The 123,167-nt window shown below is 48.6% G+C and overlaps 3 protein-coding genes and 1 long non-coding RNA gene across 4 annotated transcripts; 3 read left to right on the top strand and 1 right to left on the bottom strand.

The window, feature by feature from the left end:
- Positions 1–15,025: 15,025 nt before the first annotated feature.
- On the bottom strand, positions 15,026–59,865 carry LOC112207886 (ATP-binding cassette sub-family C member 6-like). The gene is made up of 19 exons (XM_054669339.1): positions 59,646–59,865; positions 58,702–58,763; positions 55,230–55,361; positions 49,853–50,056; positions 48,449–48,626; position 48,000; positions 44,470–44,630; positions 39,209–39,301; positions 36,526–36,729; positions 35,200–35,343; positions 33,507–33,594; positions 31,354–31,429; positions 29,209–29,335; positions 28,817–28,993; positions 25,206–25,373; positions 23,870–24,044; positions 22,333–22,408; positions 19,708–19,828; positions 15,026–15,981 (listed from the first exon to the last, which is right to left on the bottom strand). The coding sequence occupies exons 1-19, from the start codon at positions 59,862–59,864 to the stop codon at positions 15,910–15,912; spliced, it is 2,478 nt and encodes an 825-aa protein (XP_054525314.1). The 5' UTR covers position 59,865; the 3' UTR covers positions 15,026–15,909.
- Positions 31,423–49,596, top strand: LOC129137461 (uncharacterized). Its single transcript, XR_008540031.2, has 5 exons — positions 31,423–32,823; positions 33,038–33,081; positions 41,721–43,718; positions 44,477–48,649; positions 49,384–49,596. It is a non-coding gene; the product is annotated as an uncharacterized LOC129137461 (long non-coding RNA).
- A 437-nt stretch (positions 59,866–60,302) lies between the features above and the next one.
- On the top strand, positions 60,303–82,857 carry LOC129137457 (BOS complex subunit NOMO3-like). Its single transcript, XM_054669336.2, has 10 exons — positions 60,303–60,605; positions 64,707–64,796; positions 67,661–67,706; positions 70,968–71,068; positions 72,865–72,971; positions 75,188–75,260; positions 78,717–78,869; positions 79,756–79,893; positions 80,226–80,315; positions 82,739–82,857. The coding sequence occupies exons 1-10, from the start codon at positions 60,441–60,443 to the stop codon at positions 82,832–82,834; spliced, it is 1,059 nt and encodes a 352-aa protein (XP_054525311.1). The 5' UTR covers positions 60,303–60,440; the 3' UTR covers positions 82,835–82,857.
- An 8,465-nt stretch (positions 82,858–91,322) lies between these two features.
- LOC112207901 (polycystin-1) lies at positions 91,323–118,694 on the top strand. Its single transcript, XM_054669333.2, is given in 20 exon segments — positions 91,323–91,454; positions 92,855–92,991; positions 95,021–95,165; positions 96,209–96,471; positions 96,767–96,923; positions 97,100–97,352; positions 97,477–97,672; positions 99,172–99,285; positions 99,288–99,341; positions 99,428–99,571; positions 99,666–99,876; positions 99,967–100,093; positions 101,749–101,865; positions 108,462–108,590; positions 112,223–112,322; positions 112,486–112,630; positions 115,572–115,679; positions 116,693–116,753; positions 116,863–116,898; positions 118,258–118,694. Coding segments are annotated over 19 exon segments (2,769 nt in total). The 5' UTR covers positions 91,323–91,454; positions 92,855–92,963; the 3' UTR covers positions 118,639–118,694.
- Positions 118,695–123,167: the final 4,473 nt, after the last annotated feature.

Here is a 123,167-nt window from a genome sequence, read left to right as displayed (position 1 = left end):
TATTTAGAAACCCAAGGCGGGAGTGTTTAGTTGCAGTATGAAGAACTGAGAGATTAAATGGTGAACTGTCCGGGGTTTGGCAAAAAGAAGGCAGGCTATTAATAAACTGCTTTGCATAGTTTTTTGTTTCTTTGATTTACTTAACGATACTATTTTAGAATTGTTCAGAGAGGGAACTTGACGCTGAACTGAAAGTCATTAGGTGGCAGGGTGTGAAATAAGATAGGGAATTTTGTTTGAAGGAAATTGATGTTTTCCCTTTGAGATAGCTACCTTTGGTGGAACACTTCAGTGCCACATGCTGTTGCAACATTTAACTTAATTTATCTCATTTAATCTTTGCAACAACTTCATAAGAAAGGCGTTATGATGCCTGTTTAGTATACAAGGCAGCTGAGGCTCAGAGAGGTAAAGTGTCACACAGCCAGCAAGTGGTAGAACCCATTCCCGGGTCAGTTTGAGTCCAAGTTCATACCCTTGACCCCACTATCTTTCTTCTTTACCGTGGACACAAACTTGCTGGGGTCAGGTTTCTGGTGGGACTAAATGCTTCCAACAAAGTAAATGTTTATCACCGTGTCCTTTGAAGAAAACATAAACTGACTTTTTGCACATTTAAAATAAAAGGCACTGTTTGTCCCCTGATTGAGGGGGTGACCTAGCTGAAACCAGTGACCCTAGGTGGGCTGCCATGCCGAGAGTCCAGAACGTGAACTAGCTGGGTCTTTTCCGAGAAGCCGCCAGGCTTGCCTTGTAAACACCATGTTTTTTAATGATCATGTCCGAAATAGATGTGTTATTCCGTACAAGGTATCTGTTATGGATTTGTTATCATTACTTTTCCGTGGGAGGGCAGAGATTGAGGCAAACATGCCCATTTATGGAAGCATTTTCCATGAGGCCATCCCCGGCCCCCTCGTCAGTTACCCAGCCTTGCACTGCAGCCCGGTTGGTCCTGGCCCTGGGGATTTGTCTACCATGTCCCTCACCCATTGAAGAACTAGTGGAGAAACCCTAAGGAGAAGAGATTTGGGAGGAAAGTGGGATTCTTTTTTCCTACCCCCTCTTACTCAGAGGTTTGATTTTTTTGGGTAGGGGGTGGGAGGGAATTGTCTCCTTTCCACAGGGCTTGAATCCAAACAGGTGGGTCTTCCACGTTAGGCACAAGCGTGTAATTCCAAGAGCAGATATATAGTAGATTTTTCTTGAAAACCAAGTTCAATTTTCAATCCAGTAGAATCATAGAAGGTCATAAGCAAATTTAAAAATCATCTCCAGCACCTCCCCAAACCTCACTTTCTCATCCGGGAAATGGGGCTAATGAGAATAACTCATGTTTTTTGGGCACTTTTGCCTGGCGAGATGCTAAACCCTTTGTGGACATTATCTTAAGTCTTCATAACAACCCTTTAGAGTAGATACTGTTATTATAACTGGCTTTATTTTACACATATGGAGTCTGAATAACTTGCTTAAGATAGCTCAGCTAACCAGTAAGGAAAACAAGATTCTACAAATCTAGGTCTTTCTAACTCCAGAGTTTCACAGATTACCCTCATGGGAGGATTTGATGAGCTAATGTGTATGAAGGGTTTCACACAGTGCCTGGCCCCTGGTAAGCTTTAGTGATGGTTATTTATAGCAAACACAACCAGAGAGTTCAAGATGTTTGCTCAGTATGGCATGGCTCATCTTTGGCAGAACCGGGAAGCCTAAACTATGTGGCCGTTAAAGGAGAAGCTTCTCTTAATTTTCTTCCCTTTGATCTCATAAACCTCGTTTCTATTTGGGCTGAAAGTGGTGATTAGAATCTTTAATATATGAAGCTACCATTCCTTACCTGGATTGGGAATGTTACAAATTCCAATTGCATTTGTTTAGGGTTTTGTTTGTTTGTTTTTGAGACAGAGTCTTGCTCTGTCGCCCAGGCTGGAGTGCAGTGGTGCGATCTTGGCTCACTGCAACTTCCGCCTCCTAGGTTCAAGCACTTCTCCAGCCTCAGCCTCCTGAGTAGAGAGTAGCTGGGTTTATAGGCGCCCACCACCATGCCTGGCTAATTTTTTGTATTTTTAGTAGAGATGGGGTTTCACCATATTGGCCAGGCTGGTCTCGAACTGCTGACCTCAAGTGATTCGCCTGGCTTGGTCTCCCAAAGTGCTCAGATTACAGGCGTGAGCCACCGCGCCTGGCTTATTTAGGGTCTTGATGGCATACTTTAAGGGATGGTCTTTTTGCTCTCTAGGTCTTCTCCTTCCACCCCTGACCTTTCAACTTTTAACCCTGGCCACACAATGGAGGAAAGACTGAGTTTAGAGAAAGGCAGGCAAGAATTTGAAAGAAACCTTGTATGTGATCCAAGGACAGAGGAAGAAGCTGCTCACAGTGTCACAGTGGCTGAAAGGGGAGGTCGGACATCTGTGACTTGTATCAGGGTTTCAGGGGCTAAGGAGGAACAACCTCATCAAAGTTGCTAGGAAAGGGCCATAGAGGCCAGGTATGGCAGGTCATACCTGTAATCCCAGCAATTTGGGAGGCTGAGGTTGGGGGATGGCTTGAAGTCAGGAGTTGGAGACCAGAGTGGGCAACATAGCGAGGCACCATCTCTACAAAAAAATTTTTAAAATGAGCTGGGCATGGTGGCATGCATCTGTAGTCCTAGTTATTCAGGAGGCTGAGTGAGGCAGGAGGATTGCTTGAGCCCAGGAGTTCAAGGCTGCCGTGGGCCCTGATTGCATCACTGTTCTCTAGCCTGGGCAACAGAGTGAGACTCTGTCTCAAAAAAAAGGTGAGGGGCATAGAACTTTATTGTACCAGGCTGAAAAATACAAGGCCCAGAGAGGGCAAGTGACTTGCCTAGCATCACCCAGGGAGTTTTGGGCAGAGCTGAGACTTGTAACTCGAAGACCTAAGGATCTTCCACAGGCTAATGAATAGCTTGTTTGTGCTCAAGGGGTGAAGCAGTGAGTTGTTAGGACAGGACTGTGAATAGGGCTGACATATTCAGATGTGTCAAACATCGCTAATGCCATCTCTGAGTAAATTAGGCTTCAAACAGATAGGGATACTAATCCTGGCTCCCCAACTTTTGCAAGGGAGGGCCTTGCATTTACCTTTCAAGACCCCAATAGGCTTAGCAGGAAAATGGGAATAATAGATAATGCCACTCTTTCATCCTTGGACTTTTTGTCTAATTATATGAATTTATCTGTAGGATAAATTCCCAGAAATGCGCTTGCTGAGTTAAAGGGCATGCGTGTCTAAAATTAATAGATATTGCAAATGACCGGCTAAAGACATTGCAGACCAGGCGCAGTGGCTCACGCCTGTAATCCCAGCACTTTGGGAGGCCGCAGCAGGTGGGTCACCTGAGGTCAGGAGTTCAGGACCAGCCTGGCCAACATGGTCTCTGCTAAACCCTATCTCTACTAAAAATACAAAAATTATCTGGGCATGGTGGTGGGCACCTGTAATCCCAGCTACTCGGGAGGCTGAGGCACGAGAATCGCTTGAGCCTCAGAGGCAGAGGTTGCAGTGAGCCGAGATCACACCACTGCACTCCAGCCTGGGCAACAGAGTGAGACTCGGTCTCAAAAAAAAAAAAAAAAAAAAGGCATTGCAAATTGCAACTTGTTGCAGTCACATATGACAGTAGTCCCCATCCTCTTGGCACCAGAGACTGGTTTCGTGGAAGACAATTTTTTCCAGGGTGGAGTGGGGAGGATGGTTTTGGGATGAAACTGTCCCACCTCAGATCATCAGGCATTGGTTAGATTCTCATAAGGAACGTACAACCTAGATCCCTTGCAGGTGGAGTTGACAATAGGGTTTGTGCTTCTGTGAAAATCTAATGCTGCTTATCTGACAGGAGGCGGAGCTTAGGCAGTGATGGTCACTCACCCACCGTCCCCTCCTGCTATGTGGCCTGGTTCCTAACAGGCCATTGACTGATACTGCAGCACAAGGGTTGGGGACCCCTGACATAGGAGACTATACATGTATTTTAAGCTGTGGTATGCCAGAATTGTAAAATATAAAACACAGTGGGGCTTTTAGGGCCAGAAATAATCAGTTCTTGCTCGCTTCCAGAAGCATCCTTCACAGGGGCTACCGTAACTCTTACCAACCAAGTTCTCTTGGTTGGGAGGAAAAAATAGTGTTATGCATTCAGAGAACTTCTTTCTGGAGTTACTTGAAACCATTGGTATTCAGATGATTAGGCAGATGTCACAAGGCAATAAGAATGTGACAGGTTCACCATTCACTTTTTTTCCTGTGAAAGTGAAGTAGGGCTTTCTTGGGAACAAGCCCTTGGGAGGTGGGGGGATGTGAATGGTGAGGGGAGGGTAGAAGTGGTGGAGTAGGGTCAGGGGCAAGAAAGGGACTTTCTGCTAAGGATTAATCGGGTGTCCATTTACTCTTAGCAGAAAACTAGGATTAGATTCTGGATTGTACTCCTGACTCCAAATTTTACAAGTGGGAGTCTTGCATTTACCTTCCAGGACCTCGGTCATCTTAGCAGGAAAATAGCAATAGCAGGTGATGCCACCTTACAGAGCGCTTAGGAGACAGTGAGATGGTCTATATAGGAAGCTGTCTGGCCTGATACCTGATGAATACAAGGGGCCCAATAAATACAGTGGCTGTTATGAATAATAGATCTAAACTGCCTTTTTGGTACTACTGGGGACCTGCCAAGCAGGTGCATTTAGAGTACACAGTCCCTCTCCCTGCGACACATTTGACGCCTCCCTACACCTGGACCAGGCCTTGAGCGAGGATTTCCACCGCAGAGGTCCTTCCAGCTGGCGAATTGTGTTGCAGATCAGGTTCAGAGAACTTCTGTTTTGCCTGTGTGACATTCATTCATTCGTTTATTTGAAATAGAGATGGGATCTCACTGTGTTGCCCAGGCTAGTCTAGAGCTCCTAATTCAAGCAATCCTCTTGGCTTGGCCTCCCATAGTGCTTGGATTACAGGTGTGAACCACTGTATCCAGCCCTTTATGACATTTAGAATATGAGCAATTTTTCTTTTTTCTTTTTTTTCTTTTTGAGATGGAGTCTCACTCTGTCACCCAGGCTAGAGTGCAGTGGCATGATCTTGGCTCACTGCAACCTCTACCTCCCAGGCTCAAGCGATCTTCCCACCTCAGCCTCCCGAGTAGCTGGGACTACCGGCATGTGCTGCCATGCCTGGCTAATTTTTGTATTTTCTGTAGAGATGGGGTTTCACCATGTTGCGCAGGCTGGTCTCAAACTCCTAAGCTCAAGCGAACTGCCTGCCTTGGCCTCCCAGTGTTGGAATTACAGACGTGAGCCACAGTGCTGAACCCTGCATGGTATTTAGAATATAAGCAATACTCTAACATCTGGTCTGGGTCACTCTGTATTACTTACCTGATCTCCAAAAACATTTGGGTTTGTGTCTCTGGTCCAAAATCTTTAGCCAATGGCTTGGCAGTAAAATCCTGAGGGAAGCTGTTGACCAGGTGAGGTGATGTGCAAATCCTATACTCTATGGGCTCTGGGATATTTAATTTACTATGTATTTATTTATTTTCAAGACAGAGTTTTGCTCTTGTCGCCCAGGCTGGAGTGCAGTGATGGGATCTCAGCTCACTGCACCCTCCACCTCCTGGGTTCAAGCGATTCTCCTTCCTCAGCCTCCTGAGTAGCTGGTATTACAGGCGCCCACCACCACACCTGGCTAATTTTTGTATTTTTAGTAGAGACGGGGTTTCACCATGTTGGCCAGGCTGGTCTTGAACTACTGACCTCAGGTTATCCGCCTGCCTCGGCCTCCCGAAGTACTGGGATTACAGGCATCAGCCACCATGCCCGGCCTAATTTACTTTTTATTAATGCTGAAGCAGAGAGGGCAAGATCTTTTGCCCCTGAGTTCTTCTGGGAAAAATGAAACTGATAGCAAAACAAACTAAAGCAACCTGACATTCTCAGTTGGTCCAGTTTCAGCCCTTTGACCGGGAGTCACAGACGGGTCCCATAAAATGGTAGAGCTGGGCCAGCCTACCATTGATTTATTTTCCCTAAATGAAAAATACAAGGCCCAGAGAGGGCAAGTGACTTGTCCAGAGTCACCCAGCGGGTTTGGGGCAAAGCTGAGACTTGTTACTTGACATCCTAAGGTCTTGCAGAGGCTAATGATTAGCTTGTTTGTGCTCAAAAAATGAAGCAGCCTGGGCGTGGTGGCTCATGCTTGTAATCCTAGCACTTTGGGAGGCTGAGGCAGGCAGATCGCTTGAGCTCAGGAGTTCGAGACCAGCCTGGGCCACAAAGTGAGACCCCTGTCTCTACAAAAAAATGCAAGAATTAAAAAATTAGCTGGGTGTTCTGGTGCGTGCCTGTGATCCCAGATACTTGGGAGGCTGAGGTGGGAGAATGGCTTGAGCCTGGGAGGCAGAGTTTGCAGAAAGCAGAGATCGCGCCACTTCACTCTAGCCTGGGCAACAGAGCCAGTCCCTGTCTCAAAAAAAAAAAAAAAAAAAAAAAAAAGAATGAAGCAGTTGTTGGTCAGGACAGGACTGTAAACAGGGCTGACACACTCAGATGTGTCAAACATCGCTAATGCCAAAGGTGACAGAGTCATTTGTTTTCATCCAAACATTTGAGAAAGTTGGACGAGGTGACTCACGCCTGTCATCCTAGAGCTTTGGGAAGCCAAGGCAGGAGGATCATTTGTGATCAGGAGTTTGAAACCAGCCTAGGCAAAATAGCAAGACCCCCATCTCTACAAAAAATAAGCCGGGCATAGTGGCCCACACCTGAGGTGGGAGGATCCCTTGAGCCCATGAGTTTGAGCCTGCAGTAAGCTATGATTGCACCACTGCACTCCACCCTGGGCATATAGTGAGACCCTTCCCCCAACCAAAAACATTGAGAGCAGCTCTTGATGAGTGAACTGTACTTCGTGGTCAGCAGTTCTGGGTAGTAATTTCAGAGCTGTCCTTTCAGCCCTTGGAGCTGATGCAGGACCTTAAACATGAGCGCTGGTGGAGGAGGGAGGGTTGGGAAGGTGCATCAAGGTAGATGAAGAGTGTCCCTGGGGTTGGGCCAACTGGCAGTCCGTCTCTGGTCCAGTGTGTTCACCTTGCCCCCGTCTGACCTTCTGCAGTTGGTATTCCGAGTTGAGTTTGACTAAGTGAGAGCTGCTCTCAGCTTTAACTGCCTTTCCCAAGACAGCCCTTGTTTTTATTCTAAAGCTGTGGTTCTCAACTGGAAGCAGTTTTGCCACCCCAGGGGACATCTAGCAGTGTCTGGAGACATTTTTGATTGTCATGAGTGGAGGAAGGGGTGCTACTGGCATCAGGTGGGCAGAGACCAGGGATGCTGCGGAACATCCCACGATACACAGAAGAGCTCCCCTCACGACACAGAATGACGCAGCCCAAGAGTCACAGTGCAGAGTTTGTGGCCAGCTGCGGTGGCTCACGCCTGTAATCCCAGCACTTTGGGAGGCCAAGGTGGGAGGATCGCTTGAGGCCTGGAGTTCAAGACCAGCCTGGCCAATATGGTGAAACCTCATCTCTACTAAAAATACAAAAATTAGCCAGGCATGGTAGCGCATGCCTGTTGTCCCAGCTACTTGGGAGGCTGAGGCACGAGAATCACTTGAACCCAGAAGGTGGAGGTTGCAGTGAGCTGAGATTGCGTCACTGCACTCCAGCCTGGGTAACAGAGCGAGACTGTGTCAAAAAAAAAAAAAAAAAAAAAAAAAAGACTTAGCAACTATTATTACTAGTATTAGTATTATTAATTTGTCAGGCTCACTGAATTTTCTCAAAAATTTGGCAAATTTTTGAGAAAACATTCTCAAAACATTTGGCAAATCTGTGGCCAAATGTTGTTTTGGGGACCCAAGGCTCATAGGAGCAAAACAGCTTTCAGGTTTCTGGATCTGCCAGAGACTCAAGTGTCCTGTTGTGTGTTTTGTGTCTCAGTGAGGGAAAGGGAATATGTAGCACCTTCCAAATGGATTTGACCTTGACTGCCCCACTGTTTGAAGAGCTTCTCAACCTCCGCAGCTCCACCCCAGCCCAGATATTTCAGGGAATTAGGGTTCCAAGGGGCATGCTATGGAAAACACCATTCTAGCATGAGTCAAAGCTTCTCATCCCCCATCTTGCTGTCTTTTGACCAAAGCAGATTTTGCACGTCGTAACTGTCAGAGACATCAAAGCCAGAGGGAATCCAGCCTGCTCCAAGCTCTCCTTTTTTGGACAGAGACTGAATCTTTGCACTTGATCTTGTTTGTGTTTTTAAGTCTGAGGTTAGACAGGGTTCCAGGCAATGGAGGCGTGCGTGTCCTTTTATTTTTCTGTTGTAGCTTTTGCTATTTTTTCTGACTTTTAAGGCAACTCATCCACATGGCAATTAGAAAGAGCCCACTTAGGTCTGGGCGCAGCGGCTCATGCCTGTAATCCCAGCACTTTGGGAGACCGAGGCAGGCAGATCACTTGAGGTCAGGAGTTCAAGACCTCAGCCTGGGCAACATGGTGAAACCCCGTCTCTACAAAGAATACAGGAAAATAGCTGGGCATGGTGGCAGGTGCCTGTGGTCCCAACTATTTGGGAGGCTGGGGTGGGAGGATCACTTGAGCCTGGGAGGTGGAGGTTGCCGTGAGCTGAGGTCATGCCACTGCACTCCAGCCTGGGCGACAGAGCAAGACCCTGTCTCAGAAAAAAAAAAAAAGAAAAAAAAAGAAGTCCGCGTTACTTGTCACAGTGCTTAGAACAAATGAAACACTCTCCTAGTCCTCTTGGGATGTAATTGGCTACCATCTGCACAAACTCTTCATTATTGCACAATAATATCAATATACTTAATGCTACTGAACTGTGTTTAAGTGGCCGAGGTGGTGAATGTTAGCTGTATTTTACCACAGTGAAAGATAAGAGGGAAGGAAAATGAAGTGTACTTTACAACCAAAAAAGTATGCACACCATGAGTGTGCAGCTTGATGAATTTTCGAGAGGATATATTTTTTATAGATGGGGGTCTCACTCTGTCACCCAGGCTGCAGTGCAGTGGCATGATCACGGCTCACTGCATCCCTGACCTCCTGAGCTTAAGTGATCCTCCCACCTCAGCCTCCTGAGTAGCTGGGACTGCAGGTGCACACTATCACAACCGGTTAATTTTTGTATTTTTGCTAGAGACAAGGTTTCACCATGTTGACCAGGCTGGTCTCAGCCTCCTGGGCTCAGGTTATCCTCCTACCTCAGTCTTCCACACAGGTAATTAAAAAAATTTTTTCTTAGAGATGGGTCTTGCTGTGTTGGCCAGGCTGGTCTCAAACTCCTGGGCTCAAGTGGTCCTCCCATCTTGGCTTCTCAAAGTGCTGGGATTAGAGGCGTGAGCCATGTCACCCGGCCCAACAGTTTGATGAATTTTCAGAAAGTGAACACTCATAGGGCTGGCATTCAGATGAAGATCTAGAGGTCAACCCTCACAAGCCCCCCTCACGTTCTGTCCTTGCAATCATTGCACACCCGAGGCTCATTCATTCCTTATCTGAGTTCTATCACCGTAGATTAATTCTGCCTGGTTTTGGACCTCAGTTCAATAGTCACAGAACCTGTGCCTTTTGTGACCACCTTCTTTTGCTCAAGGATGTGTTGTGAGATGTCCTTTTTTGTGGTGTGGAGCTGTAGTTTACTTCACCTGATTCAAGTCCTATTTTGGGTGTTCGTAATGTGTCAGGTACTGTGCCAGGTGCCTTACAGGATTGATTCCTTTATGGGCATCTGACAAGCCCACCCACCTTATGTGAAAGGCAGAACCAAATAGACTCCAGAATGAGACCCAGGTTTGGGTCCCGGCTCTGACACTTCTTTTTTTTTGAGATGGAGTCTGACTCTGTCACCAAGGCTGGAGTGCAGTGGTATGATCTCAGCTCACTGCAACCTCCACCTCCCGAGTTCAAGTGATTCTCCTGACTCAGCATCCCAAGTAGCTGGGGCTACAGGCACGTACCACCAATCCTGGCTAATTTTTAATTTTTGTATTTTTAGTAGAGACAGGGTTTCACAATGTTGGCCAAGCTGGTCTCAAACTCCTGACCTCAAGTTATCCCCCCACCTCAGCCTCCCAAAGTTCTGGGATTATAGGCATGAGCCATCACACTCGGCCTACTTGTGATCAATCTTACTTCATCTTCACACCCTCCCATTTCTCTTACGCATCCTCCAGTTTCTCTCTCTCTCTCTCTCACACACACACACACACGATCTGCTGCGACACCTTAAGAAACAAGAGATTATCAAGGAATGATTGAATATTTTGCCGCATTTCCTATTTTGCTGCCTGTTTAAACTAACCTCAGTTATACTATTAAAAGAAGACGCATCGTATCAAGCCACTTCTGTGACTATGGCTGTCCAGAAATAAACGTAATTAAAACAACCAACAGTAGTAAATGCTATTGGTTAGGAATGAGCGAAATGGCTTAGAGTCACCGGAAGTGAGAAAGGGTATAGAAACAGAAGGTACTTGGTGTAGACCAGGGGTGTCCTATCTTTTGGCTTCCCTGGTCCACCCCAGAAAAAGAAGAATTGTCTTGGGCCACACGTAAAACACACTAGCACTAATGATAGCTGATGAGCTAAAAAAAAAAAAAAAAATCGCGAAAAAATATCATACTGTTTTAAGAAAGTTTATGAATTTGTATCGGGCCACATTCAAAGCCGTCCTGGGCCCCATGCAGCCTGTGGGCTGCAGGTTAGACAAGCTTGGTGTAGAGAGTTTCATCTAAACCTCATGGCAGCTCTGTAGGGCACCCATTAGGTCCCCAGTATTAATATACAGTAAATCTGAGTCTCAGAGATCTACGTAAGTCACCCAGAAGCACGCATTCTGCAGTGGCAGAGTCACGTTTGAATTAGCATCTGATTGCAAAGTCTGGGTGTCTTTTCATGACTGCAGGTTATCTTACCTCTCAAGAGGAGGTAACCAATCAAATGTTGCCAGCACCAATGAACTTGTACTTTATTTAGGCTCAGAAAGATCTTTTAGGCTAATGAAAATGCCCTCTGTTTATGAAATGTTCTTGTTCTCTGTGGCTTTCTCTTTTTTGAGACAGGGTCTCACCCTGACACCCAGGCTGGAGTGCAGTGATGTAATCATAGCTCACTGCAGCCTCAAACTCCTGGGCTCAAGCAACCCTCCTGCCTCAGCCTCCTAGTAGCTGGGACTACAAGCACGCATCATCATGCCTGGCTGATATTTTTTTTAAGGGATGGGGTCTTGCTATAGTGCCCAGTCTGGTCTCGAACTCCTGGGCTCAAGCAATCCTCCTGCCTTGGCCTCCCAAAATATGGGATTATACATGTGGGCTACTGCCAGCCTCTTTTCTTTCAATTATTTTTTAATCTATAGGTTCCCCTCCTTTTTGTTTGTATTTTATTTGTTAAAGAAAGAGAGTCCTGGCCGAGCGTGGTGGCTCACACCTGTAATCTCAGCACTTTGAGAGGCCAAGGCGGGTAGATCACCTGAGGTCAGGAGTTTGAGACCAGCCTGGACAATATGGTGAAAGCCCGTCTCTACTAAAAATACAAAATTAGCCACGCATGGTGGCATGCACCTGTAATCCAACTCCTCGGGAGGCTGAGGCAGGAGAATCCCTTGAACCTAGGAGGTGGAGGTTGCAGTGAGCCAAGATCCCGCCGTTGCACTCTAGCTGGGCGACAGAGCATAGTCTCTCACCTTTGGGATTTTAATGCATTGGTTAGCATGCTCTCCTGTGCCTTGCATTTTCCACAGACAGGCGTCAGATCTGGAGGCTTCATCACTTTCATCCCCCATCTCCATCCCCTTTTCTTTTTAGCAAGAATATGTCATTAGTGGTAACGGCACTTCCTGTAGTGGCCCATCTGCAGGCATGTAATGTTTATAATGTCTAGTCAGCTCTCTCTTTTTGTGATGTTAGGGTTAATTAGTAGATTTAGGTGATGGCAGGCGGACCCATCCCTTAAAAATTCCACAAGGGCTCTTCATCTGATATAGTCAGTCTTGTGGTGGGGACCCTAGACCAGCATCATCATCATCACCACCCGGAAGCTGGTTAGGAATGCATATTCTTGGGCCCCATCCCAGTCCTACTGACTCAGAAGCTAATGCACCAGGAAATGTGAGCCCTATTGGCCTAATGGTTTTAGCAATTACTGGTAGAACTTGCCAACTTGCCAAGACCCTTTCTTTTTCTTTTTTTTTTTTTTTTGAGACGGAGTCTCACTCTGTCGCCCAGGCTGGAGTGCACTGGCGCATCTCCACTCACCCACTCACTGCAAGCTCCGCCTCCCAGGTTCACACCACTCTCCTGCCTCAGCCTCCCGAGTAGCTGGGACTACACACGCTCGCCACCACGCCAGGCTAATTTTTTTTTCTTTTCTTTTCTTTTTTTTTTTTTTTTAGTAGAGACAGGGTTTTGCCGTGTTAGCCAGGATGGTCTCGATCTCTTGACCTCGTGATCTGCCCGCCTCAGCCTCCCAAAGTGCTGGGATTACAGGCGTGAGCCACCGTGCCCGGCCTCTTCCTTCCTTTCTTCTTTCTTTCCTTCCTTCCTTCCTTGGCAAAGTCTTGCTCTGTTGTCCAGGCTGGAGTACAGTGGCATGATCTTGGCTCATTGCAACCTCCACCTTTGGAGTTCAAGTAATTCTCCTGCCTCAGCCTCCTGAGTAGCTGGAATTACAGGCACATGCCACTATACCCAGCTAATTTTTGTATTTTTTAGTAGAGACAGGGTTTTCCCATGTTGACCAGGCTGGCCTCAAACTCGACCTCAGGTGGTCTGCCCGCCTGGGCTTCTCAAAGTGCTGGGATTACAGGTGTGAACCACCGTGCCCAGCTTGAGACCCACTATTTTATTAGCTTTATAAACAGTTACATCCTAGTTTTATTGTTCTGCATGTATTCGCTGGAATTCTTCCATGTAGAAGGGAGTCTTTTTTAAGATAGGGTAACTGGAGTCAGGGGCAGGACACTGTTGGTCTTACTATGAGCTAAGCCAAATTCAATAACAATTTTAAAATGCAGAAAGGAGGATTGTTAAACTTAGGACAATACATGTTGTCTACCAGATCTTTATTTCTCTTTCTGGATATCTGAAGTGATTATTCAGATTTAGATGGGATTTCCTCATTTCTCTGCCTTTTTTTTTTTTTTTTGGATGAAGTCTTGCTCTGTTGCCTGGGCCGGAGTGCAGTGGCACCATCTCAGCTCACTGCAACCTCTGCTTCCTGGGTTCAAGCGATTCTCGTGCCTCAGCCTCCCGAGTAGCTAGGATTACAGGTGCCTGCCACCAAGCCCAGCTAATATTTTTGTGTTTTTAGTAGAGATCAGGTTTCGCCATGTTGGCCAGCTGGTCTTGAACTCTGGACCTCAAGCAATCCTCCTACCTCAGCCCCAACAAAGTGCTAGGATTACAGGTGTGAGCCACTGCACCTAGCCGCCACTTCTTTTTCATCAGCTACGATATCAGGTCTCCCAGCAGAAAATCTCTGAGCAAATCAACTTCCAGGTTTGTTTTTTGTTTTTTTGAGACCGAGTTTCGCTCTTACTGCCCAGGCTGGAGTTCAGTGAGAGGCACAATCTTGGCTCACTGCAACCTCCACCTCCCGGGTTCAAGTGATTCTCCTGCCTCAGCCTCCCGAGTAGCTGGGATTATAGGCGCATGCTACCACGCCCAGCAACTTTTTGTATTTTTAGTAGAGATAGGTTTTCACATGTTGGCCAGGCTGGTCTCGAACTCCTGACCTCAGGTGTTCCATTGGCCTTGGCCTCCCAAAGTGCTGGGATTATAGGCATGAACCACTGCAACCAGCAGCAGGTTCTTAAAATTCGTTTTTAAATTATTATTTTCAGCCCTGAAAGGAAAAAAATAGGTATTGGAATATCTGCCACTCCCATTCTGTCTTGCAAAATCTGCATCACCCAAAAGGTTGGGTTTCAGGAGTTGGCTGCTCAGCTCTAGGGATCCAGGAGTGGGACATGGGTCTTTATTCTGTCGCTGTGGGATCTGGGGCCCAAGCGTGGGGATTATCAGTGAATTCAAAGGAGTTGTGAATTCCCTGCTGAAGGAGGGATGTCAACCACGCATAGATCCTGGTGGCCATATGTCGTCACTTAGCCAGCAACTCAGTTCTTTGGAGCCCAGCAGCAAGAGGTAGAAGGGGCTGTAAGCCAGTGTTTCCAGGACAGCCCCTGCAGCTATGGTCAGAGAGTCAGGAACAGGGGGCCGGACAGGCCTATAGAGTGTGTTGTCTCTGTCCCTCTCCTCATAAACACATCGGATAACAGGACAGATAACGTGAATCTACCATCCATGGGCTTCCCATGTAGACAGGACATTTAATGACCTAATCTTCCATCAAGAGAGACTTCCCCTTCTTAATTTAGTTACCCTAAGGAACAATTTGTATAGAAAAGGCAGAATCAAGATTTTCACATTTCCACCCCACTTTCTGTACCCATTTAAAAAATAATGCATTTGGGGCTGGGCACAGTGGCTCACGCCTGTAATCCCATCACTTTGAGAGCCCGAGGCTGGTGGATCACTTGAGGTCAGGAGTTTGAGACCAGCCTGGCCAACTTGGCGAAGCCCCGTCTCTACTAAAAATACAAAAATTAGCTGGATGTGATGGTGCACGCCTGTAACCCTGGTTACTCAGGAAGCTAAGGCAGGAGAATCGCTTGAACCCAGAGTGCAGTGAGCCAAGATTGCACCACTGCACTCCAGCGTAGACAACAGAGCAAGACTCCATCTCAAACAACAACAACAAAAATCATTTTGAACAAATGCATTTAAATATATTTGTCTTTCAACACTTTTTGGGGTGTTAGGGTGATGGACATATAATTATTTTTCTTATTGATATTCACACTGTCTCGTATTTGACCAGATAGAACCCTAGTATAATATTTTGGTATGCAGTTTTCTAGACTTTTAGAAATGTACACACAAACATATAAAATGAAGACAAATACTTTATGACAAATATTTTAATCAGCTTTATTGAGGTATAATCTATATAAAGTAAAACTCACCGATTTAAAACAAATTCAAGTTTTTTTAAGTGTACAGCTTGAGTGAGTTTTTTCAACTTAAAAAATTTATTTCTTAATTGACAAATAATCATACATGTTCATGGAGTCCATAATGATTTTTTTAGTTGTTTGGTTGGTTGGTTTTGAGACAGGGTCTCGCTCTGTGGCCCAGGCTGGAGTGCAGTGGCATGACTACAACTCACTGCAGCCTTGACCTCCTGGGCTCTAGCTGTCTTCCCGTCTTAGCCTCCTGAGTAGCTGGAACCATAGGCATGCACCACCGTGCCAGGCTAATTTTTAATTTTTTTACAGAGACAGGGGCTTCTTATGTTGCCCAGGTTGGTCTTGAACTCCTGGCCTCAAGGGATCCTCCTGTCTCAGCTTCCCACAGTGCTGGGATTACAGGTGTGAGCCACTGAGTCCAGCTCTTAGTAATGTTTTGATATTAATACATATAATGTGTGGGGAGATAAGATCAGGATAATTAGCATATCCATCATCTCAAGCATTTACCTTTACTTTTATTTTGCTACTTCCTATATAATGACATTTATCATCTCTTTGTGTTGGGAACATTCAATGTCCTTCTTCTAGCTCTTGGAAACGATGTAATATTTTATTGTTCACTTTACTCATCCTATAGTGGATAGAACATTCTTAATGAGTTTTGACAAATGTATACAGTCTTGTAAGCACCACCATGACCACAGGGAATACTTTTATCACCCCGAAAGGTGGTGCCTCTTACCTCTTATGTACCTCTTCTGTGCCTCTTACTAATCCATTCCTTTCCTTGCCACTGGCAACTCTTTTTTTTAATTTTTTTGAGACAGCGTCTCACTCTGTCACTCAGGCTGGAGTGCAATCGTGCAGTCTCGGGCCCACGGCACGCAGGTAGGCCAGGTGCACTGTGGCCTTCACCTGTAGCACACATGAGGGAGAGGGAGGCAGAGAGAGCCCCCAGCGGGAGGGGTGAGTTGAGGCAAGGCCAGGCGAGGCTCCCAGAAAACATGCCCATGGCAGATGGAACCACCACGCAGACCTCACCGGTTCTCCCGCTGTGCCTCCCACCAGGAGCACCATTTCCCTGACAGGCCCCAGCCAGCCTTAGAACCCCCATCTCCTATACAATCCCCAGGGAGCTAGTATTAATATTTTTTCTTTTCTTTTTTTTTTTTTTTTGAGGACAGGGTCTTGCTTTGTCGCCCATGTCACCCAGGCTGGAGTACACTGGCATGATCATGGCTCACTGCAGCCTTGAACTCCTAGGCTCAAGTAATCCCCCCGCCTCAGCCTCCCGAGTAGTCAGGACTATAGGTTTGTACCACCATGTTTTGTTAATTTTCATAGTTTTAAAGAGATGGAGTCTCGCTATGTTGTCCAGGCTAGTCTCAGACTCCTGGCCTCAAGCGATCCTCCCTCCTCGGCCTTCCAAAGTGCTTGGATTACAGGTGTGAGCCACCACACCCAGCTAGAAGGGTTTTCTTGAACACCCACCATAGGTCAGGCATGTGTCTCTCCTTATAACAACCTCCATTTCACAGATAAGGAAACTGAGGCACAGAGAGGTTCAGCCACTGGCTTAAGGTCCTGCTCCTACAAATCTGAAGTTCTCTGCACAGCTGCAGCCAGACGGGACTGTTGAAAACATTAATCTAATTATATCTTGTCGTTGGCCTGTCCATGGCTATCTCTTGCTCTTAGAAGAAATCCCAGCCAGGAGAGGTGGCTCATACCTGTAAGCACTTTGGGAAGCCAAGGCGGGTGTGTCACCTGAGCTCAGGAGTTTGAGACCAGCCTGGACCAACGTAGTGAAACCCCATCTCTACTAAAAATACAAAAATTAGCCAGGTGTGGTGGCAGGCACCTGTAGTCCCAGCTACTCGAGAGGCTAAGGCAAGAGAATCGTTTGAAGCCAGGAGGTGGAGGTTGCAGTGAGCTGAGATTGCACCATTACACTCTTCTCTGGGCGACAAGAGCGAAACTCTGTCTCAAAAAAAAAAAAAAAGAAAGAAAGAACGAAAGAAAGAAATTCCAAGCTTTTTATCTCACCCCCACTCACTGCCTGCCAGCCTCATGGGACCCCTTTCTCTGGCACCCTAAGCTACTTCCCACCTCGGAGCCAGTGCACCTGCTGCTCTCTCTGCCTGGAGCGCTCTTTCTCCTGCCCTTTGTATGATTGGTTCCTTCACACATTCTTTGGGGAAGCTCAAATGTCACTTCTCAGAGCATCCTGTCCATACCAACCATGGTATGGTTTCTCAGTGGTCTCTATTTCATCATTATTTCTTTTAAGAGGCAGGGTCTCACTCTGTCACCCAGGCTGGATTGCAGTGATGTGATCATAGCTCACTGCAGCCTCGAACTCCTGGCCTCAAGCAATCCTCCTGCCTCAGCCTCTGAAAGTGTTGGGATTACAGGCATGAGCCACTGCGCCTGATCATTCTTATTTTCTTTATAGCACTTATTGTTATTGGACATAGCTTACTTATTAGCATAATTATTTACTCTCCGTCTATCCTCACTAGTGTCTAATCTCTACCAGACTTAGCCTGGCACATAGTGGGTATCGTGTACATGTTTGCTGGATGGTCGAGAGGGTAGGTGGGTGAATAAATGAGCGGGTGGGTAGGTAGGTAGGTGTGTGAATGACTGGATGAATGGATGGAAAGATCAATGAATGGATGAACAGCTGAACAGACAGATGTATAGGTGAGGGAATGGTTGGATGTATTGTTAGGTGGGATAGATGGATGGGTAAGTGAATGGGATGGATAAATGAGTAGGTGGGTGAGTGGACAGGTTGGACAGATAAATGAGTGGGTGGGATGGATAGATAAATGAGTGGATGGGATGGACAGATAAATGAGTTGGTGGGATGGATGGATAAATGAGTGGGTGGGATGGATAAATGAGTTGGTGGGAGGGATGGATAAATGAGTAGGTGGGATGGATGGATAAATGAATGGGTGGGTGGGTGGGATGGATAAATGGGTGGGTGGGACGGATAAATGAGTGGTTGGGATGGATAAATGAGTGGTTGGGTGGGTGAGATGGATAAATGAGTGGGTGGGATGGATAAATGAGTGGGTGGGTGGGTGGGATGGATGAGTGGATAGGATGGATAAATGAGTGGATGGGATGGATAAATGAGTGGGTGGGATGGATAAATGAGTGGGTGGGATGGATAAATGAGTGAGTGGGATGGATAAATGGGTGGGTGGGATGGATAAATGAGTGAGTGGGATGGATAAATGAGTGGGTGGGATGGATAAATGAGTGGGTGGGATGCATAAATGAGTGGGATGGACAAATGAGTGGGTGGGATGGATAAATGAGTGGGTGGGATGGATAAATGAGTGGGTGGGATGCATAAATGAGTGGGTGAGATGGATAAATGAGGGGGTGGGATGGATAAATGAGGGGGTGGGATGGATAAATGAGTGGGTGGGATGCATAAATGAGTGGGTGGGATGGATAAATGAGGGGGTGGGATGGCTAAATGAGTGGGTGGGATGGCTAAATGAGTGGGTGGGATGGATAAATGAGGGGGTGGGATGGATGGATAAATGAGTGGGTGGGATGGATAAATGAGGGGGTGGGATGGATGGATAAATGAGTGGGTGGGATGGATAAATGAGAGGGTGGGATGGATGGATAAATGAGTGGGTGGGATGGATAAATGAGAGGGTGGGATGGATGGATAAATGAGTGGGTGGGATGGATAAATGAGGGGGTGGGATGGATGGATAAATGAGTGGGTGGGGTGGATAAATGAGGGGGTGGGATGGATAAATGAGTGGGTAGGATGGATAAATGGGTGGGTGGGATGGATGGATAAATGGGTGGATGGGATGGATAAATCAGTGGGTAGGTGAATGGATGGGATGGATAAAAGAGTGGGTGGGATGGATAGGTGGGTGGGTGGATGAGCATCTAGGTGGATGATGGAATGGGTAAGTAGGTAGGTGGAGATACATAGCAGTATAGAAGATGAGAAACAGTGTAAGCTTCAGACTCAGACTGGCCTAGATTTGAGTCCCAGATTTGAGTCCCAGGTTGTGTCCCAGGCTAGCTATGAAAACGCAAACAAGTCTCTTAACTCTTTAAGACTTCGGTTTCTTGGCTGGGCACAGTGGCTCACACCTGTAACCCCTGCACTTTGGGAGGCAGAGGCCAGAGGATCACTTGAGCCCAGGAGTTCCAGACCAACCTGGGCAACATGGCAAAACCCATCTCTACTGAAAATACAAACATTAGCTGGGCATGGTGGCACACGCCTGTAGTCCCAGCTACTTGAGAGACTGAGGTAGGAGGATTGCTTGAGCCCAGGAGGTCGAGGCTGCAGTGAGCTATGATTACATCACTGTGGTCCAGCCTGGGTGAGTGAGCGAGCCACTTTCTCAAAATCAAAATAAAATAAATTTTAAAAGAATTCAGTTTCTTTATGTCTGAAATAGAGCTATCATATCTATTTTTTAGGGTGGTTGTGAGGATTAAGAAAATGAACATCTAGAATGCTACTGGCACATAGTAGGTGCTCAAGAAAGGTGAGTATCACTGCCAAGTGCTACATTTGGTGGGAGGACTTGGGCCCCTGGAGGTGGCAGCGGTGGGTGGGGAGGGGTGGGTGAAGCTGGTGGTTACCCTGCCGTATTGGATGCTGTCCTTTCCTGCTGGCCATCCTGCCCTGTCAGGGTCATCCAGAGGAACCTCTGTCTGGGCTTCTGAAGTGGTACGGTCCTTCTCAGGGACTGACTTGATGGACCTGTCATTTAGAGGAAATGAAGACAAAGTCAGTATCTCTCCCAATGGTGGGGTGTATGTGCCTAACCCTCAGGCCCACTGACAGCCACTGAGTTCTGGGTACACTCTGTACTCTTTCATTCATTCATTTATCTAACAGAATACTGACCAGATATCACACTTCCCTTCTTCCCATATGGTACCCAGCTAAATGCCATCTATTACCCCAGGGTCAAGCAAGCCCATTCTTCTGATGCCAATTCACAGGATGAACTTAACTTGCCCACCATTGGAACTCTGTTCTCAGAATTTTCTTTTTTTTTTTTTGAGATGGGGTCTTGCTACATTGCCCAGGTTGGTCTCAAACTCCTGAGCTCAAGCAATCCACCTGCCTCAGCCTCCCAAAGTGCTGGGATTACAGGCATGAGCCACCACGCCCAGCCTGTTCTCAGAATTTTTATTTTGGCTTAAGCTTTCGTGCAGTTGTTTTGTTCCTACTGTATACCATCAGATTTGTCAGTCCAACTGGCAGAATATAAATTATGCACAATTCAGATGCTAAAGACTCTTTGAATGTTTTATCTGTGGATAAGTGGGCTGACTTAACCTCTGTGCCTCAGTTTCCTCAGCTGTAAAAATAGGAATATTATCTATCTATCCATCCATCCATTTATCCATTCATCTACATACCTGTATATCTACATATACATGTCTACCTACCTCCTATTAAATTAAGGTTAGCCCAAAGCTGCCTCCCTACATATTTTAAGTTTGGCCTAAAGGTTTTCCCCGTACATAGTGAACTGTAACCTAATTGGACTCAAACAGACTGCAACCTACTCCTGTGTCAATCAGTGAGTTTCAGCCAATCAAAGGCAACCAACCGTTCAAACCATGTTCCAATAAAGCAAAGCTGAGCTGTAACCAATCCGGCTGTTTCTGTACCTCACTTCTGTTTTCTGTCCTTCACCTTCCTTTTTCTGTCTATTAATCTTTGACCCCATGGCTGTACCAGAGCCTCTCTGGACGTATTCTGGTTCAGGGACTGCCCGATGTGCGGATCATTCTTTGCTTAGTTAACCTCTGTTAGCCAGGTGCAGTGGCTCACGCGTGTAATCCCAGCACTTTGGGAGGCTGAGGCAGGTGGAACACCTGAGGTCAGGAGTTTGAGACCATCCTGGACAACATGGCAAAACCCTGTCTCTACTAAAAATACAAAAATTAGCCGGGCCTGGTCACATGTGCCTGTAGTCCCAGCTACTCAAGAGACTGAGGCATGAGAATCGCTTGAACCTGGGAGACAGGGATTGCAGTGAGCCGAGATTGTGCCATTGCACTCCAGCCTGGGTGACAGAGCAAGATTCTGTCTCAAAAACCCCCCCCCAAAAAACAAAAAACCTCAGACACATTAAATTTGCTAGAGGTTAATTTGGCACAATCTCGGCTCACTGCAACCTCCGCCTCCGAGGTTCAAGCGATTCTCGTGCCTCAGCCTCCCGAGTAGCTGGGACTACAGGCACATGCCACCACGCCGGCTTTTTAAAAAAAATTTACTTATTTTTTATTTTTAGTAGAGACGTGTTCACCATGTAGGCCAGGCTGGTCTCGAACTCCTGACCTCTAGCTAGTGATCCACCCGCTTCAGCTTCCCAAAGTGCTGGGATTACAGGTGTGAGCCACCGTGCCCAGCCTTAATGTGTCTACTGGTTTTCTTTTAACATGACTACCTATCCATCTGAACTTACTTCAGATTCTTGTGCGCTGTGAAGGTGGTGGGATTTCTCAGTGTGTGTGTGATTGAGAAGTGCCCTCAGGTTGGCTAGCTGGGATGGGGGTCAGCCCCAATGGTCCCCGGGGACTGAGGCCCCTCAAGATCGCTGCCGCCCACCACCCCTGTATAGCAGGCACTTAAGCTCAGGCCATCTGGTATCAGTGGCCTGTTGTTCTGCTTCCCAAGACCCCTCTCATTAAGAGGGGAGAGTATCAGGCAGCAGGTCCTTGTGCTGCAGACAGCTCCACAGTGAGCCCAGCTGTGTCCTGGCTGGCTGGAGGGAGCTGAGAAAAGAGGGGACCGGAGGCCTCCTCCTGGCCCCTTGCCCACGTGTTCTGGCCAGCGTCAAGTGATGCTGTGCATACAGACCCAAGCCCTGTGCATAGCCAGCCTGTCAAAGCATAAGTGGCCGGGCCTGGCATGGTGGTTTACAGCTATGGGGAGGAACCAGTCCTGCCCTACTGCAGCATTCAGACAACTCCAGCAAGCTGGCCTCGGCCCACTTGAAGACATCCATCAATTGGAAGGCATATTGTTCATTCCATGAACTGACCTTATGGGGGCCTAATCATCTTGGCTAACTGGACCAATTTTGGTAAATTATCCCTCAGCAGGGCACCATGGGGGTACTTCAGCAGGTTCTCTATCCATAATGGTTTTGGTTGCCTGCCTAACTGCCCGAGATGCGGGTGGTCCCTTCAGCCACTTCAGCTTGAGCCTGTGCCCTTCTGAGTGTGGCGCCACGGTGGACTCACCTCTCGCGTCTAAGCTCGGGCCTCCTGCCTGCAGAGGTGCCTCTGGGGTCCTTGGTGCTGGTCCCAGGTTCTGTTTCTGCAAGGTCAAGAGAGTCCTGTCACACAACATGGCCCAGATACTCACTTTGACACCCACTGACTATGTGGCCTTAACCGCTCTGACCATCCATTTCCCCTGATCTGGCTCCTGCCACGTCTCCAGCAACCTCTCTCAACACCCCACTCTGAGTTCTTCCAGGAACATCCTTCAGGCATTCACTCACTCATTCATTTCTTCAATCAGTGATAACTGAGCACCTACTATGAACCTGAGGTTGGAAAAACAGCATTTAACACTGTACAAAGTCAAGTTACCTCTGTTTCCCCCAACAGCCTTGCTCAAGCAGTTCCTTGTGTCTGGAATGCTCTTTTCTGGCTCTCACCTACCCTCAGGTACCATCTCCCCTAGGAAGGACACCTCCCCACCACTATCCCCCAGGTGTGGCCAGTAACTGAAAGCAGATCTGTAGTAGTTTAACCACAGACCTGTAAGCAACAAATAACTGCTACTGTAAGCTGCTAAGATTTGGGGGCTATTTTGTTACACAGCATCATCACAGCAAAAGCTGACCAATACAAACAGGCAAGTTCTATCTTCAAGCTTCAGGACTGTGACATTGTAAATCAACACTTAAGGTTTTAACCAGGGTGGGCCAGTGCTAAGCAGATGTTCTCAGAAGAAGCAAAGCCTGAGATTGAGAGAGACCTGGATGTGAATCCTTGCTTTGTCATGAAGGGATAGTATAGAGGGTAGCGATTAAAAAACACATTCTCTGGAATCAAGTTGCTTGGGTTCAAATCTCAGTGCTGCCACTTACAAGCCATGTAACCTGGGACTAGTTCCTTAACTTCTGGGCCTCAGTTTCCTCATCTGTGAAATGGAAATGATTCTAGTACCAGCCTCACAGGGGCATTATGTTGATTAAATGAGCTAACCTCTGTGATGTGCTGTTAGTTGCTACTTTTCAGTCATTGTGGGTGAGCTTGGCTTGGCAACTTTACTTCCAGAACCTTGCCATGTATCCAGCACACTGTTTTTTTGGATTATTAGAAACCCTAGCTAGCATGGTGTAGCTTTCTAGGCATCAAAGTCCTTCTTGGGCTGTCTCCATAGCAACTCCAAGCATAGACTCTGGAGCTGGACATACTCAAGTTCTAATCTTGTGACCTTGGGCAAGTGATTTAACTCTCTTTGCCTCAGTTTGCTCATCTGTAAAATGACAGCAATAACTTCACATGCCGCTGGGGGTACTGTGAGAATCAAATGAAATAGTGTATGTTTTACAGAAGCACTTAGCACAGCCCCTGGCTCATAGATGGTGTTACTGGCTATTCTTGGAGAAAGGTGACCTATGAAGAGAGCTGTCTGCTTCCAGGCCTAGGCCTGCAGACAGGGTGTGACCAGAGCACTCCATTCATGCCAGTAGGACCCTTTGAGCCTTTTCCCCCAAGGGTGGCAGGAGCCAGGCATGGAGAATCAGCAAAGCCCACCTAGTACCTCCTTCTCCTGTATCTCCTGGCTGTCTGGCTTGATCCAGAAGACACATGAGGGCCCCCTTCCTCTGCAGAAGCTCCTGGTAGGAACCCATCTCTGCGATGGCCCCATTTGCCAGCACTATGATCCAATCAGCCTGGGGCAGGATGTGGAGTGCGTGCGTCACGAGAATCCGTGTCTGGGCAGGGAAGGGGTAGAAGTTACACACATGTGGCCGGGTGCAGTGGCTCATGCCTGTAATCCCAACACTTTGGGAAGCCAAAGCATGTGGATCACTTGAGGCCAGAAGTTCGAGACCAGCCTGGCTGACACGGCTAAGCCCTGTCTCTACTAAAAATACAAAAATTAGTTAGGTAAGATGGTGCACACCTGTAGTCTCAGCTACTTTGGAGGCTAAGGCAAGAGAATCACTTGAACCTGGGAGGTGGAGCTTGCAGTGAGGCGAGATTGGACCACAGCACTCCATCCTGGGTGACAGAGCAAGACTCTGTCAAGAAAGGAAAGAAAGAAAAGAAAAGAAAGAAGAAAAGAAAAGAAACAAAGGAAGGAAGGAAAGAGAGAGAGAGAGAAAGAAAGAAAAAAAAATGTACGGCCGGGCGCAGTGGCTCATGCCTATAATCCCAGCACTTTGGGAGGCCGAGGCGGGTGGATCACCTGAGGTCAGGAGTTCGAGACCAGCCTGGCCAACCGGGTGAAACCCTGTCTCTACTAAAAATACAAAAAATTAGCCGGGCGTGGTGGCGGGCACCTGTAGTCCCAGCTACTTGGGAGGCTGAGGCAGGAGAATGGCGTGAACCCAGGAGCCGGAGCTTCCAGTGAGCGGAGATCGCACCACTGCCCTTCAGACTGAAAGACAGAGCGAGACTCCATCTCAAAAAAAAAAAGAAAAAAGTTACACATATGTGCTTGGCCAGCCTCCTGAGCTGGGGGTTGGGGTGGCGGTATTGTCCCTGGACTCAGAGTGGGGACAGCTCCCCTTCTTGTGCTCCTGCCACCTTTCTTGTAAACAGCATATCCAAATAGAGAAACAGAGGGGACTCCCTTAGCCTGTGTCTCAAAACAAGAAGACAAGGAGTACATCTGACCCTGGCCAATCATCCACGGCAAAGCTGTAGTAGTTAAATCACAGATCCATAAGGAAGAAACACCTGCTGTTGTAAGCTGCTGGGATCTGGGGGTTGTTTGTTACATAGCATTGTCACAGCAAAAGCTGACCAATACAAAGAGGAAATTGGACTCAAGTGGAAGGGGGAGGTGAGATAAACTTGGGTTAGGACTGGATGCTAAGTGCTTCCTCTGCCTTTGCCCTGTACTGTCTGACACATGTTCCCAAACTTACTGTTCCCTGGAGTAGCCCACCAGGCCCAATGACCTGGTTGAAGACATGCTGGCCAACGTGGGCATCCAGGGCCGCCAGGGGGTCATCCAGCAGGTACACAGCTGCCTTTCTGTATACAGCCCGGGCCAGGCTCAGCCGCTGCTTCTGGCCTCCGGAGAGATTCATGCCCTGTGGCCACAAAAGGAACAGTGGCCTGAGTCAGCATCTACAGGGTGAAACTGGGGTGCCCAGGCTGCGGCAGGTCAGGGCACACCTGCCCATCAGGGTGAGGTACAGCTCAACATGCCTATTCCCTGGGGACAGGCCCAGCTTCCAAGGCACTCGCTCTCGAACCAACAATGCCTCCATCCTTACCCGACCTCACTTCTCCACTCCCCAAGCACGCTTCCTGGAGGAGTTACCTACACTTCCCAATCCACTCTGTCTCCTCCTGCTCACTCTGTATCTCTTTGAGTCCAACTCCTGTTTCCCTTTCTCCACTGAGACCACCATCCATTTCCCTATTCCCTCATCCAGTGGCAGCTTTTCAGTCCTACTTTTTTATTTTAATTTTAATTTTTTCTTTTAGTTTTTATTGATATGTAATAGTTGTAACTATTTGAGGGGCACAAGTGGTATTTGGATACCTGTAGGGCAGTGGTCCCCAGCCTTTTTGGCACCAGGGACCAGTTTTGTAGAAGACGATTTTTCCATGGACCTGGGGGCAGGGGGATGGTCCGGGGGATGGTTTCAGGATGATTCAAGCACATTACGTTTATTGTGCACTTCTAGTATTATTATTACTGTTGTTGTCATTGTTATTATTGAGATGGAGTTTTGCTCTTGTCACCCAGGCTGGAGTGCAATGGCATGATCTTGACTCACTGCAACCTCTGCCTCCTGGGTCCAAGCAATTCTCCTGCCTCAGCCTCCTGAGTAGCTGGAATTACAGGCACCCACTACCACGCCTGGCTAGTTTCTGTATTTTTAGTAGAGATGGGGTTTCACCATGTTGGCCAGGCTGGTCTTGAACTCCTGCCCTCAGGTGATCCACCCACCTTGGCCTCCCAAAGTGCTGGGATTACAGGCGTGAGCCACTGTGCCCGGCCTACTTGTATTATTATTACATTGTAATATATAATGACTCACCATCATGCAGTATCAGTGGGAGCCCTGAGCTTGTTTTCCTGAAACTAGATAGTCCCTTCTGGGGATGATGGGAGGCAGTGACAGATCATCAGGCATTAGATTCTCATAAGATCCCTCACATGTGCAGTTTACAGTAGGGTTTGTGCTCCTATGAGAATCTAATGCTGCCACTGATCTGACAGGAGGTGGAGCTCAGGCGATGATGGGAACAATAAGGAATGGCTGTAAATACAGATGAAACCTCACTCGCCTGCCCTCTGCCCACCTCCTGCTGTGCTGCCTGCCCAGTTCCTAACAGGCCACAGACTGGTGCTGATCCATGGCCCGGGGGTTGGGGACCCCTGCTGTAGACAATATGTAATGATCAAATCAGGGTAACTGAAATAGTCATCACCTCAAATATTTATCTTTTGTATTGGGAACACAACAATCCTTCTCTTCTAGCTATCTTGAAATATACAAGTAAATGATCATTAACTATAATTTCCCTTGTGCACTATTGATTACTTTAGCTTATTCCTTCTATCTAGGCCTTCTTGTCTTTCATTCATTCTTTTAAAACTTATTTTTATTTATTTTTGAGATGGAGTTCCACTCTGTCACCCAGGCTGGAGTGCAATGGCTTGATCTCGGCTCACTGCAACCTCTGCCTACTGGGTTCAAGCGATTCTCCTGCCTCAGCCTCCCAAGTAGCTGGGATTACAGGAACGCCACCATGCCTGGCTAATTTTTGTATTTTTAGTAGAGATGGGGCTTCACCATGTTGGCCAGGCTGGTCTTAAACTCCTGACCTCAAGCAACCCTCCCGCCTTGGCTTCCCAAAGTGCTGGGATTACAGGCATGAGCCACCGTACCCAGCCATTCATTCATTCTTACATTCAGTCATTCCACTAATAACTACTGCCTCGTTATCATAAACCAGGCATGGTTCTAGGTAGGCTCTGGGGAAACAGCAATAAGCAAAACAAAGTTGCTGCTCTCTTAATGGATCCATCATTCTCATGAAGGGGACAGAGACAGGCAATCCATAAACAAGTAACGCAGACAGCACACCAGGTGGAAAGTGCTATGAAGAATAAATAGTAAAGCAGGGGGAGCCAGGTGCAGGGGCTCACGCCTGTAATCCCAGCACTTTGGGAGGCGGAGCTGGGTGGATCACTTGAGGTTAGCAGTTTGAGACCAGCCTGGCCAACATGGTGAAACCCCATCTCTACTAAAAGTACAAAAAGAAATTATCCAGTTGTGGTGGCACATGGCTGTAATTCTAGCTACTCATGAGGCTGAGGTGGGAGGATTGCTTGAACTACTCATGAGGCTGAGGTGGGAGGAATGCTTGAACTCAGGAGGTGGAGGTTACAGTGAGCCAAGATTGTGCCACTGCACTCCAGCCTGGGCAACAGAGCGAGACTCCGTCTCAGAAAAAGAAAAAAAAAAAAAAAAGAGAAAAAGCAGGTGCAGGTGTAGGGTGCACTAACATTAGCAGGGTGGCTGTGGTGGTAGATAAGGTGGTCAGGAAAGGCCTCTCTGTGAAGGTGATAGAAGTGAGGGATGAGCCCTGGGGACTCCTGGGGAGAGCTTTCCAGCAGAGGGAACAGCAGTGCAAAGGCCCTGGGGCCAGAGTGTGCTGTGGGGGATCAGGGAATATCACAGAGACTAAGGTGGCTGCAGTAAAGCTGAGAGATGATGATGGGAGATGGGGCTAATGGATACCAGAGCCAGGTCACAGGGACCTTGCCAGGGATTGTCATGACTTGGGCTTTGTCTCTGAGGTAAATGGGGAGATCACCTGAGGTCCGGAGTTTGAGACCAGCCTGGCCAACATGGTGAAACCCTGTCTCTACTAAAAATATAAAAATTAGCCAGGTGTGGTGGTATGTGCCTGTAATTCCAGCTACTCAGGAGGCTGAGGTATGAGAATTGCTTGAACGTGGGAGGCGGAGGTTGCAGTGAGCCGAGATTGCATCACTGCATGCCAGCCTGTGCAACAGAGCAAGACTCTGTCTCCAAAACAAAACAAAAAACAAAACCACAAGTGGTGGGCTGGATTTGGCTTGGGGTCACAGTTTGCCAACCCCTGCCCAATCCATAGCTCCAGATGCATATATCCTGTTTCTTGGACATCTCTGTCCAGACCCCTTGGTGAGGCCCAGAGAGGGGAAGCAATTACACCAACATTACTCAGCAAGGCAGGGCAGAGTAAGACAGGAGTCTAGGTCTTCTCACTCTCAGTTGTCAGAGAGCTCCTCACTGCCAATCCCTGCCACAACTCCCTGCCTCTCTCTTTGTGTCTATTTCTGCTTATCAATTAGTGATTACGTATTGAGCACCTAGCATGTGCTTGACGCTGAGCTGAGCCCTTTTTCTCCGCTACTTCCCTAACCATTCCTCTCATTTCTCCATCATACTGCCCATGATGAGTCGGGGACCCAAATGACTCCCAACTGCAATGTCTCCCTGTCCCAAAAAGACCCCCAAACTCTCACCTGCTCCCCAGCTGAAGTATGGACTCCCTCAGGGAAGCTGTCCACATCTGGCTGCAGGGCACAGGCTTCTAGAACTCTCTCCAGCCAGGGTGGGTCCAGCTCCTGCCCGAAGCACACATTCTCTACCACAGAGGTGTTCTGCACCCAGGCCTCCTGGGGCACGTAGGCCACAGCACCCTAAAACACAACTTACTTTGGTCACAGGAGGATGATAGGGACAGAGGTGGGATAGGTTTTGAGGAGCAGTGGGAGCTGGGCTCTCAGTGGTGGGTGAGAGGTGGAGAGAATGAGTGAAAGTGAACTTGGCTGGGATGGGGAGGGTGGGAAGGCAGCGAGGAAGTGGGGCTTTCAGGATGGGGACATCCTAGCAGACAGGCTGGGGGTGGCCTCACCTCGATGCTCACGAACCCCTCCACCTTTGACAGCTCCCCAAGGAGGGCGGACAGCAGGGAGGACTTCCCTGCCCCCACTGGACCGACAACAGCCAGCAGACAGCCCTGGGGCACCGTGAGGTTTATTCTGGACACGCAAGAGGGGAGACATGACCTTGGTTAGGGTTCAGCCCGCCTCTGTGAGGAAGGATGAGCCCCAGACGGAGCTGAGCTTTCCTGCTCTGGGAGTCTCCAAGAGGACCTGTGGGGCTGTTCTTTTTCCCAGTCCTTGTCTAGCTATTTGAGGAACTATCCTGTGCACATCTGTGCATGTACACATGCACACAAAGCGTGCACACATGCATGCACATTTGCACACTCATACAAGCATGCTAGCATGCACAGCAACACAATGTGGGCACGCATCCACACACACACAAGTGCATGCACATACCCAATCAATCCATGCTCACACGCATACATGTGTGCACACATGCACACCACGCACACACACACACACAGTTGACTATAGCCTGAGGGTTTCACCAGCCTGGCCTCCTGCCTTGGCTCTTGCGATAAATAGGCTCTTTCCTCCCGCCCTCCCCCTACTCTTGGTCCCGCCCTACTCCTGTCCGCGTCCCACAGCCCATCCTCCACCCAGTGACCAGAGGGATCTGTTAAAACCCAAGTCAGATCATGACACTTTCCAGCTAAACCCGCCAGCACTCCCATTTCACTCAGGGTCAGAGCTAAAGTCCTGACCATCAGGAATGACATCTCCTGCCTCCTTCCGCTCTGTGCCTCAGCTGCTCGGCCCTGGCCTTGCTGACCTCCTTGCTGTTTCTTGAACAAAAAAGGCCAGTGGTTCTCACCTGGGGGTGACTGCATCCCCCAGGAGTCATTTGGCAAGACCTAGAGATATTTTTGGATGTCACAACCAGTAGGGGGTGCTGCTGGCATCTAGTGGGTAGAGATTGGGTCTGCTAAACATCCCACAATGCACACGACAGCCCCCAACAAAGAAGTTTCAGCCCAAAATATGAACCGTGCTGAGGTTGAGAAACCCAGGTCCAGGCACTCTCCTGCCCCAGGACCTTTGCTGATGCCATTCCCACCGCCTAGAAGGTTCTTCTCCCAGGCCGGGCACGGTGGCTCATGCCTGTAATCCTAGTCCTTTGGGAACTGAGGCAGGTGGATCTCTTGAGGTCAGGAGTTGGAGACCAGCCTGACGAACATGGTAAAACCCATCTCTACTAAAAATACAAAAATTAGCTGGGTGTGGTAGCATGCGCCTGTAATCCCAGCTACTCGGGAGGCTGAGGCAGGAGAATTGCTTGAATCCGGAAGGTGGAGGTTGCGGTGAGCCGAGATCATGCCATTGCACTCCAGCCTGCGTGACAGAGCAAGACTCCGTTTCAAAAAAAAAAAAAAAAAAAGACAGCTCTTCTCCCAGACACTCCTTCCTTATGATCTCGGCTTGAATGCAAAGCCTTCCCTCGCTAGACATGCCATCGTACTCTGTTCCCTTGCTCTGGTTTTCTGTTTGGGCCTCACCTCTATCAGCATGTCACCCCAAGAGAGCAGGGCCCTTGTCTGTTTCCTTCGCCCTATCCCCAATACCTAGAACAGAGCGTGGCCCACACCTAGTGCTCTATCGATGAAGTGAGTGAATGACAACCAATACAAATACTACCTGGGGCATATTCCTTCTCTTCTTAGGGAGTTTCAGGGCTGTCTGAGATTTTTGGCCACAAAGATCAAGCGATAGAGTTGGAGACTATAGATGATCATGACCTCGGACTGATACAGGAGGCACAGAAGTGAGCACAGCTGATAGGGCTGAACCTTGGGGCTCCTCTCAGCCAGCCCTCCCTTGGCATCGTCTTGGCCAGCCTGGGAGCACAGGGGTGTCTCCCCCTAATGGGGGAGGCTCAGATGCCCTGGTCCCCATCTGCAGGAGATACTGGTCTATGCTGTGCAGGTCCCCACCTTCAGGAGGTAGAGATGTATCCTGAGAACCTCCCCGGCAGAGCCCCAGCCCAGCCTAACCCACCCTCCAGTCCCAGGCTGGAAACCTACACCACCTCTCAGGTGGGAGGCAGCAGGAGCCCCACGCATCTTCTCCCTAAAAACATGAGGCTGGTTACTACGGGTGTCGTTCTGTACCTGTGGAGGCAGGGAGGGCTTTCCTGGGACCAGGCGAAGGTGGCACTGTGTATGGTGATGCAATCCTTCCCGGCAGCTGCAGGGCACAAGAGGCCATTTACAGGAGACCCCTGACCTGGCCGGCCTCTGCATCGGAGAGGCCCCCAGGCACCATCCGCCGCCCCCCCAGGGGCAGAGGCTGCAGGAAGAAATCTCTCCCACTGAACAAATTGCCCTGCTACTCACTGGCTTGTGGGTGACCCCGCAGGGTTCTTGTTCTGTCCGTGTCCCATGGCTACATAATCCAGGGGGAGGCAAACTGTGGCCCAGAGACCAAATCCTGCCTGCTGCCTTTTCTTATAAATAAAGTTTTATTGGAACACGGCCACATCCATTCATTTCTATATGTCATGCTTTGAGCAGTTGTGACAGAGACTGTGTGGCCCACAGGCCTAAAATATGCACAATCTGGTCATTTATGGAAAAAGTTAGTGAATTTCTGAAATAAATTATCATCAAATCCCAGCCTTCCCAGAGTGAAGGGGGTGTTATTAATTTCACTGTGGCCGGCACAGTGTCTCATGCCTGTAATCCCAGCACTTTAGGAAGCAGAGGTGGTAGGATCACTTGAGGTCAGGAGTTTGAGACCAGCCTGGCCAACATGGCAAAACCCTGCCTCTACCAAAAAATACAAAAATTAGCCAGGCGTGGTGGTGGGCGCCTGTAATCACAGCTACTCGAGAGGCTAAGGCAGGAGAATTGCTTGAACCCAGGAGGCGGAGGTTGCAGTGAACCAAGATTGCACCACTGCACTCCAGCCTGGATGACGGAGTAAGACTGTGTCTCAAAAATAATACTAATTATTACTATTATTATTTCACTGTGATAACAAGTGTAATTAGATTAGTGGTTCTTGATCCTTAAGACGTAGTTAGAATCGCCTGAAAGATTTTCTAAAAATCAAAGCTCTCATGGCTTAGCCCAGATCAACTAAATTCATCCTCACAATTAGCTGCTATAATGATTAACATGCCCATTTTGGAGATGGGAACACGGAAGCTCAGAGAGATGATCTACTTGTCAGGATCACCCAGCTAGTCAGTGCTGGGGCTGGGATTTGGACCTGGGCAGTTGAATGCCACAGGCTCGGCTTCTTACCACTATGTGGGTGTTTTCCAGGTACACAGTTTGCCCAGATTCTTCATTGCAACAAGGGAGAGGGTCTTGGCCCGTGGCGTAAAAGAAGGATGGGGTGGAGGGGGAAGCCCAGGTAACTTGAGCTTGGTAAGTCTCATCGTGCAATGGTGCTTGAAATGTTGCTATTTTCCAGCTTGATCAAAATGCTGTCATGCTTATTACCTGGGACTTTCTGCATGAGGACAAGGACCTGGTCTGTTAGAGCAGGAGTCCTCAACCCCCAGGCCACAGACTGGTACCAGTCTGCAGCCTCTTAGGAACTGGGCCATACAGCAGGAGGTGAGCGCAGGGCAGGTGAGCAGAGCGTCATCTGTGTTTACAGCCATTCCCCATCACTCCCATCACCACCTGAGCTCCACCTCCTGCCAAATCAGCAGCAGCAATAGATTCTCATAGGAGCATGGACACTTGTGAACTGTGCATGTGAGGAATCTGGGTTGCGTGTTCCTTATAAGAATCTAATGCCTGATGATCTCTGTCTCCCATCACCCGCTTTGGGGCCATCTAGTTGACGGAAAGCAAGCTCAGGGCTCCCACTGGTTCTACGTTATGGTGAGTTGTATAATTATTTCATTATATAGTACAATGTAATAATAATAAAGGGCACAATAAATGGAATGTGTTTGAATCATCCCAAAACCACGCGCCTCGCCCCGGTCCGTGGGAAAACTGTCTTCCACAAAACCAGTCCCTGGTGCCAAAAAGCTTGGGGACCACTGTGTTAGAGTGTTCCCTGTTGTACACCCAGGATGGTACAAAGTGGGCACTCAGTGAGTGGTCGCTGAATGGCTAGCAGAAAGAAGAGCAGCACAGTGCCAGTTTCCAAGTGACACGCAGATGGCGTGATCTGCACGTGTCATCCATTGCCCGCAGCCCCCATCTCCCCCCAGTGCTGATGCTGGCTTGCCATTATGGGCCGGGGTGGCCCCCACATCCCCCATCCCTCCCACACCCCTCCTGCCAGACTCAGCACTCACCGCTTCCAGAGGAACTTGAGTCTACGGCACCAGGGTCAACTTCTTCCAGGCAGAGGAAGGTGACCAGACGGTCAAAGGACACCCGGGCCTAGGAAAACCGAAGCCGCAGGTCACCCAGCAAGAAGAGCAAAGAACTCAGGTTTTGGGTGTCGGTGTCTCAAGATGTGTGGCAACAGCTTCCTGTCTACCAAGCTCTGTGCATAGGAGGCATGAGGACAAAGCTTTCTAGTTCATGGGAAACGATGCAACCCAAGTGGTGACCTTGATGGTGGTGATCTCCCACCTCTGCGATCCTACAAATCAGTGACACCGAAGCAAGCCAGCTGCCATTCTGCAGACAAGATCTGGGAAGAGGATGGTGGCTTTTCCAGTAAGGTTATCAAGCCATTATGTGGAACAATTTCAAATGTTGTCCACCTTGGGGCGCTCTCTCCCAGTCACAAACCCATCTTTGGGGAAGAAAGAGACCAGTCGTTAAAATAGAGATTAGGCCAGGTGCAGCGGCTCATGCCGGTAATCCCAGCACTTTGGGAAGCCAAGTGCAGGAGGATCACTTGAGGCCAGGAGTTGGAGACCTGGGGAACATAGCAAGACTCTTTGTTTCTACAAAAAATTAAAAAAATTAGCCGGATGTGGTGGCCCATGCCTGTAGTCCCAGCTACTCAGGAGGCTGGGAGGTAGAAGCATCACTTGAGTCCAGGAGTTTGAGCATGCAGTGAGCTGAGATCGTGCCACTGCACTCCAGCCTGGGTGACAGAGTGAGACACTGTCTCAATAAATAAATAAATAAATAAATAAATAAGGCGGCCAGGCGCGGTGGCTCATGCCTGTAATCCTAGCACTTTGGGAGGCTGAGGCGGGCTTATTACATGAGGTCGGGAGTTCAAGACCAGCCTGGCCTGGCCAACATGGTGAAACCCTGTCTCTACTAAAAACACAATAAATAAATAAATAAGACTGGGTGCAGTGGCTCATGTCTGTAATCAGCACTTTGGGAGGCCAAGGTGGGCAGATCACCTGAGGTCAGTGGTTCAAGACCTGCCTGGCCAACATGGTGAAATCTCATCTCTGCTAAAAATACAAAAAAAAAAAAAAAAAAAAAAATTAGCTGGGCATGGTTGTGCATGCCTGTGGTCCCAGCTACTTGGCAGGCTGGGGCAGGAGAATCACTTGAATCTGCAAGGTAGATCTTGCAGTGAGCCGAGATTGCACCACTGCACTCCAGCCTGGGTGACAGAGTGAGACTCCATCTCAAATAAATAAATAAATAAAAATAAAAAATAAAAAACATGGAGATGGCTCAGGTATGCCGCCGTTTCTTGTTTTCATCATGCTGAAAGGACTAGAGATAGCAAAGGAAGAGAAACAAAATCGCTTTGTATAAAAAAGGGAACTGACATGATTGCTTGTATGTGGAATTGCTGGGCAGATGGACAAGTATGCATGTCCTGAGGGTGTGTGTGGAAAGGTCTGCACATTGCCCTCCAAAGGCTGACCCCTTCCAGATGTATTTGCTGTACTCTCTGCCCGCCTCTGTTCTTGCCCCTACCTGCCTCTTTTCCAGCTCCACACCATCCCTCTCCCTCCCACTCTGTCTTCCCTCTCCTCTGCAAATGGCAGGGGTAGGGAAGCTGGAGCCAGGTGTAGCCCACGCACTCTCCCAGGATGGCTCCAGCCCTTGCACCCACCTCACCTGGACGAGGGAGTGGATGGAGAAGGGCAGGAAAGCCTGGGCCTTGTTGAGGATGTTGAGAACTGTGAGAGTCACAAAGGCTTTCTCTGCATCCATAGCATTCTCGGCCACCAGAGTGTGGACAGCAAACACCACCAGTGCGACCTGGGGGGACACGTGGGGCAACAATGAGACACGCAAGCATGGATAGGGCAGCCTGGGCAAGCTGTGGTGACTGCACGGTCCATGTGGCCCACCCGCCATGTCCGCATGTGCTTCCCTCCGTAGATCCCACTCCCAGTCCTGCTAACACATGTCCTCTCCGCAGTCATAAGCTACATAAGGCTCTCTCTAAAGACACAGCGCATTGCTAATGGTGATGAGTGTGCAGCCCCACGGCTCTAGGCGTCACTAGAACCTAGGGGAGAACCTAATGCCTCTAGGTTCCAGGCATCGGGGGACAGCAGAGTTTTTGATCTTGGTAGCCCTGTTGTTCTAGACGTGGTGGAACTTGTGATTCTAGAGTCCCTTGGAAGATGACTCTAAAGTTGCAGGCAGGAGCAGCACTTGAGGGCTCTAGGTGTTGGTGCCATTTGTGGTGCTTTTTTTTTTTTTTTTTGAGATGAAGTCTTGCTCTGTCGCCCAGGCTGGAGTACAGTGGCATGATCTCGGCTCACTGCAACCTCTGCCTCCTGGGTTCAAGTGATTCTCCTGCCTCAGACTCCCAAGTAGCTGGGATTACAGGCGCCCGCCACTGCAACCAGCTAATTTTTATATTTTTAGTAGAGACAGGGTTTCGCCATGTTGGCCAGGCTGGTCTTGAACTCCTGACCTCAGGTGATCCACCCATCTCGGCCTCCCAAAGTATTGGGACGACAGGCATGAGCCACCACACCCAGCCTATGTATCCAATTTTTTAAAACTGTGGTTTAGGAAGGTTGTTCTGACAGCAATATGAAATAAATTACAGAATGGCAGGACAAGGATCACGTCCAGTGACAGGGTGGCTATGGACATCTGCTGGCCAGGATCAGGGAAGTCACTCTGACCCAGGATTCTACCTCTGCCACCCCCCTGCATCTGTACCCTCCTCCCCACATCGGTAGAAGCCTGGAACTCTCTCTGAGAGTTCAGCAGACTTTATCAGCCACTGCCACCTTTGCTAGAATAATATGATTAATTAGTTCTTGTAGAAGACAGCAGGGACCCAGAGAGAACAGGATCCAGAATGAGTGGGTTTTGATGGACAGGGTGGTAGGATCTGGGGGCCTCCACCTACCTCACCCTGCCCCCACCCCTGCACTCCTTCCCCAATGCTGCTCAGCATAGAGACTAGAGTGACGTCACCAGAAATGTAGACACTTGGAAGGACACCAGCAACACAGAGAAGAGGAGGCCGGAGGTCCGCAAGGCGCCCAGCTCCTGGCCTCGGATGCCCAGGACTCTGTCGAGAAAGGCTCCCTCCCAGCCATGGAACTTGATGGTCTTCGAGTTCCTGAGGATAGAGCTGGTGAGCCGTGCCCGTGAGTCCTTCTGCCTCATTTGCTCCTCCTGGGATCGGAGGGGAGAAGAGAGATGAAGACAGGGACAGTTGAGAATTCTTCCCTGCACCCTGACAGCCACCCTTCAGCAAATCCCATTCATCTCACCAAACTGCGTCCCAAACCTGTCTGCCTCTCAGCATCTCTGACCCTCACTCCTGGTCCAACCACCATCATCCTGTACCTGGACTTCTGCAGGAGTGCCCCTGGGACAGTGTGCCCCACGGAGGAAGCCTCTGATGCCTGGAGAACAGAGGCAGCCTGAGCCCACCTGGGTATGGCACCATCAGGAAGGCTACCTGGAGGTGGTTGATGCCTGAGCTACGTCTTTTTTTTTTTTTTTTCACCTTTTACATTTTTTGTGGAGTTGGGGTCTCGCTATGTCGCCCAGGTTGGCCTCGAGCTCCTGGGCTCAAGTGATCCTCTGCCCTCAGCCTCCTAAAATGCTGGGATTACAGCCTGAGCTAAATCTTAAATGACCAGGAAGTGGGTGCTGAGCAGGCAGAGGATGGGGGGATGGAGCTGGAGAAGAGGGAGGGGAGGGGCTTGAGATGGGGGTGGGGGGTGGGGGCTGGGGGGTAGGGGGGTGGCGGGGGCAGCTAAAACCCAGGCACAGGGAATAGCATGACTCAGAGGACACTCAGTGTGACCAGAGGAGCATGTGGGCAGGGTCACTTGGCACTTTAAAGTCAGGCAGAGGAATTCAGGGTCTCCTGTGCTTCACCATGGGGCTGGGGGCATCATCAGAGGGGCAGCTGCCTGGAGAAGGTTTTACTTTTTGAGACCGAGTCTTGCTCTGTCGCCCAGGCTGGAGTGCAGTGGTGCGGTCTCGGCTCACTATAACCTCCGCCTCCTGGGTTCAAGCGATTCTCCTGCCTGAGCCTCCCGAGTAGCTGGGATTGCAGGCGCCCGCCACCATGCCTGGCTAAATTTTGTATTTTTTGTGGAGGCAGGGTTATGCCATGTTGGCCAGGCTGGTTTTGAACTCCTGACCTCAGGTGATCTGCCCGCCTCGGCCTCCCAAAGTGCTGGGATTACAGGTGTCAGCCACTGTGCCCGGCCTAGAATGTTTTAGAGGAGGCCACACAGGAGGCTGGAGAAACAGCCCAGGTGACAGACGGACACTGGGACAGCTGGGCCAAGAGAGGAAATAAGCTCCTTCCTTCCATCCCCCATCCCTCCCTCTCTCTTTCCTGCCTTTTCTTTCCTTCCTTCCCTATCTCCTTTCTTCCTCTTTCCTTCGCTTTCTTCCTTCCCTCTTTCCTTTTCTTTCCTTCCCTCCCTCCCCGCTTTCTTTCTTCTCTCCCTCATTCCTTCTCTTCCTCCCTCAATTCTTTCCTTCCCTCCTTCCCTCTGTCCTTCTTTCCTTTTCTTGTCTTTCCTTCCCTCCCTCCTTTTCTCTCCTTCCCCTCCCTCCTTCCTCTCCTCCTTTCCTTCTTCCCTTCCTCTTTCCTTCCCTTCTTCCCTCCTTCCCTTCTTCCCTCCCTCCTTCTTCCATAGTTCACAAACACTTACTGAGAACCTTCTGCCTGCCAAGCACTAACTAGATGCCGAGTTGGCCACAGTCAGTGGCCTGTGCTGTTGCAAACTTCCAGTTAAGGAGAACAAGGCAATCAACCCCTGTTGGGTGCTTCCTGCAGGGCCCTGTAGGATGTGGGAAGTGCTGTGGGGGGAAAAAAGCAAAAACAAACCCAGGGCAGGCAAAGGAGAGGCTGCTGCTGGGAGGAGAGGGATGGACGTGCTGTTTCCTTGCTGGAGGGTGGTGAGGGAAGCCGCCCTGACTACAGGGAGGTGACGGAGGGTCTTCGGGAGTGAGGGTGATCCAGGCGGAGGGAACAGCTAAAGCGAAGGCCTGCAGGGATGTGTGAGATCTGGCAGGTTTGAGGATGGGAGATGTGCGGGGAAAGGCAGGGAAGGAGGGGAGACGGGTAGAAGGTGAGGTTGGAAGCAATGAGGCCAGCTCAGGGCGGGCCTGGTGGGCCACTGTGGGGTCTTTGGCTCAGTCTGAGGAAAATGGGGCCGCTGTGGGTCTGAGTAGAGGAGGGGTACAACGTATTTGGTTTGCATAGGTCTCCTCTGGCTGGGAGTGGAGAGAGGCTGAGGGCAGAAGCGGGGAGTGAGCCAGGGGCTTGCTGCTGTGACCTGGGTTACAGATCATGGGGTTTGGAGAGCCTATGCTGGGAAGGGTGACATTTTGGATGCATTTTGAAGGTGATGCCAAGCAAATCTGCTGACAGATGGGATGTGAGAGAAAAAGGCATTCAACTGACCCAGGGCCTGTGGCCTGAACACTGGAGGGACGGAGCCACTGTCCATTGAGACGGTAGTGGGAGGGGGTGCAGGTCTGAGTGATGGGCAGCTCACAGATGACAAGAACAAAGCCAGACCCGTGGGCTCGCACTCAGCTCTCCCCTCCCCATCTCCCACACCAGGACCTGTGGCTTCCTCCCTACTTCCTGCCTGGTCCGTCCCTTTCCCAAAAGCCAAACCTGATGGTGGTTCCTTTTCTTGGTGATGAAGAAATTCAGAGGGAGGAGGCTCAGGAAGACAGCGATGGCAGTGAGGGCGGAGGGCCCCAGGAGCTGGGGACAGAAGGGGCAGGATGTCAGGAGATCCCGAGGAGCCCAGCTCTCAGAGGCACGTGAACCAGAGCAACTCCATCTTGAATAGGGGCTGGGTAAAATGAGGCTGAGACCTACTGGGCTGCATTCCCAGATGGTTAAGGTATTGTAAGTCACAGGATGAGATAGGAGGTCGGCACAAGATACAGGTCACAAAGACCTTCCTGATAAAACAGGTTGCAGTAAAGAAGGCGGCCAAATCCCACCAAAACCAAGATGGCTACGAGAGTGACCTCCCGTCATCCTCACTGCTACACTCCACCAGCACCATGACAGTTTACAAATGCCATGGCAACATCAGGAAGTTACCCTATATGGTCTAAGAAGGAAAGGCATGAATAATCCACCACTTGTTTAGCACATCATCAAGAAATAACCATAAAAATGGGCAACCAGCAGCCCTCTGGGTTGCTCTCTCTATGGAGTAGCCATTCTTTTAGATCTTTACTTTACTAAAAAACTTGCTTTTGGCCGGGCACGGTGGATCATGCCTGTAATCCCAGCACTTTGGGAGGCCGGAGGCGGGCGGATCACCTGAGGTCAGGAGTTCGAGACCAGCCTGGCCAACATAGTGAAACACAGTCTCTACTAAAAATATAAAAACTAGCCAGGTGTGGTGGTGGGCACCTGTGATCCCAGCTACTCGAGAGGCTGAGGCAGGAGAATAGCTTGAACCCGGGAGGCGGAGCTTACAGTGAGCCACAATCGCACCACTGCACTCCCGCCTGGGCGGCAGAGTGAGACTCCATCTCAAAAAACAAACAAACAAACAAACACTTGCTTTCACTTTATGGACTCGCCCTGAATTCTTTCTTGCATGAGATCCAAGAACCCTCTCTTGGGATCTGGATCAGGACCCCTTTTCTGTAACATAGCTGCAGATCCTGAAGGTGGTCAGACTTGGGTCCTAAAATGGGGATGTCAGGGAATCTGATAAGGGCAGCCACCAGGTCCCAGGGATCTGTGCTCATGGGGTCTGCTGTGTCAGGAGATGCCTGCTGAAGGTGGGGTCCTTCAATGTCAGGGAGGGAAACAGCCCTCTTACACAATAGGGAGAGAGTTATATTCAAGACAGATTGTGCACACACACGAGTGGGACTGGGGGGTGTTCCCAGCCACAACAGTAAAGTTGAGACCTATGGAATCAGGACCTGGTTCAAATCCTGACCCTGAGAGTTTTGAGTGTGGCCTTGGGGCAAGTCACCTCCCTCAGGTGCAATTCTCTTGTCTGCAGAATGGGAATAGAGTTGTTCTCATTGGGCATTTTCTCTTATTGCGTTTAATTATTTTCCTAATCTTCATTTCATCCCTCGCAAGGGTTGTCAGATTTAGTAAATCATCATACAGAATGCCCAGTTACATTTGAAGATAAAGATAAAGAGTGAATAAGGTTTTAGTCTAAGTCTCGTGAAATATTTGGGACATACACTGAGAAATTCTTCCGTTTGTCTGAAACTCACACTTCACTGAATGTCCTGTGTTTCTCTGGCAACCCTGCTCCCCCACCAACGTGGTGATTTTGGGATAGTTATCTTCCCCCTCTCAGCTTTGGTTTCTAGATCTGGAAAATGTGGAAGTGGGGGGTAGAATAAATGATTTTTAAGTTGCTGTGACTTTCTGAGATTTCTGCACAGGTTATTTGGATCCATTCTCTTGACAAGCCCCACCCCAACTCCAGTCTGTGTGCCTCAGTTTCCTGTCTCAGTCCTTAGGAACACTATGTTTGTTTATTTATTTATTTATTTATTTTGAGATGGATTCTTGTTCTGTGACCCAGGCTGGAGTGGAGTCTCATGATCTTGGCTCACTGCAACCTCTGCTTCCCAAGCGATTCTCCTGTCTCAGCCTCCTGAGTAGCTGGGATTACAGGCGTGTGTCACTCGGCTAATTTTTGTATTTTTAGTAGAGATGGGGTTTCACCACGTTGCCCAGGCTGGTCGCGAACTCCTGGTCTCAAGTGATCCACCCACCTCAGCCTCCCAAAGTGCTGATATTACAGGTTTGAGCCACCCCACCTGGCCTGGGAACACTATTTTCTAACCTTGGGCCAGTTTGTTTCATTTATGCGGCAATGGCGCTACCTACTGGCTCAATGGAGAAGTGCGCAGAGGGTAAACACCAGCCCACAACAGGGCTTAGAAAAACACTCAAGGAATGTGAGCAGAAGATGAACATCTCTGTCTGGGGGAAAAATGGTATCATTAAACTGTAGCAACCTCAGTGTCCACTCCTCCTTCACCAAGACCTCACGATGATGTTAGGAACTGTCTACCAAGAGGCAGGAAAAGTACACAAGCGAAGTAACATGGTGCATTATCTACGGATATCTTGTTGGTCTCATCTAATTTTTTTTTTTTTTTTTTTTTTTTTTTTTTAGAAGGAGTCTCACTCTGTCGTCCAGGCTGCGGTGCAGTGATGTGATCTCAGCTCACTGCAACCTCCACCTCCCGGATTCAAGTGATTCTCCTGCCTCAGCCTCCCTAGTAGCTGGGATTACAGGCACATGCCACCATGCCCAGCTAATTTTTATATTTTCAGTAGAGACGGGGTTTTGCCATGTTGGCCAGGCTGGTCTTGAACTCCTGACCTCAAGTGTTCTGCCGGCCTTGACCTCCCAAAGTGCTGGGATTACAGGCATGAGCCACCGTGCCCCGCCTGGTCTCATCTGATTTTTAGCAACGGTGGGGTCAACCTGATTAATTGCCCTGAATTTTCCCGTGTTCTTCCTCTCTCCCTCTCTTTCTTCCTAATGATGACATTTATGTACTGCACATGAAGCCCTGTCTGAGTGCCTTATGTTTTAATTGCTAAGCACCTGCCTATTGTTTGCAAGGCCCTGGAATACAAGGTGAAGACACTGGAAAAAGTCCTGGCCCCTAGCCCTAGCAAAAACAATCATATGCATGAGCATTCGAGTTTTTTTTGGAATATTCAGCAATTACAATCAAAATGCCATTAACAGTTTTTACAAGGCCAGGCACAGTGGCTCATGCCCGTAATCCCAGCACTTTGGGAGGCTGAGGTGGGCAGATCACCTGAGGTCAGGAGTTCAGGACCAGCCCAGCCAACATGGTGAAACCCAGTTTCTACTAAAAATACAAAAATTAGCCAGATGTCTTGGTGCACGCCTGTAATCCCAGCTACTCAGGAGGCTGAGGCTGGATAATTGCTTGAACCTGGGAGGTGGAGGTTGCAGTGAGCCGAAGTTGTGCCATTGCACCAAAGCCTGGGCAACACAGTGAGACTCTGTCTCAAAAAAAAAAAAATCAAAAGGATACTATTTCATGACATATGAAAATGATATGCACTTCAAATGTCAGCATCCATAAATAGAGTTTTATTGGAGGAATACCATGCCTGTTTGCTTAGTATGGTCTACAGCCACTTCTGCACTCCAAGGGCAGAGATGAATATTTGCAGGAGAGATGGTGTGGCCTCCAGTGTAAAAAGCATCTACTGTCTTATCCTTTATGGAAAAGTAACTAATGATAATATTACAAATACCTACAGGGTGCAGTTGTGTGCCCGGCACCCTTTTAAGTGCTTTCTACATATGGGCTGGTTTAATGCCTCAGCCCCTCTGGGGCAGGAGTGCTACTGTTAATTATGATCCTCACGTTGGAGACAAGAACAGGAGGCACAGAGAGAGTAGGTTCCTTGCACACGGATTCACAACTGGTAAGTGGTCAGAAGCAGGATTTGAGCCTAGGCAGTTCCCGATACAGAGTCTAATTTTATTTTTATTTTTATTTATTTGTTGGAGACAGAGTCTCACTCTGTCACCCAGGCTGGAGTGCAGTGGCATTATCTCAGCTCACTGCAACTTCCACCTCCAAGGCTCAAGCGATTCTCCTGCCTCAGCCTCCTGAGTGGATGGGGTTATAGGCACCCACCACTATGCCCGGCTAATTTTTGTATCTTTCAGCAGAGACGGGGTTGGCCAGGCTGGTCTGGAACTCCTGGCCTCAAGTGATCCACCCATCTCAGCCCCCCAATTGCTGAGATTATAGGCATGAGCCACTGTGCCTGGCCCAGAGTCTGATTTTAATTTAAAAAAAGAAAATCCTATACCACAACGTTAAAGGAATGAAGTTGGAAAGTAAATGTTTTGTTTGTTTTGTTTGGTTGTTTCCTGATGGCTACTTTGTGTTTTTTGAACACTAAGTAGCAATTTTTCCCCCTAAAATGTTCTCCTCTTGTGTTTTGTGGACAGTGGCTATGGTGGTGCCCCAGGGTTACTGGTAACTTCAAAACATGGTTAACTTGCCTACTGGGTACCCTAATAGCACATGGGGAAGTATCAACGTCATCGTCATCATCATCATCATCTTTCTACAGAGGAAACTGAGGCCCAGAGACGGTGAACTTCCTGCCCAAGGTCAAGTGAAGGTCATCCTTATTGAGGGCTTTTCCCATCATATCAGACAATAGTAGGCAAATTGAGACAGGATTGGAGGAGGAGGAGAAGGAGGAGATGGGGGTGGAAGGGGAGGAGAAAAAGGAGGAGAGGAAGAAGAAAGGGAAGAGAAGGAGAGGGAAGAGGAGAGGGAAGAGGAGAGGGAAGAGGAGAGGGAAGAGGAGAGGGAAGAGGAGAGGGAAGAGGAGAGGGAAGAGAGGGAGGATGGTAGAGGAGAAGAGGGGAGAAGGGAAGAAGTGGGAGGGAAGATGACAGGGAGCAGAAAGGAAGAAGAAGGTGGAACAGGAGAGAGGAAGAGGAGGAGGAGGGGGAAGGAGGAAAAGGAAGGGGTGCAGGAAGAGGAGGGGGTGCGTGGGCAGAAGGTGGGAGAGATGCAGGAGGAGGGAGGGTGCAGGGAGGGGTGCAAGAGGAGGGGGGCAGGAGGAGGAGGCTGGGGCAGGGGGAGAGGGGAGGAAGCCTTATAAGCTTCTACACCAGGAATGGAATCCAGGGTGATGAGGGCAGAACAAGGGTAAAACCTTTCATGTGCCTCTCTGACACCAACCTGGTTCTCCCACAGCCTCAGACTTGCCCTAACCCTGGGGTCACAGTGGACCTCTTCCAGCCTCTTGAATGCTAAGTCAGGAGGGGGAAGGGTGGGAGAGGGGAGGAGGAGGGGGAGAAGGAGGGGTGGGGGACTCCATTCAAATCCCGTCTTCCTCCTTTCGCATACCTGCCAGAGATAGACGAAGCAGACCACGATCCAGACGAGAGGCAGCCACAGCCCGTTGAGGTAGAGGATGCTCTCGGTCAGCCGCTGCACGTCCACGGACACCAGGTTGACCACATCACCCACCGCACTGGCCTTTCTGGAGCCACTGGACAGAGCCAGGACTTGGCGGGTGGGCAGAAGGAGAGAAGTAAAGTGGGGAGGCCGGGGCAGAGGGATGCCCCAGGTGGCTTCTCCACCCACTGAGCCCCACTTCACGCGTCTGCGAGGTGGGTGAGTAAAGTCTCTTAGGCCAACCTCTCAGGGCTCTTTGAGGATCCACAGAGATGACAAAAATGAAAATCCCCCAAGATCCCTAAAGCACGGGAGGCATAATAATGAATAACATGCACGAAAACACCAGATTAACACAGATAACGGTGGTCATCTGCCCAGTGCTCACCATGTCGCAGGCACTGTGCTAAATGAACAGCCTTATCCTTCCCCGGGGTGCTCACAGCCATGAATGGTACCAAGCAGGCACTACCATATTCATTCCCTCTAATGCCAGGCCAGGTGCAGTGGCCTCTGCCTGTAATCCCACCACTCTGGGAGGCTGAGGTGGGAGGATTGCTTGATCCCAGGAGTTCGAAACCAGCCCGGGCAACATAGTAAGACCCAAGCTCTACAAAATACTTTAAAAAATTAGCCAGGGGGCCGGGTGCGGTGCCTCACGCCTGTAATCCCAGCACTCTGGGAGGCCGAGGTGGACAGATCACCTGAGGTCAGGAGGTGGAGACCAGCCTGGCCAACATGGTGAAACCCTGTCTCTACCAAAAATACAAAAATTAGCCGGGCATGGTGGCAGGCACCTGTAATCCCAGCTACTTGGGAGGCTGAGGCAAGAGAATCGCTTAAACCCAGGAGGCAGAGGTTGCAGTGAGCCCAGATCAAGCCATTGCATTCCAGTCTGGGCAACAAGAGCAAAATCCACTTCAGGGGGGGAAAAAAAGAAAAAATTAGCCAGGCATGGTTGTGGTGTGCCTGTGGTCCCAGCTAGCTACTGGGGAGGCTGAGGTGGGAGGATTAATTGAGTACAGGAGGTTGAGGCTGCAGTGAGCCATGTTGGTGCCACTGCACTCTAGCCTGGGCAACAGAGCAAGACCCTGTCTTTAAAAAACATTCTATGGATAAATTGCTCTCTATTATTCTCTCACCAAGGAAAATACCACTTCCAGTTAAATTAAGACATGTAAGAGACATCTCGATTTTGGAAGTATTAGAGTGAAAAAAAAATGTGAGACTAGAATCAATGAAATGAACATTTACTAACCCCATTCTATGGCTAAAGAAACCGAGGCAGAGAGAAGTTGAGCAACTTGCCCAAAGTCACAGCCCTTGTAAGCGCCTACACAAGGAATGGAATTCAGGGTGACGAAGGCATGACAAGGGTGAGACCTTTCACGTGCTTCTGTGACACCAACCTGGTTCTCTGGCAGCCTCACATCTGCCTTAACCCTGGGGTCACAGTGGACCTCTTCCAGCCTGTTGAATGCTAAATTCCACATGCAGCCCTCCCTTTGTGACTGCGTGAGGGAGTGAAGAAGTGATCCAGGAATGACTGGACATAGAAATTCTCCACTTAGCAAGTCTTTGAAGAGTGCCCACTGTGTGACTCACACTGAGCTGGGAACTGAAAATACAGCTGTGAACAACAGAGATGAGGCTTGCTCTCCCGGGACTGGAGTTTGAGGTGGGGAACAAGGCTCTATAATAAAGATTTATATAACTGGCTGGGCACAGTGGCTCACACCTGTAATCCCAGCACTTTGGGAGGCTGAGGCGGATGGATTGCTTGAGGCCGGGAGTTCGAGATCAGCCTGGCCAATATGGCAAAACCCCATCTCTAGTAAAAATACAAAAATTAACTGGGCATGCTGGTGGGCGCCTGTAATCCCAGCTACTTGGGAGGGTGAGGCAGGACAATTGCTTGAACCCAGGAGGCAGAGGTTGCAGTGAGCCAAGATTGCACCACTGCACTACAGCCTGGGTGACAGAGTGAGACTCTGTCTCAAAAAAAATAAGACAAAACAAAAACATTTCTATAACTCATGCTTTAATGGCAGTTATGATGAGTAACATAAAGTAGCCCAGGCTGAGCGCGTTGGCTCATGTCTGTAATCCCAGCACTTTGGGAGGCTGAGGTGGGTGGATCACCTGAGGTCAGGAGTTCGATACCAGCTTGGCCAACATGGTGAAACCCTGTCTACTAAAAATACAAAATTAGCCGGGCATGGTGGCGCACACCTGTAATCCCAGCTACTCAGGAAGCTGAGACAGGAGAATCACTTGAACCCAGGGGGCGGAGGTTGTAGTGAGCCGAGACTGTGCCACTGCACTCCAGCCTGGGCAACAAGAGGGAAACTCTGTCAGAAAAAAAAAAAAAAAAAAGCCCAGAGGTTAGAGAGGAGGGATCTGATCTCATCAGGAGATCAAAGAAGGCCTCCTGGCGGGTGGGTGGGGAATAGGAAGATCAATGCCTGCTCACCAGGCGGCCTTCCTCTTAGGCTCAAGGAAATGTGGACTCTCAAGACAGGATAGGGCACACCCAGCTCTGGCATGCTCAGGGGAACAGCAGCCTGGGACGCAGCACTCTGGCAGGACAGCATCAAGAGCTGCTTTCTCGGCCACCTAGGAGCTGTCCCCTCTGTCCCCTCCTCCCCTAGGTGACAGCTCAGGTGTCAGGGAATGACACTTACATGGGACGGGACCTGCCCTGGCTCAGATGCTCCATACCCCACAGGAGCCAATAGCTCTTGGGGCAGCAGTCCAGGGACTTAGCTCCCAGAGTCCCGGGAAGGGACAAGAGCCACTGCACAGAGAGAAGTCTAAAGCTATGGCCTCCAACCAGGTATTCACAGTCAATGGACAGAACTTCCAGCCCAGATGCAATTTGGGTTTTTTTGTTTTGTTTTGTTTTTCTTCTGAGACGAGGTCTCGCTCTCTTACCCAGGCTGCGCTGTAGTGGCATGATCTCAGTTCACTGCAACCTCCACCTCCCGGGTTCAAGCGATTCTCCTGTGTCAGCTTCCCGAGTAGCTGGAATTACAGGCACATGCCACCATGCCTGGCTAATTTTTGTATTTTTAGTAGAGATGGGGTTTCGCCATGTTGGCCAGGCTGGTCTTGAACTCCTGACCTCAAGTGATCCGCCTGTCTCAGCCTCCCAAATTGCTGGAATTACAGGCGTGCACCACTGTGCCCAGCCTAGGGGTCATTTTTACCTCAAGCAGTATTGTCTGGGAACACAGCTGACAGGCCACCTTATCAGAAGGTTAATCCTTTATCCTCAAGGGGGAATGAGTGGAAGTTAAAATCAGGCTCAAAAATTAAAATTAGATTAGGGGGAGTAGAAGTGGTGCCTAGGCAGTGAGAACAGCTGCAAAGGCCCCAGGGTGGGTGGGGGCCTGGAGTGTTTGAGGAACTGAAAGGAGACCTGTGTGGCTGGAGGAGAGTGAGCATGGGAGGAGGTGACGGGATGAGGTCAGAGACACCCTAGGGACAGATCACACAAGACCTTACAGGAATAACTAAGGAGCTGAGACAGATCACTTGAGGCTAGGAGTTCGAGACCAGCCTGACCAACATGGCAAAACCTTGTCTCTACCAAAAATATAAAAATTAGCTGGGCGTGGTGACACGTGTCTATAGTCCCAGTTACTCAGGAGGCTGAGGCAGGAGAATCACTTGAACCCGGGAGGCGGAGGTTGCAGTGAGCCGAGATCGCACCACTGCACTCCAGCCTGGGTGACAGAGCAAGACTCCGTCTCAAAAAAATAAATACATATAATACAGAGAAATAACTAAGGAAGTGAGAATGTATGGTGAGTGACTCTAATAAGCAAGGACTGAATGCGTTCTCAGCTGCTGATAACATTACTGCCTGCTCAGTGATACTGCTTTTCCTGGCTGGGAAGACCTGCCCTTGTCCCCCAGGGCTCACCTTTCTGTACACCAGGCCAGTGATGGCCGACCGCAGCCTCATCTGCAGCACCTTGAGCCTGTACATGTTCTGCTGCTCAAACAGCGTTTGCAGGCAGGCCGAGAGGAACATCAGCACGGCGAGGAGGTAGCCCTTCCAGGCTGGAGGCTTGGGATCACCAATAAACTCCAGGAAAAGGCTTGCAGGGGAAGGAGGGAGAAGGTACAGCTGGTGAGAGGAGGTGCCTAAGGGTGTTGCCTTTGCCCAGACCAGTCCAGATGTGGAGGATCAGTTGGCCCAAACTAGTCCAGGTGTGGAGGATCAGTCAGGTTTTTTTTGCAATAATGGTCTCCGTTATTTCCCCCACTGTCCATACTCCTTTTCAATCTGACTGCAGCTCCTCAAGATCAAGAGGTGGAGTTTTTGTTCCACTTGTTATAGGCTAAATTGTGTCCTCACAAACTTTATATGTTGAAGCCCCGACCCCCAGTACCTCTGAATGTGACTGTATTTGGAAATAGGGCCTTTAAAGAGGCAATGAAGTTAAAATGAGGTCATTAGGCTGGGCCCTAATCCAATCTGACTGGGGTCCTTTTAAGAAGAGGAAATGTAGACACACAAGGAGACACCAGGGGGCGCAAACAGAGGAAAGACCATATGGGGACACAGGGAGGAGGTGGCCAACTGCAAGCCAAGGACAGAGGCCTCAGATGGAACCACCTTGCAGATACTAATCTCGAACTTCCAGCTTCGAGAATCATGATAAAATACATTTCTGTTGTTCAAGCCACTCAGTCTCAGTCTGTGATGCTTTGTTATGTCAGCTGAGCAGACACCACCTGAATCTGGGCTGGCTACAAAACCAGCTTTGGCCAACAGAGTACAGTGGAGGTAAAGCCATGCTGGCTCTGAGCCTAGGCCTCAAGAGAAAATGTGGTTTTTGGTCTATTTCTTAGAACCCTCCCAAGCAGCCACATGAACAAGTCTGAGCTAGCCTTTTGGAGGATGGGGACCCACATGGAGCAGAGACAGCCATCCCAGTCTCAGATACACAACTGCAGGCACATGAGAAAACCCAGCCAAGAAAAGAAGAACCACCCAGCTGAGCCCAGCCCACATTACTGACCCACATTACCATGAACTAAATAAAAGAATGTTTGTCATTTTAAGCCACTCACTTTTGGGGCATTTTACAGCAAAAACTAATTGATGCAGTCAGGTAAGAGCTTGCTTATTTGCCCTTCTGGGGGTCAGTCACTTTCTCATTAATCCATTTCCCTTCCTCAGTATCCTTCTCACCCACCATCCAGTGTCCCGAGCACCAGATGTATAGGCAAAGGTGGGAGAGCTGAAGCCCCCTGGCCCTGGAAGGATGCCACTAAGAGACCACCCACCTTAGCAGGGCACTTGAGGTCTGGGACTCACCTGAGCAGCTTGGGGACAGTGAACCTGAAGACATCACTGATGACGAGGCTGAGGGTCCCCAGGAGGAAGGTAGAATGGAACACCTGCCAGATGGCCTTCAGCAGTGGGCCCCACTGGCTCCCTTCTTGCCGTAGGAAGGGCTCGGTCTCTGGAGCCTCCATGCCACTGCCGCCTTTCCTTTTAAATGCTATTGCCTTGTTGTGCCTGAGGGGAAGGGAGAGATTAGCTCTGGGTCCCATTTTATACTCTCAGCCGCCAGCGGCAGGGCCAGGCATTAAAGGGTTGTTTTCCCAACAGTGGAGATGGGTGGGTGTGGATCTAGCCTGGCTCCCTCACCTGTTCCTCCTTATCACCCTGAGTACCCACTTAAGAGACAATCATGGGAGTTGGGGGGCAGGGCAGGAGGGCACTCTGAGGCCTCTTAGATGGCCATGGGAAAGCACACCTGTTGAGCACCTACTATGTGCCAGGCACTCCCCAGTCATCCTAAGACCGCCTGAGAAGCCAGGTGTTGTTCCCATTTCACAGATGAGAAAACTGGGGCTCAGAGAAGCGAACTTGCCCAAGGGCACACAGCTGAGAAGTAAAAGAACTGGAATTTGATTCCAGCTCTCTGCCTCCAGAGCCCATGCACTTTTCTTTTTTCTTTTTCTTTTTCTTTTTTTTTTTGAGACAAAGTCTTGCTCTGTCGCCCAGGCTGGAGTGCAGTGGTGTGATCTCGGCTCACTGCAACCTCCACCTCCCAGTTCAAGTGATTCTCCCACCTCAGCCTCTCGAGTAGCTGGGATTACAGGCAAGTGCCACCATACCCAGCTAATTTTTGTATTTTCAGTAGAGAAGGGGTTATGCCATGTTGGCCAGGTTGGTTTTGAACTCCTGACCTGAGGTGATCTGCTCACCTCGGCCTCCCAAAGTGCTGGGATTACAGATGTGAGCCACCACACCTGGCCTCTCATGTACTTTTCAACCTATCATGTTGTCAACCTGGAGGAAGAACAGCACCCCGTCCCCAACACACACAATCAGCCAGCCCTTAGGTGGTTTTGAACTGGTGGAGAATCACGGCTGATGGGCATGGGGCATGGGGCATGGGGCCTGGTGCTCTAGCTCTGGGTGAAAGTGCAGACAGAAGCTCAGGCTGCCTCAAACTAATAAAATCCCCAGCCTTTGGCTATAACCGGGGGCCACAGAGAAGAGCTAAGGTGAGGGAGGGAGAGGAGGAGATGGGGGAGGCCCGAGGGCCCCTGTGAGGCAGGTCAGAAGCCCTGGGCCAGAAAGGAGAGGCTGGGGCGATGCAGCTGCTGACAGTCCGGTTGCTGTGTGGTCCTGGGCGGGGACACTGCTCCTCTCTCTGTGTGTGAGAGGATGGGTGTGGTCCCCCGCTGAGTCCCCTGTGGCTCTGACAACCTATAAGGTTATCAGTAATTTCTTTTTCTTTTTTTTCTTTTTTTTTGAGACGGAGTTTCGCTCTTGTCGCCCAGGCTGGAGTGCAGTGTAGCAATCTCGGCTCACCGCAACCTCCGCCTCCTGGGTTCAAGCAATTCTCCTGCCTCAGCCTCCCAAGTAGCTGGGATTATAGGCACACACCACCATGCCTGGCTAATTTTTGTATTTTTGGTAGAGACAGGGTTTCACAACGTTAGCCAGGCTGGTCTTAAACTCCTGACCTAGGTGATCCACCTGCCTCGGCCTCCCAAAGTGCTGGGATTACAGGTGTGAGCCACAATGCCTGGCCACTTATCAGTAATTTCTATCCCCATTACAGATCTGTGACCCGGGGCCACGTGCTGGGATCAGCTCTTTACACGAAGGAGCTCACTGACTCCCCTGGATCCCCTTGCCAGGTGAGCATTCTTAGGTTCTCCATTTTACAGAAGGGGAAGCTGAGGCTCTGAGAGATGGCGACAGCCACCCGAGGTCACACAGCAAGGGCAGAGCAGGGATTTGAGCCTAGATCTTGATTTATGGTTCGTAGAGGGTTTCTTGTGCACTAAGGACCCCCAACCTCACCATAATAAAATAATAATAAAAAAAGAAGCATAAGAAAAAACCTCTGGTGAGCTCAGGTGGCCAGACCCTTCAAGGCCAAGGTCTCTGTCCCACATTATTGGTCTGATCTGGTGTTTGGTTTGGCATCTATGGAGGGTTGTGGTTCAGCTCTGTTACTGAGTGGGTGTGGCCTGCTGCTCACAACTATTTTGGCATTTGGATCTCAAAGCCAAGAAGATGCCCCTTCCATACAGAGAGCATCCCTGCCCACCCTTTCCTGTTTGATCCTGCCATTTAATTCATTGCCTTCACAGCCATGCCCATGGCTCCAACCCTCTCTTTGTCTCGTTAGAACCCCAGGTGGGTAGACTTTGCCTGTGTTTTCCACCAAGATGTACCTAGTATAGAGTCCAGCTCCTGCACACAGTGGGAGCTCAATAAACACTTGTCAAATGAATGGGAAAAACAGATTGAGGGATGTGTGCAAAGGGCCTAATAAGAATGCCCCCCGCACATGCTGTTATAAAAATTTATAGAAGGAAGGAAGGAGCTTGGCTGGGTGGACAGAACTTGGCTTTGGAGCCAGGAGACTGTGGTTCCAATGCCTGCTCTGTCTCCTCTCCTCTGAGCCTTAGTGTTTCCATCTGCAAAATGGGGTCGGGGAAGAGTTGACTGGAAAGTTTTCTTTCTGGCTGAGGTTTTGCTCAGTTCTATTTGAGCTGTTTGCCCCAGAGAGTCAGTGTGTTCAGCCTGCAGGCTCCATAGCAAGTGTTTTCCTCTCCTGCAGGTCTCACCTCCCATCAAGGAAGATGTCCAGATTGCTGTCTGATGTCTGGTCTCTGGACTGAAGGCCATTTAGTGCAGATCTCACAAATGATGGTGGGGCAAGGCAGGGGGTATGCATGAGTGGCATGGGCAAGGTGTGAGTTGGGGGATACAAAAGGGAGTGGTGGAGGCCGGGCACGGTGGCTCACACCTGTAATCCCAGTACTTTGGGAGGCCAAGGCGGGCGAATCACCTGAGGTCAGGAGTTCAGGGCCAGTCTGATAGCCTGAGCAACATGGAGAAACCCCGCCTCTAATAAAAAATACAAAAATTAGTGAAGCCGACTTGACCAGCAGGTGGCTGTTGTGTGGCCTCTCAGGAGGATGCCCTCTCCCTTCCCCCAGTGGTTGCAAAATACTTCAGAAAGAAAACCAAAGTTCTCTGTGGGTGCAGTCGGTTGTTTCAGAAGCTGACGGAGCCTGGTCTTTGTATAACCCCATCTTTCCCCTTTCTTTCTGTCAACTGTTTATGGGAGGATTCTCAAACTGTTCTGGAGAATGTTTCTACCCTTTAGTTCTAGTGTTGGGTGACCTGTAATTTTCATGTTGGCTGGGGATGCCAGGAGTTGGCAGAGGCTCCTTCCAGAGCCCCTGTGGACTGGATTCTGCCACTTCCATAAAATCATTTAAAAGTAGAGGGTGAGTCAGGTGCAGTAGCTCACATCTGTAATCCCAGCACCTTGAGAGGCCAAGGCAGGCAGATCCCCTGAGGTCAGGAGTTCAAGATCACCCTGGCCAACATGGTGAGACCCTGTCTCTACTAAAAAATTTAAAAATGAGCTAGATGTGGTGGCACATGCCTGTGGTCCCAGCTACTCAGAAGGCTGAGGCAGGAGAATCGCTTGAATCCAGGAGGTGGAGGTTGCAGTGAGCCGAGATCATACCACTGCACTCTAGCCTGGGTGACAGAGCGAGACTCTTGTCTCAAAAAACAAACCAACCAACCAACCCAGTGAAGGGGGTCCAGCAAGCCATGCCTGGGGTGAGAGAGAACTGATGTTTTGGTTCTCTCACACTACTTATTCTGTTTGGAAAAACACATGCCCTTCCTTTGTGGGAACAGCCCCTACCCACTTCTGTGGCTCTGAAGGGACCACCAGTCATGGCACCAGCCCCCTGGGCATGGGATTGGCCCCTGACAGGCACATAACTTGAGCCGGGCCAATTAGAGGCCTTCCTTGGGATTTACTATATGGACGTTAGGAGAGAGATGCTCTCTCATTCTGCTGGAGTTTGCTGAACTTGCATGGGAAGGGATAGGCCTTATGGAGAGACCAACACATAGATAATAGTTGGGATGGGAGATGAAAGGAGAGAATCCTGACATCATTTGAGTCCCCTGATCCAGCAACACCTGAGGCTAGATCCTCTTAGCTGTGTGAACCTATACTATCAATCTCTCTCTCCTCTGTCTCTCTTAATGTGTGGGATTCAGCCATCTGCAACAACTACCACAAAATCCCGGAGTATGCAGGGAACTTCCCACAGAGCTAACTTCCTTTTTTGTTCTGTCTCCTGAAACACCAAGGTCTGGTGAGATTAAGCAACGTGTCCAAGGTCATCGCTATTTGAAGGCAGGGCAGCATTTAACCCAATTTTATCTAATCCTATGCAGGCTCATTTATCTAGACCAGAGTTTCTCAAATGAGGCATCCCAGGCTCTAAGGGCTGCAGAGAAGTTTCCAGAGATGCCACTGAGGGCAGGAGTGGACAGAGTGGATAACTCCAAAGATCTTAACACCCTCTGGATGACTAACAGTGCTTGAGCACTTCCCATTTGCAAGACATTTGCAAGTTCTTTTCCATAAATCATCTTTTTTTTCATCCCCATAAGCTATGAGCTGGGGCTAATGACATCCCCACTGAACAGATGAGAAAACTGAGGCCCAGGAAAGGAATTGCTCAGGTTATATAGTAAGTGAGCAGCTGCTTGTTTGTTGAGTCACCTCCCAACCCTCCGCCCCGGCCTTAAAATACCTCTTCTGTTTGCTGCCTGTCATTCTGCCATTTCTCCATTTGTAGGAACCTGTTTGTTCCCCATTTGTAGGAACCTGTGATGCGTTCTGGGAGGAACCATATCTTAGCCTGATACTACTTAGTGGGATCAGCTGGAAGGCAAGGTGGGGAGGCGGCAGTGCAGCCAGAGTAGCGTTGGGGGCTGGACTGGGGGTCAAATGATGAGGTTTTTTTTGTTTTTGTTTTTGTTTTTGTCTTGTTTGTTTTTTTTTGATACGGAGTCTGGCCCTGTCACTCAGGCTGGAGTGCAATGGTTACATCTCCACTCACTGCAACCTCTGCCTCCTGGGTTCAAATGATTCTCCTGCCTCAGCCTCCTGCGTAGCTGGGATTATAGGTGCCTACCACCACGCCCAGCTAATTTTTGTATTTTTAGCAGAGATGGGGTTTCACTATGTTGGCCAGATTGGTCTTGAACTCCTGACCTTGTGATCCGCCTGCCTCGGCCTCCCACAATGCCGGGATTACAGGCGTGAGCCACCGCACCCGGCCAATGATGAGCTTTTCTGAAGGAGCATCAGGTGAGTTCTTGACCTCCACCCACTTACCTCCGGGCTGCACTGCGGTTCCTCATCCACTCCTTTTCAAGCCGGGAAACAAGTTCTTCTGAGGAGTTTTCTCTCACAAGCGACCAGAAGTCTTTTGGTCTCAGTGGCCTCCTGTATCCCCTCCAGACCAGGCTGCAAAAGAGGGGCACCAGGGAAAGCTTTTCCTGCCATTCACCCCTGCAGGATCCTGGCCAGGCAAGTAGCTGTGTGACCCTGGGTAAGTCACTTTACCTCTCTGTACCTCTACTGGCCCCTGGGTAAAAAGAAAGCAATTCACTAACCCCACCTAATGTCTGCAGGGCATTTCTCGTTTCACAAAGATTATCTCATTAATTCTTACATGAACCCATAAGGTAGGTTATTATTGTTTGTTTGAGATGGAGTCTTGTTCTGTCTCCCAGGCTGGAGTGCAGTGGTGCAATCTCGGCTCACTGCAACCTCCACCTCCCAGGTTCAAGCGATTCTCCCACCTCAGCCTCCTGAGTAGCTGGGATTACAGGCACCCACCACCATACCCAGCTAATTTTTGTATTTTTTGTAGAGATGGAGTTTCACCATGTTGGCCAGGCTGGTCTTGAACTCCTGACCTCAGGTGATCCACCTGCCTCAGCCTCCCAAAGTGCTGGGATTACAGGCATGAGCCACCACACCCAGCCTGTAAATTAATAGTTTATAATTGTATAAATGTATGAGTATATTATTATAGATCTATTTTACAGATGGGGAAGGAAATAGAAGTGCAGAGAGATTCAGAGGCTAAACCAAGGGATAGCCCTTGGCAAGGGAAAGAGACATTTCCCTGGGAATCAGAAGTCCGTTGACCAAAACTATCATTGTAGAAGAAGCTTGAACTCCTCCCTCAGCTTTTTTTAAAAATTATTATTATTATTTTTTGAGACGGAGTCTCACTCTGTTGCCTAGGCTGGAGTGCACTGACGTGATCTGGGCTCACTGCAACCTCCGCCTCCCTGGCTCAAGCGATTCTTACGCCTCAGCCTTCTGAGTAGTTGAAATTACAAGCCACCATCACACCTGGCTAATTTTTGTGTTTTTAGGTGGTGTATCACCATGTTGGCCAGGCTGGTCTCGACCTACTGGCCTCAAGCAATCCTCCCACCTCAGCCTCCCAAAGTGCTAGGACTACAGGCGTAAGCTACCACCCCTGGCTAATTTTTTTGTTTATAGTAGAGATGGGATTTCGCCATGTTGGCCAGGCTGGTCTCGAACTCCCGGCCTCAAGTGATCTGTCGGGGTTGGCCTTCCAAAGTGTTGGGATTATGGGTGTGAGCCACTGTGCCTGGCCTCAGGTCTCTTTAATCTTTCTGATGACACCAGCCAGAAGGTCTTGCCTGGTTCTGGTCTCTGACTCTTCTCTAAGCCTTACCAAGTTCCCTTTTCTTTTTTATTTCTATTCTTTTTATTTTTTTGAGATGGAATCTCACTCTGTTGCCCAGGCTGGAGTGCACTGGTGTGATCTCGGCTCACCACAACCTCCACCTCCTGGGTTCAAGTGATTCTCCTGCCTCAGCCTCCTGAGTGACTGGGATTGCAGGCTCCCACCACCACACCTGGCTAATTTTTATATTTTTAGTAGAGATGGGGTTTCACCATGTTGGTCAGGCTGGTCTCGAACTCCTGACCTCAGGTGATCCACCTGCCTCAGCCTCCCAAGGTGTTGGGATTATAGGCGTGAGCCACTGCGCCAGGCCACCAAGTTCCCTTTTCTAATGCAGAGCCAACTTGGGGAAGCAACCGTTCTGACATAGAAATTATTAACGTGGCTTGATTTTCCCTGAAATTGTTTTTGGAGTTCTCCTATATGGAAAGTGATGCTATAGATTTTTCCTATTTTAGCAGTGATAGAGAGTTTCTTTTTAAAAATAGTTTATTCAAGTAAAAAAAGTGACTCAATTTAGTTTTTGCCCCAGGAGGACAAAAAAGCATCAAGAGTGGTCCATAAATGCTTAAGTTTGGGAAGCAGGGGCTGGACCCCCCAGTAGAGCTGTTTAGAAAATCTCTAAGCTCTTTCTACCAGTTCCACACATTCAAAGCCTGATATTTTTCATTTATTTAATAGCCATTTAGGCCGGGTGTGGTGGCTTATGCCTGTAATCCCAGCACTTTGGGAGGTCGAGGGGGGTAGATCACTTGAGGTCAGGAGTTTCAGACCAGCCTGGCCAACATGGTGAAACCCGGTCTCTACAAAAAACTACAAAAATTAGCTGGGCATGATGGCAGGCGCCTGTAATCCCAGCTACTCGGGAGGCTGAGGCAGGAGAATTGCTTGAACCTGGGAGGTGGAGGTTGCAGTGAGCTGAGATTGTACCATTGCGCTGCAGCCTGGGCAACAAGAGTGATACTCTGTCTCAAAAAAAAAAAAAAAAAAAAAAAAAGAGAAAATGAATAGCCCAGGCACAGTGGGTCACGCCTGTAATCCCCAGCACTTTGGGAAGCCGAGGCAGGCAGATCACCTGAGGTCGGGAGTTTGAGATCAGCCTGACCAACATGGAGAAACACTGTCTCTACTAAAAATACAAAATCAGCCGAGCATAGTGGTGCATGCCTGTAATCTCAGCTACTTGGGAGGCTGAGGCAGGAGAATCGCTTGAACCCAGGAGGCGGAGGTTGCAGTGAGCCAAGATAGTGCCATTGTACTCCAGCCTGGGCAACAAGAGTGGAACTCCATCTCAAAAGAAAAAAAAATAATTACCACTTACACTCATTATTTGCCAGGCCCTGCTCTAAGTGCTTTACAGATCTTATCTTATTTAAGCTTCACAACCCTATGAGCTAAGTGCTATTATTAATCCCATTTTGAAGGAGTGGAGACTGAGGCACAGAGAGGTTAAGTAACTTGTCCAAAGCAACACAGCTACGAAGTGGTAGGGCCAGGATTCAAATCCACATGTCATGTGCTACTGAGGTCTGAATGCCGTGTGGTTGGGAGGGAGCACATCCTCAAGTGCCTTGTGAGCTGGCCCTGGAGAAGCAGCTATTTTCTCAATCTGCCTGGAACCCTCTAGAAAGTAGACACTTGCTCCTTTATCTCCTCACCCCTGGGGCTTAGCACATAGTAAGTGCCTATTAAATGTTGGTGGAATGACTGAAATCAAGTATTGGAGACAATTCTATTACTATTAAGCACCTGCTGTGTGCAAGCACTAAGCACTTTCCATCTCATGCAGGTTGAGTCATCCCCATTTTACAGAGGGAAAACTGAGACTCCGGAGGTTTGCGACATGGCCTGCTAACAGGCAGAGCCGGGATTCAAATCAAGATCTCACTCCAGTGAGTGAATGGGAACAGGATGCAGATGGTAGACACTGAACACGAAGAAGAAAGCACTGAGGCTGGGATGGAGAAAGACTTGCTGGCCTTTGGAAGCACAGGGGAAGGGCCATGGCTGGGAATCAGAGCAGCAAATGCAGGCGGGTGAGGCACCACCCCAACCCTTCCGTTTGACTTCACTTACCCAGAAATCCACCAGAACGTGGCTTTGGAGGGGAAGGCTGCCCCAGTCTCTGGACAGGGGTTCTGCAACAGACAAAAATGGAGAAGGGAAGTATGTGGCAAGGGTAGGAAGACAGGACGAACTGTGTATTTTTTTTTTTTTTTTCGAGACAGGGTTTCGCTCTGTTGCCCAGGCCAGAGTACAGTGGTGTGATCTTGGCTCACTACTACCTCTGCCTCCTGGGTTCAAGCGATTCTCCTGCCTCAGCCTTCCAAAGAGCTGGGATGACAGGTGTGCGCCACCACACACAACTAATTTTTTGTGTTTTTAGTAGAGACAGGGTTTCACCATGTTGGCCAGGCTGGTCTCAAACTCCTAACCTCAAGTGATCTGCCTATCTCGGCCTCCCAAAGTGCTGGGATTACAGGCGTCAGCCACTGTGCCCGGCCTCTTTGGTGTGTATTTTGATGTGCTGACTGGTAGTTAAATTCAGTGTACATATGAATTCACTCTTGGGACAAAATATGCTGGATTTGAGCTTGTTTTCAGGCAAATCATGTTTCATCTTGCAGAGCTAATTCAAAGTATACTGACTGCATGCACTTCTTCCTTAGGGGAAGAAAACTCATCATAATTTGTTTCTAGGCATATGTTATTAGAGCTAGGATTAAAATAAATCCTACATACTTTCTTTAATATGCTAACATTAACACGTTTCGCTTAAAAAAGTATCGATCATTTATCATGGAAAAATACACCAGCTTACACAAATTCCTAAAGCGTTTTTCGTGTGTGTGTGTGTGTGTGTGTGTGTGTGTAGAGACGGGGTTTCGCCATATTGCCCAGGCTGGTCTCGAACTCCTGGGCTCAAGCGATCCACCCACCTCAGCCTCCCAAAGTGCTGGGATTACAGGCGTGAGCCACACACCCGGCCCCAAAGCTTTTTGTGAGATTATATATTTTACCTGCGAAATGTATGGGTCAGAAAGATTTGAGAAAGTTGTTAGATAATTCCACCAACAAAATCTCCCGTCCTTTCCAGCTGTGATGGTGAATTCTAAAGTAGAATTCATCTTTGGAGCTTCTCCCTGTAGGCATGCACCTTGCGTTGCACCAGCAAGATGTTGCGCGGAGTCCTCCAGGCCTCTAGAAGGCAGAGATGGTCTCGTTCCCTTGCCGAGCATGCGCCTTAGTTCTCTCCTTTGGGGCTGTGAACGTGGGGTCGAAGCGCGCGTGCGCGGCGGCTGGCGGCGGCGGGCGGCGGGCGGCGGCGGGCGGCGGCGGGCGGCGGCGGGCGGCGGCGGGCGGCGGGCGGCGGGCGGCGGGCGGCGGCGGGCGGCGGGCGGCGGCGGGCGGCGGCGGGCGGCGGGCGGCGGCGGGCGGCGGGCGGCGGGCGGCGGCGGGCGGCGGCGGGCGGCGGGCGGCGGGCGGCGGGCGGCGGCGGGCGGCGGCGGGCGGCGGGCGGCGGGCGGCGGGCGGCGGCGGGCGGCGGCGGGCGGCGGCGGGCGGCGGGCGGCGGGCGGCGGCGGCGGGCGACGGCGGCGGCGGCGGGCGACGGCGGCGGCGGCGGCGGCGGGCGACGGCGGCGGCGGCGGCGGCGGGCGACGGCGGCGGCGGCGGCGGCGGCGGCTGGCGGCGGCTGGCGGCGGGGCGGGGCCTGGGCTGTCAGCCGGCCTAGGAGGAGGAAGGAGCCTGCAGCGTGCAGTGTGAGGGGCGGGACCCGGCTGCCGGCGGTTGGTCTAGCTGGGGGAGGTCGGGCCATGCTGGTGGGCCAGGGCGCGGGGCCGTTGGGGCCCGCGGTGGTCACCGCCGCGGTGGTGCTGCTGCTGAGCGGCGTGGGGCCGGCGCACGGCTCGGAGGACATCGTGGTGGGCTGCGGTGGCTTCGTCAAGTCGGACGTGGAGGTCAACTGCTCGCTCATCGAGGTGAGCGCCCGCCCCGCCGCCCGGCGCCGAGTCGCCAGGCCGGTGGTTCAGCCTCTCTGGGCCGCGCTGGCCTCGTCTCTGACACCGGGCGGTGTGGAGTCCTTGGAGCCCTTACCTCTTCCGAGGCTATGCTGTCCGCGGGCTCCCTGCAGCCCCTCCCCAGTCGCGCTGGAGGGGAGGTTCTTATCATGGGGTCGTCTAAGGACTGAGGGGTGCCAGACCTCAGGTTCTTCAAAACCCGGACTCCAGATCCCCGGAACACAGACCCCAGATCCTCAAAACCCAGACCCTAAATTCCCTGGAGCCCAGACTCCATTTCTTTAAAATTTAGACCTGAGATCTCCTCGAATCAGACCCCCTGAAACTCAGATTTCCCCAAACCCACATTCCAGATCCTAGAGACCACATGTCTTATCCCCCAAACTCCACAGCCCAGAACCCCCCGAAGTTCTAATCCACTGCTCCTCCAAACCCCGCGGCATGATTTTAAAGAGCATCAATTCCCATCCCATAGATTCTGACCTAGTAGATCAGTATTGGCAACCCTGGGGCCGGAAAGCTATTTTTTATTTCTCCGGCTCCCCTGCACTTCTGAAAATGGAGAGTTGCCAGCTGCCCTGATTGCCTTAATGAGTAGTTAATGGAATTACCCTAGAGATTTGTGCTGAAGGTTTTTTTTGTGTGTGTGTGTGTGTGTGTGTGTGTGGGTGTTTTAATTAAGTTGTAAAGTCCTGTTAAATGTTTATCAGCCCGGTGGGATTATGACCCAGAAAGTTTCCCGTAAAGAGGAAAGGGATGGATGGAGGTAGGGGCAGAATGTCATTTGTCCTGGTAGATGGGAGGGGACCAGAGCAAGGCCTGGGCCTCATTTTTGGGAGGGGATTTATGGTAGGGTAGGACAAGGAAGAGGAAAAGAGCGGGTGCCTCGGAGGTAATTTAGGAGAAAACGAAGGAAGAGGCTGGGAAATGCCAAAGAGAGGGATTGGGGAATAAGACCCCAAAGATCGTCTGAAAGCACCTTTGAGCTGTTCCAGGGCTGGCAGTGAAGGGTGAAGCTCTGTGTTCTGCAAAGCGGGCTGCTGAGGATTGGGGGAGGGGTAGGGAGTCAGTTCCACACCCCACCAGCTCTGCGACCTGCCCTTGCTCTAGGTTTCAGTTTTTGTACCTATAGGATGGTGTTGGGAGAGAAACAGTGGAACCCAGCAGATACATTTCTTTAACAAGCGGATCCGTGATCTTCTTCAAGGCCCCCTTGTTTGCTGCTTTTTCAGTCTGAAGAGGTCAGAGGTCAGGCATTGAATGAATCTACCCACTGGCAGCGGCAAGTCTCCTAGGATTTCCTGGGTACATGTTTCTGGGTGCCTATGCCACCTCCTAGGTCTGCACTGGGGACAGGACACGTTCAGGGTGGTATGGCTGTAGACGGCACAGGGCATTTCAGAAGCTGAAATGCAAGAGGCCGGTAAGGCCTCTTGCAGCTTGTAGTTTCCAGGGGTTCTGGAAGGAAGGAAAAGACAGGCACCCCCCTCCACCCTCACCCTCATACTAATAGTGACCTTGAGAGCAGAGGACAGGTTTTGTGACCCATTTCGAAGTGTGTTCCTTAAGCCCAAGAGCTGCCTGTCCAGATGGTGTGGGACACTCATTCTTTCGTAAGTAATTCATATTCTGAAATCAGACATTTCATACTGGCCATCTTGACATAGATTACATTGCCATCCTGTGTCCTGATTGTACTTTATGAAAGATGTAGAAATAATCATGATATTTCACGGTTATTTCTTGATTGTGTTTTTTTGCGTTCCTATGCAACTGCCGCCATTCTTCTCTAGCTTTCTCCCATCCTGGGTGTTTTTACATCGTGTTCATTGAGTCAACAACTATTTACTGAGCCCCGGCACATACTGAAGCCTTGTCCCCAGTGTGGATATAGCAGTACAGTGAACAGAACAGACAAAACTCCATACTCTCATGAGACTGACATTTTGTTCTCTAACAGGGACCTTACTGTTAAAAAAAAAAAAAATTATACTGGTTGCTAATACTTAACAATCAGCAGGTTTCACATTAAAAACTGGGTTCTTTATTTCTCTGGAAAACCAGCCGATCTTTAGGCTGCCACACTTGGCTTGGGTTTTGTAGTGATCTGAATCCTTTTGGATGAATGCCCCTTGATGTTGCCTCCCTAAGCGGTCTAGGCTGGTGAATTTCCAGTCCCTGCCTTAAATGCATGCATCTGAATCTCTTTGTCACCTGTAGCAAATTCACTGAGTACCTAGAGTAAGCAAGACACTGTCTCAGGCACTGGGGAATGAAGCTGTGGTCACTGACCTCTGAGAACTTTACATACAGGCTTAACCTTATTTCACACGAGTCCTTTCCCAAATGTTCAAATGTTCATTTTATGAGTTAGTCACTTTGTACATCTTCTTAGCTGGTAAGATTCGACTGTTGCATTGCAGCTCGTGTCATGGTTTGTTTCATGGTCATAGAGCATTAACATTTTGGAGGTGAGGCTTTTAGGTGCATCAGACCCAACTGCTTCCTTTTACAGACATGGAAACTGAGCCTCAGGGTGGTTGAGCTGTGCGGGTACATTTAGGAAATTTTCCTTGAGCCCGGTATGTTCCCTACGTATTACACTGTGTTGCCTTTTTCTTCAGAGAGAGATATTAAATAGTAATACAAACTGCTTTTTCCATTTTACTTACTTTATTTTGTTTTATTTTGAGGCAGGGTCTCACACTGTTGCTCAGGCTGGAGTACAGTGGCACCATCATAGCTCACCAAAGCCTCTGACTGCTGGCCTCAAGCACTCCTCCTGCCTCGGCCTCCTGAGTAGCTGAGGCTACAGGCACGTGCCATCATGCCTAGCTAATTTTTTTTCTAGTAGGGATGAGGTGTGGCTGTGTTGTCCAGGCTGGTCTCCTGGGCTCAAGTGATCCTCCTCCTTTGGCCTCCCAAAGTGCTGGGATTGCAGGCATGAGCCACCATGCCTGGCCGCAAACTGATTTTTCTTTGAATCCATTTTCTATAGTAGGTGCTTAATATGCGTTGATGTGAATCTGTACAACCACATGAAAAGGAGTGGCTCTGTGTCTACACCTGAAGAAACCGAACACGAGCTTGCCCAAGGCCACGCAACACGTGGAAGACTCAGATGGCATTTGGGCATCTTACTGGGTTAACACTTCGTGTCTGGTAATGCTCAGAATGTAAGAGTTTTAGAGAGTCCTTGAAGAGAGGACAGATATTAAATGTCTTTTTAGTCTCTTTTTCTTCTGAGAATGAAAGTAATGAGAAAATTAAGTTTCTAGATGAATGTTGCTCCAAGTATTTGAAATTATTCAGAGTTAGTAAGGAAGATTTCTGGCCCTCATTCCAGACCTTTAGTTGAGAAATAGAGGTGGGCCCCAGGAATTTGCAATTTATTTTACTTTATTTTTTTTTTATTATTATTTTTGAGATGGAGTCTTGCTCTGTCTCCCAGGCTGGAGTGCTGTGGCATGATCTTGGCTCACTGCAACCTCTGCCTCCTGAGTTCAAACAATTTTCCTGCCTCAGCCTCCCAAGTACCTGGGACTACCGGTGCCTGCCACCATGCCTGGGTAACTTTTTTTGTATTTTTAGTAGGGACAGGGTTTCACCTTGTTGGCCAGGCTGGTCTCAAATTCCTGACCTTAAGTGATCTGCCCACCTCAGCCTCCTGAAGTGCTGGGAGTACTGGCATGAGCCACCGTGCCCAGCCAGGAATTTGCATGTTAATAAGCACCTTACTAATGGCAAAGTTTGCAAATTTGTTTTAGACCCAGAAACTTACACGAGCTACCTAGAGACAGCCACTAAAATACACAGAAAAGCATTGAAAAATAAGGCATTGTAATAGGCTGTAGGTGGTTTCTAATCTGAAAAACATTGAGTCACATGATTTGGGAGAGAGTTTGTTGATTTCCCTCTGTCCCCAGTAATGCCCCGTGTTAAAAGCTGGCATATAATAGGTCCTCAGTGAATGTATACTGACTGAGTGCATTCAGGTGTAATATGTGTAGTTAATTCCCAAAGGCAATGTTATGATTTCTGTTTTCCTTCCTTCCTTTCCAGATAAAGCTGTACACCAAGCATGGGACTTTGAAATACCAGACAGACTGTGCCCCTAATAATGGTTACTTTATGATCCCTTTGTATGATAAGGTAAGAGGGGACTGCTTGTCACTTATGATGGGAAGTCACTAGTGTGCCTCACCAGGCTGCACTAACCATGCCCTTTCCTACGCTAGCAAATGCTCATCTGTTTTGTAAATTATTAGTGGAATATGGTAATCCTAGCCACATTTGGAGGGAGACAACTTACAAACTGCCTTGACGAATACAGTGGCTCTCTCTGTGTTTAGGGCCATTTGGCAATGTCTAGAGACGTTTTTGTTGTGACATCTGTGGCTGTGCGCTACAGTCACCCAGTGAGTAGTGGCCAGGCGTGGAGCTAAATGCGCTACAGTGCTGCCTACGACAGCCCAGATGTCAGTAGTGCCAGGGCTGAGAAACTCTGATTTCATGGAACCCGTTACTTGCAGGCAGCTTAAAGTATTGTTAAAACAATTGTATAAGTAATACATGAATTCATGAACTTTGTGAAAAAAAAAGTCAAGGTCTTTAGAAGTATGTGAAATAAATTTGTACCCTTTTCCCTCCAATTTTACCTCCCTCTGTAGTGATGACCTCTGATAATCTGATAAAGGTTTTTTTGTTTTGTTTTGTTTTGTTTTCTTCTTTTGAGATGGAGTCTCGCTGGGTCACCCAGGCTGGAGTGCAGTGGCGTGATCTTGGCTCACTCCAACCTCCACCCCCTAGGTTCAAGCCATTTTCCTTCCTCGGCCTCCCGAATAGCTGGGATTACAGGCACCTGCCACTACACCCAGCTAATGTTTTGTATTTTTAGTAGTGACGGGGTTTTGCCATGTTGGCCAGGCTGGTCTCGAACTCATGACCTCAAGTGAACCACGTGCCTCAGCCTCCCAAAGTGCTGGGATTACAGGTGTCAGCCAATGTTTCCGGCCCTCTTATAAAATTTTGATGTGCATCCTAACAGATTGCTTTCTATTTATAGTTATTCAGATATCCACGGGTACACATGCATATGTATATATGCAAATACACACAAGCACACATGCACATAGATATGTATCCACAAACACCTCTATACAATCCCATCCTCCCACATATAAACCTTTTATTTGGAAATACAGATTCATAGGAAGTTGCAAAAATAGTCAATATACATAGTTTTGATTTTGATATATTTTTTAATACAAATGAAATCAAACAATAGGATTTATTCTGCAGTTTCATTTTTTCCCCTGTGTTAATGCTTTCAATACCAGAGGGACATTTGGTTTTTTCCTCTTGCGTGCTTTCAACATTAGCATAGATAGATCTACTGACTTTTTTTTTTTTTTTTTTTTGAGACAGAGTCTCACTCTGTCAGCCAGGCTGGAGTGCAGTGGCGCGATCTCGGCTCACTGCAACCTCTGCCTCCTGGGTTCCAGTGATTCTTCTGCCTCAGCCTCCCAAGTAGCTGGGATTACAGGCACCCACCACCATGCCCAGCTAATTTTTTTTTGTATTTTTAGTAGAGATGGTGTTTCACCATGTTGGCCAGGCTGGTTTTGAACTCCTGACCTCAGGTGATCCGCCCACCTCAGCCTCCCAGAGTGCTGGGATTACAGGCATGAGCCACCATGCTCGGCCTACTGACTTCTTTTTAATCGCTGCATAGTGTGTCAGAGTCAAACCCAAACTGTAATTTATTTAACTACTTGGACATATAGACTTTCCCCAATTTTAAAATAGTAATTTTAACATAACACACCAGGAAATATTCTTGAACTTAACTCTTCATCCAGAATGCATAGGATTGATTTCTAGAGATGGACGAGCTGGGTCTGTCCTGAAATCTATTTAATTAATTTTTAAATAGTATCAATATCAGTCTCAAGAAACCAGGAGGCTGGATGTGGTAGCTCATGCCTGTAATCCTAGCACTTTGGGACGTTGAGGCAGGTGGATCGCCTGAGCTCAGGAGTGTGAGACCAGCCTGGGCAACATGGTGCAACCCCGTCTCTACTAAAATACAAAAAAATTAGCCGAGTGTCATGTGGATGCCTGTAGTCCCAGCTACTTGGGAGGCTGAGGCAGGAGAATCGCTTGAACCTAGGAGACGGAGGTTGCAGTGAGCCAAGATCGCACCACTTCACTCCAGCCTGGGCAACACAGCAAAGCTCCATCTCAAAAAAAACAAAAACAAAAACAAAGAAACCAGGGTTGATAAGTAAAATCTAGTTTTATTTATTGAATTAATGAGTTAATGTATTGTTTAGAGACAGGATCTCCCTCCGCTGCCCATGCTGGAGTGCAGTGGCACAATTATGGTTCACTGCAGCACTGACCTCCTGGGCTCAAGTGATCCTCCTGCCTCTTCCACCTAAGTAGCTAAGACTGTAGGCGCCTGCCACCACACCCAGCTAATTTTTTAAGAACATTTTTTGTACAGATGGGGTCTTGCTATGTTGCTTAGGCTGGTCTTGAACTCCTGGCCTCAAGTGACCCTCCTGCCTTGGCCTCCCACAGTGTTGGGATTATAGGTATGAGGTACTGTGCCTGGCCAAATCTAGTTTTAAGAGGTGACTTTAGTTCCTGAAGATACATGCTAACTTGTGCAACTGTAGGCACGTGAGGGCTTAATGGGAGACTCAATTAATAGAATTATAGTATGTTTAGTATTAAAAGACAGTGAGTGGCTGAACCTAGTGTCTTTAGAACTCATGAATGGGCTTCAGCACTGTCTTCTGATTGTTTAGATGAAAACTTCTGGTGTTCAGCTTCATCTTGTAGCTTCTGAAGAGAATCAGTGCTCAGTACCATGTAGAAGAACAAGGCTTACTCTTAGAATTTCATTTCCGGTGTAAAAAAATTTCAGATTAAATGATAACACTAAACTAAATTAAGCCAGAGTCACAATTCTCATTTCTTGAAATTACATTTTCTTTTTTTCCTTTTAGGGGGATTTCATTCTGAAGATTGAGCCTTCCCTGGGGTGGAGTTTTGGTAAGTTAACTGAATCACTAGACATTCTTTGTAAAAGATTAGATGATATGCCGAATATTAATTTAGGCTAGCAGAGTGCATAAACTATTAAAATATTAAGGATCATTTCCAGTATGGAAGAGGGTTTGTATTCCTCCCTTCCTTGCCCCCATCACTCTGGTTTCGTTCGGATTTACCTTAATCTACCTTAAGACTTTCTGTCACCTTTGAAAAATAGACATCTTTTCTTCTACCTTTCTGGAAACTCCTCCCTTGCAGTTTCACTCATTACATGGCCGTAGAACAGTATAGAAATCAAGAGTGGGGACTTGGTTCCCGTCCCAGGATGGCTTCTTTTTTAGCCCCCTCAGTTTTTTAATTTTTTATGGAATTAGTTGAAACATTTAAAGATTGTGAGATTTGTCATAAAAATCCAGATTTATGTCCCATGAGATGAGAAGACTGTCAGCCTTAAACCTTAGCAGTTAAATAACTTTGGGCAAGTTACTTCCCCCGTGTCAGCCTGGCTCCTCACTGTCGAGCAAGGGTAGTTATAGTCCCTGCCCCACTGGGTACTTGGAGGATTAATAAACCAATACTGAGTGTTCAGAGTGGCTGGCACGTAATTAGCAAGTACTCAGTATTCGAAAACAGCCCTTCTGCACACATCCCAATAAAAGCTCCAAACTTTCCTCATATAACTGTCTTCAGGCATAGCCGGGGAGTTGGGGATGGGGTTGAGATCAGAAGAGAGGGTCTGTTTTGATGTAGTTTACATTTTTGAAGAGGAGAGACTCTTGATGTTTCAGCAGAACAGGTGTGGGTGACCCCAGTCCATGGCTTGGGGAGAGGAGTAGGGATCACCGTTGTTGATATCAGGCTTGCTCGTGCATTAGACAAGGAAGAATTTAGCACCTGCCATCGCCAAGGCTAAAATGAGGCTCAGGCAGCTGACAGCTAATTTGGCTCTGTGAGAGCAGCTCTTTTATCAGTTTGTAGTCGGGGATAGGGCGGGGGGGTGCCTGGCTGGTACGTTCCAGAAAGCTGGAGAGGAATGTAGCCCTGCTCATGGCCAAAGCAGAAGTCCAGATTGGTGGCCTGGAGGAGTGTTGTGTTTGCCACCCCCCACCCTACCCCCAACTGGTGCTGTTGATAAGCTTTTTAATTGAATTATGCTTTCAGAAAAGTGCCTTGGATGAATTTTCACTAAGTGAACACACCCATGTATCCACCATCCAGATGATAAGATAGCACTTCACCAGCACCCCAGAAGTCCCCATCCTGGGTGCTCATTAGCCATCCCACCCCACCCTCCAGGTGACCACCACCCTGACCTTCTACAAATGAGAGATCCATTTGGTCGTTTTGAACTTTATACAAATGCTATCATGCAGGGAACTTTTTAATATCTGGTTTCTTTCACTCAACATTATGAACTTTATCTGTATCATTTGTAGCTTTAGTTCATTCTCTTTGCTGTTCAGAATTCTGATGCATAAATATAAAATTATTTATATTTTATAAAATATTTATATTTTATTTTCTTATTTTCTTTTTTTTGAGACTGAGTCTCGCTCTGCTGCCCAGGCTGGAGTGTGATCTCGGTTCACTGCAACTTCTGCCCGGGTTCAAGCAATTCTTGTGCCTCAGCCTCCTCAGTAGATGAGATTACAGGTGTGCACCACCACGCCCAGCTAATTTTTGTATTTTTAGTAGAGATGGGGTTTCATCATGTTGACCCAGGCTGGTCTCGAACTCCTGACCTGAAGTGATCTGCCCGCTTTGGCCTCCCAAAGTGTTGGGATTATAGGCAAGAGCCACCACGCCTGGCCTATATTTATATTTTATATTCATATTTTGTATCAGTGATCTCTTCTACTGTTGATGGCCATTTGAGTTGCTTACCGATTTTGGCCACTAAGAGTAGTGCTCCTGTGAACATTCTTGCATGTATATTTTGATACATGTGTGTCTGCATTTTTGCTGAGTATATCACAGGAGTAAAGTTGCTGAGCCATAGAGCTGATACATGCTCAGCTTTAGGTGTTTGCAAACATCCAAAGTGGATGCACCAGTTTGTGTTCTCCCAGCAGTGTACAAGGGTTTCCATTGCTCCACATCCTAACCTACACTTGGTATCGTCAGTTTTTTTTAATTTTAGCCCTTCTGGTAGGGGTGTGGTATTATCTCACTGTGGCCTTGATTTACATTCCACTGATGGCCAATGAGGTTGCACACTTTTTCGTATGTTTATGTTTATTTGCCATGGGTTGGCTATTTTTGTAAGATTCCTGTTCAAGTCTTTTGCCCATTTTTTATTGGAGTCTTTGTGTGTGTGTGTGTGCGCGCGTGCATGTACGCATGCAAGCACGTGTGTAATTCATCTTAACTGAAAATCTCATCTCATGGTTTTCCATTTTTTTCTCTACTCATTACTCCATATTCTTCCTAACCTTTGAAAAACTCAACCTTAACCCCTATTATGATGAACTCTTCAGTTAAAAAATGGAGTTAATTGCTGATATTGAAAAATCAAGAGATGGTATATAAAATCCAGATTTCCAGTTTTTCGGAGAAGTTGGAAGCTCTGGCAAAGCATGGTAGTGGTTGGCAGACTTGAGTGGCAGTTGTCTCCTTTCAATTTGCCACAGTCCCCCTGAGGATGCTCCGCTTACTTCGAACCCATGAAGCCCCTGTGGCCCTGGAGTTTGTGTTCCTGGTTTAACATGGCTGAGCTCATGTCCTTGGTCAGAGAACAGATCCAGAGCCAGACTTTTAGGGTCGAATTGGGGCTCTGTCACTCAGAAGCTCTGTGATCTTGGGAGCTCCTTTAACCTTTCTGTGCCTTAATTTACCCCTCAGTAAATTGCAGCTATTACTGCCTGTCTCTTAAGATAATTGTGAGGATTAAAGGCACTCAGCTCAGTGCCTGGTCGGTGATGAGCATTCAGGAAATAAAATTATTTGGTGCTCACTGAATTTTCACTGGAACTCTGAGATATAACTTAGCTGAAAGGCGTTGTAAAATTATTTTATACTCTAAACACGAATTCCCTCTGGGGCAGGAAACCAGGAGGCTAGGGGGATAGGGGTGAGAGGGAGACTTTTCCCAGAATACTTTTTTGTACCTTTGGATTTGAAAACACACGAGTGTATTAAGTGTTCAAAAGTAAAATGAAATCTGAATAATAAAAATACGTTCTACTTAGGTTCACTGTACCCCAAAACTAAGCTTGCCTTTGTGTCTTGTGCCCCCGTTTCCTCCCCTGCTTCGTTCCTCAGAGCCGACGACTGTGGAACTCCATGTGGATGGAGTCAGTGACATCTGCACAAAGGGCGGAAACATCAACTTTGTCTTCACTGGGTTCTCTGTGAATGGCAAGGTTTGTCTTTGGAACTTGATTATTTTTCCTGTTCACTCTATAATGTATACTAAATCCTTTTTTAAAAAAATGCAGGATACTTTAACCTGGGGACTTTGATCCCACAGGGGACCTATGGATAAGTGGCAAGGGAGCCTGTGAACTCTGTACTTCATCCTGTGTAGAACGCAGCGGTGTATTTAGGAGTGAGATTGAGGTTGCTGGTCATCCCCTCTGCTCCCAGAGCATAGGCTGTTGGTGTTTTTATTTTTTTATTTTTTATTTTGAGACAGGGTCTTGCTCTATTGCCCAGGCTGGAGTGCAGTGGTGCAATCTTGACTCACTGCAGCCTCCACCTCCCAGGTTCAAGTGATTCTCCTGCCTCACCCTCCCGCTCCTTCACCCTCCCGAGTAGCTAGGATTACAAGTGTGTGCCCCCATGCCTGGCTAATTTTTGTATTTTCAGTAGAGATGGGCTTTTGCTGTGTTGGCCAGGCTGGTCTCAAACTCCTGACCTCAGGTGATCTGCCTGCCTCCACCTCCCATAGTGCTGGGATTACAGGTGTACGCTGTGCACCCAGCCGCTGTTAGTGTTTATGTCAGGGATGGCCTTTTACAGGGATGCCGAATTGGAAGGACGCGCTCTCTAAGCCTTGTGGCATCTTGCTGTCCCTGTGGGTGAATTGAAGTCAGCTTCTCCCAGAGAGAGCGTGCATCTGCTTCTGACACTTACCTAGGAGGATTCCCATCATTTAAGTCCTGAGATTTTTTTGGACCGCCATGGTGGTGTGAATTTAGAGTCCTAACGGGTGTGTGCTCCAGCTCCCGTGATTCAGATTCTCAGGGGAGAGTCGTTTTTCCTCCACCCGCCCTGTGCCTGAGGTTGAGATGTGCTTCCTTCCTTCCTGTCCTTCTCTTCATGATGGGCTTCTTTCTCCTCTACCTTTGCGGTGAGGGGGAGGCCCTGCCATCCCAGCTGTATGTGTGGGCTTCTTGTTAGAGATGGGGATCTTGGGTAGTTTTTTCTTTATCGATGGTTTGCAAAATAATGGTGAATCTTTTTTTATTTTTATTTATTTATTTTTTTGAGACAGAGTCTCGCTCTGTGGCCTAAGGTGGAGTGCAGTAGCGCAGTCTCTCTCACCACAACCTCCACCTCCTGGGTTTGAGCAATTCTCCTGCCTCAGCCTCCCCAGTAGCTGGGATTACAGGTGTGTGCCACCTGACCCAGCTAATTTTTATATTTTTATTTTTATGTATATTTACTTTTTTTTTTTTTTTTTTTTGAGATGGAGTCTCCCTCTGTCACCCAGGCTGGAGTGCAGTGGCACGATTGCAGCTTACTGCAACCTCCGCCTCCTGGGTTCAAGTGATTCTCCTGCCTCAGCCTCAGGAGTAGCTGGGATTACAAGCATGTGCCGTGACGTTCAGCTAATTTTTGTATTTTTAGTAGAGACAGGGTTTCACCATGTTGGCCAGGCTGGTCTCAAACTCCTGGCCTCAAGTGGTCTGCCTGCCTCAGCCTCCCAAAGTGCTGGGATTACAGGCGTGAGCCACCACACCCACCCAGACCAATAATGGTGAATCTATAACTGATGATGTCTTAGATTCATTGAAATCGAGTCTTATTTTACTGTTACTGTTCCCTCTCCTACCTCATCCCCAGGAAACATATCCATGATTTATATCATCTTTTCAATGGGATTCTTGACCCAAAGAGGGTTCCTGGCTCCACCTGGGAGTTGTAAGCAGGGCTGCCAGTGCTTTGAGAGGAGGGTGCTTTGCTGGGTGGGCCCTAACTTTCTTCTCCATGGCAGGTCCTCAGCAAAGGGCAGCCCCTGGGTCCTGCGGGAGTTCAGGTGTCTCTGAGAAACACTGGGACCGAAGCAAAGATCCAGTCCACAGTTACACAGCCTGGCGGAAAGTGAGTAGCGTCCTGTCTCTTAGTGTTGCCTTAGAGCCAGGCTCTGACAGGGGTCATGGAGCTGGGTTTGGGAGTTTGGATTCAGGGAGTTCTGGGTTCAGATCCTGATTCAGCCTCTTAACTTTGGGTGAGTTCATGCCCGTCAGAGTGCTGAGTTCTCCACATGTGAAATGGAATCCATTTGACCCATCTTGCCTAGCACTGATGGGATGATTAAATATGAGTTCATACTGGCCAGGCATATTGGCTTGCGCCTATAATGCCAGCACTTTGGGAGGCCAGGATGGGAGGATCACTTGAGTTCAGGAGTTCGAGACCAGCCTGGACAACATAGGGAGACTCAATCTCCACAAATAATTTAAAAAATTATATCAAGTAGAGTCCCACGGGGGAAAACAATTAGCTGGGTGTGGTGGCATGCTCCTGTGGTCGCAGCTACTCGGGAGGCTGAGGCGGGAGGATTGCTTGAGCCTGGAAGGTTGAGGCTGCAGTGAGCCGTGATCATGTGCCACTGTGCTCCAGCCTCGGCAGCAGAGCAAGACCCTGTCTGAAACAAACAAAAAAAGAGTTAATACCCATAAAGTACCTGCTTCAAGGCCTGGGGCTTAGTGGGTCTTCATTTAGCAGCTCAGCCTGGCTCTGGAGCCTGCCAGCCTGGGCTTGAATCCCAGCTCCCCCATTTGCTGGCTGGTTGACCTAGGGCAAGTTCCTTAACCCCTCTGTGCCTCAGTTTCCTCTTTTGTAAATGAAGATAATTGTGGAACCTATCTCCTAAGGTACTGGAAAGATGAAATTAATATTATTACTTCAAGCTGCCTGGCATATTAGCTCAAATAGGTTAGCTCAGTTATGATTAGAAAAAATCATTATCATTATTATAGCAAAACTGCTTTGTAGTTGGAACAGATGCCTAGCTGACCTTGCTGAGTCAGATTTAAAGCATTTATTTAATGGATGTATATAGTTGAGTTGTAAATGTTAACAGATATGCCAAGATTAATACCAGAATAGTTCAAACTGATAATTCCGAAAGCGTTCAAATCATTACTAACTCCGTTAACATACAAACTGAGTAAATTGCAAAATAGAAGTTTATAATGAGTCTGTCAGTAAGTTATTCAATTTTAAAGTTATTATTGTTGAAACTAGTTTTCATTTTTGAAATAACATTTACTTCTGCTTGACTGGTGCCTCTCCAGCCCTGGTGTGTAGCAGGAATATGGAGCTGTAATTTTTTTTCTGGGCTAGTAATTTGGTGTTGACCTTACTAGAAAAAAATAGTGTCTTGAGCCTTCTGAATACCTTCATCTGCACTAACTGAAACAATGAAACATGTAGCACTGGGCTATTATGAAAATGAAATAGAAGCTCAATCTTACCAGTACTTGTAGTAATGTGATTTCCAAGCCCTATCCAGTTATTGCAGGCAAGATTTGATACAATAAAATACCACAGAAGAAATCAAATGCGTTTTCTAGTTCATTTCACTGGACTTAGCCTTCTCATTTGTCAGTTGCCTTACAAATTTGAAGGGATAAACATGCTAGTATACTGGCAGCAGCATTTCCAGCTTTAGCTCGGCTCACTCTGGTGTTAGTCTGTCTATGGCTAGTAGAGTAATTTTCATCAGCTGCTGGTTTCTTATCTCAGTTGCTTTGTGCAAAAACCCAGAATGATTTATCTGTGTTTCTCTAAAGCCTTTTTTCTGGGATTCAAAGCTTGTCATAGTTTACCCTGCCCTGTGTCATTTGCATCGTCTTGGGTCAGCGTCCCCCTCAGCCTGTGCATCTGTTCTGTTCTTTTTCACCCCACTTCTCCCTTCCCATGTGTTTCCTTGGACACTTCTGTCCCCTTCTCCTTGTCAGTTCATGCCTGTCACCTCTGTCAAACCCAGTCGAATGTTCTGTGACTGGTCCCTGCTGTGCTACAAGGATTGGTTTTATGCCAGAAATCCTTGAGATTAAGGGAGACGTAAGCACTCCTCTTTCCGATCAGCACATGGAGCACCCCTCTTGGCACACAGTAAGTCCTCAATAAGCGCTCTTTTATGCAGATTTGTACAGTGAAGGATTGAATTTCATTCATGCTCATTTAACAAGCTAATGGAAGTTTGCGATAATTCCAACATTGTTTTCTTGTGCTGCCAACATTAGTCATAGAATTAGAAATACTTGGGTTGTTTGGAGAAAGTTAAATGGTTATTTTTTATGTCTTAGGTTTGCATTTTTTAAAGTTCTGCCTGGAGATTATGAAATCCTCGCAACTCATCCAACCTGGGCGTTGAAAGAGGTGAGTGTGACAGCTACGTCTATAGCCATGCCAATAATATGCTGGTCTTGGGACAGATGTAGGGCTTTTCAATTTAGGATATGAAAAGAATTTATGGTTTCTCCAGGACTAGATGAAGAACCAATGGTGCTGTTGTTTAGTTTGGTAGTTATTTATAAGCTGTAACTCCTCACTGTAGCAGACGTTGCTTGTGTTAGTTTCAGTTTTAGGTGACAGTGTTGTCTTCCTGCTGTGAAATAGATCTGTTTTATTAACTATAGCTATTTTAAACTAAATCAACAACAGAAGGCCCTGACGAGATTTATTTGTTGTTCTTTTTTCAGCCTGAAACAGAAATCTGTAAATATACTAAACATTCTAGAAACTGTGGTACGCGTGACCAAGGAGAATGTATGAGAATGTTTATTGCAGCTTTGTTTGTAATAGCAAAATATTGTAAACAACATAAGTGCCTTTTAAGAGAAGAATGGATTGGGGTTCCATCATACAATAGGCTGCTGTATGTCAGCAGTAATGAATGAACCAGAGCTACATATATTAATGTAACTACATTTAAAAACAGAGTTGAAGGAAATATGATTTTAAATACTTGTAATAATCATTTATGGATACAGTCTTTTTTTTTTTTTTTTTTTTTAAAAGACGGAGTCTCGCTCTGTTGTCAAGACTGGAGTGCAGTGGCGTGATCTTGGCTTATTGCAACCTTGGCCTTCTGTGTCCAAGCGAGTCTCCGGCTTCAGTCTCCTGAGCAGCTGAATTACAGGGATGTGCCACCACGCCCAGCTAATTTTTGTATTTTTAGTATATATGGGATTTTGCCATGTTGGCGAGGCTGGTCTCGAACTCCTAGCCTCAAATGATCCACCAGCCCCGGGCTCTCAAAGTGGTGGGATTACAGGTATAAACCAGTGCACTCGGCCAGATACAGTCTTTTTTTTTTTTTTTGCAACAGGGTCTTGCTCTGTTGCCCAGGCTAGAGTACAGTGACATATTCATGGCTCATTGCAGCCTCTGGTTCCTGGCCTTAAGCGATCCTTCCACCTTGGCCTCCCAGGGATCTGGAACTGCAGGCATGTGCCACTGCCCCTAGCTAAGGATACAGTCTTTTTTTTTGAGATGAAGTCTTGCTCTTGTTGCCCAGGCTGGAGTGCAATGGCACAATCTCAGCTCATTGCAACCTCCGCCTCTTGGGTTCAAGCGATTCTCCTGCCTCAGCCTCCTGAGTAGCTGGGGTTACAGGCACCTGCCACCATGCCCAGTTAATTTTTGTATTTTTAGTAGGGACAGGGAAGATACGGTCTTATGTAGAAAAATTATGAAGACATGTATGGGAATAGCAGACGCTGTTCAAAATGATACTGACTTCTAGAGAAAGAGGGAGGAGGGGGACTTTGGGGTATGCCAGCATCTTGAATTGTATTTTTTTAAATTTGTTTAGCTGGTTAGAAGGTATGTAAGTGTTCTTTAGCATATCTTTTTTTGTTTGACTGAAATAGTTTATAGTCAAAGATCAAAAAAGGAACTCCACCTAGTAGGTGAGGTTCTGTAATAGCCGTGAAAGACCAAATTAAAATAAGACTTAAGGGACATCTTGACATGTTAGCTTCTGTGTTAGTATTGAAGCTGTATCTCATTTTTGCTAAAGAAGCATTGGAATCAGTATTTCAGCTTCTACTCTATATGTTTTATTATTATTTTTACTCTGTAGGTTTTACGCACTTATAATTGATGATAGTTTCACACCTAGATGTCTCTTCTTACTGTTTATGACTTTTGGTTTTGGGGGTTTTTCTCTTCTGCAGCAACATTTAAAAATATTTTATTCGAGGCTGGGTGCAGTTGCTCATGCTGTAATTCCAGCATTTTGGGAGGCTGAGGTGGGTGGATCACTTGAGGTCAGGAGTTCGAGACCAACCTGGCCAACATGGTGAAACCGCATCTCTACTAAAAATAGAAAAAAATTAGCCAGGAATGGTGGCATACACCTGTAATCCCAGCTACTCGGGAGGCTGAGGCAGGAGAATCGCTTGAACCTGGGAGGTGGAGGTAGCAGTGAGCCAAGATTGCACCACTGCACTTCAGCTTGGGTGACAGAGTGAGACTCCATCTCAAAAAAAAAAAAAAAAAATTTATTCGAAATGAAAGAGCTTACACATTTATAAATAGAAGAGATTTTAAGGTTTACATTGTATGTTAATTGTCTGCATAGAAGAATCTGAGTTTATTAATATGAGATTGGGATTTTCAAGTAAAGCATGTTGTTAGAAGTCAGGATAATGTTTATCCTCCTGGGGTGTTAGTGACTGGAAGCAAGTGTGAGGGCACTTCTGGCTTGCTGGTGCTATTCTGTTGGGTAACCAGTGCCCAATTTGTGACAAGCCCTGTGCTGTGTGCTTAGAATCTGTACATTTTTCTCTGTGTTTATTGTACCTTAACAAAAATGTTTAAAAATATACACGTATTGTGAAAAGAACAACTTAAGGCAAATTAAACAGAGTTTAATTGAGCATAGAACAATTTGTCAATTGGGCAGCCCCCTGAGCCAGAATAGGTTTACAGCGACTGTGGCACTGTTGCGTGATTGGAAAGGGTTTATGGACAGAAAAAGAAAGTGACGGACAGAAAGTGGAAGTGAGGTACAGAAACAGTTGGATTGGTTACAGCTGGACGTTTGTCTTATTTGCACATGGTTTGAACAGTTGGCTGCCTGTGAGTAGTTGAAGGGTGGCTGCTTGAATTGGCTGAGACTTGGCAACACGTACAGAGAAACCTTTAGGCCAAACTTAAAATATGTAAGGAGGCAGCTTTAGGCTAATCTTCAGTTAACACTATATATCATTAAAAATAGAAAAAAAGGCAAAATATGCTCATTAAAAAAATTGGAACATATAGAGGAATATAAAGCAGTGGAAACAAATTTTGGAAGCTGGAAAAGTATACAAGTAAAATAGCACCATATAGACAAAATCATTATTGTTTACATTTTGCCACATTTCCTTTCACTTCATTTTGGGCATTAAAAAATAATGATAAGCCAGGCACGGTGGCTCACACCTGTAATCCCAGCACTTTGGGAGGCTGAGGCGGGTGGATCACCTGAGGTCAGGAGTTCGAGACCAGCCTGGCCAACATGGTGAAACCCTGTCTCTACTAAAAATACAAAAATTAGCCGGGCGTGGTGGCGAGCGCTTGTAATCCCCGCTACTTGGGAGGCTGAGGCAGGAGAATCTCTTGAACCCAGGAGGCAGAGGTTGCAGTGAGCCGAGGTTGCGCCATTGCACTCAAGCCTGTGTGACATACTGAGACTCCGTCTCAAAAAAAGAAGTGATCATACTGAATAAGCAATTTTATAGATTATGTTTCCCAGTTAATATTTTAGCTTCAGCGTGTCCTCATGTTGTTAGGCACTTTGCAAGTGTTTATTTTTTTACAGGTTAAAATCTTTTTCTGTTATAGGCAAGCACCACAGTGCGTGTAACCAACTCCAATGCCAATGCGGCCAGTCCCCTCATAGTTGCTGGCTACAATGTGTCTGGCTCTGTCCGAAGTGATGGGGAGCCCATGAAAGGGGTGAAGTTTCTTCTCTTTTCTTCTTTAGTAACTAAAGAGGTAAGCAAAGAAAAGAACAAAAGAGATGGTGTGAGGGGTAGGAGGGTGGGGGAGTATAGCCCAGAACGTACTGTTGTAAGAAATGCAGGTCTGAGTTGATTTATCATTTTAACACTTAAGAATATCGTCTGTCTCAGGCCGGGTGTGGTAGCTCATGCCTGCAATCCCAGCACTTTGGGAGGCCAAGGTGGGTGGATCACTTGAGGTCAGGAGTTTTAGACCAGCCTGGCCAACATTATGAAACCCCATCTCTACTAAAAATACAAAAACATTAGCCGGGCATGTTGGCACGTGCCTGTAGTCCCAGCTGCGTGGGAGGCTGAGGCAGTAGAATCGCTTGAACCCAGGAGGTGGAGGTTGCAGTGAGCCGAGATCACGCCACTGCACTCCAGCCTGGGTGACAGAGTGAGACTGTCTCAAAAAAAAAAAAAAAAAAATTCAAGAATATCATGTGTCTCTGTTGACTCACAAGACATTGCACATCTACACTGGGAGGCAGTGGTATGTGATGGAAAGTACACAGGCTTTGAAATCAGACCTGGGTTTAAACAAATCTCAGGTTTAAACAAATTCCTCTTCCTAGCTGTGCGACCCTGGGCCGGTCACATTACCTTCCTGAGCCTCCGTTTCCTTATTTGGAGAATGGTGACCCATCATAAGGAAGGACAGTCATGTCATCTTTCCCAGGAAGACTGTGCCAGTTTTTAACTTTGCAACTTGAATGTCAAGATTTTTGTTCCTTTTTTCTGTATTAATTGTCTTAGATTTCAGAAATACATATGTTGACATGAAACTTAAAAAAATTTTCCTATAATGTGGCTAATTGATGGTATTCAGAACATGTAAATGGAAAAGGAAGTTTTGTCTTTTTTACCCCCTGGCATAGGATGTCCTGGGCTGCAACGTCTCACCAGTGCCTGGGTTCCAGCCCCAAGATGAGAGTCTGGTGTATTTGTGCTACACGGTCTCCAGAGAAGATGGCTCGTTCTCTTTCTATTCCTTGCCAAGTGGGGGCTACACTGTGGTGAGTGAAGCAGATTTCCGTTCTGTTTATGTCTGGGACTCTCATGACACAGTAAAAGCCAATGCTGTTCGGGTGTTACAGGAAAAGATGGTTGGCCTGCAGTTCTCTGAACATGCTGTTAAGCAGTAACTTACTTAAGATGAGACACTCACCCCTTCGTAATAGCTACAAAAAGGGCAAGGCTTCCTCTTTTCGAATCTGCAACAGTTATGATGAATGTTTCTCTTGGTCTGTCTGAACCCCTTGTCATTTGTGGGCTGCTAGATCGATTATTAATATTGCTGATTGATCATGTTAGTGGTTCTTAGTGATTAAGAGACTCTTCCTTCCAGATTCCGTTCTATCGAGGGGAGAGGATTACCTTTGATGTGGCGCCTTCCAGACTTGACTTCACAGTGGAGCATGACAGCTTGAAAATCGAGGTAAGGCTTTTCTGTCTTCTGGAGGGACAGGTGTTTGAGTTCCCATCCCTAGGCACAGGTATTGCAAACATGTTTTTAAAAAAATCAATTATTTTATCTGGAAGGGCTGTTGGAAAAAATGCCATCTGGTATTATATTCTTACACATGGTGTCCTTATCGTAGAGAGCTGGATTCCTAGTTAAATCTACTCATTCAGTGAAATATATTTATTGATTGCCAGTGACATACGTTTCAGGCACCATCCAGGACTGGGGATACAGCAGTGACCAAAAGAGGCAAAAATTCTTGTCCCTGTGGACCTCTTTTTTTTTTTTTTTTTTTTTTTTTTTAAGATAGGGTCTCACTGTGTGGCTCAAGCTGGAGTGCAGTGGTACGATCTCGTCTCACTGCAGCCATTGCCTCCAGGGCTCAAGTGATCCTCCCACCTCAGCCTGTTGAGTAGCTGGGACCACAGGCGCGTGCCACCATGCCCAGCTAATTTTTGTATTTTTGTTAGAGATGGGGTTTCACCATGTTGCCCAGGCTGTTCTCTAACTCCTGGGTTCAAGTGATCTGCCTGCCTCGGCTTCCCAAAGTGTTGGGATTACAGGTGTGAGCCATCGCACCTGGCTAGACCTCATGTTCTAATGACAGGAAGGGTCAATACATGTATAGATGTATAAGTTAGAAAGTAAAGTAGAAGGTGATAAGTGTTCTCTAGAAAAATAAAGGAAGAAAGGAGGTCGTACAGTATCAGGGTGGAGACAGGGGTTGCAGTTGTACATAGGGTGTTTTTGGGAAGTCCTCCCTGTGAAGGTGACATTTGAGCAACAACCTGAAGGGAAAGAACAAGAGAACCATACTTCACTCCTGCAGGAAGAGTGTGTAAGACTGAGGGAACGGCACGTGCAAAGGTCCTGAGGCAGAAGTGTGCTGAAGGGTTTGGGGCATCCCAAGGAGGCTAGGGTGGCTGGAGTGGAGGGAATGAGCAAGGAAGGAGGAGGCGGAAAGAGGGTCAGGGAGGTGACAGGGCAGATTGTGCAGGGCTTGGTGGGCCACTTTGCCTATAACTCTGGGTGAGAATTGGTGCCACTGGAAGGTTCCTAGCAGAGGAGTGGCGTGATCCTTCTGGCAGCTGCGTTGAGGAGAGTTTGCAGGGTGTCAGGGTGGAAGTGGGAGACCAGTTGGGATGCCATGGCCGTAAACCAGGTGAGAACTGGCAGAGCTTGGACCGTGATGGTAGGAATGGGCAGTGTGATACATGGCTTGATAAACTGCCTAGACCCTCACATAAATGGTAAATGTATTTTTCATCTCACTTACGTCTCCTTTAATTACAGAAGTAGAAAATGCTTACTGTAGAAAATTGGCTAGCTAGAACAAATCCCAAAAGAAAATAACAGCCTCTCCTAAGTGGACCACCCAATGTTAGAGTTATCGAAGCAATTATATTTTAATCATTTTCTTTTAATATTACATTTGAAAGTACTGTGTTAAAATCGCTTAAACTGGCAGAAGTGGGCTTTTAGGTCATATGCACAGTGGGGTGCAGACTCTGCATTTTAAGGTTCAGTGGAGTGTTTGACCGTTCTGCTGTACACTGGAGGGGAAAGAGAAGGGTAAGAAGATGAAGCCTTTACTTTGCTTCTCGTAGCTTGCAGAGAAGGATGGGGGCAGGTGAGCAGAGACAGCTATTCCCAGATTACAGCCAAATACATATTTTGAAAATGATGAATGGAATTTCAGGGAATGGGGCCCTGTAAGTTCCCTGAGGTCAGGTACCGTGTCTTATTCTTTACTGTTTTCCTAACATGTGATTTAGTGCCTGGCACATAGTAGGTGCCCAGCAAAAATATTTGTTGAGTACATATGTGAATTAATAAGTAGGTAATGCATGGAATGAAACATGTCTTTTTGGAAAGATCAAGAAGGACTACCTGTCATGTGAGACCATCACTAAGAAACCATTTGCTGAAAAAAAAAAATAAAAAAATAAAAAAGAAGGGCTACCTGCATAAAAAGGAAGTCATTTAATTATTTAAAGCTTCATCTCAAATGCTGTTGCACACGTGCGTGCACACATTCATTCATTCAGGAGTCAGTTGAGTGCCTGCTGTGTACCAGGTGACTAAGACAGAAAAAGTCCCTGTCTCCATGAGGTAACATGCTAGTGGGAGGGAGACAACTAAGAAATCGAACGAGGACATTTCAGATACTGGTAAGTTTGATGAAGATATTAAAATAGGTTAGCAGTGGTGACCTTGGGGATACACAGATCAGGGCTGGAACTCAGTAACTGCAGAGAAAGCACAGGTGTGCTGCTCACAGGCGAGTGGGGCACAGACACAGACAGAGACACATGGAGCATGGGACCACGTGTGAGCCAGTGATGGTGGTGGAGGAGGGTGGTCTAGGTGGATTTCTTTTTTTTTCTTTGAGACAGAGTCTTGCTGCTTCACACAGGCTGGCACTATCTTGGCTCACTGCAACCTCCGCATCCCGAGTTGAAGCGATTCTCCTGCCTCAGCCTCCCGAGTAGCTGGGATTACAGGTGCCTGCCACCACATCTGGCTAATTTTTGTATTTTTAGTGGAGACAGGGCTTCACCATGTTGGCCAGGCTGGTCTTGGACTCCTGACCTCAAGTGATCTGCCTGCCTCGGCCTCCCAAAGTGCTGGGATTACAGGCATGAACCACTGCGCCTGGCCTAGGTGGATTTCATAAGGACCTGTGTTCAGGTCGTGGTGGAAAGACAGGAGGGGGCACGTGAGACCTTGCAGAGGTGGAATCCACAGGACTGATCGATGCTGGAGGAGCGGGGCGGGGCATCTCAAGTGATGCCGGGGTGTGCATGGGAGACTGGAGGAAGATGTGGTTCACCAAAATGGGGGCATCTGGAGGGGAGGAGATGGCACAGGGGTAAGGGTGGGGGGCTTCTAGAAGCTTGAGTCAGTGACCTTTTAACGAGGGAAGTAAGTCTCTAGACTTTTCTGTTGTTTGACACTCAGCAGTGTGTTAGGAACACAACAGAGAAGACAGATGTGGGTAAAGTGAGAGGGAGCCCGGCTGGCACACAGGACCGGGGCACTGAGTGTTGGGAGGTGGGCGGCAGGAGCAGACATGGTAGGTGGTGGCCGGCGCAGCAGAAGGAGGCTTTGTGGCTCTGGCACAGGAGCACCTTCGAGCACCTTCTTCTTCTTCTTTGTTTTCTAGCCCGTGTTCCACGTCATGGGATTCTCCGTCACCGGGAGGGTCTTGAACGGACCCGAAGGAGATGGTGTTCCAGAAGCAGTAGTCACCCTGAATAACCAAATCAAAGGTGGGCTGACACAGCAGCCCCAGGCTGATGGCCAGCGCTGTTTTTGGATCACAGAGAGAAATGGAGAGGAACTGATGACTATATGAGAACATGGCAGCTTTTGGTCTCAAGTATTCTGGTGTACATGTAAGGATACACTGTTGTTTTTGGCTTATCTTCTGTTTGTGTGTTTTTGTTTTACAGTTAAAACAAAAGCTGATGGCTCATTCCGCCTTGAGAACATAACCACAGGGACATACACCATCCATGCTCAGAAAGAGCACCTCTACTTTCAAACGGTCACCATCAAAATTGCACCGAACACACCTCAGCTGGCTGACATTATTGCAACAGGGTAAGCTTATCGTGTGGATTTGGAAGCGCCAGTAAATATGCTGGCAGCCAGTGTAGAACAAAATGACCTGTGATCTGTGTGTCTTTGCCGAGCTTAAGAACTTAAGAAAGATTAGTACTTTTTTTTGTTTGTTTGTTTTTAGAGTCAGAGTCTTGCCCTGTTGCCCAGGCTGTAGTGCAGTGGTGCCATCTCGATTCACTGCAACCTCTGCCTCCCAGGTTCAAGTGATTCTCCTGCCTCAGCTTCCCAAGTAGCTGGGACTACAGGCGTGCCCCACCACACCCAGCTAATTTTTGTATTTTTAAGTAGAGACAGGGTTTCACTATATGTTGTCCAGGCTAGTCTCAAAACTCCTAACCTCAGGCTGTCTGCCTGCTTTGGCCTCCCAAAGTGCTGGGATTATAGGTGTGAGACACTGCACCCGGCCAAGAAAGATTAGTTCTAAATCTTACAAACTGAAGGTACTGACATGTCGGATGCTTAATGAAAAGTCCCTTGCTTCAAATTAAAATGGGCTTGTGAAATTAAAAAATCTTTCATGTCTGACTTTCACGATCTTTCGCAGGACCCCTCTTTGCTTAATCTTTGAGGATTTTTGGAAGATGGTATTGTTGGTTGAGAAAGCTTATTGGAAGCTGCTTCAGGTCATTGGTGTAGTTCTTCCTGCTTGTAGTTACTCATTATACTATAAGTACAGGCAGGGACATCTTGTGGTTGAATTCATGTGGTTTTACCATCATCTGAAGCAAGATTGTGTAGTGCCAAGAACTTGGGCTTTGGAGTGAGATCCCAGATCCACCTGCATGTAACCTGCAGAACAGCTTTAGACATAACAGGTGCTCACAAAACAGTAGCTTAGAAGGAGAGTGCAGGGTCTGCTTGGGAGAAGCGTGGCATGAGCAAAGTCAGGCAGTCTCACAGCAGCATGAGGTGGCTGCGGGTGTAAAGCTGGGTGCTACTGGAGCAGAATATACTGGCAGGTGAAGGTGATGATGAGGCCAACCCCATAGCACCTCCTCACACCCCACCGGGGCATAGGGGCTTTCTCCCACTGGGGCCAACGGGCCGTGAGTGGTTTTGAGCATTAATTTAACAAGCTTTGATCATTGTTTTCAATAGGGCATTCTGAAAACAATGGCATGGAGTAGAGTGGCTTTGAAGGGGACAGGACTTGGGCACAGGAGGTCTGAAAGCAGAGATGACAAGGGCTTGCCTTGTAGGGAAGTCAGGGACAGACTGGTGAGATATTTAGGGTGCCCAGCTTGAGAGGTGTGATGGCTGGGGACAGAAAGAGAAGCCAGTTAGGTGATGAGGGTTCAGATTTGGCCACATTGGTCTGTAGGACCACTAGGTGGAGCTCTTCAATAGGCGCTTGGATGGATGGTCAATCCTGAAGATTCGGCTGCAGGTGGCAGCCAGGACCTCAAATATGTATGTGCAGGTAGAATTAGAAGAACAGTAGGCCAAAAACAGAGTGCCAGGTGGCCCAGGGGGGACCTAGGGAGCATGAGGTCATAGGAGCTAAGAAAGTAAGTTTGGGGTAGGAGGTAGTGCCCAATAGGGAGGTGCAGGGAGCTGAGCCCTGGTGAACACAGTCCCCTGGCTTGATCACTGAGGAGGCCACAGTGACTCTTTTCTGTAGATAGATGGAGGTCGAGGTCAAGGAGTCCAGTGGTGAATGGAAGACAGGGAAGCAAACTACCCTCAGAAAGTAACTCTTGGATTGAAGTCTTTCCCACCTTCCATAAACACTTTGTGCAATTACTGTAGATGAGGCACTGAAAAATACTTCGTACCTAATAATTAATCAAACTAGTGTTCCAGAGATGGGGCTTTCACCCTATCAGGGAGACAGACTGAAGACAAATACATCTGTGGCCAGGCTTAATGCCTCACACCTGTAATCCATCCCAGCACCTTGGGAGGCGGAGGCGGAGGTGGGCAGATCGCTTGAGCCCAGGAGTTTGAGACCAGCCTGGGCAACTTGGCAAAACACCATCTCTACCAAAAATGCAAAAATTAGCTAGTTTCATAACCTGGTCTAAAAATAAATAAATAAAGAGATAAAAATTAAAAGATAACAAGATTTTAAAAAAAGACAAAAAAGACAAATACATTTATGCTGCTAAATTATGGCAAGTGTCGTGCAGGGAAGAGATCAGGGTGCTGCAAGAAGAGCTAATTTAGAGTGGGAGCTCTGCAAGGCTCTCTGGGTTGCAGAGACCTTAGTAAAGACTAAAAGTTAGCTAAAGAAAATCTTCCCTAGTAGAGAAGCAGCATGCTCAGAGGCCTGCATAGGATAGGAAGGACCTGAAAGGCAGTCTGCGCAGCTGGAGGAGGTGGGTGAGGTCAGGGAGCTCTGGGGCCTTGTAGCCTTGCTTTGGGATTGGGCTTTGCTCCCTAATGCAGTGGAAACCCGTTAGGAGTTGTCTGTTGGTTGGCCAGGCACGGTGGCTCACGCCTATGATCTCAGCACTTTGGGAGGCTGAGGTGGGCGGATCATGAGGTCAGGAGTTCAAGCCCAGCCTGGCCAGCATGGTGAAACCCGGTCTGTACTAAAGATACAAAAGGTTGGCAGGGCATGGTGATGTGTGCCTATAATCCCAGCAACTCAGGAGGCTGAGGCAGGAGAATCGCTTGAACCCGGGAGGCAGGGGTTGCAGTGAGCTGAGATTGCACCATTGCACTCCAGCCTGGCCGACAGGGTGAGATTCCATCTCAAAAAAAAAAAAAGAGTTATCAGTTGGCAAGGGAGTGATAGGGATCATGGTACTTTAAAAAGTTTGTTTTTCTTCCTGGCTGCTGTGTGGAGAATGGATTGGAGGAAAGCCATGGTGTGAATGGAGGGGCCAGATATGAGGCAGTGGTGGTTGTCTGGAGGAGATATGGTAGTGGCCGGGCCCAGGCGGCTGGCAGGCGAGGGAGGGAGGAGTAGATGGATTTGGTAGGTCACATGGAGAACACACCCACAGGCCTGTGCTGTTGAGGTTACAGGTTTCTTATTTGAGCCACTGGGTAGATGGAGGAGGCGCTGTTCACAGAGATGGAGGAAATATATTTATTTTCTCCTTTAAAGTAGAGTATTTGAGTCAAAGAAAGAAAAATAGCATTTGTTGAACATTTTTGGAAAATCTCTTTTTTTTATTGGCCGACGTAGTACATTTGCCTTTTTAGCACACTGATACTTCTTACTATTTCTTTTCCTTTTTATTTTTTTTGAGACAGGGTCTTACTCCGTTGCCCAGGCTGGAGTACAGTGGCGCCATCTCGGCTCACTGCAGCCTCCCCCTCTCGGGTTCAAGTGATTCTCCTGCCCCAGCCTCCTGAGTAGCTGGGATTACAGGCTAATTTTTATATTTTTTAGTAGAGATGTGGTTTTGCCGTGTTGGCTAGGCTGGTCTCGAACTCCTGACCTCAAGTGACCCACCCGCCTCGGCTTCCCAAAGTGCTGGGATTACAGGCTGAGCCATGGTGCCTAGTCTTCCTTTAAAGTAAAATTTAAAAATTACTCAATTTATTGTAAAAACAAACTCTTTGGCTTCTGTCCAAATGACTGTGAAAATAGATTTCTCTCAATATCCACCAATATTACCTGTTTCTGTCCATATATGTATTTAAACCCTGTTGAAAGAATTTATTGATACAAATCAATTTTTAAGGGCTTCAGTATAACGGAACCTTTTTCTCTACCACCCTTTTGGTTTATTTTTCCAAACTAAGCCAGTATAGATTTGAGGTTTAGGGAGAATAGGCACTTCTTTTTAATAAGAATATGGGCTAAAACAGATCTTATGGTTCAAATATTTACAACTTAAGGAGGCAAAGAGATTTGATAGGAAATAGACAAGGTGATGTGTCCCCTGACAGGTACACAAATCAAGAGAATATGACAGGTCCTTGGGAATGATTGTGTCAGTGTTCGCTTCCCATCCTTTTATTCTGAAAGTTCACAGTAGGGGAATGTGAGAACCAAAATGCATATGCTAGGTCAGGGATTGGGACACTTTCTCTGTGGAGAGCCAGAGAATAACTATTTTAGGCTGCGTGAGCCATACGGTCTCTAGGACCACAGCTGAGATAGACAATTTGTAAATGAATGGGCAGAGCGCAACACAACTACATTTTTGGACACCACAGTTTGCATTTCATGTAATTTTTACATGTGAAACATTATCTTTCTTTCTTTCTTTCTTTTTTTAACTTTAACCACTTAAGAGTGTACAATTCTTTTTCTCGGCTTGCAGTTCATCACAAACGGGAGGGGGGCCCTGACTTGGTCCTTGGGTGGTAGTTTGCTGACCCATGCTGGAGATAGTGAGCTCATATGGCTGGGCAGTCCCTTCACTCTGAAGAAATGGCTGTGTTTTTCATGATTCTTAGATTTCACATACACAATCTTCCACCATTTCCTTGTGTTTTCCACTGTTTTTTTATTTGAGGCGGAGTGGCGGTTCCAACATTTAATGTACCCCTAATTGTCAGAATCCAACATTCTTGATTATGTCAAAAGTAACTAATTTTTATCTAAAATGATTCTTGAAGATTCTTTAAAATGAACAGTTGAAAAGACAACTGTGACCCCCAGCTAGGATGTACTATTACACTTTAACACACCAGCTGCTTCAGAAATGAAGACCAGCACTCCAAGGATGATGGTCGTTGTAGGGGGGCCTCTCATGTGTTATTCGAGGGATGCCTTGCAACACCTTACTCCTTATTTAGAATCTCAAATCTGAATCATTACCTTAATAGGGCTTTTCAGTTATAAGTTACATTTGTGGCTCCTACCTCCCAAGGAGTTCAATTTTAGCTTTGCATTTTTTAACTTAATTACCTTTTCTGTTCCAATCTCCCAGTTTGCTTTCATCCATGTATTATATATAATCACAAGCAAGGAAGACGTCTTTGATAATCCTGACTTATTTGATGGCCTGGTAATGCCACAGTTTCTTAGGCAGCTTAGAGCTCTTGCTTTTAAGGGCTAGCCCACATTCTCAGTCCAAGGCCGCTCCGCTGTCAACGATCCAATTACCTGAAACGTTTTTATTATCTGCAGGTTTTCTTAAAATTGCCTCTGCAGTGGGGGATTGCCAGATGTCACCTGGAACACACAAACAGCCCCACTACGGGCCCCTGTTCTGTAGAAAGATGCCCAGTCTTGCTTCTGAAGGTTGCTTTTTAAAACCAGAATGAAGGTTGCTTTTTAAAACCAGAATCATCTGGACTGCATTCTGTCTCTTCATTAAGATTAGACTATTCTCAGGAACAAGGGCTGGGAGAGGGCTGCATCTTTTTTGGTCGATAAGAGCCTTTCCTCTTATAATTGAGTCCTCGTGCTGGAATGAATGGTCTTCTCTTTGCAGGTTCAGTGTCTGTGGTCAGATATCAATCATTCGCTTCCCCGACACCGTCAAGCAGATGAATAAATACAAAGTTGTCCTGTCATCTCAAGACAAGGACAAGTCTTTGGTCACCGTGGAGACAGATGCTCATGGATCATTTTGTTTTAAAGCAAAACCAGGGACTTACAAAGTGCAGGTGCGTTGCATTGTTTTAAATTTAAAATGTTTTGAGAAAAAGCAGTGATTTTTAGAAGGGTTATTAGGTTGAATGGGGTTAGAGAAGGAGCATTCCAGTTTCCAACTTCTTGTTTCTAAGTCTTTACAATCCTGCACCAGTAGAGGAGAGTCAGATAGGCATCCAGCTAAAAAATAATGCCATCTGCCTCTCTTTTTTCCAGTCTTGATGTTTATTAGTATCAGGCTGCCAGTCACTCCTCTACCTTCAGGCTTCTGGCTGCTGTAGAATGTCGATGAGTCCAAGAGGACACCAAAAATGAACTCTACTAATGGCAGCTCAAAAATGGCCATAGTGCGTGGCTTCTGGGACCCCAGGCCAAAATGGAGCTTCCCATTTCCTGCTTTGCCTTCACTTCAAGATGGCTAGGCAGGGACCACGCGACTTATCCATTCAAGCAGGCCGAGAACGGGGAGACGGTCTGGCCTGTGGTCTCATCACCATGGTGAAGGCCTAAGCCACAGCTGGCCCAAGCAAGCAAGAGACAGGACAGAGCAGAGGTCAGCCCACCATGCCTTTCAGTGCAGTGGCCCTGCCCTTGGGGAGAGACTGTTTCCGTGGGCTCTCACCCATCAAATCAGCAGCTGCCCTTCCTCCCTGTGGAAGAGCAAATAACACAAAGGGAGAGGGCTGAGAAGGTTCCCTGTTAGACTCTGCTCTCCTCTAGGGCAAAGTGGGGTCCCTCCCTCTGTGGGAAACAGGGCAGGAGATTGCGTTCTCCCTGCTTCCACAGAACAGCGTGGTGTGTGGGTTGACAGCTGCCTTTATTAGATGGTAGCTGGCTTCTTGCGAAGACGTCCACATTGACAAGTCTTTGGAAGCCCTTTCGGAAGCATGATGGACTTCTCCAAGGAAGGGCAGTGTCGTCTTTACTAGGGATGAAAGAGTTGACCGCTGCTACCTTCACCTGTTCCTCCTCTTAGCCCATGAAAGGCACACAGAACAATAGGAGGAAGAAAATGACTTAATTCCACCAAAGTGTCATCCACATAGTGTTGACAGGTTCAGAGCTTATGCTACAAGTGATCCGAAGCCTGGAAAAGTGACTGGGATGTAGTATGGTTTCTAGTATGTAAGTGAGGCGTGTCCGCGTTGCGTGCCTGTGGGGAATTAGGCCAGATAGACTTTTGTTCATACACATCGGTCTGTTGAGGCTAATTTTTCATCTAGGTAGAACTGTGCTTACTTCACACAAGTTATTCGTGGATTTGTTGTGATTGTAAAATCAGCCTGGAAATGAACCTTTGGCCTTCAAAATCTCTTTAGCCTTGGTCCCAGATGAATGTTCTAGCGCCCTGTAGGTCAGGGGGAAGATCTCCCCGAATGCAGCCTCTAACGTTCCATCCACGTTTCCGCAGGTGATGGTTCCTGAGGCAGAAACCAGAGCAGGGCTGACGTTGAAACCCCAGACATTTCCTCTTACTGTGACCGACAGGCCCGTGATGGATATGGCCTTTGTACAGTTCTTGGCATCAGTTTCTGGGAAAGTCTCTTGTTTGGGTAAGATATCACTGGAAAGTAAGAACACATAGTTTCAAAGAAGTCAGCCGGTAGGAGTGGGATTTGGGAAACTTTTCCTTTTGCCTTTGTTGTTTGCTACTGATCACCTGCATGCGAGGGAGGCTTCTTGGAGTCAAGTGGGTGCATGTTAGCTTGAAAGAAGCACCCCGTCCGCCTCCGGCCACTGCCTCTTAGGAGCTCAGCAGTAGCAAGAAGCTATTACATAGGGTTAGGATTCGAACCTGTGCTGAAGCCTTATGAGGGGTCACATGGGGCCCTCCCTTCTTTTCCCTGCAGACACCTGCGGTGACTTGCTGGTGACTCTACAGTCCCTGAGCCGCCAGGGTGAGAAGCGGAGCCTCCAGCTCTCCGGCAAGGTCAACGCCATGACTTTCACCTTTGACAACGTGCTCCCTGGAAAATACAAAAGTAAGAATTGGAATGCAACATCCTGTGGCCCTCACACACTTCTTGTCTTTGTAAACTTTCTAAAACTCAGGTCTCAAATTGTATCACGACCATGTACCTTTCCTTGCTTTAAGTCGTCTTTGCCTCGTGACCTTGACTGCATTATTTAGCGTTGGACAAGCATGGAGGAGTCCAGGCCCTGAGCTGACCGCCACCTTGTCTGCACAGCCCACTGGCTGCTTCTGTTAAGGGAGGGTGCCCCGACGTATGGCATTTTATTTCTAAAGGCCAGAAAAAGGAGTGTGAAATAGTTCCACTGATGTGTTCTACTAACTTAGCAGTACTGGTGCTGAGTACTGGCCATGGCAAGGTACTTGACCTCCCCGAAACTCAGTTTTCCCATCTGTAAAATAGACGTAATAGAACCTTTCTGCAGAATATAAGACTAAAAGAAGTAAAGTTTATAAAGCCCGTTGTGCAGAGAGCCAGCTAAGTAGCTGGTGCCCACAAATGTTACTTCCCTTTTCCTTGCCCTTCTTAAGAAGCCACTTCTTGCCTGTATTTCTGCTTTTTCAGAAATCAGCTTGGGGCTGCTGACAGTGGATAGCTTATAAAACAGACTGCTTTTTCTGGAATTATATTAATATTTTCTGTTATGGCAGGGCTTGGCAGACTACAAAAACTGCCTTTTTTATAAGCATAGTTTCCTTAGAATACAGCCTTGCCCATTTGTTTATGGATTCTCTATGGCTGCTCATGTGTAACAGTGGCCAAGTCGAGTGGTTGAGGCTGACAAAGCATGTGGCCTGCAAAACTGAAAAGAGTTGCAGAAAAAGTTTGTGGATCCCTGAATACCTTACTTGCAGCCTGATCTTACAGGCCCCATTAGATTTCTTTCTTGATGTAATGGACATTGGTTCGAGTTTTTCTTTCTTTTTTTTTGAAATTTAGCCTCGCTCTGTCACCCAGGCTGGAGTGTGGTGGCGCGACCTTGGCTCACTGCAACCTCTCCGCCTTCTGGGTGCAGGAGATTCTCTTGCCTCAGCTTCCCGAGTAGCTGGGATTACAGGCATGCACCACCATGCCTGGATAACTTTTGTATTTTTAGTAGAGATGGGGTTTTGCTATGTTGGTCAGACTGGTCTTGAACTCCTGGCTTCAAGCCATCCAACTGCCTCGGCCTCCCAGAGTGCTGGGATTATAGGCGTGAGCCACCACGCTCGACTCCAGGTTTTCTTTAGCAGTAATTTATTCCAAATACTGCTAGTTATAAATATATGTATGTGTATATTTCTATCTTTATGTCTACATACACACCTGCTTTTTAAAATTAGTTAATTCATGATCATTGTTTCTGGTGGCGTGCAGGGAGGTGGTGTGCTCCACGCCCACGTGTCCGTTTTTGGTGTTTGCTTTTGCAGTAAGCATCATGCATGAGGATTGGTGCTGGAAGAACAAGAGCCTGGAGGTGGAAGTGCTGGAGGATGACGTGTCTGCAGTTGAGTTCAGGCAGACGGGCTACATGCTGAGATGTTCCCTGTCTCACGCCATCACTCTGGTATGTACGGCTTATGGAGTCTCTTATTTGGAAAAACGCTCGCCTTGTGGATGTCAAGAAAGACTAACATCCCAGGCATATTGTAAACGTAGGCAAGTCAGATTTCCTTTTCTGCCTCTCCACTCGCCCACCTGTTATGCAACGCATAATCAGGAAGCATTTATACTCTCTCAGTGGAAGGACCCCTGTATTTAGGAGGTTTCCTTGTCCTGGCCGTACGCTAAATCTGACTGGTGATTCGGGTGGCCTTTGGTACAGTGCAGAGCACACTGGCTTTATATTATTAGGAATAATAGCTTTGGGTAAATTCATTTGCTGCTTCTCAGCCTCAGTTTTCACCGAAAATTGAGATCTTAATACCTACTTCTCAGGGTTATGGCAGGGCTTAAGTGAACCCTCTTAGGTATCAAAGTGTCCTTGGTGTACACCACTCTGTACTGCCAAGTGAGTTTCTCTGATATATATATATATATATACACACACATATATATACACACATATATATACACATATATATATATATATATATTTTTTTTTTTTTTTTTGAGATGGAGTCTTGCTCTGTTGCCCAGGCTGGAGTGCAGTGGCTCAATCTCGGCTCACTGAAACCTCCGCCTCCCGGGTTCAAGCGATTCTCCTGCCTCAGCCTCCCGAGTAGCTGGGACTAGAGGTGCGTGCCACCATGCCCAACTAATTTTTTTTTTTTTTTTTTTTTTTGTATTTTTGTTAGAGACAGAGTTCCACCATGTTGGCCAGACTGGTCTTAAAACTCCTGACCTCAGGGGATCCACCCGTGTTGGCCTAGCAGAGTGCTAGGATTACAGGTGTGAGCCATTGTGCCCCACCTTCTCTGGTGTATTTGTTCCAGCGCAGGGGAAGAAGCTGTAAACAGGATCTTAGCTTCTTGTTGACTGTGGTCTCTGTGGCCTGAAAGGCAGTGTGAAATGGGTTTCAGGAGCACCTCTGTAGATCCCTTCGTGAATTTCTATAATGTTTTGATGTCGAGCGGCGGCAGATGTCATCGTCAGGTCTTAGTTTCTCTGTAGAGAAACTAGAAGAATTGGAACTGGTGTTTCATGTGCCAGCTTACTCCCCTAACTGCTTAATTACAAAAACTCGACAGGTCGATTTGTTATAGGAGATCGATTAATATCCGGTTCATAATAAGTGATAGATATTTAGGAAACCTTTCCCTTCCAGCAGTGGAGTGGATTTCCAGCTCTCTTGTAATAAGATACTTTTTTTTTTTTTTGACACTTAACCCGTTCTTTATCTCCTCCCACTGTCCCCTCACTCGCCGGGCCCCAGCCACAGTGGTCCTCTGCAGTCCCACACCAAGTTCACTCCCTCCTCGGGGCCTTTGCACATACTCTCCCCTCTGCCTGGAGTGCTGTGTCTTCTCCAGAAACACTTCTCCCTCTCCTCTTCCCCTCCCCTCCTCTTCCCCTCCCCTCCTCTTCCCTCCCCTCTTCCCCTCTCCTCCTCTCCTCCTCTTCCCTCCCCTCTTCCCCTTTCCTATTCCCCTCCCCTCCTCATCCCTCCCCTCTTTCCCCTCTTCCCCTCCCCTCCTTCCCCTCTTCCCCTCCCCTCCTCTTCCCTCTCCTTTCTCCCCCTTCTCTCCCCTCCCCTCTGCCCCCTTCTCTCCCCTCCCCTCTCCTCTCCCCCTTCCCTCTCCTCCTTCTCTCCCCCTTCCCTCTCCTCCTTCTCTCCCCCTTCCCTCTCCTCTCCCCCTTCTCTCCCCTCTCCTCTCCCCCCTTTTCTCCACTCCCCTTTCCTCTCTCCCCTCCTCCTCTCTCATGTGACTATGCCTTGTGTGGTCGGTGCGCTGCATCACGTGGTCCCCAGGTGGAGGCCCTGGGTCATGCAGAGCCACAGAAAATGCTTAGTGAGGAGGCTGTGGGGGTCCAGTCAAGTGGGCTCTCCAGCTGCAGGGCTGGGGGTGTGAGCCAGGTGAGGACCTGTGTAGAGAGGAGGGCATGTGCAAGGAGTGGGGCCAGGAGCAGGACTGGACACTGCTGGCTCCACACAGGGGCCCAGCAGGGAGCTCGTATGCTGCTCATGCCTGAAGCAGACGCTGCACAAGCTGGAGGCCATGATGCGCATCCTGCAGGCAGAGACCACCGCGGGCACCGTGACGCCCACCGCCATCGGAGACAGCATCCTCAACATCACAGGTGCCGCGGCCTGTGCCCCATGCCACCCGTCCGCCCCACGTGGCCCGTCCGCCCCATGCCGCCCTTTCGTCTGCCTCCCTCCTCCCCACAACCGCCTCACCTTTGCCCCATCCCATCTTCGTCCCCCTTCCCTCCCCCCAATTCCCATCCTCATCCCCCTCCCCCAATTCCCATCCTCATCCCGCTCCAATTCCCATCCTTATCCCCCTCCAATTCCCATTCTCCTCCCCCTCCCCCTTCCCTATTACCATCCCTTTTCTCCATCTCTCTCCCCTTTTCTCCATTTCCCCCCCATCCTCCCCGTCCTTTTGTCCATTCCCCTCATCTTTCTTATCCCCCTTATTCTCCTTCCCCTCCCTTATTCCCCTTCCCCTCCCTTATCCCCCTTCCCCTCCCTTTCCTCCTGCTCCTCTTCTTCTCCCCTTTCTCTTTTCTCTACCCTTTTCCTTCCTTTTTCCTCCCTCTCCCCATCATCCCCCTCATCTTCATCCTCATCCCCATCCCCTTCCCCCTCCCCCTCCACCACTCTCTCTCCAGCTTCCCCCTTCCTTCTGCCTGCGCCTCGCTCTCTGCCCCCTCAGGTTCCCCCTTTCTCTCAGCCCCCACCCTCTGGCTCCCCCTTTTTGCCTGCCCCCACCCTCCCTCTGCCTCCCTGTCTCTGCACTGACCTCACGCCTGTCTGCAGGAGACCTCATCCACCTGGCCAGCTCAGACGTGTGGGCACCACAGCCCTCAGAGCTGGGAGCCGAGTCACCATCGCGGATGGTGGCGTCCCAGGCCTACAACCTGACCTCTGCCCTCATGCGCATCCTCACGCGCTCCCGCGTGCTCAATGAGGAGCACCTGACGCTGGCGGGTGAGGAGATCGTGGCCCAGGGCAAGCGATCGGACCCGCAGAGCCTGCTGTGCTATGGCGGCGCCCCAGGGCCTGGCTGCCACTTCTCCATCCCCTAGGCTTTCAGCAGGGCCCTGGCCAACCTCAGTGACGTGGTGCAGCTCATCTTTCTGGTGGACTCCAATCCCTTTCCCTTTGGCTATATCAGCAACTACACCGTCTCCACCAAGGTGGCCTCGATGGCGTTCCAGACACGGGCCGGCGCCCAGATCCCCATCGAGCGGCTGGCCTCAGAGCATGCCATCACCGTGAAGGTGCCCAACAACTCGGACTGGGCTGCCCGGGGCCACCGCAGCTCCGCCAACTCCGTTGTGGTCCAGCCCCAGGCCTCCGTCGGTGCTGTGGTCACCCTGGACAGCAGCAACCCTGCGGCCGTGCTGCATCTGCAGCTCAACTATACGCTGCTGGACGGTGCGTGCAGTGGGTGGGGCACACGCGGCCCCCTGGCCTTGTTCTTGGGGGGAAGGCCTTTCTCGTAGGGCTTCCATGGGTGTCTCTGGTGAAATTTGCTTTCTGTTTCATGGGCTGCTGGGGGCCTGGCCGGAGAGGAGCTGGGGGCCACGGAGAAGCAGGTGCCAGCTCTGGTGCAGAGGCTCCTATGGCCTTTCAGGCCCGTGGCAGAGGGTGGGCTCAGGAGGGCCATCGTGGGTGTCCCCCGGGTGGTTGAGCTTCCCGGCAGGCGTGTGACGTGCGCGTTCTGCCCCAGGCCGCTACCTGTCTGAGGAATCCGAGCCCTACCTGGCAGTCTGTTTGCACTCGGAGCCCCGGCCCAATGAGCACAACTGCTCGGCTAGCAGGAGGATCCGCCCAGAGTCACTCCAGGGTGCCGACCACCGGCCCTACACCTTCTTCATTTCCCCGGGGTGAGCTCTGCGGGCTGGCCTGGCAGGGCAGGGCAGGGCATCATGGGTCAGCATTGCCCGGGTTACTGGCCCTATGGGGACGGCAGGCAGCGAGGGGACTGGACCGGGTATGGGGGGACTCTGACATCCAACCTGGCGGAGCCTGGGCTCACATCCACTGCCCCTTCCCTGCCCAGGAGCAGAGACCCAGCAGGGAGTTACCATCTGAACCTCTCCAGCCACTTCCGCTGGTCGGCGCTGGAGGTGTCCGTGGGCCTGTACACGTCCCTGTGCCAGTACTTCAGCGAGGAGGACGTGGTGTGGCGGACAGAGGGGCTGCTGCCCCTGGAGGAGACCTCGCCCCGCCAGGCCATCTGCCTCACCTGCCACCTCACCGCCTTCGGCGCCAGCCTCTTCGTGCCCCCAAGCCATGTCCGCTTTGTCTTTCCTGTGAGTGACCCTGTGCTCCTGGGAGCCTCTGCAGAGTTGAGGAGGGCCTGGGTGGGCTTGGCTCTATCCTGAGACGGCACAGCTTGCACGTGACCTCCTGGGCCTGGCGGCTGTGTCCTCACAGGAGCCGACAGCGGATGTAAACTACATCGTCATGCTGACATGTGCTGTGTGCCTGGTGACCTACATGGTCATGGCCGCCATCCTGCACAAGCTGGACCAGTTGGATGCCAGCCGGGGCCGCGCCATCCCCTTCTGTGGGCAGCGGGGCCGCTTCAAGTACGAGATCCTCGTCAAGACAGGCTGGGGCCGGGGCTCAGGTGAGGGGCGCAGCGGGGTGGCAGGGCCTCCCTTGCTCTCACCGGCTGTGCTGGTTGCACCCTCTGGGAGTGAGTCTCGTTGCAGGCGTCAGAACAAGGCAGTTTTTGCAGTGCTGTGTGAAGGGCTCGTGTGTTCATCCTGGGAATGACCTCGTGAGCACTCACTGTCCCTGAGGACTAGGACAGCTCCCAGCTGGAAGTAGGTGCCAGTCAGTCAGGGTGGGCAGCCCACGTTCTGCACAGTAGCGTGGCCCCACAAGTGACGTGAGCATCGCTACCACTGTGGGAGACCGTGCATCCACCCGCAATCCTGACTGCATAGCTCGTCTCTCAGACGGAGGCGCCAGCACCCTCCCCGTGGCTGTTTCTTCAATACCTCCATTTTCCTTTCATTGGAATTGCCCTTCTGGCATTCCCTTTTTGGTTTCATTTTTCTTTTTTTGGAGACGGAGTCTCGCTCTGTTGCCCAGGCTGGAGTGCAATGGCGTGATCTTGGCTCACAGCAACTTCCAGCTCCTGGGTTTAAGCCATTCCCCTTAAGCGATTCTCCTGAGTAGCTGGGAGTACAGGTGCATGCCACCACACCCAGTTAATTTTTCACCATGTCGGCCAGGCGAACTCCTGACCTCAGGTGATCCGCCTGCCTCGGCCTGCCAGAGTGCTGGGATGACAGGTGTGAGCCACCACACCTGGCCGTGTTCCCATTTTTTATTTCCGTGCTGCTTTCATCTTCATTTCCCAGTTCTTTCTTTTGATTACCTACTTTTAAAAACTGTCGGCTGGGCGCGGTGGCTCACACCTGTAATCCGAGCACTTTGGGAGGCCGAGGCAGGCAAATCACGGGGTCAGGAGATCGAGACCATCCTGGCTAACGGTGAAACCCTGTCTCTACTAAAAAATACAAAAAAATTAGCCCGGCGTGGTGGCAGGCGCCTGTAGTCCCAGCTCCTCGGGAGACTGAGGTAGGAGAATGGCGTGAACCCAGGAGGCGGAGCTTGCAGTGAGCTGAGATTGCGCCACTGCACTCCAGCCTGGGTGACACAGCAAGACTCCATCTCAAAAAAAAAAAAAAGAGAAAAAATACTGTCACCTGGGTCTGTCACTGGGAGAGGAGGTGACACAGCTTCACGCTTTGCAGTCTGTGCATGAACTGAGGGACGGGTGTGTGGTGCGGGTCACCGGTTGTGGCTTGACTGAGGCGTGGACAGGTGTGCAGTGCGGGTCACTGGTTGTGGTGTGGACTGAGGCGTGTGCAGCCATGTTTGCATGTCACAAGTTACAGTTCTTTCCATGTAACTTAATCATGTCCTTGAGGTCCTGCTGTTTATTGGACAAATTGCAGTAACCGCAGCTCCTCGTGTATGGCAGAGCCGTGCAAAGCCGGGACTGCCTGTGTGGCTCCTTGAGTGCGCGGAGGCCAAAGCTGAGATGACTTGCCTGGGATGCCACACGTGTTGGGCAGCAGACCGAGCCTCCCACCCCTCCCTCTTGCCCTCCAGGTACCACGGCCCACGTGGGCATCATGCTGTATGGGGTGGACAGCCGGAGCAGCCACTGGCACCTGGACGGCGACAGAGCCTTCCACCGCAACAGCCTGGACATCTTCCGGATCGCCACCCGCACAGCCTGGGTAGCGTGTGGAAGATCCGAGTGTGGCACGACAACAAAGGTCTGTGCGGACCCTGCCAAGCTCTGCCCCTCTGCCCCCGCATTGGGGTGCCCTGCGAGCCTGACCTCCCTCCCGCGCCTCTGCAGGGCTCAGCCCTGCCTGGTTCCTGCAGCACATCATCGTCAGGGACCTGCAGACGGCACGCAGCCCCTTCTTCCTGGTCAATGACTGGCTTTCGGTGGAGACGGAGGCCAACGGGGGCCTGGTGGAGAAGGAGTTGCTGGCCGCGAGTAAGGCCTCGTTCCATGTTCCCACTCCGTGGGAGGTTGGGCAGGGTGGTCCTGCCCCGTGGCCTCCTGCAGTGCGGCCCTCCCTGCCTTCTAGGCGACGCAGCCCTGTTGCGCTTCCGGCGCCTGCTGGTGGCTGAGCTGCAGCGCGGCTTCTTTGACAAGCACATCTGGCTCTCCATATGGGACCGGCTGCCTCGTAGCTGTTTCACTCGCATCCAGAGGGCCACCTGCTGCGTTCTCCTCATCTGCCTCTTCCTGGGCGCCAACGCCGTGTGGTACGGGGCTGTTGGTGACTCTGCCTACAGGTGGGTGCCGTAGGGGTCGGGACAGCCTCTTCCTGCCCAGCCCTTCCTGCCCCTCAGCCTCACCTGTGTGGCCTCCTCTCCTCCACACAGCACGGGGCGTGTGTCCAGGCTGAGCCCGCTGAGCGTCGACACAGTCGCTGTTGGCCTGGTGTCCAGCGTGGTTGTCTATCCCGTCTACCTGGCCATCCTCTTTCTCTTCCGGATGTCCCGGAGCAAGGTGGGCTGGGGCTGGGGACCCGGGAGTACTGGGAATGGAGCCTGGGCCTCGGCACCATGCCCAGGGCCGCCACTTTCCAATGCTGCAGCCAGAGGGAAAGGCGTCCACCAAAGGCTGCTCGGGAAGGGTCAACACACTTGAGCAGCCTTAGCTAGACCAGGGAGAAAGAGAGAAGACTCAGAAGCCAGAATCGTGAAAGAACGAGGGCACTTTGCTAAGCAGACGCCACGGACAACTGCACAGCAGCACGCCAGATAACTCAGAAGAAGCAAGCACGCGGCTGTGCACGCTTCCGAAATGCACTCCAGAAGAAAATCTCAGTACGTCTATAGCAAGTGAAGAGGCCGAGTTGGTCCCTTAGAAACCTCCCAGTGGCCGGGCCGGGTGTGGTGGCTCACGCCTGTAATCCCAACACTTCAGGAGGCCGAGGTGGGCAGATCTGAGTCCAGGAGTCTGAGACCAGCCTGGGCAACATAGCAAGACCCCATCTATATAAAACATTAAAAAGGGCCAGGCACGGTGGCTCACGCCTGTAATCCCAACACTTTGGGAGGCCGAGGCGGGCAGATCACTTGAGGTCAGGAGTTCGAGACCAGCCTGGCCAACACAATGAAACCCCGTCTCTACTACAAATACAAAAACTTAGCTGGGCATGGTGGCGGGTGCCTGTAGTCCCAGCTACTCGAGAGGCTGAGGCAGGAGAATGGCATGAACCCAGGAGGCGGAGCTTGCAGTGAGCCGAGATTGCGCCACTGCACTCCATCCTGGGCAACGGAGCAAGACTCTGTCTCCAAAAAAAAAAAAAATCCCACAAAGAAAAGCCCAGGCTCAGAGCCTTCACGATAGAATTTTTCTAAGCAGTTAAGGACGAATTAACACCAATCCTTCACAGCCTCTTTCCAAGAATACAGCAGGTGGGAACTCTTCCCATTCATACGGAAACGGTAGGCCGCACCCCTTAGGAATACACATGTGGGGTCCTCAAGAGGTTACATGCAAACTAACCCCAGCAGCACACAGAGAAGGCGCATAAGCCGCGACCAGGAGGGGTTGCTCCCGAGTCCGTGGCAGGAACCAGAGGCCACATGTGGCTGCTCGTATTTAAGTTAATTAAAATGGAATGATGGCCGGGCGTGGTGGCTCACACCTGTAATCCCAGCACTTTGGGAGGCCGAGGCGGGCAGATCACTTGAGGTCAGGAGTTCCAAGACCAGCCTGGCCAACACAGTGAAACCCCGTCTCTACTAAAAATACAAAAAATTAGCTGGGCATCGTGGCAGGCACCTGTAATCCCAGCTACTCAGGAGGCTGAGCCAGGACAATCGCCTGAACGCGGGAGGTGGAGGTTGCAGTGAGCTGAGATTGCGCCAGTGCACTCCAGCCTGGGTGACAGAGCGAGACTCCCTCTAAAAAAAAAAAAAAATGAAATTTAAAACTCTGTTCCTTAGCTGCACCAGTCTGCTGTCAAGTGTTCAGTGGCACACGTCGCGAGCGGCTGCCATCACGGACGGTGCAGATGTCCCATATATCCAGCATTCTAGAACATTCTGTCAGATGGCACCGGGCTCTGCCCTGTCTGCTGAGGGGGTGGCTTCTCATCCCTGTCCTGAGCAGGTCTGAGCTGCCGCCTGCTGACCACTGCCCTCGTCCTGCAGGTGGCTGGGAGCCCGAGCCCCACACCTGCCGGGCAGCAGGTGCTGGATATTGAAAGCTGCCTGGACTCGTCCATGCTGGACAGCTCCTTCCTCACGTTCTCAGGCCTCCACGCTGAGGTGAGGGCTCTACTGGGGGTCCTGGGCTGGGCTGGGGGTCCTGCCGCCTTGGCGCAGCTTGGACTCAAGACACTGTGCACCTCTTAGCAGGCCTTTGCTGGACAGATGAAGAGTGACTTGTTTCTGGATGATTCTAAGAGGTGGGTTCCCTAGAGAAACCTCGAGCCCTGGTGCAGGTCACTGTGTCTGGGGTGCCGGGGGTGTGAGGGCTGCGTGTCCTTGCTGGGTGTCTGTGGCTCCATGTGGTCACACCACCTGGGAGCAGGTTTGCTCGGAAGCCCAGGGTGTCCGTGCGTGACTGGACGGGGGTGGGGTGTGTGTGTGACACATCCCCTGGTACCTTGCTGACCCCGCGCCACCTGCAGTCTGGTGTGCTGGCCCTCCAGCGAGGGAACCCAGTTGGCCGGACCTGCTCAGTGACCCGTCCATTGTGGGTAGCAATCTGCGGCACAACCCCCACTTACTGGGTCTCTCCTTTTACAACCAACACAACCGAAATCTAGGGCTTCTTTTTTTTTTTTTTTTTTTTTTTTTTTTTTTTTTTTTTTGAGACAGAGTCTCATTCCATTCTGTCACCCAGGCTGGAGTGCAATGGTACGATCTCGGCTCACTGCAGCCTCCGCCTCCCGGGTTCAAGGGATTGTCCCGCCTCAGCCTCCTGAGTAGCTGGGATTACAGGCGTGTGCCACCATGCCTGGCTAATTTTTGTATTTTTAGTAGAGACGGGGTTTCACCATGTTGGTCAGGCTGGTCTCGAACTCCTACCCTCGTGATCTGCCTGCCTCAGCCTCCCAAAGTGCTGGGATTACAGGCGTGAGCCACCATGCCCAGCCAAATCTAGGGCTGGAACATGGCTGCAGCATATAAGTAGAATTGAATTCCATAGTTTTGTTAACCCTGTTTTTTGTTTGTTTGTAGTTGTTGCTATTTTTGAGACAGAGTCTCGCTCTGTCGCCTAGGCTGGAGTGCAGTGGTGCAATCTCGGCTCACGGCAGACTCTGCCTCCCGGGTTCAAACTATTCTCCTGCCTCAGCCTCCCAAGTAGGTGGGACTACAGGCGCCTACCACCACACCCGGCTAATTTTTGTATTTTATTAGAGACAGGGTTTCACCATATTGGCCAGGCTGGTCTGCAACTCCTGACCTTGTGATCCGCCCACCTCGGCCTCCCAAAGTGCTGGGATTACAGGCGTGAGCCACCACACCCAGCCCCTGTTTTGTTTTTGTTTTGCTTGTTTCTTAGGGTTGTTTTTCTATTTATGGTAAAGGCATTGGCTTTCCATTTGTAGCATCAATAGAATATTTCCTGTTAACAATAACCTTATGTCATAGTAAATGGTAAAGGGATTTAAAGCAGTGGTTTTCAGCTGCCAGAGGCCTGAGTGAGTTTGGGCACACTCTGTGTGATCGGGCAGAAGGCCTGTGGGAAGTTTAGCCGAGGACAGGGCCAGGAAAGGTGATGGACAGTGGGGGTCTGTCCTGGTCACCAGGCCCCTGGGTCCTGCCCACCTGCTTGGAGCTCCCCACCCATCACACATGATGCTGCCAAGCCCTCTGGGTATTGTGGGCAAATACCTTAGGAGAGAAGCTGATGAACTTTGTTTCTTGAAATGCACAGATTCCTTGGACATCCCTGAGAGATCAATCATGAAAGTCAACTTGGTTTTCTCCCCCTCATTTGGGTTCAGAATTTAAAGTCCACACACACAGGCAGTAAGATGATATAGATAAGGACATCATCACTCGGTTTCGGATGTTAAAATGTCTAGGTGGGTTAGGGGTGATTTGAGATCACACAACCTTGTGCCACAAAGAGGAATTCCCAGGCCAGAGGGAGACATTTTATTGCCATGTTATGATCTTATCATTGAGTTGAAAGGCAATCTTGTTTCATTTTGGATTCTTTCTTATGTTTATGTCTTATAAGGGCACTTTGAATTTCCAAGCAAATAATAATTTTGAATTAGCTTTTAATCATTGACTTCTAGCACAGTTATATGATCAGAAACATGCTGTGTGATTTGATTGCTCTCAAACATATTGAGATTTGCTGGAATAAAATAAGTCAGGTTAATTTTTGTAAATGTACCATGCATGCTTAAAATGAATGTATGTACATTTGTTCCTGAGATACAGGTTGATGGGCGGATGGCTACATGGATGTGATGGAGATGGTTTACTATCGGGACCTTCCGCATCCTGCTGATGTTTTGTTGCTTAGGATATGAATGGCTGAGCGGAGGCTGTAAAACCTGGCACTCTGCTTGGGTATGAGGTTCTTCCTGCCATCCTGCCATCATTTGTTTTTTATGTTTTGTCGCCAAAAGTGACCTTGAGGAACCCTGGGAGCTCAGGAAGGAAGGAGCGCCCAGAAGCAGGGACAGGGAGCTGGTTGGGGAGGACCAGAAATCAGGTTTGTGAAGGTTCCAGAGAGGACCTGGCCTTGGGAGGAGTGTGGGGGACTGAGATGGGGGAGGGGTCATTGGAATGATGCGGGCGCTACTTGGAATGTCCATTGTGAGGCACCACCGGGGTCATCAGGGATTGGTGGAGAGGGAGTATGAAGCCCCAGGGTTGCTAAGGGAGGGCCCAGACCGAAGAAGGTTTGGTGGAAAGCAGAACCTTAGTCTCCCTCTAGTTGCTCCTAAGGCTCACGCTCCCTTGCCCCACGTGTCGTGTTGCTTCCCTGATCTTCTCTGTGACCTGTAGCTAAGCCTTCCACCAGCGCTTGAGTACTTAATTTGAACCGGATCCTTTCCCAGACCCTTTCTTCTCCTCCTCCTCCTCCACCTCCTCCAGGTGCCCAACAGCCCCCTTCTCCTCCTTTCCCTTCCCTTACTTCCCCCCTTCCCCTCCCCTTCCCCTTCCCCTCCCCCTCCCCAACGCAGATCCGGCCCCCGGTCCCCGTCCCCTTCCCTCCCCCCTGCCCTAAGCCACCTCCACCTCTGTCCTGGCCGCCTCAGGGCGCCTGAAAGGACCAGGACATGCGGGTGCGGTGGCTGCTCTTTTGGCTCCTCTTTTGGCTCCTGCTGGCATTTATCAGCCATCAGTCCACCTGTGTGAGTGGACGGGTGCTGTGGCTGCTCTTTCGGCTTCTCTTTTGGCTTCTCTTTTGGCTCCTGCTGGGATTTATCAGCCATCAGTCCACCTGTGTGAGTAGACGCTGGACCCGCGGGGTTTCTTCCTTTTTACTGGGCTGTGTCACGCGGCATGAAATGACACAGCTCAGGCCTGTAATCCCAGCACTTTAGGGGGCCGAGGTGGGCAGATCACTTGAGTCCAGGAGTTGAAGGCTAGCCAGGGCATCATAGCGAAACCCCATCTCTACAAAAAATTCCAAAAAAGATTAGTCGGGCCTGGTGGTGCGTACCTGTTATCCCAGTTACTGGAGAGGCTGAGGTGGGAGGATCGCTTGGGCCCAGGAGCTGGCCGTTGCAGTGAGCCGAGATGGCCCCGCTGCACTCTTGTCTCTAACAAACAAAACGGACCAAAACAAAGTGAAATGTCATTTGGTTTGTGTCATCTGGTTTGATGACTTTTTTTTTTTTTTTTTTAGACAGTCTCACTGTCGCCCAGGCTGGAGTGCAGTGGCAAGATCTCGGCTCACTGCAACCTCCGCTTCCGGGGTTCGAGCAATTGTCCTGCCTCAGCCTCCTGAGTAGCTCAGATTACAACGCCTGGCTAATTTTTGTATTTTTAGTAGAGACGGGGTTTCACCATGTTCGCCAGGATACTCTCCATCTCTTGACCTCGTGATCCGCCTGCCTCGGCCTCCCAGTGCTGGGATTACAGGCGTGAACCACCGCACCTGGCCAAAATATATAACCTTAAGTGTAAGTTTACTAACTTTGGAAAGTACATACACCAGCATAAACCAACCCCCTTTCAAGATCTACATTATTTTATTTATTTATTTTTTTGAGACAGTTTCTTCCTTGTTGCCCAGGCTGGAGTGCAATGGGGCAATAACAGCTCACCGCAACCTCTGCTTCCCAGGTTCGAGCGATTCTCCTGCCTCAGCCTCCCGAGTGGCTGGGATTACAGATATGTGCCACCACTCCCAGCTAATTTTGTATTTTTAGTAGAGATAGGGTTTCTCCATGTGGGTCAGGCTGGTTTTGAACTCCCGACCTCAGGTGATCCACCCGCCTCGGCCTCCCAAAACGTTGGGATTACAGGCGTGAACCACCGTGCCCAGCCAAGATCTACACGATTATGTCACCCCAGAAAGTGAACTCTCACTCTTCCCAGCCAGTCTCTTTCTTATCATAGGTTAGCTTGCTTATTCTGGAATTTCGCGTATACAGATGCATGCCATGCCATAGGTACTCTTTTGTGTCTGCTTTATTCTGCTCAACACCATGTTTCTGAAATCATTACCATTGTTGTATGGTTCTCTAACTCCATCATTTCCATTTCAGACTCAGCATATGCTGAGTTCAACCTGTTGAAGGGCTATCTCTGTTTAATTCACCATCTTGAAAGAAACATTTAAAATTGAGATGTTTTCAAGAATATATAGTTAAATCCTGAGGAATCGATGTAGAAATGTTATCACAAGCTGTCTGAACTTACTCAGGGGAAGTCTTTGTCTTCACTCACATAAGAGTCTAATGGAATTAATGTCAACAATCTTAGAGAAATCCCACACTATTCATGCCATTTTCATGATCTCCACCTTGGTAATTTTTTTTCTTTTTTTTGAGACCGAGTCTCGCTCTGTCACCCAGGTTGAAGTGCAGTGGTGCGATCTCGGCTCACTGCAACCTCTGCCTCCCGGGTTCAAGTGATTCTTCTGCCTCAGCCTCCCAAGTAGCTGGAACTATAGGCGCGTGCCACCATGCCCTGCTAATTTTTTGTACTTTTAGTAGAGATGGGTTTCACCGTGTTAGCTAGGATGGTCTCAATCTCCTGATCTCGCGGTCCACCCACCTCGGCTTCCCAAAGTGCTGGGATTGCAGGCGTGAGCCACCACGCCCGGCCCACCTTGTTAATTTTTAAGCACTAAAATTGGATTCTTATTTGTGAATGAAGTAATCTCTTCATTGTATTTTTTTTTTTTTTTTTTTTTTTACTTATGCTGAGCTTTAAATGACAAAGATTCATATAATCCAAGAGAGAAGTATTATTTAGAGGGATTCTTTTACCATGTGATATATAATAAATGCATCCAATGTTATACATCAATTTAAAAAACAAATAACTAAAGAAAAGATAACTACTGGCCAGGTGCAGTGGCTCACACCTGTATTCCCAGCACTTTGGGAGGCCGAGGCAGGTGGATCATGAGGTCAGGAGTTGGAGACCAGCCTGGCCAAGATGGTGAAACCCTGTTTCTACTAAAAATACAAAAATTAGCCGAGCGTGGTGGCAGGCGCCTGTAATCCCAGTTACTCAGTAGCTGAGGCAGGAGAATCGCTTGAACCTGGGAGGCGGAGGTTGCAGTGAGCTGACATCATGCCACTGCAATCTAGCCTGGGTGACAGAGCAAGACTTTGTCTCCAAACAAAAAGAAAAGATAATTACTTTATACTTAGCTTGTCTTAGCCATGAGTGACGGGCTGCATGTGGCCCAGGACAGTTTTGAATGCAGTTCAACACAAATTTGTAAACTTTCTTAAAACGTTAGGAGATTTTGGCCAGGTACAGTGGCTCATGCCTGTAATCCCAGCACTTTGGGAGGCTGAGGCGGGCAGATTACCTGAGGTCAGGAGTTCGAGACCACCCTGGCCAACATGGCAAAACCCCATCTCCACAAAAAATACAAAAATTTGCTGAGTGCACTGTCAGGCACCTGTACTCCCAGCTACTCAGGAGGCTGAGGCAGGAGAATCGCTTGAACCTAAGAGGCAGAGGTTGCAGTGAGCCGAGAGCACACCACTGCACTCCAGCCTGGGTGACAGAGTGAGACCCCATCTCAAAAACAAACAAAAACAAAAACAAAATGGCTGGGCACGGTGGCTCACACCTGTAATCCCAGCACTTTGGGAGGCCGAGGCAGGCAGATCGCCTGTCGGGAGTTCAAGGCCAGACTGGCCAACATGGTGAAACCTCATCTCTACTAAAAATACAAAAATTAGTCGGGCATGGTGGCAGAGACCTGTAATCTCAGCTGCTCGGGAGGCTGAGGGAGGAGAATGGCTTGAGCCCAGGAGCTGGAGGTTGCAGTGAGCCGAGATTGCACCACTGCACTCCAGCCTGGGCGACTGAGTGGTGCGGAACTCTGTCTCAAAAAAAAAAAAAAGAGGTTTTTTTTAGATCATCAGCTGTTGTTAGTGTTAGTGTATGTTATGTGTGGCTCAAGACAACTTTGCTTCTTTTAATATAGGCAGGGAAGTCAAAAGATTGGATATCCCTGCTTTATACCAAGAAAGACAACACCCCACATTTGCAATGCCTAAAAACACTACCAGCCGTCTGAAAAACATGAGACTTCTAACTTCTGTTCTTTTTTGTAGCAGTGGAATCCCACGGTGATATCTGAGGGATGTGGTTACCTTTTGGAGGAGGTTGACGGTTTCTAAGGATGATTCTTTCTGAGTGAAATATTGTCAGTGTCATTGACCTTTTCATTATTTCAACTATTATTATTCCAGGTTATCAATACTCTGGCTGACCTTCGTCATCGTGGGACTGACTTTGGTGGAAGTCTTTGGTTACTTATCAGTACTGTGTTTCTGAGAAGTTATAAATTTGCCATCTCCCTCTGCACAAGTTACCTTTCTGTGAGTATACTAACTTTCTGTAGAGGTATACTTGTAATCACAAATAAGAATAAATTATATGAAACAATTCACGTTTCTGGACTTCATTATGAATATGTGGTTTTACCCCAAAAATCAGGGAAATGATTTATTAGCATAAGAATTATGAAAATACCTGCCATTTACATTATGAAAATTAAATAAGTCGGTGTTTGTTTAATAGAATGTCAACAGAGCTTTTGGTCAAAAATAAGTTTTTTTAACCTTTGTGCTATTTGTCACAGATGGAGTATAAGGTTTCGTCACTGAAATAGGAAAGTCTTTCTAAACTCTTCTGCTTTATAGTTCTATCGTATGGGTGGAAGGAAAGCTTCCAATCTCCTCTCTGAAGATTCCCTGCAGAAATGAGCTGACAACAGACAGCTTAACAGGAAAAGAAAAACATAGAACAGGCATAAACATGGGAACCAGCTGAAAAATGAGACTGCTAGAAAGGCTGGATGGTTGATGCTTAAAGAGCACCCTCTTGTGAGGGGAGAGGGAGATAGATGGAGATGTAGGCCATTTAGAGGGGCAGCAAATGATTTTTAGGGGAAATGAAAGAGCCCAAGGAACAAACAGTTGGCCTGAGACAAAGTTCCTCTGAGGTCATAGGGACGAGGTGACAAACTGCCGGAAGGTGAAGGGCAGAACTGCACTGCGTCTCATGATGCAGAGAAAGCCCCAGAGAATCTCTTAGAACTGCCCTCCAAGAGAATCAATGAAAAGTGTGTCTGGGCAGGGTAATTTTGAATGACATCATTCAAAGTGCATGTTCCCACTTGCAACTGGAGAGAGATCAGTATGTCAAAAGTCTGTACTTGGTAAGAATTTGGCTGCTAAGTTGTGCCATAATTTGTCTTTTGAGCCTTTTTTCCTTTGGGTAAGTTGAGCTCTACATTTTGTCTTGCCATTCATGACAGTAAAAATGTGGTCGTCTGGGGGCTGAACCTCCTTCTGAACAATGATCCAAGATAAAAGTACTAATACCACAATGCTTTTTTATATTCAAGGGAAGAGGAAGTATGTTTCAGTTTTACCACCTAGATAATTACACGTCATTTGGCACTGCCTTTCAAGATATGTAGAAAACAGAAAATATATGAGCTATGAAGATATCTAGGCACATTTAACATTCTCTGTGCCACTTAGTCCTTCCTGAACAGAGAATTTTCGGTATAAATTGGAGGAAGCTTTTTTTTTTTTTTTTTTTTTTTTCTTTTCTCACCCCCAAGACGAGTCTCCCTCTGTTGCCCAGGCTGGAGTATAATGGTGTGAGCTCAGCTCACTGCAACCTCCACCTCCTGGCTTCAAGTGATTCCCCTGCCTCAGCCTCTCAAGTAGCTGGGATTACAGGTGCCCACCACCATGCCCAGCTAATTTTTGTATTTTTAGTAGAGTCGGGGTTTTACCATGTTGGCCAGGCTAGTCTCAAAACGACCTCAAATGATCCACCCGCCTCAGCCTCCCAAAGTGCTGGGATTACAAGCGTGAGCCACCACGTGAGCCAGGGGAAGTTTTTTAAATTTACCACTTTTTAACAATTCCATTTAGGAAAGTTCAGTTGAGCTGTTGGACTTGGACAACTTCGTACCTCTCATCTTTGTCCTTGTCATCTAGTCATCTATACCATTACCTCCTAAGGGATATCATGGGTGCCATGAAGCATTCATGCGTGATGGCATTTCTTTGCTTCTCATTTCTTCATGTGTTTGACATTTCTCCTAGCTCCAAACTGGGCCAGCTACCTTTCCTATGAAATCTAGCAGTAGCTGTGGGATAGACGTGGTTGCTCTTTTCATCTTTTTAGATTACCCGTTGCTTCTCTCGAAATCCTAGTACATGATTTTTTTTTTATCCTATGTGCAGAAATCAGGAAAAAACAAATTCTACAAAGAATTTGAAAGATATTATTTCAGGCCAGGTGTGGTGGCTCATGCCTGTAATCCCAGCACTTTGGGAGGCTGAGGCAGGTGGATCACTTGAGGTCAGGAGTTCAAGACCAGATGGGCCAACATGGTGAAACCCCATCTCTACTAAAAAGACAAAAATTAGCCAGGCATGGTAGCGGGCACCTGTAATCCCAGCTACTTGGGAGGCCGAGGCACAAGAATCGCTTGAATCTGGGAGGTGGAGGTTGCCGTGCGCCAAGATAGCGCCACTGCACTTCAGCATGGTTGAGTGACACTCCGTCTCAAGAAAAAAGTCATTTCAATGACTACCTCAGGAGATTCATAGGTATCTGACCCACATCTGAGATGGGATTTGCATTGCATTTTAGCTATGATGAGAACAAATATTTAATATCTTTGAAGATTAAAAGCATACTGTGATAATACGGAAATCTTGGTGGGAATTCAGTCATTAGTGAGAATGTTTTGCGTTAAGTTCAAACCAGCCTCAACGAAGCTGATGTGAGGGAAGGGAAAGTGAACTCTGAGTAGAGCAGGGACAGAAGGAAGATGCTCCAGTGCAGATCAGGAAGGAGCAGGTGGTGAAATGTTACAAATTCTAGAACTCAGAGAGCTGAAGGTAATTACTTCCTTTTCAGGTTGTGAAACATGTTAACCTGTGGTAAAATACTTACAAGATGATAATTACCATCTAACCGTGTTGAAGTGTGCAGTTCAGTTGTGTGAAGTATATTCATGTCATTTTTTTTTTTTTTTTTTTTTTTGAGACGGAGTCTCACTCTGTCACCAGGCTGGAGTGCAGTGGTGGGATCTTGGCTCACTGCAACCTCTGCCTCCTGGGTTCAAGCAGTTCTCCTGCCTCAGCCTCCCGAGTAGCTGGGACTACTGGCGTGCATCACCATGCTCAGCTAATTTTTGTATTTTTAGTAGAGACGGGGTTTCACCATGTTGCCCAGGATGGTCTCCATCTCTTGACCTTGTGATTCACCCGCCTCAGCCTCCGAAAGTGCTGGGATTACATGCGTGAGCTACCGCACCTGGCCTATTTTTTTTTTTTTTTTTGAGACAGAGTTTCAATTTTGTTGCCCAGGTTGGAGTGCAATGGCACAATCTCAGCTCACCACAACCTTTTCCTGCTGGGTTCAAGTGATTCTCCTGCCTCAGCCTCCCGACTAGCTGGGATTACAGGCATGCACCACCATGCCTGGCTAATTTTGCATTTTTAGCAGAGACAGCGTTTCTCCATGTTGGTGAGGCTGGTCTCAAACTCCCGACCTCAGGTGATCCGCCTGCCTCGGCCTCCCAAAGTGCTGGGATTACAGGAGTGAGCCACCGTGCCAGCCTCATGTCATTCGTGTGTGTGTGTGTGTGTGTGTGTGTGTGTGTGTGTGTGTGTGAGACAGAGTCTCATTGTGTCGCTCAGGCTGGAGTGCAGTGGTGTGATCTCGGCTCACTGCAACCTCCGCCTCCCAGCTTCAAACGGTTTTGTGCCTCAGCCTCCCGAGTAGCTCAGATTACAGGCGCCCGCTGCCATGCCCGGCTAATTTTTGCAGTTTTAGTAGCGACAGGGTTTCACCATCTTGTCCAGGCTGGTCTTGAACTCCTGACCCCGTGATCCACCTGCCTCTGCCTCCCAAAGTACTGGGATTATACGCATGAGCCACCGTGCCCAGCCGTCATTCTTATATTATTATTTCCTAGGTGTCTTTCCTGAAGACTCTCTTCCCGTCTCAAAATGGACATGATGGATCCACGGATGTACAGCAGAGAGCCAGGAGGTCCAACCACCGTAGACAGGAAGGTATGGCTCTGTTGGAGTCCCCATAGTGTGGAAATGAGTTTGCCCTGGAAAGGGAAAGAACAGCTTCTTGCCCTCAGGTTTCTCACCTTCTCCTCTCCTCACTCTGACCAAGGGCTGAGGTCCATTTGTATGCACACAAAGAAAAGAGTTTCTTCCTTTCTAGGAATTAAAATTGTCCTGGAAGCCATCTTTACTTTATGGAGACAGGTGAAAACCAAAGTTCGAGCTAAAATCCATAAGATGAAGGTGACAACAAAAGTCAACCGTCATGACAAAATCAATGGAAAGAGGAAGACCACCAAAGAACAGTAAGATGTGCCTTGATACAAATACTGTTGTATGAACCATGTGCCAATCAAAGTAGACAACTGTAAAGTCCTTGAGAATATTTTCTACAATATTTGTGGCAAATTCAGTGGGTTCATAATTGAGTTTGTCCTTTCTGCTTCATTAGTTTAAGATGTATAATTCCTTTCCCTTCCTACATTCTTGTTTGTAATTTTTTTGGGGGAAGAGGAGTTGCTAGTACTGGCATTGGTTTTCCTTTCTCTCTCTCTCTTTTTTTTTTTTTCCTGAGATGGAGCTTTGCTCTTGTTGCCCAGGCTGTAGTGCAATGGCACAATCTCAGCTCACTGCCTTTTGGGTTCAAGCAATTCTCCTGCCTCAGCCTCCCAAGTAGCTGGGATTACTGGTGCCCACCACCACGCCCAGCTAATTTTTGTATTTTTCCTAGAGATGGGGTTTCACCATGTTGTCCAGGCTGGTCTCGAACTTCTGACCTCAGGTAATCCACCCGCCTCAGCCTCCCAAAGTGCTGGGATTAGAGGCGTGAGCCACCACACCCAGCCTTTTTTTTTTTTTTTTAATTTTGAGATAGAGTCTCGCTCTGTCGCCCAGGCTGGAGTGCTATGGTGCAATCTTGGCTCACTGCAACCTCTGCCTCCCAGTTTGAAGCAACTCTGCCTCAGCTTCCCGAGTAGCTTGGATTACAGGTGTGTGCCGCCACATTCGGCCTTTTTTTTTTTTTTTTTTTTTTTTTGAGACAGAGTCTCACTCTGTCACCCAGGCTAGAGTGCAGTGGCATGATCTTGGCTCACTGCAACCTCCGCCTCCCAGGTTCAAACGATTCTTATCCCTCAGCCTCTTGAGTAGCTGGGACTACAGGCATATGCCACCATGCCCGGATAATTTTTGTATTTTTAGTAGAGGCGGTGTTTCGCCATATTGGCCAAGCTGGTCTAGAACTCCTGACGTCATTATCCGCACACCTCGGCCTCCCAATGTGCTGGGATTACAGGTGTGAGCCACCGTGCCCAGCCCAATTTTTGTATTTTTAGTAGAGACAGGGGTTCACCATGTTGGCCAGGCTAGTCTTGAACTCCTGACCTCAGGTGATCTGCCTACCTCAGCCTCCCAGTGTGAGCCACCGCACCCAGCCTGGATTGTTGAATTCAATGCTTGGGTCACCTCCAGATTCATTTTCACAGTCTTTCATGTTTTGGTCATATTACATTGTATTTTGCTGCCATATGACTGATCTTTTTTGTTAAATGTGAGATACTTGTTAAAAAATAGTTAGCAATGAATTGAGGCCTAGTAGCATGTTATCTTGCTGCAGAAGAGATGGGAGTCTACTTCTGGGGGATGGTCAGGGGTCCTCCATAGAGGCTGCAATTGAGGTCGTCGGTGCAGGCTCAGTCCCTACAAAGGCCAGGGTATTTCCTGTCCACCTCTATTCTGTTGCATGACCCTTCTGGGTCTCAACCAGAGCCAGTGGACTTCAGTATGGGTCGCTTTCATTGGCAGACGCTCAATCCACTTGTTTTCTATCTAACCCCACACATGTGTGCAAAAGCTGCTCTGCTTCTTTGCATCTCAGTAGTTCCTTCTGGAATTCAGCAATGAAACTCAGGGAAATGGGTTCCAAATGCGAGGCTGACTTTCGTCCTGGGTTTCCTTCTTCTCCGTCTTCACCTCGTGTCTGTTTACTGCCATGTTAGCAATTTGATGTATTCAATCATGGGTTTTATATTCTGTTTGGTGTCCCCCATTGTTCTCATCGGAGATCAGAAGCTTCAGATGCACTTATGTCAACTCAAGAGTAGAATGCTTCCTTAGCTTCCCTCCAGAGTCAGGTTTTGTGTTTCTAGTTCCCAAGTGCACAGCAGGAGTAGTGATGTCCTCACTGGCTTCTCATTTGCATTAAACTGTGAGCTTCTTTAGCGTGGGGACAGGACCCTGCTCCCATTGCATTCTCAGCACCTCACCACACACTCCTTGTTGGAGGCCACTCCAGACAGCATGTGCTGAAGGATACCCTGTGGTCAGAAACAAGTTCATTAACTTTCTCTTTGAAGTGTTTTCGTCCCTGTTTCCTAGCGTTCTGGGAATTTTACACATCCTTCCTATAAAACCAAGTATCAGGTGAGATCCTTAGGATCAGGACCATGAATCAAGTGGTGTGAGGGCAACACAGCAAACTTACCCTTTTTAGGCCGTTTCCTTTTTCTGCCCTCAATCTCTGTGAACTGAACCTTGTTAAAGTCAGTCAACACCAGGGTGGATGGTTTGCAGTTGTCACCTATTTTCAGGACATAACACCCTGACTTAGGAGCCATGCCGATCATTTCTAATTCAATAGATGCGCCCAGCATTCAGATTGCCTTTTCAGGTTCTTTAAAGTCGATGACAAGAGTTCCAGTCCTGAATCATGGCAAAGTGCAGTAGTGAACTGCGGGGTTAATGACACCATATTCTGGAAGGATCTCTCTATGGCTGATGGTCTCAGTTCCGGCATGAGCCTCTGGGTCTCACACAGGAGGAGTCAGATGAGGAGCAATCCTCTGCTTCCGATGGAGTTAGTTGTGATGAATTGGTGAGGTCTGGTTTTTCACACTGAACTAAAATGAGCTTTTGCTGCGTCAAGCACAAGACTGACCCCAGAGACACACATAGTGCACCTCATAGAAGCTTTTAATAGTCTTTATATTTACTAAAGAATAGGACTAACTATGGAACTATGAAGATGAGCTGGAAATGATAGGTGACTTGCCAGCAGGCCAGAGTGTGACTTTTTTTTGTCCCTCAATGGGAGGTGTCCATTCTTCCTTCAGTTGTGAGAATCAGTTGGTTCATTTATGGGAAGGTTGCAGGGGGGGATCTTTGAATCACAGCCTTCAGATGCCAGAAGGGCAGAGGGAATCCCACACGGGCTGGTGGATCATGTGTGTGCATTTCTCTCCCTTCTAGTCTGAGGAAACTAAGTATGAAAGGACGTGAGCATGCAGCAAAGGAGAGGCAGCTATCAGAGGCAGAGGAAAATGGGAAATTGGATATGAAAGAAATACAAACCTACAAGTGAGTTCAGAAACTGAACCCCACCCTCTTGGGAAACGCCCATTGGAGTGTTGTTTTTAACCTTTGTACAATGTTTAGACCCAGTAAATGCATAAATAGAAACAAATGGTCAGAAGACATATCGTGAGAGAGAGAGAGAGTTCACAAAACAGAAAACAAAGTACCTTAATATTTACCAGTGACCAAAAGATGTGAAGCAGCAAAACGTCTCCTGACCCCATTGCCAGCTAGACTGTGTGGAAACTCAGTTCATACCAGCCATTCTAGGGGTGGGGTGAGTTGTTGTCATCCTTAGGAAAGTGTGTTGTAGGATCAACCACATCCTTCAAAAGGACTATGCCTGTTTATAAGCCCAGCTGTTTCTGCCCTGTGAAACACGGTAAGGATATTAATACAAAGAGAATACAGCTTTACGATAAAAGATGCTCAATGAAGGATGAATTAGGGATATACTGAGAATGGGGAAGGAAACTGTCATCTCAGAAGTCAGCAGGCAGTAAGCAAGAGGAGGAATCAATATAGCAACAGTTTGGATCAGACTGTACAGTTTTTTGTTTTTGTTTTTGGTTTTGTTTTTCTGAGATGGAGTCTCGCTGTGTCACCCAGGCTGGAGTGCAATGACGTGATCTTGGCTCACTGCAACCTCCGCCTCCCAGGTTCAAGTGATTCCCTTGCCTCAGCCTCCCGAGTAGCTGGGATTACAGGTGCCTGCCACCACGCCCGGCTAATGTTTTGTATTTTTAGTAGAGACGGGGTTTCACTGTATTAGCCAGGATGGTCTCAATCTCCTGACCTCGTGATCCATCCGCCTCGCCCTCCCAGAGTGCTGGGATTACAGGCATCAGCCACCGTGACCGGCTCAGACTGTACTCTTACAGCCATCTGAAATAAGTTTTCTAGGTAGAGATAGATTGTGTAAGGGTACAGTTGTGAGGATAACAGAAACGTGGCAGATTATTTAAAATCATCCTGAAAGTGGTGCTTTATCTGATGAAAGTGATTGTAATCCATAGGGAACTGTTTGAACGTGCGCAAGCGTTGCGGCGGCGGGCAGAGGACTACTACAAATGCAAAGTAAGGAGCTTCCTCCCCGCAGCTGCAGGATAGTTCAGTGCTGATGCAGATGATGCCACGGCCCTTAGACTCTCTCAACATTCAATTTCTCATGTGTTGGCTTTTTCAGATCCCCCCTTCTGCAAGAAAGCCTCTTTGCAACTGGGTAAGTTTGCTTGTTTTCCTTGCTTTTGGACATAGTCTGCCAGGTCAGGACGTGGATACATTTTTCTCCCTACGGCTCTGTGCTTAAGCCCTGCAGAGGGAGATGGCAGAGAGGAAGGCTGCCTACAAGTATCACAGTCCCATCCCTCTTGGTAACCGTGTTGTGCAAAAACACCTTCATCCCCACCCAGTGGGGCCCCGATCTAATATTCTAAGTGTCAGAGGTTCCGTATTTGTAATAGCAAATGGGCCCTGACTGTAAATTAGTGAAGAGTGAATGTAACTTATTACCCACAGGGACAATTCCAAGTGAAGGCCTTAAATGATGCTCAGCTAAGCTGGTTCTTGTGTGGCCTCTGTACCTTCAAAAGCTGTCGAGTCCTATGATTACACGTGATGGGACTTGTACACTTGAAGTGAAACACAGTTTTAAAACTTGCTTTGTTTAGAATTCCCACCTCATTTTTGCATGGACAAAAGTATTCTTTATGTCCTAGTGCACTTACAATTTGGTATTACCTGGGAGTGAAAAGAAATATTACAGCCATGCCTAACTGACTTCTTGAGGTAAGATTGTTCTGTCAGAAAACCCTCTCCCAGTTCCCCTGCAGCTCTTCAGGAATCCACATCTCTCCAGAGCTCTTTGTTCTCATGGGTGGCACCTCCAGAGTGAAGAAGATTCTTTGTCAAGAAGGGAAACAGAGGGGAAATGAGAGGGTCCTGCAGGCAGAGCTGGAATCAACTTCCACTCTGCCTCTTGCAAGCTGTGTGACCCTGGGCACAATTTCTCCTTCCTCTGGAAACCTCTGTTTTCTTGGATTTGGAGCAGGGTGGTCACACTGACCTTGCAGAGTTCTGAGAATCAGAGACAGAACATAAAAGGCCTGGAAAACATTCTCCAAAAAGAAGCTGCAACATGTGTGGACAATGGGCTTTTCATGCCTCTCTTACTGTCTCTTACTGTCTGTTGACCTGGTGCAAGAAACATGCTCTGGTGATGGCTGTGAGGGAGGAATGAGGATAGACATAGACACTCCTGTGTCTCAAACATGCTTCTGTATTACTCTGTTATGACTCTGTCTTCCCTGGGGCAGGACCCCAGCCTGCCTACATTTGCAGACAGACACAGTGGCATGTGGAGACAACAGTGTGTCCCAATGACTTTTCTTTACCCCCCAGCTGTCGGCAGTACTCAGTGGAAGGGTGATATTATGACACTGATACTGCTATTCTGAAACCTGGAGGATGGAAAGGTGCAAAAATCTATCACCAGCAACAGAAGGTGCAGACTGTGTTGGTGGCGGTAATTTTGTCCATCAAATGAATATGTGTGAAAACATTCCCTCCTTTGGCCCTACAGGTCAGAATGGCGGCAGCGGAGCATCGTCATTCTTCAGGATTGCCCTACCGGCCCTACCTCACAGCTGAAACTTTAAAAACCAGGATGGGCCGCCAGCCACCTCCTCCAACTCAACAATGTTCTATAAAGGATAACTCCCTGAGCCTCAAGACACCTCCCGAGTGTCCGCTCCATCCCCTTCCACCCTCAGCGGATGATAATCTCAAGATACCTCCCGAGTGTCTCCTCACTCCTCTTCCACCCTCAGCTCCACCCTCAGCTCCACCCTCAGCGGATAATCTCAAGACACCTCCCGCATGTGCGCTCTATCCCCCTCCACCCTCAGCGGATGATAATCTCAAGACACCTCCCGAGTGTCTGATCACTCCGCTTCCACCCTGAGCGGATGATAATCTCAAGAAACTAACAAAGAATAAATAAATAATATAAAAATAAAATGAATACTGCAGTCCTTATGTTATTGCTTTGTTTCAATATCTGGTATGATTGCCTGAGGGACCTGAGGTTTTTAATCGTAGGGTTTTTTTTTTAATCTTTAGAAGTGGTTGGTTATGTAAAATATTATTATTTGGTTTTTTTTTTTTGAGGCTGGATTTTGCTCTGTCACCCAGGCTGGAGTGCAGTGGCTCGATCACAGCTCACTGCAGCCTCAACCTCCTGGGCTTCAAGCAATCCTCCTGCCCCAGCCTCCCAAGTAGCTGGGATCACAGATGTGTGCCACCACGCCTGGCCAATGTTAAAAAATCCTTTAACTTTTTTGTAGAGATGCACTCCTGGACTCAAGCGATCCTCCTACTTGTCCCGACCACCAGCCTCTTTCTGATAAACATTTACACTGTTTATTATCTGATGCCATTTCTATCTTCTTCCTTGTCGTCCAGACATCAAAGAATTAGGTTTCTTCAGGGTTTTCTTTTTCAAGTGCTCAGTGTTAAAGATCACTCACATTAGGGCCACACACCACAGCTCATGCCTGTAATCCCAGCACTTTGGGAGCCCGAGGCGGGCAGAGCACTTGAGGTGGGGAGTTTGAGACCAGCCCAGCCAACTTGGTGAAACCCCACCTCTACTGAAAAAAATACAAAAATTAGCTGGGCGTGATGGTGCATGCCTGTAGTCCCAGCCACTTGGGAGGCTGAGGCATGAGAATCGCTTGAACCCAGGAGGCAGAGGTTGTAGTGAGCCGAGATCACATCAGCACACTCTAGCCTGGGTGACAGAGCGAGACTGACTCAAAAAATAAATAAAATAAATATCACTTACATTAGATATACCCAAGGGGTGGTCTATAGAGAGTTGGAAGCAGTGGTTATTGCAACAGGGGCATGGAAGTCATCTGGCTATGCCAGGATGCCCAGGGGATACTCGGGGTGGGTGGCATGGTGGAGCTGGGACTCACTGCACAGGACGCTCTGATTGACGCACTGCCAGGAGTAGTGCTCTGTCTTGGGGCTGCAGCCGGCCTCCTCAGCTCGAGTGTAACAACAGTCGTGGCCATGGCAGCACCTGCGGATGTCACATGGGCAGGACACCAGGTGGGTGAAGCTCTCTCCTGGCCCTCCTCTCTTGCCAGGACCATGGGTGACTGAAGACCCCCAGGAAGGCACAGCATCCTCTTATCTAAGATTTTTTTTTTTTTTTTTTAAGAGACAGGGTCTTTCTCTGTCGCCCAGGCTGGACTGCAGAGGCACAATCATAGCTCACGGCAGCCTTGAACTCCTGGGCTCAAGCGATCCTCCTACTTCAGTGTCCCAAGTAGCTGAGACTACAGGCACACGCCAGCATGCCCGGCTGGTTTTTTAATTTGTATTTCCTTTGAGACAGCGTATCTCTCTGTTGCTCAGGCTGGAGTGCAATGGCTCAATCAGCTCACTTTAGCCTTGAACTCCCGGGCTCAAGTGATACTGCCACCTCAACCTCCCAAGTCTGCTACTACAGGAACACAAACTCCTTTTTTAAATTTTTTGTGGATATGGGGGTCTCACTATATTGCCTAGGCTGGTCTCGAACTCCGAGGCTCAAGCAGTCCTCCTACCTCAGCCTCCCCAAATGCTGGGATTACAGGTGGGAGCTACTGTACGCCTGGCCTTATCTAAGCTGTTTCCCTGAAAATCCCCGACTTGGGTAATGATTCCATTGGCCCCACCATGCCCTGTCCTGCCTTCCTGGCTGTGCCCAAGCTTGGTCCCTGCCTGCCTGCCTGCCTCCCTCTCTGGGTCTCGAGCTCCTGTGACACATGACTCCTCTCTCTTCCTGGAGTGATCCAAGCCCTGCCACTTCCTGACTTTGCCCACACTGTACCCTCTGCCTGGGGCAACTTCATGTCTGCCCATTGTCCCTTAGGCCTCAGCCCAGGCACAAGCCCCTGCCTCCGGAGGTCATCCAGGCCTCACCAGGCTACACCCTCTGGTAAAATTGGATTCCCTCCCTTCAGGGCAGGTTTATAATGAAATCCTCCTCAGAGGCCAGGTGCGGTGACACCCATCTGTAATCCCAGCACTTTGGGAGGCTGAGGTGGGAGGATCACTTGAGGCCAGGGGGTCGAGACCAGCCTGGGCAACATAAGAGAGACTCTTGTCTCTATAACAAATTTAAAAATTAGCTCACCAGGCCAGGCTCAGTGGCTCATGCCTGTAATCCCAACACTTTGAGAGGCCGAGGCAGGTGGATCACGAGGTCAGGAGTTCGAGAGCAGCCTGACCAACATGGCGAAACCCTGTCTCTACTAAAAATACAAGATTAGCCAGGCATGGTGGCACGCACCTGTAATCCCAGCTACTCGGGAGGCTGAAGTAGGAGAATTGCTTGAACCCAGGAGGTGGAGGTTGCGGTGAGCCAAGATCATGCCATTGCAGTCCAGCCTGAGCAACAGAGCAAGACTCTGTCTCGAGACAATAAAAACACACAAAAAATTAACTCGCCATGATGGCACATGCCTATAGTCCTAGCTACTTGGGAGGCTGAGGTGGGAGGATTCCCTTCAGCCCAGTAGTTTGAGGCTGCAGTGAGCCACTATGATTGTGCCACTGCACTCTAACCTGGGCAAAAGCGAGACCCCAGGCTAGAGTGCATGATTTTGGGTCACTGCAACCTCCACCTCCCAGGTTCAAGTGATTCTCCTGCCTCAGCGTCTTGAGTAGCTGGGACTCCAGGCATGTGCCACCACGCCTGGGTAATTTTTGTATTTTTAGTAGAGACAGGGTTTAGTAGAGACCATGGTGAAACCCCGTCTCTATTAAACAAATCTCTACTAACCCCATCTCTACAAAAAACAGCTGGGCGTGGTAGTGCACACCTGTAATTCCAGCTACTTGGGAGGCTGAGGCACGAGAATCATTTGCATCTTGGAGGCAGAGTTTGCAGTGAGCTGAGATCGCACCACTGCACTCCAGCCGGGATGACAGAGCAAGACCCTGTCTCAAAAAAAAGAAAAAGGAACAAACAACAGCAACGACAACAAAAAAACCTCTGTGTCAATCACAGCCTTCAAGCTAGGGGAGAGGCGGCCGAATTCTGCCCTCTGCTAACTGACTATAGCTTTGTGGAAATGGGTGAGTGGCGTGCCCTTGTGAGCCTCAGGGCCCCATCTGTAAAATGGGCATAACTGTCATGCCCGTCTTTAAGAACAGCCTTGGGGGTAAATGAGTGGAAGTCATGGAAAGATCTCAGCCCACAACCTTGCACAGAACAGACGCTTCTCACACAGTAAGTAGCAGGAGTGCAGAGACTGCAGGCATGAATCCAGCCAGACTGCCTGGGTTCAAGTCCCAGCTCCCACGTCTTGGTAACTATGTGGCCTCAGACAAGTTACTTAATATTTCTTTTTTTTTTTTTTCAGACGGAGTTTTGCTCTCTCACCCAGGTTGGAGTGCAGTGGTGTGATCTCGGCTCATTGCAACCTCTGCCTCCCGGGTTCAAGCAATTCTCCTGCCTCAGCTTCCTGAGTAGCTGGAATTACAGGCACCTGCCACCACACACAGCTAATTTTTGTATTTTTAGTAGAGACGGGGTTTCACCATGTTGGCCAGGATGGTCTCGAACTCCTGACCTCGTGATCTGCCTGCCTCAGCCTCCCAAAGTACTGGGATTACAGGCGTGAGCCACCGCACCTGGACACGTTACTGAATATTTCTGTGCCTAGGTTTCTTCATGTGAAATGGGATTGTTGTGAGAACACAAAGGGATTCCCAGGGCAGTTCCTAGTGCATAGTCTGGCTGCCTTTGTATGTGTGTGTGTGTGTGTGTGTGTGCACGCACGCGTGTGTGTGTTTAATATAGAGACAGGGTCTCACTCTGTTGCCTAGGCTCGTTTGAAACTCCTGGGCTCCAGTGATCCTCCTGCCTCGACCCAAAGTGGTGGGATTACAGGCATGAGTCAACACACCTGGTCACTTTATATTATTATTATTTTTTTCTTTTGAGACAGGGTTTGGCACTGTTGTCCAGGTTGGAATACAGCGGTGCAATCTCAACTCACTGCAAACTCCGCCTCCCGGGTTCAAGCAATTCTCCTGCCTCAGTCTCCCGAGTAGCTGAGATTACAGACGCCTGCCACCACACACAGCTAATTTTTGCATTTTTAGTAGAGATGGGGTTTCACCATATTGGCCAGGCTGGTCTTGAACTCCTGACCTCAAGTGATTTGCCCGCCTCAGCCTCCCAAAGTGCTGGGATTACAGGAGTGAGCCACCGCTCCTGGCCAATTTTTTAAGGCAACGTTTTCAGCCCATGGCCAGGGTAAGGCGCAGCTAGTACCAAGATCTGGCTTCACTGGCCATGTTATCCAAGAGGCCTCTGCCTGCCTGCAAAGTAGTACTGCACACTGGGATCTCCCTGGACCAAACCCCAGCTTCAGTTTTGGGTACTTCCTCATAAGCCTTGACTACCCCAGAGTGTGAGGGATTTTGTAG

This window comes from Pan troglodytes, chromosome 18 (assembly GCF_028858775.2).
Source record: "Pan troglodytes isolate AG18354 chromosome 18, NHGRI_mPanTro3-v2.0_pri, whole genome shotgun sequence".
NCBI classification, from domain to species: Eukaryota; Metazoa; Chordata; class Mammalia; order Primates; family Hominidae; genus Pan; species Pan troglodytes.
This window is presented reverse-complemented; position numbering and strand designations above follow the sequence as displayed.

What these genes read in the sequence shown, in the direction of transcription:
- LOC112207886 (XM_054669339.1), bottom strand. Translation starts at nt 59,864, where the DNA reads ATGCTCGGCAAGGGAACGAGACCATCTCTGCCTTCTAGAGGCCTGGAG. An exon ending in CTCAAGTTCCTCTGGAAGCG is followed by an intron (nt 31,430 to 33,506) that starts GTGAGTGCTGAG and finishes TGTGCCCTGCAG; the next exon opens with CTGCCGGGAAGGATTGCATC. An exon ending in AGCCCTCCCTGCCTCCACAG is followed by an intron (nt 29,336 to 31,353) that starts GTACAGAACGAC and finishes TTGCGTGTCCAG; the next exon opens with AATAAACCTCACGGTGCCCC.
- LOC129137457 (XM_054669336.2), top strand. Translation starts at nt 60,441, where the DNA reads ATGCTGGTGGGCCAGGGCGCGGGGCCGTTGGGGCCCGCGGTGGTCACC. An exon ending in TCAACTGCTCGCTCATCGAG is followed by an intron (nt 60,606 to 64,706) that starts GTGAGCGCCCGC and finishes CTTCCTTTCCAG; the next exon opens with ATAAAGCTGTACACCAAGCA. An exon ending in GTTACACAGCCTGGCGGAAA is followed by an intron (nt 72,972 to 75,187) that starts GTGAGTAGCGTC and finishes TTTATGTCTTAG; the next exon opens with GTTTGCATTTTTTAAAGTTC.